General features: G+C 34.9%; 18 protein-coding genes across 33 annotated transcripts in view; 8 read left to right on the top strand and 10 right to left on the bottom strand.

Moving 5' to 3' along the window:
- Positions 1-236: 236 nt before the first annotated feature.
- LOC127245141 (laccase-22-like) lies at positions 237-3,208 on the top strand. Its single transcript, XM_051265868.1, has 6 exons — positions 237-348; positions 423-574; positions 710-954; positions 1,038-1,166; positions 1,246-2,166; positions 2,747-3,208. The coding sequence occupies exons 1-6, from the start codon at positions 259-261 to the stop codon at positions 2,875-2,877; spliced, it is 1,668 nt and encodes a 555-aa protein (XP_051121825.1). The 5' UTR covers positions 237-258; the 3' UTR covers positions 2,878-3,208.
- Positions 3,209-6,137: 2,929 nt separating this feature from the next.
- On the bottom strand, positions 6,138-8,951 carry LOC127244944 (putative serine/threonine-protein kinase-like protein CCR3). The gene has a single exon (XM_051265554.1). It carries the CDS (start codon positions 8,830-8,832, stop codon positions 6,421-6,423), a length of 2,412 nt encoding a protein of 803 aa, XP_051121511.1. The 5' UTR covers positions 8,833-8,951; the 3' UTR covers positions 6,138-6,420.
- A 12,947-nt stretch (positions 8,952-21,898) lies between these two features.
- Positions 21,899-25,211, bottom strand: LOC127244993 (uncharacterized). Of its 4 annotated transcripts, none has more exons than XM_051265629.1 (6): positions 24,825-25,211; positions 23,416-24,401; positions 23,129-23,236; positions 22,742-23,020; positions 22,479-22,622; positions 21,899-22,382 (listed from the first exon to the last, which is right to left on the bottom strand). In XM_051265629.1, exons 1-6 carry the CDS (start codon positions 25,093-25,095, stop codon positions 22,200-22,202), a joined length of 1,971 nt encoding a protein of 656 aa, XP_051121586.1. In that variant the 5' UTR covers positions 25,096-25,211; the 3' UTR covers positions 21,899-22,199. The 4 variants fall into 4 exon arrangements, with proteins under 4 accessions (XP_051121586.1, XP_051121583.1, XP_051121585.1 ...); XM_051265626.1 differs by having other exon boundaries at positions 21,902-22,382; positions 22,479-22,625; positions 23,398-24,401; positions 24,825-25,206; XM_051265628.1 differs by having other exon boundaries at positions 21,902-22,382; positions 22,479-22,625; positions 24,825-25,206.
- A 15,054-nt stretch (positions 25,212-40,265) lies between these two features.
- On the top strand, positions 40,266-43,296 carry LOC127244786 (zinc finger CCCH domain-containing protein 29). Its single transcript, XM_051265283.1, has 2 exons — positions 40,266-40,433; positions 40,896-43,296. The coding sequence occupies exon 2, from the start codon at positions 40,902-40,904 to the stop codon at positions 42,942-42,944; it is 2,043 nt and encodes a 680-aa protein (XP_051121240.1). The 5' UTR covers positions 40,266-40,433; positions 40,896-40,901; the 3' UTR covers positions 42,945-43,296.
- A 3,651-nt stretch (positions 43,297-46,947) lies between these two features.
- Positions 46,948-49,967, bottom strand: LOC127244856 (omega-3 fatty acid desaturase, chloroplastic-like). Its single transcript, XM_051265398.1, has 9 exons — positions 49,805-49,967; positions 48,918-49,570; positions 48,722-48,811; positions 48,555-48,621; positions 48,359-48,451; positions 48,087-48,272; positions 47,844-47,924; positions 47,499-47,636; positions 46,948-47,396 (listed from the first exon to the last, which is right to left on the bottom strand). Exons 2-9 carry the CDS (start codon positions 49,457-49,459, stop codon positions 47,187-47,189), a joined length of 1,407 nt encoding a protein of 468 aa, XP_051121355.1. The 5' UTR covers positions 49,460-49,570; positions 49,805-49,967; the 3' UTR covers positions 46,948-47,186.
- A 6,139-nt stretch (positions 49,968-56,106) lies between these two features.
- LOC127244960 (uncharacterized) lies at positions 56,107-63,473 on the bottom strand. Of its 2 annotated transcripts, none has more exons than XM_051265575.1 (24): positions 63,347-63,473; positions 62,693-62,820; positions 62,285-62,369; positions 62,065-62,118; positions 61,802-61,893; positions 61,602-61,705; positions 61,273-61,348; positions 60,540-60,996; positions 59,929-60,267; positions 59,647-59,838; positions 59,443-59,541; positions 59,283-59,355; positions 58,971-59,098; positions 58,596-58,884; positions 58,336-58,487; positions 58,077-58,201; positions 57,739-57,856; positions 57,581-57,636; positions 57,414-57,507; positions 57,158-57,338; positions 56,992-57,087; positions 56,743-56,843; positions 56,593-56,655; positions 56,107-56,488 (listed from the first exon to the last, which is right to left on the bottom strand). In XM_051265575.1, exons 1-24 carry the CDS (start codon positions 63,395-63,397, stop codon positions 56,381-56,383), a joined length of 3,261 nt encoding a protein of 1,086 aa, XP_051121532.1. In that variant the 5' UTR covers positions 63,398-63,473; the 3' UTR covers positions 56,107-56,380. The 2 variants fall into 2 exon arrangements, with proteins under 2 accessions (XP_051121532.1, XP_051121531.1); XM_051265574.1 differs by having other exon boundaries at positions 62,693-62,823; positions 63,347-63,412.
- A 3,267-nt stretch (positions 63,474-66,740) lies between these two features.
- Positions 66,741-69,553, top strand: LOC127244861 (xylan O-acetyltransferase 1). 3 transcript variants are annotated; one of them, XM_051265418.1, is made up of 5 exons: positions 66,741-67,018; positions 67,130-67,731; positions 67,818-67,989; positions 68,484-68,683; positions 68,754-69,553. In XM_051265418.1, the coding sequence occupies exons 2-5, from the start codon at positions 67,166-67,168 to the stop codon at positions 69,274-69,276; spliced, it is 1,461 nt and encodes a 486-aa protein (XP_051121375.1). In that variant the 5' UTR covers positions 66,741-67,018; positions 67,130-67,165; the 3' UTR covers positions 69,277-69,553. The 3 variants fall into 3 exon arrangements, with proteins under 3 accessions (XP_051121375.1, XP_051121376.1, XP_051121374.1); XM_051265419.1 differs by having other exon boundaries at positions 66,741-67,022; XM_051265417.1 differs by having other exon boundaries at positions 66,741-67,731.
- An 849-nt stretch (positions 69,554-70,402) lies between these two features.
- On the top strand, positions 70,403-72,783 carry LOC127244862 (probable protein phosphatase 2C 30). The gene is made up of 4 exons (XM_051265421.1): positions 70,403-71,066; positions 71,172-71,528; positions 71,778-71,960; positions 72,052-72,783. The coding sequence occupies exons 1-4, from the start codon at positions 70,623-70,625 to the stop codon at positions 72,196-72,198; spliced, it is 1,131 nt and encodes a 376-aa protein (XP_051121378.1). The 5' UTR covers positions 70,403-70,622; the 3' UTR covers positions 72,199-72,783.
- Positions 72,784-74,413: 1,630 nt separating this feature from the next.
- Positions 74,414-85,697, top strand: LOC127244981 (clathrin heavy chain 2-like). The gene is made up of 30 exons (XM_051265610.1): positions 74,414-74,835; positions 75,104-75,308; positions 76,485-76,573; positions 76,672-76,750; positions 76,860-76,987; positions 77,223-77,321; positions 77,432-77,540; positions 77,650-77,729; positions 77,822-78,049; positions 78,152-78,217; positions 78,542-78,658; positions 78,845-79,042; positions 79,169-79,285; positions 79,428-79,487; positions 79,610-79,696; positions 79,867-79,950; positions 80,073-80,207; positions 80,297-80,359; positions 80,435-80,539; positions 80,637-80,749; positions 80,847-81,099; positions 81,199-81,335; positions 81,412-81,690; positions 81,788-82,790; positions 82,889-83,374; positions 83,480-83,650; positions 83,737-83,922; positions 84,213-84,335; positions 84,675-84,785; positions 84,905-85,697. The coding sequence occupies exons 1-30, from the start codon at positions 74,791-74,793 to the stop codon at positions 85,070-85,072; spliced, it is 5,124 nt and encodes a 1,707-aa protein (XP_051121567.1). The 5' UTR covers positions 74,414-74,790; the 3' UTR covers positions 85,073-85,697.
- A 530-nt stretch (positions 85,698-86,227) lies between these two features.
- LOC127244982 (uncharacterized) lies at positions 86,228-88,872 on the top strand. Of its 4 annotated transcripts, none has more exons than XM_051265613.1 (3): positions 86,233-86,480; positions 86,741-87,453; positions 88,197-88,872. In XM_051265613.1, exons 1-2 carry the CDS (start codon positions 86,436-86,438, stop codon positions 87,434-87,436), a joined length of 741 nt encoding a protein of 246 aa, XP_051121570.1. In that variant the 5' UTR covers positions 86,233-86,435; the 3' UTR covers positions 87,437-87,453; positions 88,197-88,872. The 4 variants fall into 4 exon arrangements, with proteins under 4 accessions (XP_051121571.1, XP_051121570.1, XP_051121568.1 ...); XM_051265611.1 differs by having other exon boundaries at positions 88,155-88,872; XM_051265612.1 differs by lacking the exon at positions 88,197-88,872 and adding an exon at positions 87,540-87,696.
- Positions 88,873-89,892: 1,020 nt separating this feature from the next.
- Positions 89,893-91,617, bottom strand: LOC127244743 (alcohol acyltransferase 9). Its single transcript, XM_051265225.1, has one exon. The coding sequence runs from the start codon at positions 91,432-91,434 to the stop codon at positions 90,088-90,090; it is 1,347 nt and encodes a 448-aa protein (XP_051121182.1). The 5' UTR covers positions 91,435-91,617; the 3' UTR covers positions 89,893-90,087.
- A 9,289-nt stretch (positions 91,618-100,906) lies between these two features.
- Positions 100,907-109,185, bottom strand: LOC127244797 (UTP--glucose-1-phosphate uridylyltransferase 3, chloroplastic). The gene is made up of 17 exons (XM_051265300.1): positions 108,303-109,185; positions 107,129-107,309; positions 106,899-107,048; positions 106,470-106,631; positions 106,185-106,357; positions 106,044-106,110; positions 105,352-105,518; positions 104,171-104,329; positions 103,279-103,370; positions 103,089-103,183; positions 102,721-102,798; positions 102,504-102,599; positions 102,255-102,329; positions 102,091-102,182; positions 101,848-102,010; positions 101,404-101,464; positions 100,907-101,254 (listed from the first exon to the last, which is right to left on the bottom strand). Exons 1-17 carry the CDS (start codon positions 109,025-109,027, stop codon positions 101,130-101,132), a joined length of 2,661 nt encoding a protein of 886 aa, XP_051121257.1. The 5' UTR covers positions 109,028-109,185; the 3' UTR covers positions 100,907-101,129.
- Positions 109,186-109,393: 208 nt separating this feature from the next.
- On the bottom strand, positions 109,394-112,726 carry LOC127244799 (probable methyltransferase PMT23). The gene is made up of 8 exons (XM_051265301.1): positions 112,051-112,726; positions 111,735-111,884; positions 111,343-111,613; positions 110,905-111,015; positions 110,634-110,808; positions 110,319-110,561; positions 110,016-110,222; positions 109,394-109,822 (listed from the first exon to the last, which is right to left on the bottom strand). Exons 1-8 carry the CDS (start codon positions 112,636-112,638, stop codon positions 109,633-109,635), a joined length of 1,935 nt encoding a protein of 644 aa, XP_051121258.1. The 5' UTR covers positions 112,639-112,726; the 3' UTR covers positions 109,394-109,632.
- A 694-nt stretch (positions 112,727-113,420) lies between these two features.
- Positions 113,421-117,685, top strand: LOC127244876 (probable apyrase 7). 6 transcript variants are annotated; one of them, XM_051265452.1, is made up of 4 exons: positions 113,421-113,646; positions 114,743-115,657; positions 115,757-116,797; positions 116,933-117,685. In XM_051265452.1, exons 2-4 carry the CDS (start codon positions 114,799-114,801, stop codon positions 117,229-117,231), a joined length of 2,199 nt encoding a protein of 732 aa, XP_051121409.1. In that variant the 5' UTR covers positions 113,421-113,646; positions 114,743-114,798; the 3' UTR covers positions 117,232-117,685. The 6 variants fall into 6 exon arrangements, with proteins under 6 accessions (XP_051121409.1, XP_051121405.1, XP_051121406.1 ...); XM_051265448.1 differs by having other exon boundaries at positions 114,743-116,797; positions 116,933-117,236; positions 117,350-117,685; XM_051265449.1 differs by having other exon boundaries at positions 114,743-116,797; positions 116,933-117,236; positions 117,332-117,685.
- Positions 117,686-118,841: 1,156 nt separating this feature from the next.
- Positions 118,842-120,059, bottom strand: LOC127244735 (abscisic acid receptor PYL4-like). Its single transcript, XM_051265215.1, has one exon. It carries the CDS (start codon positions 119,928-119,930, stop codon positions 119,184-119,186), a length of 747 nt encoding a protein of 248 aa, XP_051121172.1. The 5' UTR covers positions 119,931-120,059; the 3' UTR covers positions 118,842-119,183.
- A 6,853-nt stretch (positions 120,060-126,912) lies between these two features.
- On the bottom strand, positions 126,913-128,861 carry LOC127245201 (dehydration-responsive element-binding protein 2A-like). Its single transcript, XM_051265960.1, has 2 exons — positions 128,650-128,861; positions 126,913-128,016 (listed from the first exon to the last, which is right to left on the bottom strand). The coding sequence occupies exon 2, from the start codon at positions 128,001-128,003 to the stop codon at positions 127,167-127,169; it is 837 nt and encodes a 278-aa protein (XP_051121917.1). The 5' UTR covers positions 128,004-128,016; positions 128,650-128,861; the 3' UTR covers positions 126,913-127,166.
- Positions 128,862-132,811: 3,950 nt separating this feature from the next.
- Positions 132,812-135,790, bottom strand: LOC127244758 (probable leucine-rich repeat receptor-like protein kinase IMK3). The gene is made up of 2 exons (XM_051265240.1): positions 133,740-135,790; positions 132,812-133,644 (listed from the first exon to the last, which is right to left on the bottom strand). Exons 1-2 carry the CDS (start codon positions 135,457-135,459, stop codon positions 132,998-133,000), a joined length of 2,367 nt encoding a protein of 788 aa, XP_051121197.1. The 5' UTR covers positions 135,460-135,790; the 3' UTR covers positions 132,812-132,997.
- Positions 135,791-139,726: 3,936 nt separating this feature from the next.
- Positions 139,727-140,668, top strand: part of LOC127245179 (uncharacterized) — a 4,303-nt gene continuing 3,361 nt past the window's right edge. For both annotated transcript variants that reach the window (XM_051265928.1, XM_051265927.1), the window contains exons 1-2: positions 139,727-139,887; positions 140,525-140,668. The exon at positions 140,525-140,668 is cut by the window's right edge and continues 45 nt beyond it. In XM_051265928.1, coding sequence (XP_051121885.1) covers positions 139,854-139,887; positions 140,525-140,668 — 178 coding nt within the window. In that variant the 5' untranslated portion in view covers positions 139,727-139,853. The remainder of the gene's footprint in view (positions 139,888-140,524) is intronic.

The following is a 140,668-nucleotide window of genomic DNA, read 5'->3' as shown; positions in this document are numbered from 1 at the left end:
CACTTGTTATTTTCGGGTGCCCTTTCTCCCATCAGTTACATTATCAAACTGTAGTTTGAACAAATAACCACTTTGTGTAATATGCAAGAAATGTTAAGTTTGTAAAAAAGAAATGCATGGCTGGATAGTGTATTCACCTAACCAAGTAAAAATGACACAGCATCATAGAAACTCACGCCCCTTAGGAATGTATAAATAAGCAGACACTGACAATGTTGTAAACAGAGGTAGGGAGAAGAAAACATACCCTGTGAGACGATGGGATTTCGAGCTCTGACTTTGATGCTGGTGGCATTTGTTTTCCATACAGCTTGTGTTGAGCCGAGAGTTCGCCACTACAATTTCAAGGTAAGCATGTGATATGAAGCTTCTTGCTCAAAGAACTTGCACTAGTTTGTTTGTTTATTTATTTCGATGCACAGGTTGGGAAGAAGAATATAACCAGGCTATGCGCATCAAAGCTTATACTAACTGTGAATGGGAAGTTTCCGGGGCCTACTCTATATGCACGGGAAGATGATACTGTAATAGTGAGGGTTGTCAATCATGTCAACGAAAATGTCACTATTCATTGGTAAGATTTAACAATGAGAAAGCTTAACCTACTTCCTACATTGTAGGCGCTTTTGTGGAGTTGAACTGAACTGAACTGAACTGTTTGTTTACCTATGTATGACATGGATTCCGCTGCTGCACTCTGGCTGATTAGGCATGGAGTCAGACAACTCCGGACGGGTTGGTCAGATGGGCCAGCATACATCACGCAGTGCCCCATCCAGACAGGGCAGAGCTTTGTTTACAACTTCACCTTGACAGGGCAAAGAGGCACGCTTCTGTGGCATGCACATATAAACTGGCAGAGAGCCACCGTCCACGGTGCCATTGTCATCTTCCCCAAGCATGGCACGCTTTATCCGTTTCCCAAACCAGATAAGGAGGAAATACTAGTATTAGGTTGGTCGGTTGGTGGGTGCAGATTCTGCTATAAATGAATGAATGCTTATTTCGTACTGGGAATCGAACTTCTTTCCTTACAGGAGAATGGTGGAAGTCGGACATCCAAGCAGTGCTCAACCAGGGCTTGCAATCCGGAAGGGCCCCGAATGTATCCGATGCACATACTATAAATGGACGTCCGGGACCAGCTCCAAATTGCTCTTCCAACGGTTAGTCAAATCTTTTGTCCCGTTATGGCGGCGGCTGCTGCTGCAAAAACAAAAAACACTCACCATCTTGCCCCGACAGGCTACACGCTGCACGTCGAGCATGGAAAGACATACTTGCTGCGCATAGTCAATGCTGCAGTCAACGAGGAGCTCTTCTTCAAAATAGCAGGGCACCAGCTGACCATAGTTGAGGTTGATGCTTCCTACACCAAGCCTTTCAAAACGGACACCATATTCATCGGTCCAGGCCAGACAACAAATGCCCTTTTAGCAGCAGACCAGGAAACGGGCAAGTATCTGATTGCCATCTCCCCCTTTATGGACACTACAGTCGCCACAGACAATCAGACAGCTACTGGACTCCTCCGCTACCTTGGAATTCAAGCCTTCTCACCCACCGAAGTTACTGCAGTTCCCCCACGGAACGCAACACCAGCGACAACCAGATTCATGGACTCCCTGAGAAGCCTTAACTCCCGGCAATACCCTGCCAACGTCCCGAAAAGCATCGATCACTCGCTGATGTTTGCCATGGGCATCGGTGTGAACCCCTGCCCGACATGCCTGAATGGGAGCCAGGTCGTGGCTGATTTCAACAATGTCACCTTTGTCCTGCCCACAACAGCTGCCATCCTCCAAGCATATTACTACAACATAAGCGGAGTTTACACCGAGGATTTCCCTGCGAATCCTCCCAACCCTTACAACTACACAGGCACACCACCAGCAAACATGCAAACAATCAACGGCACAAAAGTGTACAGGTTAGGATTCAACTCAACGGTTCAAGTTGTCCTGCAGGGCACAACCATGATAGCACCGGAAAGCCATCCTATCCACTTGCACGGCTTCAACTTTTACGCCGTTGGAAGAGGAGTAGGCAATTTTGATCCCCAGAAGGATCCAGAGAGTTTCAACCTTGTTGATCCTGTTGAGAGGAACACAGTCAGTGTGCCAACCGCCGGCTGGACTGCAATAAGATTCAGAGCTGATAATCCAGGCATGTTCAATCTACTCATCACCCACCTTTCCTATATACTACTAGTATTTTTTAATTTGGGGATTAGGTAGGTTTTCACTCAATATCAAACCTGAGCTATTAAGAAAAACAATTCATGGACATGAAATGAATGATCGATTGATAAAATGCTCAAAGGAATCATTATATAACACTATCGTTTGATTTGATGCTACAATGTCACAGACAGACAGACACAAAATCAAGGGAAGACGATACTATTGAATATTAATTGTCTCATATTAGTAAACATGTGGTAACTCTCTTCCTTCCTTAAAAGGGTTACAGTTAACTTTTTTTTTAAGATTGAAAGCCCGAATCTCTTCTTCAACTGGGTCATAGAGGCCATATTGGCTTGGATTTCTTCTTAGCGTGGTATGATGGTGACCCAATCTCTTCTAATCATGGTGCGGATGCATCAGAGCCATGGATACAGACATTAATAAACTCATCGCATACATAGCAGTAACACGCACAAAGTCGAGAGAGAAACCTAGAAAAATTACAAGGGAATAGAATCATACTGCAGTGTATATAATGACTTGCGAATGCATGGATGCAGGAATTTGGTTTCTACACTGCCATTTGGAGGTGCATACGACTTGGGGGCTGAAGATGGCTTTCTTGGTGGAGAACGGAGATGGCCCCAGTGAATCAATTCTACCTCCTCCCGACGATCTTCCAAGCTGCTGAACCTGAAGTAAGCTAAGGATAGGAATGATTTGCAGAAGCCAAGTTCCATTTCCTGGCAGGTTTTGTACGCTACCCTACACCGCACCTCCGTACTGTGTTCACGTAACCGCCAACCCATCGCCATTGTTATTCAATTTTATGTATATTTCGTAGAGAGTGAATGATGACAAATAAACAAAACAAAACATTTTACAGTCGCAGTAACCAATCTTTATAGTTTAGTTTGTACTCACAACTACAAATTGAAGTCTGCACGTTCATTCAATTATAATTATAATTGTTGAAATAAGAAAACTCCAATCTATTTTAGTATATGGTTTTTCATGTTTTCCTGGTGCTGCCTTTCACAGTTACATTTGGAATAAAATGTCTTATCAGATTACTACTACAGGTTAACAAAAACATTGTTTGTCTTACATTCTATTCTCTCCGTTGGTGAGCACAAGACAAATGAATGGAATGTTTTGGGTAGTTAACATGTTGCAGATTTAATGCAAAAACACATTATTCCATTTATGTGCATGGGCTTTAATTAGTTTTGTCTTACATGCAAAATAAGATGGCTTTATAGATCATTGTGAGGAGAGAGATGGTCGTTGGAAGGTTTTGATAGTATGTGTAATGAGAGAAAAAGTATGTTAAATCATCTCAACCCAATTACACTTTTATCTTGCTGGAGACCTCGTCGGAGAAAAGAGAAATAGAAATTCCGATTAGGGGAGATGTCCAAATTCTGAACAGCTCGACTCCGGCTTTATATTTCCGCATGTATTCAGTTGGCAGTAAGGTGTTACAACTGTAATATAACCACTTTGGGGAGTTGATCCTTGAATAGGTGTTCAAAGGTGATTTAGTGCAACACCTATTCTCCTCAACAATAATCATTACATCTCAATCTATTTATTTATTTATTTATTTATTTTTATTATTATTATGATTGTATTTCTAGATAAATTTTCTATTATTTATTATATATATTTTTAATAAAAATAAATTATTTTATAAAATATCATATTCAATAAAAAAAATTAAATTCAAATACAAACGTATCAAATTTCTCTTTTGCTATAATAATAAATTTCTGCAACCAACATACGAGTCATATATGTATAACTAGCGTAAGTACCCGTGCTACTCATAGTGCAATTAATAAAAATTACTCCCTCCGTCCCGGATAATTTGACCACGTTACCGTAGACACGAGAATTAAGAAGGGAATAATTAGTAAATAATTAAAAATGTATTAGTAAAAATAATTATAGGTATAATAAAAATAATTATAGATTAAGATTAAGATAAATGATTAGTATAATTAAAATTAAAAAAAATTAAAAATTAAATTTTTAAAAATAAGATTAAAGTGTATAATTATTTTAAAAAAAAAGTGAGAAAATAACGGGACGGCCGGAAATTGAAAGGTGGACATGAGAAGTGGGACGGAAGAAGTATAACATAATAATATATATAATTTAAAATTAAAAAAAAAATTAACCAACAATCAACAAAAAAAAATTACAATATTTTATCTATAGAATAAATGACAAATAAAATATTTGCAAAATTTAATAAAAAAATAAAATAAATTAATCACTTTTTAATTAACTTGTAGAACACGTGTAACCTATTATAATGATATACAAATTATTTAAATAAATTAAGAGCGTGTTTGAAACACAATTTTTTCATTTTTTTCTTTTTTATTTGTGGCCGGTTGATTGACTATTATTTTTTATTTGTACCATTATTTATATCATTTAACAATTATAAATATATTTTCTAATATGTAATATATCTATATATATATATATATAAATATAACCGCGGTATGGTATTAGTATGTGTGTATGCATTCAGGTATCTCCAATCCTTCCATTCACCGGTCCAGAGCCGCACTTTCTGGAAACGGACGGACAGACAGACAGACAGACAAGAAACGATTGAGATTGAGATTGCCTGGAAATGATAACGACGCATGAGTCGTTAAAATTGGGGATTTGCACTCACTTTGGATTTTGTGTTTTTGCTGTGGACTGTACTGGTACTGGAGTGGACTGGAGGAGAATCGGGCGGGCGGAAGTACTTGTCCACTCCACTCTCCGCCGCCAGTTGAGGAGTTGCTTCCGCATCATCATCATCATCATTATTGTTTGGTTGTGAACTTCAGATGCTCGCTCTGTGCCGTGGGCTTCTTATGTCTAACTGCATTCATTATAGCTCTAAATGGAAATACATGCATACTTGCATACACACAGCGTGTACGTACGTACGTTTCTTCTCTGGACAAAGTACACAAAGCTCAATCAGACAGACAGACAGACAGAGCGCAATGATGAGTGCTAGCGAGAAGCAGCAGCTGGGGAACTTCGCATCCAAACATGCAGCTGCCTGGTACACACACTGCTACCTACGTGCGTACATCCACTCCACTCCACTCCACTCCAATCCAATGAGACCTAAATTTCTATTTCGTCAACATAATGTTGTGTGGTTAGATTTGAATCCAACCAAATCTAAACAAAATAGGATGGGCCTGTCACACGCGATCATCTATTACTACTACTGTCTACTACATACATACTCCATTTTGAAAGATGATTATACTACATCTCTGACCCGCTAGGCTAGCTTCAATTGGGGATCATCAACCATGACACCAAATCTCAGATTGATGTTGTACTGTCCCAACTACAATAGTTAGTTCATAGTGTGTGTGTGTGTGTGTATGTATGATCATTCTCATCTCTTTCATGGCAGCAGCTGCAGCACCAAGTGGTTGCTAGGTCCGTCCGTGTGAACCAACTGCAGTTTGACTAATATCCCTCCATTGCCATTCAGTTTCACACTATGTATGTATTATGGCTAACACTAATTGGGAAGCCGCCTCACCTGCCCCCAACAACACTGCCCCACTTCACCCATGCTTCCTCCATTCATGTTGTGTCTTTTTTCAATCAGACAGTTCAGATCTCCCTTTATATATATATATATATATATATATGTATGGTATAATACTCCTCCTACTACCACTCTCTATAAAGTTAGGAGGATAAAGCTAATCCGGACCCTACACGTGCCACTACATCAAGCACCTCCCAACTGGCTTTAATTGACCGCTCGCTAGCTTTCAGTTTCAGAGACATTTTCAAAGTCGCAAAAGCCTCACTCAACCAGGACTACGCTGGCAGGGAGAAGGACCACCCTCATCAATACTACTAATTCAAATTGTCAGAAATACTTAATAAATAAATAATGTGGGCGCCTTATTTGATCATCAAAGGCCTAAATACTATTCTATTCAAGTGAGAAATGAATTCCAAAACTTGTTCTTCTTCTTCTTCTTCTTGTTTCCAGAAACAAGTCAAACCTAACAAAACCTACCTAACAATTATGTACCAACGTCCCAACCCAAAAGCTTCAGCTTCAGCTTGTTAGGACAAACAATTCATACTCTACCAATTTACTCACCTAAACCAAGCAAACTTAGAAATGGCCGAATGAACTTGACAGCAAAAAATATATATAACTATGAATCTTATTTCATCTTTACCTCACTTCAGCCTCTGAAACAATGGAGTTTCTACCACTGGAGATGCTGCCATGGCTATCTCCACATGCAGACAATGCTCTCTCCAGGTTACCTACAATGTCCGTCATCGTAGGCCTATCTTTCCCTTCCAAATGCACGCAATGCATCGCCGTGTACGCTACCAATTCTACTGCTTCGGATTCACTCCCCTCAGGCAAACCAACCCGCGGGTCTAGAATCTTGTTCAATTCTCCAGCCATAATTGCTGGCACTGCATAGTCCACTAGGCTGATCGGTTCACCTTCACTATCTGTTTTGAATATAGCCCTCTTCCCAGTTAGAAGCTCCAGCAGCACTACTCCAAGACCGTAGACATCACTCTTTGCTGTCAGGACATTCAGTCCATAGTATTCTGGATCAATGTAGCCAATTGTGCCGGCTGCCTTCATTGGGCGGAAATCACTCTCATTCTCAGGTCCCATTAGTGATAATCCAAAGTCGGACACTCTTGCAGTCCAATTCGCGTCGAGCAGTATGTTCGAAGACTTGATGTCGCGATGGATTATAGAGGGGACTGCATAGTTGTGTAGATACTCAATGCCACGAGCTGCATCTAGCGAGATCTTTATCCGAATTCTCCATGAGTTTATCACACTGCAACTCTTTTCCACATTGTTCTTGTCATGTAAATGATCATAAAGTGCACGATTCTTCATGTACTCATAAACCAACAGCCTCTCATCTTGCTCAACACAGTAACCAACCAGCCTAACCAAATGCTTGTGATGCAGTCTTGATAGGAATGTCAGTTCCGACTCGAATGCACTCTCTTTCTCCTGAAATTTCTTCATCTTAAGAAGTGACTCACTCCTCTTAATAGCTACTTCACGGCCATCGGGTAGTTTCCCACGGTAAATAACTCCAAAACTCCCAGAACCTATCTTGTTCTCCAATGAGAAATTATTGGTTGCCGCTGCAAGATCCGAGAATAAAAATTCCTCAGCCTTGTCAGGGTGTTTGGTAGATGTCCCACTTCGCTGGCGCCTCATGAGAATGGATGCTTGGCGTCTAAGGGTGGATGATCGTGAGGATCGTGAAGATGAGTTACTTCTGGATTGCTGAGTAGCCACATTATTAGGAGTGATTGTTGGCTGCACTGAGTTATGGATCTTCTTCTTCCCAAAACAAACACCTGCCCATAAACAATAAATTGCCGCACAAATCCCTGCAAATCCTCCAACTGATCCAACTATTGCATAGGCCAGCAAACCCCTTCTGAGTCCTCTGGAGTGTGACGGGGAAGGACTAACGCTAGGCGGCGGCAATGGAGGCGATGGTGGTGAAACTGGGGGAATTGAGATCGGCATATCACAAGGCCTGCAAATATGGCCATTCCCAGAACAAAGTGAATCAGAATCGGGATATATATTACAGGGACAAGAAGCACTGGAATCGACACAGGCGCCTGGAAGAGTCCTCTGCAGAGGCAGCAAAGAAGGATACTGATCAGGCCAACCAGGGCCCCAACACATCACTGAAAAATTGCTTGTGGTCAATCCACAAGTGAAATTCAACCCTGCCACAATGTACTCAAATGGAACACCATCGGTAATGTTACTCGAAAAGTCACCGTCTCCACCCCAACAAACCACTGTGTGATTCAATCTTCGAATCGCACAGCTGTGGTTTGCTCCGAGTGCTAGGGCTCTGTACTCGTATGCGGAATTTGAAGGCACATTCAATTGATTACTGCTGTTGTCGCCTTTGCAGATTACCAATCCTGAATTATCGATTCCACAAGCATGCCTTCCCCCGACATGAATATTCCCCATAGATATATTCGCAAACTGAAATTGAAGCCAAGGAGAGAGCACATCGTCTCCCCAACATAATACCTGACTGTTCTTTTCCACCACTCCGCAGGAAATCTCCAATCCAGATGAAATCACGCGAAAATCAGAGCTCCTGATTTGAAATTCGGCGGATGAAACATTGTCTCCTCGCCAGCAATAGGCATTCTCCCCACCACTGGCTCTCCTCAGCGCACAAATTTGAGCGTCGCCGATTGTTAGAGACGTTAACGGCACCGAAGCGTTTTGGTAAATCCTCTTAGAAATAAAGTTATCGTCCCAGCAGAGGAGGGTGAATCCACCGGACCTAACGCCGCAGAGTGTGTCGCGGCCACCGGCGACGACGTCAACGGAAATTGCAGGGGATATTGGCGACAGCAATTGACCGTTCCTCCAGCATTGAATTTGTTGAAGGGATCCCCCCGCAGCTATCGAACAAACGGTGGTAGCTGCGCCGTAGACAACAGCGAGAGTATCGACAAAGCCGCCCAGGCCGTAAACAGACGGCGGAGGAGAAAACACGGCGGAGAGCAATAACCATAGTGCGGCGGCGATGACGGCGGAAAACGGCGACGTCATCTAAAAGGCGTTATATTCCCTCGCGAACCACGGAAGAGCTCCTTCATTTCATTCGTAGAGAGAGAAATACTGATACAGAGAGATAAAAATGTGAGTATATGGATTTTGTATGTATAAGCTCTTCCTCTGTGGACTGGTTTTACGGCTTTCAATGTTGTATAAAATACTAGTATTTTCTTTCAATAGAAACAATTTTAATCATTTTAACTTACCAAGTAAAAAAGATATTTACCGAGTATTATGAGGATTAAGGCTACGGCGTGCATCCTAAGTTTTATTATTACAAAAATCACAAGCTATTGAAAAACGGAGTTAGAAAATTCCTGTTACATTTTTTTATGCATCTTTTTTAAATGCTTGGGTATAGCAGCATTGCGTACCATTCATATTATTGGTTATAGTTGATCATATTTGACTATAATCTATTATAATTCCTAAGTACGTGGCTTTGTTTCAGGTCAATACAGCTTAAAATTTAATCAATCGAACCCAATTTACCAACTAAGTGGTGACCCCATGGACTTTTAATCATATTAAATAATGATTATTATTAACAATTTTGTTAATCAGCATCTAAAGAATAACTATAATATAGAATTTAAATAATAAATACTATTTCACATTTGTAAAACGTTATGTTGGCATATAAATTGATTGGAACATTTAAGTGTAGTATTTCTTTTTAATATGCAAATAACTTAAGATAATAGTACAGAAATAATTAAAAAATTCACACAAAAGAAATACTATTAAAATATATATTTATTTATTTATTTTAATAAATAAATATATTTTAATGATAGTTGATGATAATTTTGATACGTTATCTTTATAATATGTAAAGTTAATGTAAGAATATTAAAATAAATAACTATAAATATAAAAGCATTTGTAATATAAAAAAACGATCTTGAGTATTTTATGTTTGGATAAAAAAAATGACAAATGTGTTCCGTTTCACTCTAATGTTCTCGTTTACTTGATCTTTTAATATTAATTATTATATCAAAACATTATAAATTAAAAAAAAATTACAAAAATACTTCAATTAGGTTTTATAATAATTTGTAAAAAAAATTAAACAAATATAAAAATATTTGTACAAAAGATAAATGTGACCTTAAAGAGGACGGAGATAGTATAATTTTAAAACTAATCAAAATCTAAAGGTATTCTATTGGCCTCCATTTTTTATTGGTTCAAAATTAGTATCGCATTTGATTTTTTTCTCCGGTGTTTAGACTGTAATTTAATTTTTTTTGGGCACTTTCTGGTCAAACTTCTTGCTCCAGCTTTGTTGTCCGACATTGGTGTTATCTTCGTCATTTTTTAGTCCATAAAATTGGCTTTTGTATGCCCCAATGTTCAATTTGAGTATAGTCCTATAATCCTCAAGTATTTTCTCAAACCGTATATTGTAGGGTACGGCCAACCTAGTTCGTTAGCTTCTCACACTATATTTTCCCTTTTTTTTTTTTTTAAATTGACATCTATTGTTATTATATGGTGATAATCAATCTAAAAAAAGGGTATGCTTTGGGAATTTTATTGTTGCTTTAAACTTTTGACTATGGCTTTTCAATGTGGCTTTTAACTCTTTTGTCTTACCGTCGAAGTTAATGTTTAAGTTTTGTCCAATTGTATTATAGTGGTACCAAAAATAGATTAATAATATCAGACTTTTCGATCAAATATATGCAACCTCTTGTCTATTTTCTAAAATTTGAATCATCTTCTTCATCTACATAAAATAAAAGACTATACGGTACATTTTCTCTAACTTTTTAGACTTTTCGAAAGAGTTTTTAATTCTAATTGTCTTAAAAGTCAATTTTTAGAAGGGATAATAAGGTGGATGACTCCGAAACTACTCTTCTAATTTATCCTATGAAAAATATTCTCTAGAAAGTCTTAGTGAAGAACTTTTGATATTAGCAAATTATCAGTGGCTAATGAAAATCGATTTTTAAATTGTTATCATGCACCGTTGGATGGTGGTGGATTTTTTATTTGCATATATGGTTCTTAAACTTGTGATTTAAAAAATGAAATGGCCATCATCGGTGGTCTGCCCGACATTAATGAGAATCAATGTATTATCTAATAAAAGTTTAGAAAGCAATGTCTTATCTTAAAAATGCATAATTGAACGCCTTTAAGTATTTATTGGACGGAAGTATTTGTTGGTAGGCAGCCAACATTCAATTATTGGATGCATGTCATTTTTGGGGTCATATAGAGGCTTTCTGACAATCTTCTATGGATAAGTTATCACTTGAGTTGATCCATCGACAATTACAGTATGTTCATCTATCGTAAAAATTGCTAAAGGTGTCGAGGGATATAACCTCTAAGATATCCGAAGGTAGCCTAGTGGAATTAATGGATATCACTTTCATATAACCTAAATATCCTTTTAATACACATAGTCATTCCTTCATCCAATTTAGTTATAAGCTAAATAAGATATTTATGGACAAATTGTGGTTGTCCTTTTATTGAAAAAGTTTGGCCTTCATAATGTCACTTACATATAACAAAATAGGGATAACATAGAAACAATAAAGACTATTGCTAGAGGTGACAATTTCGTGCCAGGGTAAGTACAAAAATTGAACCTATGACCCATCATGCACAAGGTAAGACCTAAATCATTAGATTATACTTTTATTATTGACATGTATTCGTTCGTTTATATATATGTATATATAATTATTTATTTAAAAATATTGAATCTTTAAAATCGGGTTGGGTTGCGCACAGTAGGCATAGGCCCGGCCCACTTTGCTGTCATTCTGGGCTTGCATGGCCCGAATTTTATTTAGGCCTGTTTTTTAGGTCTAAGTACATTTTTTTATGTGTCGAGTTCGAATCAAATTTTTGAACCGTAGCTAATTTTTTCAACTCTAGCTATCATGTCTATAAGTGGTTGAACAGTAACATATATCATTCTGGTGAGGTTCAATTACTGATGGTTTCTTAGACTTATGGTCTTGAAGCTTTATATTTATATTCATGATTTGTGATTTTATGATCTCCTACATGTTGAGAGACTTCCAAAGAAAATACTAAGAAAAAAAAAAAACTTCAACTCTTGCCCAAATTTGATCCTGAAAAATGACAATAGAAAAATTCGTCATGAGATTTCTATTTTTCTATATTGTGGATAAGAAATTGATGTGCGGACAGCTTTCTAAATTGAAAAGCTCTACGGATTCCTCATTCTGATTATTTTTCTTGTTGATAATGATATTTATTGATGTCATCTGATTCTCCAAGATTTCGCTAAAATAATACATGAAAGAAAGAGATACTCCCAATATCTTACTGAATATACCAATTTCTTTGTTGTTGAAAGTTGATTTTTAGAGGATTAGGACCTTGTTAGGGCCAATTAGAAGGAGTTTTAAAATTTTGAATTCTCTAATTGGCTAAAAAAAAATATAAAAAATTGAATCAATCTTATGTTGATTAGATTGAATAACAAAAAGAAAGAAAGAATAACGAAAATGACATAACAAATTCAAATACAAATAGAAGAAAGAAAAAATTAAATAAAATGCATGAACCTAAAAAAGAAAAAATTACTACAAAAAATAAAGAACAAAGTGAAATAAAATAAATAAAACAAGAGAGTTTTGGAGTGTGTCAGCGGTGTTCTTTCTTTTCTAAAATCTTTCTCTTGCAACTTGAAATTGTGGCTAAATGACTGTGAATGTTTGTACAGTGACTTCTGCAAAATTAAATATGTTTCTTGAGTAATTTTGTGTTCTTTTTCTTATTTTGGAATGAAAATTTCCGTGTGTTTGTTTGGGGTTTTGGATTTTGAGTTGGGATTTGAATAGTAAAAATTTTGAATTTGAATAGTTGTATGATGTGATATAAATAGGTGTTGATGTGATGTTTTGAATGTAAAATTAATTTTTAGTATAATATAAAAAATGAAAAATAGGTGTTTGATTTGATGTTTTGGGGGAAAAAAAATTGAATGAATAGTAGAATTTTGTTGAAATTCTAGAAACGAACACACCCATAGAGTAATCTTTCATCAAGTTGGCTTCTACATTGATTCATCGGCAAAATTTTCTATTAAACTTCAAAATTGATTTGTTTTCTTCGATCAAATGGCCAAACAATAACAATATCTCAAGATATGTTCTTTTATTAAATTTTACTAAATTTTTATTATTCATTAAGATTTTTTTTTTTTTTTAAAAAGTAATTAAATCATCCCCTATTTATATTGTTACGATTAATTGAATAAACTATATTTTCCTTGTTTACAATTAGGGTACAATATTATTATATTTATACAAGAGATATATTAGGCAGGGATATATATATCTAAATATATACAATATATATCAACATCCCCCCTCAAACTGAAGGTGGAACGGTAGAACCCAACTTGAGTTTGCTCAAGAATGACTGAAAACGGCCGGGAAGATGAGGCTTGGTGAATCCGTCGGCAGTCTGATCAACAGAGGGTATGGGAGACAAGGAGATGTTTCTATGAGCAACGTGATAACGTACAAGGTGACAATCGATCTCAATGTGCTTCGTACGTTTGTGGAAGACATCATTCGTCGAAATCTTCATGGCGCTCTGATTGTCGCAATGGATAATAGTGGTAGAGGACTGAGGCACTCCGAGATCAGCCAGCAGCCAGCGAAGCCATAGAAGCTCGGCAGTGGTGTAGGCAAGAGCTCTATATTCGGATTCTGCACTGGACCGGGAGACAACCGTCTGTTTCTTGCTGCGCCACGAAATAAGCGAGTCGCCAAGGAAGAAGCAAAACCCGGTGGTCGAGCAGCGATCAGAGGGATCTCCCGCCCAATCAGCTTAAAAATACCATGTCAAAACTAAGGAAGAACGAGCTAAATAATGAAGCCCATGAAGGAGAGTACCTTTGATGTACCGGAGAATCCGTAGAACAACAGAATGATGAGTCGTCCGAGGAACATACATAAACTGACTGACGATATGGACGGCATAGGCAATATCCGGTCGAGTGACAGTCAGGTAGAGCAGACTTCCCACCAGCTGACGATACAGAGTATGATCATCAAGGGGGACGTCGTCCATCGGAGTAAGACGACAATCAGAATCAAGAGGCATAGGGACAGTCTTGGAGTCAGTGAGACCGGCACTAGACAGGAGGTCGGAGGCATACTTGGCTTGAGAGAGATAATATCCGTCGGAGGTGTCGGAGATCTCAAGTCCTAGGAAGTACCGAAGAGGCCCTAGACTCTTCATCTCAAAGTGGCGGTGTAGATGAGCCTGTAGCTCAGAGATATCTGATGCATCATCTCTCGTAATGATCATGTCATGCACATAAAGTAGTAAAACAGTAATTCCAGCTGACCCATGTTGAAGGAAGAGAGCCGAATCATGATCGCTAGAAGTAACGCCAAGCTGGAGTAGAGCAGAGCTAAATTTCGAAAACCAAGCTCGAGGTGTCTGTTTCAAACCATATAGGGCACGACGAAGTTTACATACCTTGGATGAGGTAGGAAAACCAGGAGGAGGAGACATATAGATGTCCTCGGATAAATCACCATGCAAGAACGCATTTTTGACATCGAGCTGGTGCAGGGGCCACCGACGAGCGGCAGCGATGGCGATAAGACAACGGACAGAGGTGAGGCGAGCAACCGGGGCAAATGTCTCCTCATAGTCTATACCATACTGCTGGGTGTAGCCTTTGGCTACCAAACGCGCCTTGTAGCGCTCGATGGATCCATCAGAGTGAGTTTTGATTCTGAATACCTACTTGCAGCCAATAGATTTCTTGCCCGAGGAAGATCAACCATATCCCATGTATGGGTTTTCTCCAAAGCTTGCAACTCCTCAGACATAGCCTGATGCCACAACAGATCCGCATACGCCTCACAAAAGGACCTAGGCTCATTGTGGGACAAGGTGGCAAAAAAGCAGTGATAATCAAGTAAGTGAGTAGGAAGGTAACTAACCCTAGTGGAACGGCGAGGGCCAGGATTAGGGTCTGAGATCAAAGTAGTGTCAGGCTCTGATGATGGTGATGTTCGGAGTCGGGGTAGGAGTAGGCTCGGGGATCAGCGTTGGTTCAGGAGGCGCAACCGGGACAGCGTCAGAAGCGGGGGACGGGGCCGTGTCATCGGAGGGGAATAGAGGTGGAGAGGACAAGGCAAAGAACGGAGACGAACGATTAAAGGGGACTCGAAAGTGAGACAAGGTAGAGAATTTAGTATTCTCCCAGAATGTGACATGACGAGAAATACGTAGCCTATTGGAAATGGAATCCCAACAACGATAACCCTTATGCTCTAACCCGTATCCCAGGAAGCAACAAAGATGCGTGCGAGGTTCTAACTTAGTGCGCTCATGATGAGGGAGGAGGACAAAACTGACACAACCGAAAGGGCGGAGAAGACTATAATCAGGGGCACGATTAAATAATCTTTCAAATGGACTGACATTACCCATGACAGAAGAAGGGACACGATTTATAGTGTGGACAGCAGTGAGTGCGGCTTCCCTCCAAAAGCGATCCGGACAAGAGGCAGATAAGAGAATGGTGCGGACTGTATCGAGGATATGTCAGTGTTTACGTTCGGCGCGACCATTTTGTGGAGAGATGTATGGGCAGGAGCGTTGGACAACAGTACCTTGATCAGATAGGAAACGAATGAATGATGAATCGGTATACTCAAGAGCATTATTTGTGCGGAGAGTTTTTATGGTGGAGGAAAATTGGGTACGTATCATTTTAGCAAAGTCCATTTAAATAGATGGAAGTTTAGAACGCTGCCACAGAAAGTAAATCCATGTAAAACGAGAATAGCCATCAATAAATCACAAAATAACGAGAACCATTCATAGACACAGCAGGCGAAGGTCCCCAAATATCCGAGTGAACTAATGAAAACGTTGTATCCACAACGGAAGTACTATGAGGAAATGACAAGGCAGGTTATTTTCCCAACGAACAATCCACACAATTAAAAGACTCAAACTTGACAGAACCCAAACGACCTTGACTAATCAAAGACCTGAGTTTATTGGAGGACGCATGACTGAGACGATGATGCCACTGAAGGCAGGATGGTGTAGAGGTGGTGGCAGCCGAAATAGAGGGACGAGGGAGCTGGAGTGACTCAAGTTCAAATAAGCGGCCCGTCTTCCGGCCCTTCCCGAGGGTCCCCCCGGTTTGCGCATCCTGAACCTGAACACCATTAGATGAAAAAATCACTGTGAGACCTTAATCAACCAATTGAAAATGGAAATCAGATTTAAGGTTAATTGGGGAGTACAAAATGTGTCGGGGAGGGATAAGGACGAGGTAGATGTATGTCCAGTATGGGTGATGCGCATATGGGTACCATTTGCGGTAAGGATATGAGGTAAGGATGGTGCGGTGGATATAGAGGTCAGAAGGCGTATATCAGAGGTCATATGATTACTGCAGATATAATCAAAATACCAAGGAGAGTTACCTAATGTGGTAGACATGGCGGTATTGGAAGATAGAACCTGTTTAAGAAGAGCCTCCAGGTCCTAAATCGTAAGAGGCGCAGGCGCAGGCGTAGCAGAGGCTGTGACAAATGAGGTACTAGACTGAGGAGGTCCACGAATATGCCGAGGCTTGTAGTTACTACTGCCAGAGCGAGACGGCCTACCATGGCAATATAGTATGGTATGGCCTAAAACATGACAGTAGTGACACTCCACCTTGGGGCAATGACCGAAGTCATGATCAGAAGACTGACATCGTTTGCAGCGATGAGAACGACTCTGAGTAGGAGTTCAGGCGGTGACCGCAAGAGCAGAATCAAGCAGAGGAGCCTTGGCTAGGTGGAGACGAGTTTCCTCAAAAAGAATCTCCTGAATAGCTAAATCCAAGGTAGGAAGTGGATGCCGATGTAACAAAGAGACACGAACTGCCTCATACTCTGGACGCAAAGCCATCAAGACCTGAATGAGGCGAAGATGATCAAGACTGATCTCAACTTGATCCAATCGATGCCAAAGGGGTTTCACTTGCGCAAGGAAGTCGTTGATAGATTGTCCTGATTTCTGTTTTAGATAATGAAGAGTACTCCATAACTGATAATAGTGTGCCAAACCAGTAGCACGGAAGCGGACTGCCAAGAAATCCCACGCTGCCTTGACAGTTTCAAATTGGGCAAGCTGCACATGTATCGCCGGAGTGGAAATATTGCGCAACCAAGTGAGAATTTGATGGTTCTTATTGTTCCAATCCTCCAATTTTTCAATATAAGATCCAACAACTTTGGCGGTAGGTGCAACTTCTCCTATAGAAACTGGAGCAACGGGAGCAACTATATCCTACCTATCATAAAGCTTTTTATCGATTGTGCCCACAAACGGTAATTATCTCCAGACAGAACAACATTTATCAGAATATGGACATCCATCTTTTCCATAAAAATTCAAAGGTAGACAATATCTCAAACCTCAAGCCGAAAGCCGAAACGACAGAAACACAAGCAAAACCGAATCAAACCCGAAACACGAAAAATCAGACGGATACAAAAAACTACTCAAACGGAAGAAGTGAGTATACCATCGCGGAGGAAATTAAATTCCGAACACGACGGTGCAAAGATCGCCACCAACGGCCGCCGCACGCGCCTCCACGCGCCGGCGAGGCGTTCGACCGGAAATCTCGTCAGGCGCGTGTGAGGCTCACGTGCCGCCGTTCGCCGATCTGTTCCGGAGTCCGGCCGGTCTCGTGGCAGCGAAGACGATGGTGGTGGCGGTGACGGTCGGCGGTAGTTGGAAAGATGCGATCTGGAATGCATGGGTTGTTTCGATTTGATCGGGAAAAATCATGGCTCTGATACCATGTTAGGATTAATGGAATAAATTATATTTTCATTGTTTACAATTATGGTACAAAATTATATTTATACAAGAGATATATTAGGCCGGATATATATATCTAAATATATACAATATATATCAACATATATTATATTATACAATCATTTTCATTCAAAATTTTTAATATTAAAATTCCAAATAAAAAAATAATACTCCCTCCGTCCCAGATACCGTGTCTGCTATACTGTAGACATGGTATTTTAGGATGGGTGTAATTAGTAGATAATTAAGAATGTATTAGTGAAAATAATTATCCTATAATATAAATAATTATAAATTAAGATTAAGATAACTAATTAGTTTAATTAAAATTTTAAAATAAGATTAAAGTGTGTAATCATTTTTCAAAAAAGGAAAGTGACATGGTATATGGGACGGACAGAAACGGCAACGTGAACATGGTATTTGGTGCGGATGAAGTAATAAATAAAGCACATGTAAAACACAACTAAAATACTTAAACCGTACAAAACCTAACTATGAATGTGGGACCCAAAAACTAAAAAAATATATATATAATGAAAATAAAAAATATATATATACGTGGGATACGCTTTGAACAATATAATTTGCTAGTAGTAATAATAATAATAATAATAATAATAATAAAGAATAAGAATAATAATAGTCCAACCCCCAAAACTGACTGATGACATTATCAATATACAGACCGCCCGGTCTTGAATTTTGGAGAGCCAAACGAAATAAAATAAAATGTAGGATCATATTCTCCTCGCACTTCATAAATCTCAAATAATTTTTTTTTTTATAAATATTTTATATATAACATAAATATATTAAGAATCTCTATTTATATTGAATCTTGGTGAACATATTAATTTAGTTTTTCATATACTTTTTTTATTCTTCAATTTTTATATATCCTATAATATTAAAAATTATATTTTTATTCAAAACAATATATTATACATATACAATATTACATTTAAGGCGTTACTTTATCTGACCATAACAAAATCTTCAGGAAAAAAAAAACACGCACACATACCCACATAAAAGAATGCTATTATATGGTGAATAAATAAAATAGTGCCTTAATAAAATAACATAATGTTTTATATTAATTAAAATGATATAATAAATATTTTGTTGATTTATCGCATAATAATTTTTATTGGCTTTATAAATATGTAATTTTTTGGAGTTTGGTTTTATTGTTATTTTTTAAAAAATTTTAGCTTGAACGATTATTTAAATAATATTTTGTAGATATATATATATATTATTATATAAAATCTTAATAATTGTTAAAAAAAAAAAAAAAGTTTTGATTGATTTTGATTTAAAATTAAAATTTTTTTTATTAGAATTTTGATTTTAAATAATATTTTTACACGATGATTTATAGGGAAAAATATATATGTTTTTTTATTTCTATAAAAGAAATAGTATAGAAAATTCATTCATATTTGAAACAGCATGCGAACCCAACCTAACTTGAGAAGAACAACCCAAATCCATTCATGATTGTTGTTATACTTTGAAACTTCAATGATGTAATTTCATTAGCATTGACCGGACTGGTCTTGTTCTTCTATTTTTACAAGTCTTATTCTTGGAAATTGTAAATTAGAATTTCAATAATAAAGAAGAATCCAATCCCATCCCATCCCATCCCATCCTATAATTGTAATTGTAGTAATTACTATTTGTTATTTGATTTAATTAAATTTCATATAGAGACGTCCCGTCCCAGTGAGTGACCTATATCAAATGTCCATCAAAATAAATGTGTTGTTAAATTAAAGGAGTCGGACCCGGTCAACTCTCGCAGCCTTTATCACAACCTTTCAAGAAATTTTGATATTTTTTAGGTTTGTAATAAATTTTCGTAAGGCTACTATGCCCTTGATCACGATTCGAGTCCCAACAGTAATCCATAAATTATGTCTATGGTCGGATCTGGACGACTTGGGCAGTAGACGGTTTTGCTGAATTTGAAAAAATTAAACCAAAATCTACTAAAATTCAAATTAAACACACTGAAATTTAAAAATTAACAGAGAAATAAATTACTGAAAAGATACATGCATAGCGTTAGAAATTAAACCGAAACTAAAATATATTAATGATAAGTAATTACTAAAAAGATAAAAGGATAAGATAATTATTTGGATAATATGTTTTGTTTGTGTAACGTGTAGTTTTAGCATCCTTACAAATAAAGAGTTATATCCACTTTCTAAATTTTAGGAAAATAGTTAATGTTCTTTGTTCCACCGTAATCATGGCTTCTAATTCTTTTTCTCATGTTTTGTTTTAATCGATTCAATTGGATCATATCAATTCTTTCTTTTTTTCTTAACTTGAAGGCAATATGAGGCCATTTTTTCCCTAGCATTAAGGCCAAATCTATATGGCATTATTCATTATTCTCCGATTAGGCAGCTTAAGGAAGGTTGCTCCTCCGGATTCAAAGAAAGGTTCTGATTGCACTGCACTATCAAGTCTCCGCCTCGACCATTCATCTCCAAAGAGGTTTCACTAACACCACGATCCTCTTTAGTGCTAGCGGACGTGCTGGTTAAAGTTTCCATTGAAACAGTCTTTCAAGATCGACCTGTATTTGGATCAGAAGCCATACTGGTTGGCTTTGAGTCTCCAATCAACCGCACGTGAAGTCTTCGCAAGTTGATGTCCTCAGTAGGTTTTGATTTTGGAAATTTTTCTCAATCCAGGTCTTTGAAGTATCTAGGATTGTCTTCCAAGATAGCCTAGCCTGCCTCACTTGGAGGCCTCAAGTCTTTTGCGGGATGACCTGCCAGCTGCCTCACCTATCAATCTGAAGCCTTCAACGGAATAACCTGCTTCACTTGGCAGTTTGAAGTCTTCAACGGGACGGTCTGCCTCATATAGCAACCTGAAGCCTTTTGCCGGACGACTTGAATACTTCAGCGGGACGGCCTGGCGGCCTGAAACCTGCTTGCCTCATCTGGAGGCCTGAAGCATCAACAAATGTCAAATCCTCATGTGGTGTCAGTACATTTCACATAAGTTGTCCGCCGAATTGCTCTGTCGGGATTGTGCCAAAAGTTGAAAATTCACCTCCCTTAGTAGAGGCTCGACATTATTCTCCAAGCCTCATGCGGCCGGGGGGCCTAATCCTATCTACCCTCCTGGCATTCTTGGTAGAATCGAGACCCAACTATACCACAATAGCCCCGGCCTGAATCTAAAGGAGATTCTGCTACAATTCCATAGATTGTTCCAGCGATATAATCTTCGTCTGATGGCGAATTGCTACAAGCATGAAAGAATCCTCTTGACACACACGACGTGACCTTCACTACAAATAAACCCTATGTAAGCCCTAACATCATCACTCATAAAATCGGATTAGATGTGCCAATTGTTGGAATCGAAAATACATTTTTGTGAGACTCCAAGCCTTTTTCATTGATGCACCACCCTTGATCAAACAATGTGAATTCCAACAGTACTCTGCAATACCTGTCTGCGGTCAGATACGGACAGCTTTGGCGGTAGAGCCTTTACACAGCTTTGAACTGTAACGGCTGAATTTGAAGAAGATTGACTAAAGACTATTAGAATTAGGATAAAACATGATGAAAATTAAAGATAAATGGATAAATTATTGAAATTAAAGATAAATTAATGGAAATATAAAGATACAAATATAAATTAAACCTAGAAACTAAGGATAAATTATTAAAAAAATACTCTATATCCTGTCTATGTTTTTTTCTATTTGGATTCCTCTCATATAATTTAATTTTTTTGTTTTCGGAAATATGATTATACACTTTAATTAAATTTTAAATTTTATAATTTATATTTTTATTAATACAATATTGAATTACTTGCTAATTATATTTTATTTAATTTCTTGTATTTACGATAATGTGGACAAAAAAAACTTGAACGAAGGAATAAATGATAAGTGTTTGGATAATATGTCTAACGTGTGTATGTTTAGCCCCAACTTCCTAAATTTTAGGGAGATAATTATTCCAACAATACTCTGATCAAGTTGTTTGTTCCACCATAATTGTGGCCTTTGGTATGTCCCATCATATTTTGTGCTAGTTGATTCCTTTTATCATGTCAACACTCTTCTTAGGCCCAAAGGCCCGTTGGTGGAGATAAGAGGCTCTGGTCCATCTGTGAAGTCTCGCATGAACCAATGAATTTCATTTTCTTTTTATACACCCACCAATTAAAGAAAGAATCCTTTAATTTGGTAATGCTGATAATAAAGAGATATTATGAACAAATTATGTACGCAGTATTATGTATACATACATGTGTAAGAAAATCAAGCAAGCAAGCTAGCTGGGGAATGAACGAAGGGAAGGGAAGGGAATGGAATGTACACAAAACCTTAAGAAGGCCGGCCATGATTTGGCAAACACCACACGCTTCAAAACTCAGCCTTCACTTTACACTCTATAGAACAGGACAGGACAGGGAGCCATTCATTGCCCTCCTCCTCCTCCTCCTTACTTGGTTACTTGAGCCAGCCAAGGATGCTGCAGCGCCTCCTTGGCAGTCGGGCGTCGCTCCGGATTCGTCTCAAGCAAGTACTTCAAGAAATCGATGAGACCGGGGTCAGATACCCCTACCCCTAGCTGATGCTCCAACGAGGACTGCTCCGGGACAATGTACTCAACCTCCTCCATCCCCTGCCACAACAAACACGCCCGATGATCTCTCAAGCCTGAACAAGGACAGGTGTGGGTGTGGGTGGGGGTGGGGGTGCCGGCCAAACTGAATCTTACCTCGGTTATGTGATAAAGATCATACTCCTCTGTGAAATACTTGTCCGTCTCTTGGCCATGGAGCAGCATGTCCCGGTCGATGGGTCCGAGGATCCCTATGATGCGCGCAAGAATCATCACCACTGCTTCGTTCGGGAAAAGCACCTGCTATCATTTCATCGATCCACAACACAGCACAAGTTCGAATCATCATGTCATGTGCGTGAGAATGAATTGAATTCCACTCATTAATACTACAATTCAAGGAAAGTCTTATATACTACCTCTCCGGAGCACAATTCTGCCAGGATGCACCCCAAGGACCAAATGTCAATTTTCGGGTCATACGGAAGGCCTAACATAACCTCAGGAGCCCGGTAGGAACGCGACTGCACGTACAGTGTTAAGCTGTCTGTCTGAAAACAACTGCTGCCAAGATCAATCACCTTTATCTCGCACTTCCGGTAACTCTTGATGAGGATGTTTTCCGGCTTCAGATCGCAGTGGATGATTCCCAGGTCATGCAGATACATCAGCGCCTCCAAACACTGCCGCGCTATGACCTGAAATTGGCACAGACAGCCTTAAATACTTCATCCCTGCACTTTAAATTTCCTATGCTTCCCTAGCGGACGTGTGCTGCAAGAAAAAATCTTTTTGTCCCCACAGACCTGCAGCCGGCTAATCGTGAAGTACGGCTCCCCTCCAGATTCCCGGTTGTATTTCTCAAATTCATACAAGTTTGCCCGCAGCAGCTCGGTCACAATAAACAGGTGCTCCTGCAGTGGTTTATGTCTCTCAACAAGATACCTCAATCAAAATGTAACCAATGCTCGATGATGTTTCAACATACAGCCTAGCCTACACACGATTTATTTGAACACGACAAATATCAAGGATCAACGAGACTTAACATGAATGCATCCCCAACGACACCAACCTTTTTGTTTAGGCATACCTGGTAGTAGAAGTAATCATAAAGTCGCAGAATGTGGTACTTGTCGACAGGATCGTGCTTGTTTACGAATTTAAGAAGCTTAATCTCATCCAGGCTCTGGTCGAAGAAGTCCTTGTCGTTCTTTATGATCTTCAGGCATACGTCCTGTCCCGCGCAGAGATCGTGTGCCTGAACGACCTTGCTGAAAGCAGCAGACCCGAGGAATTCCGTGACATAATATCTCCCAGCCACAATGCTATTCATCACGATCGGGAACTCTTTGTTCTCCTCAAAACCCGTTCGATTCTTCCTATGTATGATTCTCAGGTGGAAGATCTCGTAGCCTTCGTCCTTGGCGTCGTATATCGAAAGCTCATCAATGACACTGCTACCTTCCTTGTTTCCCGGCTCATTGGGTTCTTGGGGAATCACTTCATCGTTCTTGCTGGAAGGATCATCTTTGTCGACACTTTGGGAGCCAAGGGTATCTTCGAAACCTCCCTGCCAATCATATGTACAATTGGTTCCGGCGAAGAGGTTGTCACCCAATTTCTGAGTCTCGAAATCAAAGACCACAGGATCGTCCGCATAGACCCTTCCGGTGCTGCCACAGCACGCACACAGCGGATCCAAACAGCTATAACCGATACGGTGGTCCCGGCACTCGTCGTCGCCGCCGCCGCCTTTTGTGAGCTGAGACTGATGGTCCCACTTGGGGTAATCTTCCAAGGTCTTGCCTGTCGAGTTTCCCCTTGAAGCCCCCGCCCCCTTTTGCACGCCGGTGATGTGCTTATCTTCGCTCGGGAAACCATCGGTATCACCGACGGCGGCGCTGAACGGGGGCAGCATTGAGTAATAGTCGGCGTCGTTCTCCTTGTACCAGAAAAGATCATTCTGCATATCGAAATCAGGGTAGTCCCGAGCTGTCCCGAACTGAGACATCCGATCCGATGATGAAGCCTGAGACATTGGACGAGATGTCCGAACGCCATACGGGTTTGTAAAATCTGCAATGATAAATAAATTCAATTCAACCACACTACACACACACTCTTTGTTCAAACCACATAGGATAGGAGCAACTCATTAAACTGAGCACATTCGAAATTGATGCGGAACAGGAGAATCAGACGGGCTTCTTTCAAAGCTTGATGATTCCTATTTCCTATGTGGTCTTCCACTGGTCATATATAAATTATCGATGGATTCATATTGAAGGAAGGATTCATCAGTTTTCTACAGACCCAGAAGAAACATGGCAGCACCTTGTAGAATCTAATAAGCACTAAATTGACCAAATCAAGAACGAATCCTAGAACGCCAAAGGCAAAATCCAAAAAAATAAATTAATACACCATTAAATGGAACAAACCAAACAACCTCCTTGCAACATACATCAAAAGAGGAAGAAGTTAAATCAAATTAATTACCAGAAGAGCACAAATCAGTAGTGGATGAGCCCAGGCTAACAAACTCATCTTCCGACGAGTTCTTGGAGCTCTCGCCGCCGGCATCCGGAACCTCCCGCGGCGGAATTCTGAGCGGCGGCGGTGGCGGCGCCATGGGGGAGAGGAACTTGTCGGAATCGGAAGAACCGAGGGGAGAGTTATCCCTGACATCCTCCATGAGCGCTGACTCGCACTCGGAGAGGCCGTTGATCCTGAGGAAGTGCAAGACAGAGGCGAGCTCGACGGCGGCCATCTTAGTCGGAGGCGGCGAATTCAGGTGAGAGGCGGAGGGGGGAGAGCGGAGGAGGGACTCGGTCTCATGGATGATGGGTTGGGTGGGTTGGGCTGGGGTCAAACTCAAATGTGGGAAGAAATTCAAACTGGTCCAGTCACAAACGTTGGTTGTCCTTTTTAATCATATAAAATATACGTACATACGATACCGTATGTGAATACATGTATGTTACGAATGTGCTTTGGTTTGTGTGAATATCAAAAACATATGTAAAACAAAGAAAAAAGAATTAATCCTAAGTGTAACAGGTGACTGTTCGGATCTGAACTCAGGTGACAGTTCACCCCACACACACCAGATCATTTTTTCTTTTGATCATACAAATACAGAGAGAATTTTCAAAATTAGTTTTTCATGTATTTTTATGCTATAATATATTACTCATTCTACTCCACATAAAATGCTATCTTTTTATATTTACGATCATTCCACCCACGTAATTGTACATTCTTTTGTAAATATAATTATATATTTTAACACATTATAAATTTTAAAATATATAATTTTTTAATCTTAATAAAACTATTTAATTATCTTCATTTTAATTTGTAATTATTTGTATTAATATACTTCTTAATTATTAATTACTCCCTCAGTCCCAAAATTACGTTCTTATTTGAGTTTGACACGAGATTTAAGGAATATTGATATTATATTCATAATTAGTAAAAAGTATGAATAAAAGATTTTTTTGTCTTGTGAATGTATTAGTATAAAAAATAGTGGTATTTATATAATAATAATGAAAAAATAAGGATAATTTTACGGTGATATGAGTATTTATAGAAATTGGACTATTGTTTTGAGACAGACAAAAATAATAAACAAGACTATTGAACAACGAAGGGAATATATTTTACCTAAAATTTCATGTCTCGTGGACACTTTTAAACTTGTGTACGACAGAGAAAGTATATTTTATTAATAATATATAATCATTTAATTTATAAAAATATTATTTATATTAAAAAAAAAAAAAACAACCCTAAACTCTAAACGAAATCCTTTTTTTTTTCCTCTTTGGTGGATCTCCTTCTCCTTCCCTGTCTCTTGTCCTTCATCATTTATTCTTCAAATAACTTTGGGGGTTTGTTTCTTTTTCAAATTTTTTTTTAACATATACTGTAAATACTTATTATTTTTATATTATCTATTCAATTTTATATATTTTTTATAAATTGAAAAATTATTCAAATTAAAAAACAAAAGAGGCGTCGGCTACAGTGTTGAATTTAAAATTTAAAATTCAGCACTGTGTTGAACAACATGTGATATTACTACATACAACACATTGTATATGTTAATATAATACAAATACATCATATGAACAAATAATACATATTATAGTCTCAATAACACATCGTGTACTATCAGACAACAAACAGTATTAGTATTATTACAGATAGTACATTGTATATGTTAATATAATACAAATACAACACATGAACTAACAACACATATTATAGTCTAATACAACCACACAACAGTTCATTTCAACGCATGGCATATTCTCATACAACAAATTTTTTATTATAAAAAAACAACACATACATTTATTATGTACAATATGTATTGTATGTAATAATAATGTGTATTATTTGTACATATAACATGTGCTGAGTTGAACAATTAACCCCACAAAACAAATACAACATGGGTTATTCTAACTTATTCTTCAAACTCATTTACGGATTCCAATTTTTGAATTTGAATGTGTATTTTGGCTAAATTTTAATTCTAATTTTCTATTGATTTATGTGTATTGTGTGATAAATTTGTTGTTAGTCAATATTAGCTTTATTTTATAAATTAATGTTGGATAATTTGTATTGATTAATTTATTTAATTTTTTGTTATGTTTGTATATATAGATAAATTTGATATTAAATCAAATAAGACGATTTCGTTTGCAATGAAGTATATTATTGTCCAACATCAAATAATGTGATTGGTAATCAAAATTTTACTTATGACAAAAAATGTGCTAAAAGAAGTCATGTATAAATAAAAATATCAAAAAGGATAATGTTGTTGGTGATTCAAAATTATGTAAACCAATTGATAAAATATTATATTGATATTAGAGATGAATTAATAAGACAACATTTGGCCAAAATGCGTGTCAACTATATGATCATAATTTTTCAAAAAAATTCATTTGGTAAAACTAAAAGCTTCAATCAATATAGTTTGATCAATATAGGTAACTTCATTATAATTAGTGTACAATCTTGATAAAAATAATATTTTTACTTAAGTTGATTTTTAAATTTATTTGTCAATTTTAATAAAGTTTATGCTCGACTTTCAATCGTCTATCTTGGATCCTTTTAGAACTCTACTTCCGACTGTAATCGCATTGAGATATCTGTTCAACTATGAATGACTGTTCAATTTTAGTTGCATTACCTTCAATTTATTTTGTAAATTAAAGTTGTTTCTACTCATTAAATTTGAAAAATATAGATATTTTAAAATATATTTTAGATTTTTATTTATGATTTAAATTATGTTTCTATTATTTGAATATATACCAACTTCTAGTTTTATTATTAATAAATGTGTAATTTTGAAATTGTAAAGAGTATGATATTTTTTCAAAAAAATTCAAATTATATATATTTATAACGTGGGATCCTGCTATCGTTCTTTTTCAGTTGCGCTTTGAGTAAACTTTCAGTTGCGAATCATGTGTGGCATGCAAGATTTGAAGGCGTGGGTTTAAACTTATAACTTCATGCTTACGAATCCAACCCCCGCTACGAGACCAATGTTTTGCTCCATTTTATTTATTTCTAAAAATATCTCATTCAATGTCATTAAAATAAATAAATAAATAAAATTGTCATATATAATTCTTATTTTACTTAAGGTACGATAAGATTAAAAAATAAAAACATGAATAAATAAATAAAGTCGAAAAGAGAAAATAAATGAAGTAGACTAATTTGCAAGACAATGCAAGTTAAAGAATGCGGAATATATGATATATATATATGTGTTTGTGCAGTGGTCCATTATATGTAAAACGAACTTTTTTAATAATTAGATTTGGTGAAAGGTTAGGTCAGATCAATCAAAACATTATTCAATCTTCAAACCCTTTTTCAGTATTACCATTAATAATCATTATCATTATCATCAAACCCCACACCAAATTAAATCATAATTTTGCTTCAATTTCAATCTATTTAACCAACCTTGTTTGTTTTTATTTTGTTCTTTTTAAATGAACATATAATACACATAACAATTAACATTATTTATAATGATCGATGTCGAACCAAGTAAAACATTTTTATATTTAAACTCAATTTGCATTCGCTTCAATATATATATAGAAAATAGACTGAAAATAATGCAACCATTTTAGATAATTAGCAACCACAAACGGATTAGAGTAATAGTTAATCAAAATTAACATTAAAAATAATACAAATAAATAAATAAGTAGTAGATTCAACAAAAAAAAAAAAAAAAAAACAAAAAAAAAAACAAAAAAAAAAACTATTAATAGCAACTCCTCATTTCTTTCACTCTCCATAGCATTGTTCTTTCGTATTGATGGTGATGAGAACAATTAACCAAAAAGATCAATCAACAGTAACTTGGGCTTCCTCATCATCATTTGCTTATTCTCTTCTATCCGATCAAATCTTTGAGTCGTTTGTCAAAATCAAGTTTTAACAATTAATTTGTTCTCTTTTATTTATTTATTTATTTTTAACATATTACTTTCAATCGATTCATAGATCTGTATGCTACCAAGTAAAACATTTTTATATTTAAACTCAATTTGCATTCGCTTCAATATATATATAGGAAATAGACTGAAAATAATGCAACCATTTTAGATAATTAGCAACCACAAACGGATTAGAGTAATAGTTAATCAAAATTAACATTAAAAATAATACAAATAAATAAATAAGTAGTAGATTCAACAAAAAAAAAAAAAAAACAAAAAAAAAAACTATTAATAGCAACTCCTCATTTCTTTCACTCTCCATAGCATTGTTCTTTCGTATTGATGGTGATGAGAACAATTAACCAAAAAGATCAATCAACAGTAACTTGGGCTTCCTCATCATCATTTGCTTATTCTCTTCTATCCGATCAAATCTTTGAGTCGTTTGTCAAAATCAAGTTTTAACAATTAATTTGTTCTCTTTTATTTATTTATTTATTTTTAACATATTACTTTCAATCGATTCATAGATCTGTATGCTACCAAGTTTATGAATCATAGATCTTGAACTTAGAATTTATTTCATGATAAAATTTCAACAAATATCATATCCAATGACTATTTTACCTTAAAAATATTAAAATTCAAAATATATGTAAATGTATGTAACAACACCAAATATTTTGGACAAAATATGTTATATAATATAAAGCTATATATATACTAGTTTCGTAGGCCACGTCCTGTAGATTTGGGAATCATATCGAGATTGTATATTATTCCAAAATGTATTAGTATTATTTGCATGAACAATTAAATTTACATATTTTTCTCTTTTACTATTTTAATCATACATTAATATAAAATATAAAAAAAAAGCAACTGGAGTGAAAACTCAAATGGATTAATTATGTTTATTTTATAAATTACTTCAATAATACGTTATTGATAAACATAGTCTTCCGCATAGAAAAAAAAAATTTTAAAAAATCTTCAGAACTGTAAATAATTAATCAAGAGATGTTTTAAATCATAAAAATCGAATAATTTAATTTTTGAATTATTAACCATCAATGATTAATTTCAATTTTTTGTTTGAATAACAGTACACACTCTATCATCATCATCATCATTATTATTATTATTATTATTATTATTATTATTATTATTATCATTATTGCGAAAAATAAACGAAATGGACTTCCTCATATCTATTATCTCTTATTTCCATTTTGTAGAATAGTGAAGAAAATAACTGCAGGCAAGGTTGTGTAGTAGCTTTAGGGTAGATACAAATAATACCTAGGGGTAACACAATACGGTATATTGAAGATTTTAAATTGTACTATATATAGTATTGTAAACAATAATATGAGAAGATATTATGTTGATATCTTATCGAATTATTCGGTATACTAAAGTTTACTGTGTAAAAACTTTAATACAAGAATATGTAAAAAATTTTAATATATTACATACCATATTGAAAATTAATAGTATACCGCCAAATATACTAGCATATAAAAGATGTAAAAATATATTAAACAATTAAAAATATTAACAATTATCGTAACTAAAAATAATAATATACATACATTAATACTTTTATTTTATTGTTATTTTGATGTATACCAAATGTTGGAATATACCAATATCATGTTATATATGACTTTTTTTTTTATTTTTTATGTATACTTAGTTTTGATATGACAATGTATATTATTATCGTATCGAAAATCTATGGCACAATGTCATATCAAATTCATAGATATTGGTATGCTAAATACATTATTTAGTATTTTTTATCACCCCTAATAATATATTTCTAATTAAATTTTTGTTCAAGTAAAAAAATAAAATGATATACTTATATAGTATATATGCATAATATAATTATATTATTCTTTAATTTCAATACGGCATTAATAACTTGATAGTTTGGAAATTCCAGAGACTTGAATTCATTGACAAAATTGTTTGTGAATGAAAGGAACAGGTTGGATGCACGATAGAGCTACTTGATCCACAATTCAACGGCTAAGATTCATTTAGATTTATGCATAACTACTCTGAGTCCGAACAAGAAATTTGATTCCCTAATTAATATCATGGCTTCCTTTGTTTTGCATCTTAAATTCTTATAATACTAACTACTCTCAAAATTATTATTTTACATAATTTTCAATATATATTACTTCCTTCGTCCCTTCCCGTCCCATGTAATATGAACCTATTAATATAAATACGATAATTTAGATAAATTATAATTAATAAATAATTAAAAATATATTAATAAAAATAATTATAAATTAAGATTAAAATTAAAATAGCTAAATAATTTAATTAAAATTTTAAAAAATATAAAATATGATTAAATGTATAACCATATTTTCAAAAGAGAAAAGACAAATTATATGAGATAGACAAAAATTTTTTAAAAAAATGACAAATTACATGAAACGGAAAGAATATATGGTAGATACTACTTTCAAAATTATGTGTATATTTTCGTCTTAATTATATAAATAAACGTATTTAAACTTTTATATTTATTTATAAATTAATTTATATTAATAATGTATATATATATTTAATTATATTTCCTCCATTTCACTGTGTCAAAAAAATTTTATAATAAAATAAGAAAAAAATAATATTATATTAATAAATGAATTTGTGTAATATGAAAACAAAATTAAAATATTTTAAAATTAGTGAGTTTAAATTAAATATATAGTGTAAGGTTATATTTTGATAAATAAGAATATGAGTAAAGATACATTAGTAATTGAATAACAACGAAATACACTGTGTGTGTGTTTGTTTGAAGGATTTTGGTGGATTTCCACTGTTCATCCAATTTTTTTCCCCCAAAAATATCAAATCAAACATCTATTTTTCATTTTTTATATTATACTAAAAATCAATTTTACATTCAAAACATCACATCAAACCCTATTTATATCACATCATACAACTATTCAAATTCAAAATTTTTACTATTCAAATCCCAACTCAAAATCCAAACTCCCAAACAAACACACCCAATTGAAGATAAGTTATATCGGTGAGACAACTCTAAACATTAAGTGAAATAATGCACGTGTGACCGAAAATAGGAGTGAAATAATACACGTGTTACTTAGTACGCCGGAATGGCGAAATGAGATGAGCGGAACCATCGTATGTGGAGACTAGGTTGGATTATAACTCAAGACAATTTAATATTATAATTATTCTTTTTTGTTTTATTAATTTTGATCTTACTCAAATAAAAAATTATCATTCTTAGTCCAATGATGGTTGGCCGGTTTGAACACGGTCGTGTTGAATAACTTAGAAGGATGACTGAGTTGAGTTATTTCTGACTATGGATTATTCTGCACTGACATGACCGTGTTCATGCCTCTGTTCACGGTCATATTCTGAATACAGCCGTATTCTTGTCCGTGTTCAAAACACATAATATTTTCATAACTGCGTTCTCAACGCAACAATGTTCTAGGCCATGTTCCTATATGTCGTCTCAACAGTCAACACAATTATGTTTTATGCAATGTTTACACCATGTTTTTAAGATAGTCATATTATATGTCATATTTATTATTATTTTTATTTTTTTCTAAAATTATTTGATATGTATTTATAATTCTAACAAAATTATTTTTTACAATTATTTCATAATATAAAAAATAATCAATTTTAATTTTTTTTAAAAAAAAAATCATTGCAAAAAAAAAATTATAAAAATAATACTCCCTCCGTCCAATTTCTATTATCCTAAAGTATATTTGCACGGTTTTTTAGGTGATTGTCTTTTTGTTATGAATTGACAAATTTGCTCTTAATTGTATGGTAGAAATTAAAAGTAATAAATAAATTAAGGGTAAAAATGTAAAATTTGTGTTTAAAAAATGAAATAGAACAATAGTTATTGAACGTCTCAATTAGAAAAGTAGGATATTAGTTTGTGGACGGAGGAAGTAATATTAATATGTATTTTTAATAATTATTATTATCTATATTTTCAAAATTTATGATTGAATTTATTTTTATTATAGTTTATTTCCTTTTCACTATTTAATCATTTATTTAATGAAAATAGTATATTCAATAATTTCAACTAAAAACGTATAAATAAATTTAAAAACAGTAGGAAACACACAAATATTACAAAAAGAACATATTATATATATATATATAGTGACCCAATAAATTTAGGGTTATCGACTAAGTAATTAAATGGGCTCAATAATGAAAGCCCAATTCTGCTGATCAAGAGTAACAATGCTTTATAAAATATGTAAACAATATTGATTACTTCAAATATATATGAAATAATCCGAAGCCCAATTTCTAAGAGTGTATTTTAATTTATTCTATATTACATAACTTTCTTTTTTTTTATCCAAATATAATATCTAAAAGTATTCTGAAAAAATAAAAATAAAATATGTTGTAAAATTATTAAAGAAATATCTAATACAAATATTAATTATAACTATACTTACCTATATCTTTGTTCATCTAAATAATCTTTTATCAGTACGTTTCAATGTATAATTAATATATATTTCATTCTTTAAAAAAAAGTCAATATTCAAAACAAAATAATTTTTTTATAAAAAAATTACTTATAATCTACTTGTGGTTTAAATATTCGGCACAATAATCTCCCATAATTTAAAAATTGTATAAGATTTTTTTATATTTTAAAAAATATTATACATAATCCTCTAAATATTGTATGAGATAGCATCTTGTATTTTTTAAATAAAATCCCATAAAAATAATTTTTTGTGTAATATTTCAAAAAATACAATAGAATCTCATGTAAAATTTTCTTACTTAGTAACAAATAAACACAATAGATAATGTACAAATTAATTTTAATTTTATTAATTTATAAATTTTTGAAATGCTCCAATACTCACACGAACATATGTATAAATGTTTGAAAGCTTTATATGATTTTGACAATATGAGACTTTGATTCACTGAATGTGCATTAAAAAACTTTTGATTATTTATATCACACATCACCATTCTCTTGGCATAGTTTGTTCTTTGGCTAGTTTGTTTTTGCAGCATTCATGGAATCTCTTTAGCCCCCTCTCTAAGCTGTACACTTGCGACCACATCAACATACATTGACACTACAAGCAAAAGCATGCTATTTCTACACACCTAAAGTCACCAGGGAAGTCCCTTTCTTCTTTTACTTTTCTTTAATTTTTATGCAAATTTTTGTGCAAAATTTTCATTTTTTTGCTACTTTTTATATCTGATTTGCTGTCTTTTCGCATGTTTTTGAAATTTATTTGAAGTGACTCAAAAGGTGATTTGTGTGATAGGTTAGTTTGGCATAACTAATGACATTTGATTGGTAATATGTTGAGTCAAATCGACGTTTGAACCCGTGAGATTTGAACCAATGTTCCAAAAGTTACATTAAAAAATAAATTGCATCTATTCAAGCTTTTGGACATTTTTTTCATGTGTGATTAGTAATGCTTAATTAGATGACCTAGAATTTGAGTGATTATGCATGTTAAACTTGCAACTATCGAGTTTTGCGTTTTGAAAATGATAAGGGCATTAGGTAACCTCATTAAGCCTTTCTCAATTATCCAGTACAATATATTATCCTAGTTAGTCCATTTGAGCCTTCTTAGCTTATTTTTTCTTTTATAGTAAACCATCATTTAGCCTCATACCCTTTGTGATCAAGTCTTCTCCGATTTGAACCATATATTAGAAAGAATTACTTTGAGTTCATGTTGTAATGCACTTTATTTTTTCGGTACTGGTTAGAGACAAAATTTGGGTACGAATAAGTTATAGTATAAAGGAATAATTATAGATAGTAAAGATATATATATATATATATATAAAGGCAAAAGCCAAATATATATATATAATTCAAAACAAAAAATAAAAATTAAAAATTAAAAAAAAGGAAAAAAAAACAAAAAAGATAAACAAATAAATAAAACAAAAAGAGAAATAGAAAAAAAAAATAATCATCTTAATGAAGTATTTTTCTTTATTTTCGTTATTGAAGTTTGTGTAGTGAATAGAGTAAGGATTTCAATGTTTATGTCGATTTGTTTTTCATATGCTAGTATCGTGTTCTTATTGTATTCATTTATGACATTCTTAGCCGTTGTTTATCATTGTTTTCCTACTCCTGACCATAAATCCCGCTACCACCCTTATTAAAAGTCTTTTTGATTCTTTACATTAGATTGGAATATTTAAGTAAGGGATATTTGATTTTTATTCAAGCCTATAGGATAATATTTTGTTGCATTACTTGAGCCACGCTTGATTCCTTCTGAGAGCATGTGCGAATACACTTTATCCGGTGAGGTTGACTTGGCTTGATGTGTTGGATTTTGGATTAAATTGGTTGTGTTGGATTCTCTTGTCATATTGAGTTGCCTGTGATTTTTTTGGCTTATTTCGAATCTATGCTTGATGGCTAGCATGATCTAGATTTGGGGAAATTTGATAGTTAGATATTGCATGCGTTAAATGTTCATATTATATGCAATTTTTGATTGATTTTGATTGGGTTCTACATAATTTATATGCATATTGTTTATTTGCTGTATGCATATGACAAATATCAAATTTGGCGTAATTGACAGAGAAAGTAAAGAAAAATTCAGATTTGCACCATATAGTTAGTAATGGTCATGACTAACTATACCCTCGACATGAGAATTTAATTAAAGATCCAAAAGCCTAGCTGCAAAACAATTAGGGCAAAAATTAAATAAAAAGGTGGAGTCACACGCAAAAGAGAAGAGAACGGCCAAAAGCAAATACGCGCAAGAGCAGGAGACTAACATACTCATAGATCGCGCATGAGCAAATCGACAGAGAAGATTTCCCTTCTCACTATGACTTAATTTTTCTCTTTTGTTCTTTGATATTTGATTATGGAGTAGATACTTTTCTGATTTGAAAATGATAATGTTTTGGTCCTTATGTTTTGGAGATTCTTGATTTTCTTTATAAAAGTTTTTTTATTATCAATATTTTTTTAATCATGAAAATAATGTTTGTGATTGTTAGATTGATTGGATATTTTGGTACCGATATTTAAATTAGTTTCATAATCTAAATCAATTCAGGTAAGATATCTGTAATTGTATTCGCGCTTGAATATGTGACAACCGGGTTGAATAGTCCCTTCTCGGGGTTAGACAATCAAATCTAATTGTTCATCTTAGGTGGTAATTGTTTTTAATTGGGTTTTTCTAGATTAGAATGCAATTATGTAATATTTCATATGGGCGTACCTAGATTTTTTTTAGTTTAATTAGGGGTAGTTAACGGTCGTATCTTAATTACCTACACGGTAAGAAATAATTGATTGTCAGAGCTTATTGATAACTATAACCAATATATTAATACTTTAATAATAACCAACTTTATTGAATCAATGATAAAAACACAAGTGTAATAACTACATCATCCCTTGAGCCAGACATCCTCTTAATAGCTAGTTCTCCCTTAATTTAATTGTTTTCATATTTTATTTTCATTAGATAATAAAAGAAAATATCTCATTTATTCACTGCATTAGAACACGAAGTGTGAATCACACAATCCCTGTGGAGACGATCCCTTCCTCTGTATTACATTAAATTGTGATAACGGAATAAGTGAAATATTTGATTGATCGTACGACATGTCAATTTTAAATTGAGACGGAAGAAATATCATATATCATATATAATAATAATAATAATAATAATAATAATAATAATAATAATAATAATAATAATAATAATAATTGAAGGGAGGAGACTCAGGAGGGGTTCATGGCTATTGATATAGGCTTCAATCAACTCATATGCATTCAATTCTCTTGACTCTTCAACATTTTCTGAAATTGAGACATCATTTTCTTTAATGTATTCTTAAACACCAGTCATGAAAGCCACAACGTCATCTTTTTCAGCTTGCTCCTCAACACAGACAATTTTCTCTTCATCATTATCACTCCATGGTACTTGATATGCTTTTTTATCCCTTTTCTTCACTGCCGGACATTCAGACTTGATATGAACAATTTCTCCACATCCATAGCATGTTGGCTCTTGGAAAGATTTAGGCTCAGGGGACACAGTAAACTTCTTCTTGAATCCACCATCGAACTTCTCTTTTGGCTTGTTGTAATATGATGGTTTTTGTTCAGAGTATTTCCGTTGTGAACTGGATGTACTCATACTTTGATAACCACTTATGTTCTGGAACTTCTCATACTGGACATAAAAGAACAAAAAGCTACTGGACACCATCTACCGACTGGAAGCTCAGAGGGAGAAACTAGAAGGATGTTGTCGAAACTCTGAAGAAGGATGTTGCTGATAAATCAACTGAATCTGATGCTTTGAGGAATAAAAATCTGAAGCTGAAAGATGAGAATGATCGTATTCGAAGGGGAAAAGAGAAATTGGACGAAGTTCTTTCTATTGGAAAACCTTTTGAAGATTACAAAGAAATAGGTTTTTGTGAATCTTCTCAAAGCAAACCAACTACATTTGTGCATGGTGGTTTGTTAACTGATGTCAAACTTTCAGAGAATAAATCAACACATGCTAAGAAACAAAACTCAAAGAAAAACATAAACAGAAAGTGAAAGAAAAAAATTGCAGAAGAACAAAGAGTGTTAAATCATCGTCATCACGACGTAAGGACTATGGATATTGCAAATGTCTTGGTCATGCAGCTGAAAAATGTTTTCGATTAGCAAAGGATATAATGAATGGAATTAACATTCGATGGCCTAGAGAAGGACAGAAGTAGATTGTTAAAGTCAGATTGGTGTGGATGCCTAAAGAAAATCAAAAGGCGTCGGATTCGAATTGGTTTGAAAAGTTTCGACGTCATTTGTATGCATTCCTACCCCACTTGATTTTGCATGCATAAACGTAATAAATTTCTCCAATATATTTATGGTAGGTGAAATATCGTGGTGAACATTGGAGAATGGAAATAATTTGGAAAGATTTTTCTTGAAAATCCAAAAAGAACTAATATTGAAAGAAAATTGAATGAGCAATGGCGAAAACCAGATTTGGTGCTCATCTTAGTGAGGGGTAAGTGTTCATTGCACAATCCATTGTTGATGTTGTTGCTTGAAGAATTGCTGGTTTGCAACCATTTCTCAGCAAATTGAGAATGTTTTGAAAGACATTGATCATTTTGGCATCTGCTCTTCGAGGGGGAGAGATGTGCATAGTAAGGGAGAGCCCTGGTGATTTGTTGCTGCTATCACAACCATTTCATTCGAAAGGCTGCTTGTAACCTATGCTTTATTTCGGCCTATAACAAATTGATGAACTTATTGTCTGAATTATCGGATTGATTGGTTTGGTATGAGAGTGATTCTCCTGCACATTGGGCGAAGTCTCATATGCCAAAAATGGGGAGAATGTTAGAACCCCAATTTATTTTGGCATATGGTCTTCTTGCTTTCCTACTGGTGCCTTTTATAGTTTCCATTTGACTAACTTGTCTTATCAGGTTGTTGCAACAGACTATCAACAACATTGTTTGTTTTACACTCTCTTGATTGGTGAGCATACAAGACAAATGAATGGATGTTTTGGGTGGTCAAATTGCATCATAATTATTCAGGAATACATCATTTCATTTATGTGCAAAGGGTTTTAATTGTTTTTGTCTTACATGCACAACAATGTGACTTTATAGATAAAGTGTGGAGTGAGAGAGTTGGTTGTTGGAAGGTTTTGAGAGTGTGTGTGGGGAGAGAAAAAATGAGTTAAATCCTTTCAACCCCAACCCTTCTCTTCTCCATGTATTGAGTGAGTGCTAGACATTTTACCTGCCGAAGACCTCGTCGGAGAAAGGAGAAATCGGAGTTCCAATCAAGGGAGACGTCCAAATTCTGAGCAGCTCTACTCTGTGGTCGTTGTCAGCATGAGTTTGTGACAACATAAACCTGTAGAGGAAATTTCCAAGGTAAACTATGTTAGAAGGTTGAGTTGATGGAGTTGTGATTGTCTTTGTTTTTAATCAGCACTGATTAGTGAACTTTTCCTGAATTGGTCTCCTCGGATGTATGATTGTTTATATCCGAACCGGGTAAACAAATCCTTATCTAATTTATTGCTTTATATTTCCGCATGCATTCAATTGGCAGTAGCATGTTACAATTATGATATAACTACGCTTCGGGTGTTGACCCTTGAATAGGTATTCGAAGTATATTGGTGCATCACCTTATTCTTTTCCAACACTATATTTTAACTACAGTGAATAGTTAAAAAAGTAGTGAAAAAATAATTTTATCTTTATCTTTTTGTGTGAAAATAATAATGTGATAATAAAATATGAATATTTGTAGGAAAAAAAAAAGAGAGATTTTTATTGTTATTAAAAAAAAAATTATTTTAAAATTAGATAATTTAAAATAAAAATATGTATATATTATGAATAGATAGAAGTGGTATATTGAATATAATATTTTTTAAAAAAAATTATGCATATGGTCTAAAACTATATAAACAATATTTAGGTTGTGTTTGTTTTAAAAAGTTTTAAAAGATTTTTAACTATTCTTTTTTTTTTTTTTCTTATAAAGATATCAAATCAAATTACAGTAAAATTAACTTTATATAAAAAAAAATTATATTTATTCAAGATTTTATTATTTAATTCTCAATATCAAAATTCAAACATGATGACACTCTAAATGTGTAGAGCTTATATGATTTTCTTTCATATAGTAATAAATCTTGTTAAGTTTATATCCACATTTAAAATACCATCTGAATTTACGACTATGGTTTTATATGCGATAACATATTTTAGAAAAATAAAATAAAATTAAAATACACACGAATCAAAAAGAATAAAATAATAGTAATAAACAAGGAACAAATAACCATTATTAAAGAAAAAAAAAAGATATGTTTTATAATAAAGTATAAAATAATAATAAAAATAAGGATTGGAACATAATAGGGTGTCCAAAATCCAAATTGGAGTAAAATAATGGGGTAAGAAGCGCGGGGGGCGGCTGGGCTGGATATTTCAATAATTGCGGGGCCCACGCGTGACGGACCAACCCGTTATGGCGGTTCCATATTGGATTCTCAGTCCTCGCCCGGGTCCCATCCCATTTGCATGTGTATGTGCATTTGCATTTGCATCTGCATTTGCATTTCACCTGCATCTGCATCTGCATTTGCATCTCCATTTAAAGTGGAACCAGTAAGGCACAGAACGGGTGTGAAGTGTGGGGCCCATGCCTTCCAGCTTTGACTTTGACCCATTTGGGAGGAAAGAAAGAGGACTGATCCAAAATAAAATTAAAGAAAAAATGGGAAAAACTATTATTAATTCGAGCAAAAAGGAAGCAGGAAGAAAAGTCACACTTTCCTACTCGTTTCGCGTCTTTGGACTCGTCCTTTCTGTGAAATCCCAGCAATATATATATCGCCCTCCGCTAGCACCGCCTTTCACAACTTGTGTGCGTGCTTCATCGGACCACCAAATTGTTCCTAGTTTTTTTCAATTGGAGGTCTCTGGGGGTTTCAAAGGGAAGCCGCTTGCTTGATTTGAGGTACGTTGCTTCTGATTCGCCGACGTTTGTTTGTAGGCTTTGTCTGTTTTCTCTCTGTTCTTTTCTTTTCTTCTTGAGCTGGAATTTATCATGTGTTGGGTTTGGGGGTTCTTTGTTGATTCCGCGTTTACGAATTCGGATTTGAATTATTAGTAGGGGTTCGGGGTTTGTGATTCAGCATCCTGATTCGTTGTTAATGATTTTGCGACCTGTCTGGGTGGGGGCGTTGGAGGCCTCGTTGAGGTTTATATCTTTTTGCAGAGAATGTTTTTTATTGCAGAGCTTTTAATTGATTGGGGGTCGTATCATGCTTACCTATCCAATCCTTTTTCCCCAGTTCAAATCCGGGCGGAGCTAGTGATGCTCTATCTTTGTATTTTCTATGGGATGAATTTGAGATTTGCGTGTGGATAGTTGAGATTTGGGGGGTTCTAATCGATGTATTTTGTGGATATGCTTCAGGTTTTGATGTGCGGTGATTTAAAGCGCAGACTCAGCCCATTCGATTTGGAGATGGAGGCTGCTGGATTTCAAGACAAGGGCGGAGTTGTGCATAAATCTTGCTCAAAATTGCTCGAACTGGCGGCGACGGACGATGTGGAAGGATTCAAGTTCGAGGTAGAGGAGAGGTGTTCTGATATTGATGGGGTGAGCTTCTGGTACGGCAGAAGCTTTGGATCGAAGAAGAGGATGGGGTTTGAGGAGAGGACCCCTATCATGATTGCTTCCCTGTACGGAAGCCTAGAGGTTCTCAAGTATATTCTCGAAACCGGGAAGGTTGATGTCAACCGGGCGTGCGGCTCTGACGGCGCCACCGCTCTGCACTGCGCTGCGGCCGGCGGCTCGTGGTCGTCCGTCGAGGCTGTGGGGCTGCTGATCGATGCCTCCGCGGATGTCAACGCCATTGATGTGAATGGGAAGAAGCCCGGCGACCTGATCGCGCCGTGCGTAAAATCGTGCGGCAGCTCGAAGAGAAGAGGGGTGCTGGAGATGCTGTTGAATGGAATCAAAGTGGAGACCGGCGATCTGGAGGGGGAGGGGGAGGAGGGGGGAGGGAGCAGAACGCCTCGGGCGGAGAAGAAGGAGTACCCCGTGGACGTGTCGTTGCCGGACATAAACAATGGGGTGTACGGCAGCGACGAGTTCCGGATGTACAGCTTCAAGGTGAAGCCGTGCTCAAGGGCCTACTCCCACGACTGGACCGAGTGCCCCTTCGTGCACCCCGGCGAGAACGCTCGGCGCCGTGACCCGCGCAAGTACCACTACACCTGCGTCCCCTGCCCCGAGTTCAAGAAGGGCAGCTGCGCCAAGGGTGACGCCTGTGAGTACGCCCACGGCGTCTTCGAGTCGTGGCTGCACCCCGCGCAGTACAGAACCCGCCTCTGCAAGGACGAGACCGGCTGCTCCCGGAAGGTGTGCTTCTTCGCGCACAGGACCGAGGAGCTCCGCCCGCTCTACGCTTCCACTGGTTCCGCCATGCCGTCGCCCAAGTCCGTGGTGGCCAACTCGATGGACATGACAGCGTTGAGCCCGCTGTCGCTCGGCTCGCCTTCTCTGATGCTGCCCAACACCTCGACCCCGCCGATGTCTCCTTCGGTGGTTGCTTCCTCGTCGTCCCCGATGGGTGGGTGGCAGAACAAGGTGAACCTGACCCCGCCGGCTCTGCAGCTCCCGGGGAGTCGTCTCAAGGCTGCTTTGAGTGCAAGAGACATGGACTTGGACATGGAGCTGCGCGGATTGGACAAAATCCACACGCAGCAGCAGCGGCAGCAGCAGCTCGAGGAACTGGCGAGCTTATCTTCGCCGTATGGCCGAATGGGGGATTTGAAGCCAACTAATCTCGACGATGTCTTTGGGTCCCTCGACCCTGCTCTGCTGTCTCAATTGCAGGGGCTGTCGCCGAAGATCAGTGGCTCCGGCAGCTCCGCCCAGCTGCAATCCCCGACCGGCCTTCAAATGCGGCAGAACATGAACCAGCTCCGAGCGAGCTACCCTTCGACGGTCTCGTCCTCCCCATCGAGGAAGTCCCCTGCAGCATACGGATTCGACACCTCTGCTGCAGTTGCTGCGGCAGTAATGAACTCAAGGTCAGCTGCCTTCTCGAAACGCAGCCAGAGTTTCATCGATCGCAGCGGTGGTGGTGGTGCTGCTGCTAGCTATCGCTCGAACCTCTCGGGCTCGGCTAGCTCAGCAAGCCTGATGCCGCCGAAGCTTTCGGAGTGGGGCTCCCCCAATGGGAAGCTAGAGTGGGGATTCAACGGGGAAGAGGCGAACAAGCTGAGGAAGTCTGCGTCGTTTGGGTTCCGAAGTGGTGGCAACAATGTTATTACCCCGACCTCTCCGTCGGTGGCCGTGGCTGCAAGCATTGGCGATGAACCCGATGTCTCGTGGGTCAACTCACTGGTGAAAGACGTGCCGTTGCAGCAACAGAGGCAGGGAGGCGGCGTCCACGACACAATGCCGCACTGGTTCGACCAAATGTACATAGAGCAGGAGCAGATTTTGGCGTAAGCAGCAGCAGCAGCAGCAGCGAATGTCGACATCGAAGATGATCTTAAATTGTTATTCTTTCTGATTCTTAATTCATACATTATTGTTACATGTTTTAGTTAGTTAGTATATTGGAAGCAAACTGATGAAGACGAAGGAGGAGGAGGAGGAGGATGAGGATGAGGATGGATGACATTAGGAGGGATATATTTTTTAACTTATTTAATTCTTTGTTCAGAGAAGAGAAGAGAAGAGCGACCTAGTCTAGTCTATTCTATTCTATTCTTGAAGCTATATGTCTATGGAAATGTAACCCTCGTAGTGTGTTTTCTTGGTTGCCATTTCACAATAAATGTGCATTTTGATCATCAAATGTATCACTACTTATTTTTCCTTGAAAAAACTCTTCACTCCAAATTCAATGGGAAAGTAGGAATGTTTTGGCCACACAAACTCCTCCCTCTTGCCTTTTTTGTTTTTTTTGGGACAAAAGATATAAACAATAATGATGATGCTGCAAGAAATTTATTATTGCCACTCCCCAACTGAACTGATCCCTCCTCCTTCATTCAAATAAATATATACTTAATCATTATATTATTTTCTACTTTATCAAAATTGTTTCAAAGTTTATTAAGCAGCAATAATAATAATCATCATAAAAGTTTGCAAAGTGGGAGTCACTATCCACCCCAAAATAATAGACCTGTCAAGAATGGAAAAAACAGTGATGATCCCACTAAATAATTCATACACACACACAATATAAGTAAATAATAGATACAACGTGTGTGTGTGTGTATGTGTATGTATGTATTAAAGAAGGTATGAATGATTAAATATTTAAGTTGAGAGGAAGATGATATCAAAAGCACGAAGAATAAGATCAGTGATCACTGCAAATCCATCTTTTCCATTTTTTTAAAAAAACATTTTTTCCTTCTAAACTATTAAGTATAAAGTGAATTATAAAATGAGTACTGTTTTGTCCCTTATGATTTGTGTTGTGACTTAAGCATGGAGTTGTGGAATTAATTTGAAAAGATATGACTCAATCTATCCCAATATGCTTGTTAGCTTTTATTTTTCCTTTTTTATTTAAAATAATCTTACAAAATAAAATTAAAATGGTAATAAATGAATAATTAGTAGATACACAAGAAGAAAAAATTGCAATTAATTTTTAACATTCTAAATTAAAATAATAAAAAGGTTCCGTTTATACATGAAGTTTTTTAAATTCTTGATTCTATTAATTTATGATAATTTTTTTTTATCATACAAATGTGACATTAAATATTTATTTTTTACTATTTATTAAAACTTTCTTGCAAAACTCTCAAAAAATTTATTTAAACAGAGGTTTAGTAACGTTGAATTAATATTTATAATTCAAGATTTCAACCGAGTCCAATTTGCACTGATTTTTTTGTTGGAATTTGGTCTACACACGCAATTTGAATGTGTTTCTCAAGTGGGTTTGGGTTTCTTTTTTCTCTTTCAATAGTTTAATTAATTAATTTCGGATAATAAAAATAATAATAGATAATACTAAAACTCAATCATGTCAAATTTGAACAAAGAATAGGCAGATTTTTGTGATCCAGGATGTCGGAATTTTGAAACATCCAAGGAGTTCAACACCGGGTATATCCACACCGTCCACATCTGGTCAAGTCGTCAAGATTCATCTGGTTTTTACACTCCCGGATCTCCTCAAAACAAATGGAGTTGGTCTCTGACTCGGATCTTGACGTCACACTCAACGATGAAAACGAAATGTAATCCGCACCGTCCAGGGTCCACACCACCACCAACGGCGTGGATTCAATCAGGAGCGCAGCTCCTGATGGCTCCCAGAGATAAATTTCCGCGTGTGGACCCCATTGAAATTAAATAAGTAGTAGGAGTATATATTTTTTCTATATTATAATTGCGTAGCATAGTATAGCCGCCCTAGCAACTTTATTCTCATCTCTCCACCACAAATTTTTTAGTTAGAAATTCTAATAGTTAAAAGAAAAAGAGAATTATGAGTGTATTCGTTTCGAATTTATTTTTTATTTTTGGTTATGAAAAAAAAATTATAAGTCTTTTATAAAAAAATGTGATGATCATATAATAAAAAATTAAAATTATAAACATAACTTATAGATGTATTGATCTAAATTTTAATTTGATAATATTATAGTATAATATTTTATAAAAAAAAAAATATAGCATATTTTTATTAAAATTTCTAGTCCAAACTAAATCAGAATATTTTTAATTTAAAATAAAATACAAACAACTTTTTATCTTTTTCCCCTCCGACTTTTCTTTCAAACAATAAATAATTAATTTATTAGTTCCCATCATCTTTTATCCTATTATTTTTAAGCATAATGAATTTATTTGTTTTTTTTTTAATATTATTTATTTTATATAATTTTTAACAAAAAAAATATTTTGTAAGAAATATTATAATAAAATATTATTCAAATTAAAATTTCAATTAAAAAAACGCATAATTTCAAATTAAATTCAAACACATCTATTCATCCAACACCAAGATTGTGATTTTGTATGCTTATGTTTCTTTTTAGCTCGAATTGAATTTTGAAGTTTAAATTTATTATTTAAATGATATTTAATTTGATGGTTTATAAATAAAACAATATCTTTGAAATATAAAATGTAAATAAAAAAAAATGCACACAAACGCTAAAGTTTTTAGAAATATTTAAGTTTAGTTACAATTATAAAGATTTCGTATAAAAATACAATATTTTGACAATTTAATTTTATTACATTCAAAAAAAAAAAAAAAAATTGTTTTTATAAATTTTTGGAAATATAAAATCAAACTTTTTTTTTTTTTTTGACTTTTGCAATTTTGTTTCTAGTTATTTTTTAAATTAATTCCAACGGGCTTATTCAATTAAGTTTGACAACGACTATCGAAATAGTGGGAGAAGATTTCAAGAATTCTACTATTCAAACCCATTTATCTATTTGGGCCTTGTAAAGTCGATAAACAAAACAAATGGGCCCAATTTCCTAACCTCCTAAGTGGACGGGTTTTTTTATATTGAGGTGGCATCGTAGAGATTTATCTCGAATTCGAAATTTCCATCTTGGGGAGGTCCAAGTAATTCATCAAAAAATATTTTCCAATCTTAAAGGACTATCTTAGAACACATTTCACCATCGGAATTGTACGTGTAGGATTGGAACATGGCATGGCAGAATCTTGCAACTCTGATGATGTTTATAAGGAAGGCCTACTGCAATGCAAATATGGAAAGATTACTCAATCAAAAGAAAGCACTGGTAATTAAATTAAGAGAACAATTTCTTCATTTCTTTGTATATGATACAATAATTGAATGGTTGCTGTCTCCATTTGTAAAAAGTGGTATCATGTTGATGTTTTCAATCGCTACTTAAAAAATAATTATAGAGCATAAATAAAACATGCTGATATATATATATATTTGTAGATTTGTTGTATGTAAATATATTAATCAATAACAATAGGAATTGTTATTTTATTGAGATATTTGTATTATATGAATATAAATAATACTATTATATAATACCGATTAGTGCATGCATGATGTGTTTTAAAATTTTGAAAAAGAGATACAATTAATTAATTAAATAGGAGGGTGTGATTATTTGGATAGATTCCTTAAGCCCATAAAAGAAGTATGATAGCCAGGTAAGCAGTATTAAATTGGAAAGTAGGCTTTTTAATGTGTGTGTGTGTCTGTCATGTCATGTAGTATTAAAATGAATCAACAACTAACGTTAATTAATAACTCTAATAATATTATAGTATAAACATCAATTTAATATTCCAGTAGAGCAGAGCAGAGCAGAGCAAATACACAAACAAGCAAGTTTCCTGTAATTTTTAAGAAATTCCATGCTAGAGCTAGAAAGAGCTTCCTTTTTCAAAGAAATTTGTACAATATTTATTTACCATGTTTTCTAAGCCTCATTTTTAAACCAAAGAATAAAACTTGTCAAACCACACGTATACAACAATAATGTATATTAGTATTTCTTTTAATTGGGATAACAAAAATCTTGCTTACATTTAATCTGCACATCATTTTTGTAATCCAAAAATACCTCTCTATTATACTCTCCTAAAAAAAAATTGATAAAAGTAATTCAAAGTTAAGATCGAGCTCACACTCACACTCACACGGCATGATCAAGGCTCGATGCATCAATAATAATAATAATAAATCAAGTTCGATTCGATTCCTGCTGTTAGGAAGAGGATTCCTTGGCAGCAGCAGCAGCAGCAGCAGCAGCAGCTACTTGGGGATCGGTTTGATAATAGACAATGTCGCCGGTGTCGCTCACATAGTGATCCTTCTTCATGCTTTTTTGAAGGATCTCCAGCAAGTGAAGTGGAAGGGGCCCTGACTTCTCCGGCTCTCGGTAGTACTTTCCCAGCACCGGTTTTGCTGCCTCCGTCTGCAGCATCATCATCATCATCATTATCATTATTACCATTACTATTATGCGATAAATTAAATTAAAATGGAACAGTTCATTGAATAGTAAACTGAGACTTACTGCTTCGATCAAATGATAGTGTGGGATTTGCGGGAAGAGGTGATGTACCACGTGCGTCCCTATGTCGTGGTGGATGTTGTTTATCCACCCATAGTCCCGGTCTAGTGTCGTCAAACCCCCTCTTAGATAACTCCATTCCTGTTTTGAGGTAAAATAGTCATTAGATGTAATGTATTAATAAAAGGTCGAAACATTCAATGACAAAACATTAAATATATATATGTTTGTATCCTTTCGCATTAATTCCTTCCAAGCATACCAAAATTTAAATATAACCCGAAAAATAGAGCTACATAAACCACGACGCTAAGATTCATATTCGATTCATTAGGTTTAGATTAGTACCTTCCCACGGTACCATGGAAGCTTTTCGTCGTGGCCATGGTGATGCAAGTAGGTGACTAAATCAAGCCATGCAACAAATCCCTACGAACCAAAATCACAATTTATTCCAACAAGTAGTCACGAAAACAAAAAGGCAATCCTAACAACCAAAAATCTCTCCACGTGGTTGACATACGAAGTAGGCCTCAAACAACACCATGCATTTCTAAAGTATAGAATCGAGATGGGATTTCAGAGGCTTACTAAATAAGGTATCCCATAAAGTTTGAGCAATTGCATCGGTCCCATTAGGAAACACAGTCCGGCGAGCACTCCAACCATCGCAGTCCAACATATTGTTGAGGTCATTACATCCTTTCTCTCATTGGCGACGAAGAGATCGCTGTCCGGATGGAAATGGGAGCCAGTCTTCCCAGGACTTCTCCCCCACTGTGATCAAGTACAGACATGAAAGAACATATCAGACAGGTCGATTAGTTGAAAAAACAAACTGATTTTGGCGCGGATGGACTTACAAGGTAGATGGGATATGCCAGCAGTGGGAAAGGCAATGTGAACCTCAGCTTCTTCGTTATGTTGTCCAGACTATTATAAACTTTCTCTGGAAGCTGTAATAAGATGCAAAAGCAAAAGACAAGATTGGATTCTGTCGAATTTATCGAATCATCAAAAGGTTTTAATGAGATTTGCAAAATAAAAAAGTGAGCTTACAGGGTGCCAAGATTCATCATTCTCAACATGTCCATGGTGCTGATGGTGTGTCCTGTGGCTGATTCTCCTGCAAGATTCGATGAATGAGTTTTTCGAAACTCCATAGCCATAGGCAAAGATTGAGTGACAAACTAAGGATTGGATGGATGTAAGAAGAAAGAACAAACCAGCCGTGGTAAGGGACGAGGATTGACGAATGGAGGAGATGGCCGACAACACTGTTCAATTTATGGCTATTTGAGAAGCTGCCATGTCCGCTGCACAAACAACAATAGGTATCCCAAAAGGGAATGAGAATGGGAATGGGAATGGGAATGGGAATTCAAGAAACCTAATTTGAAAACAAGCATGTGCAAAACCTACCAATCATGGCCAAGGACAAAGAGAGCCCAAAACATGGTGCTCTGAGCGAACCAATAGAGAGGCCACACAACCCAATGGTTGAAGTAGGCGGCGGCGGCGGCCAATCCGAAGACCACAGCCACGTCCCTCACCACATAGCTCATCGACCTCCAAGGGTCCTTCACCCAGCAGTGCTTCGGGATGGCTTCCTTGATGTCCGCCAGTTTGAAGGGAGGGGGCGCCCCAGGGTCGAAGAATTCCTGGCCCTGGCCCTCGCCATTAATGAACCCTCCTCTCCTTCCATGGAGGCTGCTGTTACTGCTCTCATTCTCATTATCTTCTTCTTCTTCGATTGGGTGAACTCTGATTGGAGTACTCACCCCCACAGCCCATCTTCTCACTCGGCTGCTATTTGGGAATGGGAACCACAATGGGGGGTGCTGCTTTACGGCCCTCAGATTCAGCCCCAAATCGGAGGAGGAGGAGGAGGGTCGGGGCTTCGGGTAGAGGAGTTTGGGGAGGGGTCTGAGGCCACATTCAGAGAAAACCAGACTCGCCGCCATTGCGGACGGAGGAGATGGAGATGGAGATCTGTATCTGTATCTGTATCAGTATCAGAACCCACCACCAACAACAACAACAATGGTTCAGCAAGCTTTCATTAAAGGTGCTGCCTGCAGAATAAAAACGTAAGGAAGTAAGTAAATAAATGTGTGGACTTTAGGGCTTCGCAGATTGAACGAACCAGGGCTCTCTCTCTCTCTCTCTCTCTCTCTCGCTGTACGTATATATAGATATGTATATATGTATATTGAATAATGATTCGCTGGAATGAATGGATGGATTATAGATAGGAGGCGAAGTGATAGTGATGATAGGGAGGGAGGGTAGCGTTAGCGTTAGCGTACCAACAGAAGAAGCACCACTACTAGTAGTAAGGATGAATTCTCTCCTCAATTTGAAGATGGAGAAAACTTGCAAGTTGTGGGATTCTCGTGGCCCTCCCCGCATCCACGACTGCCTCCCTGCCTGCTTCGCTCCTTCTCTCTCTCTATATATATACAGCGAGGGGATGGGTCGGCAGGAGAGGGGGTTTCGTCTGAGTTTCCAGTTACTGACTGCGGCTGCGTTGGGTATGGAACGTGATTTTTATGCTCCCATCCCATTTATCTTATTAGTACTATAATATTACTATTGGGTTTGGTCAATTTCCAACACCCCTAATCGTTTTCGTGATGGGACTTTGTTTGGTTTGGTGTGTGAGTGTGAATCTCTTCTTGGGTTGGGTCGGTGGCTCGGCTCGGCTCGGCTCGGTCCACTGCTAGTTTCTTGTGTTTCAGATTCCTTTCAATCTCCACCGTGGGTGCTTTCAGATTGAACGGCACGGATGACTCCTGGGATTAACGCACTTGTGTTTATTTATTTGACTTCTTTGCTTAATAATATTACTTATGCGCTCCACAGTTTTTTAACTTTTACCATTATTTATCCATGATTGTTTTCTTTTTAAATACATATTATACTACATATTTCTTTATCTTATTAAATATTTAATTTATAACTTTCTTAGAAACTCTAAAATTGTAAATTCCTATATCTAACCTAAAGCTCTTATCAAATAAATGCTTTGAAGATGTTTTAATAGAGTACTATTTATTAATAATAATTTAAAAAATAAATATTAAATCATATATAGTATTTTATTTGCGAGATAGAAATTTAGTGGTTAGATTAAGTGAAATAAAATAGAAATTAATTGTTGTGATAATATATACTATACTTTTTTTTATTTGATTGATGTGATAAAATAAGGTATAATTAATTGTTTATTATTTTAGAAGAATTACATGTGAAAAATGCCAAAACAAAAATATTAGCAGGAGATGTGGGATGAAGATAGTTAAGACTTGAGACTCACAAAACCTACATAAAAATACGTTATTCAACGGTTGTTCCATCAAGGTCACTCTTTAATACTTCAACATTTGAATCTTTATCTTGAATCAACATACTTCTTCATTCCCATTGGAAGGGTGATATTTGTTTAATTGCAAAATAATTATATACACTATTTTGATTTGTCTAATTACAAAATAATTATCTTATTTTTTTGCTAGTATGAACATGAACCCTTTTTCTTTTTAACCGATACTAAGTTTGACCATCACATCAGTTGGAGTCGTAAATAGGTCTGATGGCCGGTGGGAAAGACTAACTCTAACGGCAACATATCAATAAGCCGAGGTTAAAATGACAGCAACAACCTTTGCCGGAAGGCCCCACACTTTCTGTAATTGCCAAAAGACACCTCAATAAGTTGGAAAACTGTCAGCCTCCTCCCACAATTATTTTTAAAGTCATCCCACGCTATGTGTATATTAAGTGTCGTCCTCTTCTTGATTAGCAAACCTTTTATTTTATGTAAATTATAATATTGAAAACATGTTTTACATATGACACATTACTTTTCATATATATTTTAATTTCTAATACAAAATACTTTCCATCAAATAAACTTTACAATTTAAAACATCACAACATATCATATATATATATATATATACACACACACCAAATAATTAAATAAGAATTAATTTAAGTTTGGAATTTAAATAGTATTTTGATATAATATTATGAGAAAATCAATATATTTTTATAAAAATCCTGTAAATTGAATAATAAATTTTTTAATATAAAACTAAAATCAAACACTAGATTTAACATTTGTTTTTTATTCAAAATATTACTTAATAATTATTTATTTGAAAATAAAATAAAATAATTAAAAATTGAGCTATCTAAAGTTCTATTTATATATATATTAAAATTCTTAGTACTATTTATTGCTGGTGTTTTTGTTTTTTTAAAAAAAAACCAAATATATCATACTATTATATATTTATTTATTTATTTTCATAAATCATCACATCAAATTCAACCTTTTATTAATTTTTAAACTTTTTCAAAATTTTAAAACTCCAAATGCATATACGTAAATGGAAGGTAAAATTAAAATGACGCAGTTTTTGAAAATGTTTTGCAGTCACCAATTATTGGAATTTGAGAAAACGATTTATCCGAATTTGGGAAAATTGAATTCCGATTGGTGGGCAAGATTGTGCATTGGCTGGATGTGGTCTGTGGTCCCTATCCTATCATGGATAATAAAATTCAATTTAATTATATAATGCTTGTGATCTGTCAGAGTGTGATAAATGATAATACATTTTATTTTATTTACTATTATATGTCAAGCTTTATTATTATTATTATTATTATTATTATTATTATTATTGTTGTTGTTGTTGTTTATAATGTGAAATTCAACGGAATCTAATAGTCTATAAAAAATAAAAATAAAATAAATTCAATTCAATTCAATTGAGTATGACTTTATTTAATTGGATTAGGGTCATAATTAGAGCATATTTAATCTTCATTTTATTTAATTAATAGCGAACCGATCAAATTAGTATTTTAATTACATTAAGCTAATTTATATATGTGTGTGTGTGTAGGAGATGCACCTAAGTTACAAAATGTCGATGGGTTCGATAGAATTAATATCTAGAGAATATATATATAAATAAACATATATATTGAGTATTATGAAAATAAGATATATGTCTACAACGTTAATCTGTCGACGGGTATGAAGGGTTTAGTTGAGATTGAAAAATTATAATTAATTCGACTTTAAGAATTATATTTACTTTTTGCGTGTTAATTATTATATAAAAACGTAATACAAATTATAAAAAAATGACAAAAAATATTTAGGGGGTGTTTGGCAAATAGCTTTTTGAAGATCTTGAATAGCTTTTAGCTGTTTGACTAATCAAAAAGCTAATTTAGGTATTTGGTAAATTAGCTTTTTGGACCCAAAAAGCTAATTTCTGAAAAGCTAACTTATCCAGCGTTTTGAAATAACTTTTTCTGTAAAAAATTTTTCATTCCTTATATGCCCTTAAAAATATATTATAAATTTTACACAAATAAATATATTTTGATTATTTATTAATTACATTAGAATATTTTATTATAATATAGTTTTACTTTTATAAATTTAAAATAATTAATTTTTATATAAAAATTATTTTAATTGTAAAATATATAAATTTATTAAAATTAACATAAAATAAAAATATATAAATATTAATACTTTATTTTTTTATTAAAATTACATTATATAAATTTTATACTAAAAATAAATTAAATTTATTGAAAATTATAAATATAATGAACTAATCGATAACTAACATAATAAATATATACATGAAAAATTTATTATTTTATATTTTAAATTATTTTCAATAAAAAAACTATTTATATATTTTAATAAAAATATATTATTTTTTAAATCTAACTGTAATAAAAATAAATATTTTTGTAACATTTTTACAATTTTCAATAACTAATAACAAAAAATTTTAAATATTCTAAACTAAAAAAAAACATAATTAAATATATTAGAAACATAAATAAAATAGAAATGTCCTCAATTGTCATTTAAAGTATAAACAGCTAATATCAAACGGTTGTTTTACCAAACATTTTAATACAAACAGCTAATCGAATCGGCTAGTCAAACCAGCTAATTGAATAAGCTAACAACTATCAGCTATCAGCTAATTGCCAAACACGCCCTTATACTATATTTTATAATACTGATAGAAGAATATTTGTACAAAAAATTATACAAATATAAAAATATTTTAATGTTAAGTATAATGATACAAAATGTAAATATAACCTTAAAGTCGAATATAAAAAGTATATTTTTATCATTTTAATCTGAATTGATGCATGATAAAAATATATATTTTGATATATTCTAAAATATGAACATCCAACGTCTTCAGGTTTTGTCTGCCACGTATTGTTTGCCTAGTATGATTTGCCTTATCAAACTTTATTTGCAAGCTATTAAGTTTGATCGAAAATTTATCCAAAACATACCTAAAGAATAGTGACTGGGCTTCTCACCTTATAAGAAATAATGATATTAAGAATAGTGAGTGCGTTTCTCACATTATAAGAAGTAATAATAATAATAATAATAATAATAATAGAACAAAAGTTTGAAGTGAGGTCAAACGCTAGCTGTAGTTAATAAATTAAGTGAAGTCAAACCCCTATAATTATAACTACGGACTACTTCCATAATTCAGACACATATGTATTTTTATTATTTCTATTACTACACGTTGTAAAGGACTATTATGTGTTCCATTAACTTTAATATAACCGACCATGCAACATATGTTTGAATTCTTCTTATTATCATTAGGTGATATAAATTAATTTTATAGTCTTTTTTATACCTATAAATTTTTTATGATTTTGTAAATTGAATTGAATTGAATTATAAGGATAAAAAAAAAATCAAGTGTAAAGTAATAAATTATAAGGATAAAAAAAATCAAGTGTAAAGTAACAGTAAAAGAAAAATCACAAACATTCTGAGATAGAGATAGTTTCAAAATAAAAATATTTACAAAGGCGGATGGATGACTCTTATTTTTAACCGCCTTTTTGTCCATCTGTTCACACTGAACCATAAGTATATACCTGTGTTAGGGTAGGGTAGGTAGGATTGCTTGGTCAACAGTCAACACCTCGAAAATTATCGATGGTTAATTATTTATTACTATTTGTTGTTCACATTGTATTTGTTGATTGACTAAAAATAACCAAATAACTTTATAAATTTTCTTATTAATGATATAATTTGTTAATAACTCTCAATTTATATTCTGTCCTGACATGCTTTTGTTAGATTCTTTTTTTTGTTTGTTTGTTAATTAGTAAAAAGCCAATAGAAAAAATTGCCTAACTTAAAAATTCAAAGACATTATAAATAACAAAAGATATATTATGAGATAGAACAACATAAATTATATAAGAAGATTTGAATGAGAAAAAGGAAATAAATGTTAGATAAAATAATTTGAATCAAAAAAATATTTTTTAAAGTAATAGAAAAATAATTTTTTTATTATATTATAAATTATATTTCCTTCATTTTAAATTTTTTGCTTTAGAGTCGGTGTTTAAATGATCAGTTTAGATATATATATATATATAAATATTCTCTTTATTTTTAGTATAAATGGATGTTTTATAAATTATATTTAAAAATTTACAAGAAAAGTAGATAAAAAACAATATGAAGACTACAAATAAACATCCAAAACTATCCATGATCTAAAACTAATTATTATAAAGAATATGTTCTTCCTAGACCTAAAAATAAAATAAAATAAAATAAAGAATGATCCAAAAATTTGATTTTGGCATCACAAGAAAAAAATCGAACTAGGACCTTTAAGAAAAGCCTAAAAAAATCCAAATTGGGTCAACTTGATCCAATTAAATATTGAGTCGTGTTTGGACTTTTAGCGCCGGACTTGGCTTTGGATTTTTAAAATAACATATTTAAATTTAACTATAATTTTAATAATCGTATAGCATAGTTAATAATATCTAATTGCAAAGTTTAAATATCAAAATTTTCTATTATTGTTTTCTCCTAAATTCCAAACCCACACTATTTGTTCTTTTTTTTAATTTTGACTTTTGTTGTTCATTCTTCGTTCCTGGTTCACTTTGTGTCTATTTTGTAAGAGTGCTTTGAATAAAAACTTGAGTTCCTTTAGACAGAGGTTTTTGAAGAGTTTTGAAATTTTAAAAAAAAAAAATAAAAAATTAGTATTTAATTTAATGTTTTGTGAGAGCAAAAATTTGATATTTTTTTTCCAAAAATTAATAGTATCAAATGAGGAAAAATTGATTTTGTAAATTGAGCCTTAATTTTCAGATATGGTATGCACATTATTTGACATAAAAATAGCGAGCAAAATATAAATGGTGAGATAATTTATAAATCAGTTCGAATTTAAAATCCTAAACTATGTATATGAATCTATGTTGAATTTACTATCCTACTTGAGACTACAAACATGACACGATACTTGTAGATCAAACGGTGAGACATTCGTGGATGGGTGCGTCAATTCGACCACACAATATCACATTGACGTTGTAACCTCTCTACAATTTAAAACCAAACACAATGTATATGGAATGCATCAACACAAAAGTAAACTAAATTTTCTAACACACGTAAATTTAAAATTTCTTAAAAAAAAAAAAAGAAATAGCAACATATATATTGGTTTATGCTGGGGCCAGGATTTTGGAGCCCTGTTTCAAACCATTCTGGGCAACCAGCCATATTTTAGAATTGATTTTACCAACTCCAAAGTTTTTATGACATTGTATACGAAAATAAATAAATGTACAAGACAATTTTTAAAAATAAAAAAATAAAAAATTACAAAATATGACAAAAAATTTATTTATAAACTATCCTAATCTCCTATTCCTAATCTTGAAAGAGCTTGCTACGAATGCCTAAAACAGCATGTATAAATAAATGAATAACTAAATACACACACAAATTGAATGCAAACCGCTGTATATTAAAGATGCCACCATTTCCGTTTCTCCATGTTCTTGGCGATCTGCTGCGCCAGGGACGCAAAGTTCTCGGCGCCACTCTGGAGCTCTTCCGTGTCTCTGCTCAGTTTCTGCACCACCCCACCCCACCCCACCCCATACATAAATTAGCTACTTTCGCCGACTACACTGGAAAATGTAACCTCAGAGGAGATTGAGATTGAATCATTGTTACCTCGAGCTTCTCCTGGCGCTCGAGGAGCTTGTCCCTTGCTTGAGCTGCTGCGCTCGCTGCATCCTGCAATCAACGACGCATGCGATTGGTGAATTAGTTAAGAGTGATATTATATCAATGAATAGTTATGGAGTAAGGTTAGGAGTCAACCCCGCCCCGGTATTTTGCGATGATTTCTTCGCGTGTGCGGAGTTTCGGCTTGGCATCAGTGGAGCTGCCTTCAAATAGTCTCGCCCTCTCGTCTTCCTTTTCTGTATTAGCATGCGCAGCTCACAATTAGTATAGCTAATTCCGGAAAAGAACTACATTTCAGTTTTAGATCCAAGCATTTTTTTAACAAAAAAAACTTGATCCCTCTCTTTGCAAAATTCCAATCCCACTATAAAACATAAGTTTTACCTTTCGTGTCGCTGTGACTCTTTTGTGAGGAGGATGATGATGGAGGAACGGGGTCATTGACTTCAACAAATACAGCATCATCGGTTATGACATCATCTGCCGAAGAATGAACATCTGGATGTTAAGGAGAGGCTGCCTGTATTGCACAATGCAAATTTGCGCTCACCTATTTCGAGTTCCATGTCATCAAGATCATATGAACTTGAGAATGGAAACCTCGAGAATATCTTCTCCAGATGTGTGGCTACAGCTTCACGGGCTTCGCTGTAATTCAAATCCTGCTCGCCATTGCGCCCTTTCAACCCTTTGATCACATTGCTAAAAAATCCAGGCAAATGACTCTGTCCCTGTTTTGAATGCATCCTTCAGGACTTCAGGAAATAAAATAAACTGAATAAAATCACCCAGGAACTTCATATGACCTGTGGCTTCTTTTGGCTTACACCAAAGTGTAAATCGGGATCTGCAGCTGCAGCTACAGCTTTATCGTGCAGGCAAGGTAATGTCTCGGGAATCCTAATAAGACACAACAACTTGTCAGGACTTCTAGAAAGAAGAGACCACATGAGCGAGAGTGAGGGAATGCTACCTGAATTCATTTTCATATGCTAAAATGGAGACAAAAGCAAACTCGCAACCATTTACCTATAAAATGTCAGACACAGTTGGATGTAATTCAAATGGTCAAACACTCGTACATACAGAATGTGAGACGTGGGAGTGTTTTTTATAAGCAACAGGACATACCACGGTGATCTGCCCTCTCTTGGAGGCGCTCATAGTTTTGTCCATGTTGTTTTTGAAGTTCCACCTTAGGATCGATGTCATTGAGGTCCTTCCCAGTGGTTTAAGCTCTGGAAAATACCTAAATAAGATGGCACATATATGTAGTTTTTACAAGTTCTTTGAGCAAAAACTTAAGAAATACACGAACAATGTATTGATTTATGATCAATTTGATGAGTTCATGCTCATCCCCACGTGGGTATAAATGAGAAACATACAAACCTAAGCTGCAACTATTATAAATGGTGAAGTAAGATTCTTATTCTTTGAAGCGGATATCTAGAAGATAAAAGTATCACCTTATTTCAATATATCCATTTTGATATACTAATATGAGGCCGTGTTTCTCTTCATCTCTCTTGAAAGTGGATGCCCACGAACATGGTTGCTCGAGTCTCAATTCATGAATGAGTGAATTTTCCCCCTAGAATTAAGAATTCATCATAAGCAGTCAAATGATCAAAATATTTCGAAGCAAGGATGGTTTAACATGAGCACAAGAATTCATCATTAAGTAGTCAAATGATCAAAATTCGGGATGGATTTACACAAGCAAACCTGAATCAAAGACTTTAAAGGGTACAAGAACACATCTTCCTCACAGCATAGTAAAATCTGAGATCCTTCTTTGACTCCTGATAAAATGCTTCGATTCAGGCTGCTGTTTTCATCACCAACTTCACATGCTTCAGCGAGAGAGTGCTTGTTTTCTGGATGCCAGGGAAAATGCACACATCCGTGTATGAAACACTACGCGAGGTTGCAAAAAAAGAAAAAAAAGAAACACTGGAGGTTGCAAGAAGATGGGAGTATAATACCTATTAAATGCATGCTTATTGCGGTTGAATTTTCTTTCAGACAAATTGGCTGTGAGTTGATTGTATTGCAATTGGAGCTATCTATCAAGATCAAGCGTGCATCTCTGGTCAGGGCAAATACAATCTCTGTTCCAGGTACTTTTTCAGCTTCAGCATCCATATCATTTGATTCTTTGTCATGAGTATAACACAAGTTATCAACAGCCAAAGATATGACAGGTGACTTTGTGCTGGGGTCACAGTCCATGACGAATAAAACTGATGGTGAAGTAATATCAAACAGTGCCACCTGTGATGAGGAAAACCAAAATTTTAGACTGAACTTGTGAACAGGCACTACTGATTTAGCAAAAAAAAGGGGAAAACAATTGATACCTGTCCAGACTCAAATCCTGCAATGAGTTTGTCTCCAGAAGTTGCAAAGTGCAGGGCACGAACACAGGTGTTAAGTATTGAATATATGATGTCACAATGGCTTTTCTCTTCAGGTTTATATTGGTGAACTGTAGATGAACTACATAAGGTTATCATATTTAAAATAGCTACATCAATTGAAAACATGCCAAGCCTGAGGATTAGAGAAAGCTAGCACTACTTTTCACCACCTTTGTGATGAAGTGTTTCCCAAAACACAATCCAAAAAATAAAATATAGAACAGTACAACACATCGAGTATGAAAAGTATACCTTCTTGTTTGGTATCAGTTACAACGGTAACAGATGGTTGATTTGTGTTTCCTTGTAGCCTACAAAGGAAAATCTGCAGAGAGAATGTATATTAATTATCTGCTACTCCAGTCACCAATAAAGTTAGTGAACAAAGTCCAAAAGTAACACTATTACTGACCGTGCCAGATTCGTTGCCAATAGCTAAAGTTAAATTATCATGACATAAATCCAGTGCAGAGATCGCCACACTACCTCCCAACTCTTGAAAATCCGTTGCCTTTCACCACATTATATACAAGTGTGATAAAGAGGTTTCAAAACTCATACATGCAAGAACTGAATAACAGACAATAATAAGAACTGCAGTAAGAATCTCACAAACCTCAAATCCCAAAGTAGAAACAAGTGACACAACTGGAAATGTGGTATCCCAAATTCGAACAGATCCATCTTGATAACCTCCTATGTATATTCTCTCGATATTACAACATGATGTTGCAGCCTTTTGATAAGGAACACCACCTGTGATGGGCCACTTTGTCCCCTCGCCAGCTAGGATGCTCTCTGAATAATGCTGTTTTGCAGATGAAACTGTCTAATGAAATTACTTGATCATATAAATTAAAGAGTTTTCAGTAAATAATGGTTTGATGATATCCAATACCTGTGAAAGTGCATTAAGATTATTTCTCTCTGAATCAATCACAAAGAGCTTTCCCACAGTCATATACGGTTCCAAAGTGGGTATGACTGACTGATATTGTAACGTATGTGCGGAATGATCTTTTCCTCGCTCGGGCTTTAAGGCAGATACAGATACATAAGCATAGTAGTGCAACTGTCCAGGGTTGGTCAGCACAAATAATGATTTTTCCTTATTGTTCTTTGCATTGTAAGCATTTGGCATCACGAGAACATCTGCAAAAGATCCATCGAGTCTGAGGTCCACTCGCTCACTGCACTTTAATTTTGACAACCCAGAAGACCAATCAAGATCGAGGATCTGCAATAATAACAGTATTTTAATAAAATAACGATAAATAATAATAATAATAATAATAATAATAATAATAATAATAATAATATGTTTAGATTAGGATCAGACATTGATGCTGTGTTATTTGAGGATCAGACATCAATGTGAATACTAAATAATTCTAGATATAGAAATCAGAGTTGTCCACTGCTTGATCGATCAAGACTGATTGATACAGACATATACTACAGCATTTCAATCAATCTATAAAGCATAACAACCAGGAGTATGATATATACCGTTAATACTTCTTCAGATCCAATGTCTTCACCACCATAAGCAAAAAGTTGACCTCCACAGCTATGTTCATTGTTGGAAGACCAACGGAGGAAAATGACAGGAAGTCTCCTGTCTCCCGATGATTTCTGTACCTTAACAACATCTACATGTGCCTTTTCAGTCCTCTGACCTTTATCATTCTCAGGAACTGACAGATCCCATAGTAGAATATCTCCATCTACATAGCCAACAGCTAACACAGATCCCTCAGAGGATACCCAACAGAGAGAGCTTATTTCCTTCTCTACTTCTTCATCTTCTAATATATCAGTTTGGCAAGTCTGGCTCTCGTTATTTGCAAAATTCACAACTGTCCCCTTCTGCAGTTGAAGATCCTTATTGCTTCTTATATGAATAGCCTTATCTTCAGTAGCATCCCATAGAATAATCAATCCATCCTGAAATGCAATCAACATCCTACAAAGGAAATAGATATTCAAGGTTGGATCCCTTTGATAAGAACAGCATCTCTAAATTCATGCCTAGGTGATTATATGGGGCTGAAGGAAAAGAAAGATTTCATGTTAATCTGAGTTTGGAAATTTTGAAGAGAACGGTTTGATTGGGCTGACTGTAGTATGGCAGCTACTTATTAAACTAAGAAGGATTGCAAACCTTTAATAAGATATCATAAAGTCACATAGGCACAAAGTCAAGGATGAATTCGGAAAAATACCCAATAAAAGATTATACCTATTCCCAGAAGAACATGGTTGGGAGAGCACACCGACAATGGATGGATGATCAGGCAATGAAATCCCTGCTCCTTCTAGAAAATTGTTGGCATGGAAAAAAGTTTTCATGTAAGATGCAACACAGCCTCATACAAAAAATTCAAACTAGAGATGCTACATAAAATTGAATAAAAAAGAAAAAAAAAAGGAGGTACAGATTCACTAAAAAAGTGGAGCATTTTTTTGGGTGTTTAAACAGTGGGACTTAGACCTGCATTTCTCAGAACATTCCTGTTACTAAGAACTCGAAGCATGTAACTCTTAATGGTTTTCTAGAGATCTAGTTACCAGCAATAAGGTTTGGAGGAACATGATATGGTAATTGGAGGATATTCCTTTCTTCAAAATCATACTTGAGCACGGACACAAAGCCATACTCATCTCCAGCATACCTGAAAGTTTGCAATAACAATGGATGGTTAAGTTGACTCTCAGGCACTTCAGGGTCTTAGAAGCAAAAGATATGAAAAAACTCCTCACTTTCTTACATGTAATTGGTACCAGAAATTACAGAAAATGCAGTTATATTAGACTCCCACTTTACACTTGAGGATATACATCTCTTCTCCAGATCCCAGACCTGTTGTAGCATAAGTCTTGTGAAAAGTACTTGCATTGTCCATATAAGTAAATAACTCAAAGAAGGTTTAGCTGTATCAGGATAGCCTTGAAAAAGACAAATCAATGCAATATAGCAAAACATTAAGGTTTCACAGATTATAAGTGGGGTGTATATATATCTAATCCATACCTGAATTTCATTTTCATTTGAAACACTCACTAGAAAACCTTGGTTTTGAAGGAACTGCAGACAGAAAAAAATAAGGTCTTACTGAATTGATGCTGTGTTTGAATATTGTTCTTAAAATAGCTTTCAAAAGCAAACTAAGAGAGATCAAGAAACACAAGTAGATATAGAAGTGACAAGGCTACATAATATGAAAATGCCTCAGCAAACTAAATGAGCAAACCTCTAGGTTCTTAAAGGGTAAGGCCTTTGGGGATATAAGAAGAGCTTCAATGTTGTCACCACCGACCACTTTAATCCGGCCATCCCTGCAAACCTCATTCTATCAACACGAAAAAATATAAATCACATGGCATACTAAATCAAATTTGAAAAACCATGCCCACGCCATGCATTATCTACAAGTTCTAACTACCACACCAAACTTTTAGGCAGCTCATAACGCAAATAGAAGTCAATCTTAAACGCACATATCTGGCTAAGATTTTAACATCAAAATTGAAGTGAAGAAAAGTATTAGGGACAAAGGGTCCACAAAAAATTGCACAGCACATTATAATGACCTATTGCTGAAGGATAATCACATAACCAAGACCGACATCCCTAAATGTACAGAAACCTTCGAACTCACAGTGTCCCTACAGCCAAGAGCCGCTGGATGGAATCATAACCAAGAATTGATGCAGTCGACGGAATACCATAGTGAGCAACAACACGTGGTGCAAAGTCGGGTGAGGCCATGATTTGTCTCGGATCCCCCTGCTACCACCGAAAATGCAGAGGCCAATATTCATAAGTAAGCTCATGATCAGGCGGATGATAAACGATAAACTCACATACATAATCAAAAGTTTGATCTAACGCCAGCAAGGTACTGAGAAAAGCCAGTAATTTTTTAGACAAGATCTAAGATGCTAAATGCCACTTCCGACAAACTTCACCTTCCATCAAATGAACATTATCAAATCCCTAATTAGGAAAAAAACACAGGTTTCTACATCTTCGTACCATCCCAGTTAGGGAAATCATATAGTCATGATCATAAATTAAAATCCTTCATGACAATCTAAAATGGAAAGAATCCAACCCAATTTGAATTATATATACCACCAAACTACGCATTGAAATCAAAACCACACCAACATCACGAAAAAGCTAAACAAAAATCCCAAATAAAAGACAATATATCAAAACCAAACACATGATATCATACGTTGAATACGCAGACACGAATCAAGAAGTAAAAATCACGAAAATATGGAAGAAAACAAATCCCTGAGCTTACCTGGGAAGAGAGCTGGGATTGAGTGGGTTTTTGGAATAACTTGGCAAACATTACAGATTAAATTAATTTCCAAGTACGACTTGCAAAGCAGTTCTTTCAACCACCGTAAAACCGAACACGGTGAAAATAAATGATCGCGGATGAAAGTGACGTAGCGTAATAGGAAGAACCGGTTTGTCTACGCTGCGCTGCGGTGATTACAGTTAAGTGGCTTCCATTGTCGCCCTTGGATCAACCCGTACAAGCCTTAATAGCCGTCGATCAACCGCTCCATTTTATAGAGCTCAATTTTCTGAGTAATTGTAATTATGGGAAGGTAAATTTGTTTAGTTTTGACTCACTAAAGTTATAAATACAAGAGTATAATTTTTTATTTTTTTTATAATATAGTATTACAAAACATTTTTATAATATTTTTTAAAAAAAATTTACAGTATATTTTGATATAATAATTAATATTTAAAATCTAACCTAAAAAAAACTTTAGAATTTCACCGGTACTGTGTTAGAATTGTAATATAACAAGCGTAGAGAAAGAATATAAATATTGTTTGATTTGTGTTTTTTGTTTGAATATTTTCTTTATGCAGCAAATTTTGAAATAACAAATATACTGATAAAAAAACTAGAAACATCACTCTATTATTTGTTTATTTATTTTGTGTAGATTTACTTGATGGCCGAGTGTGTGTGTTTTTTTTCTTTCAGCATGAAAATATAAATAAAATACTGTATTACATTATAAATTTCATTAAAACTTAAGTTTTAAAAATGTTTTTCAATCTTGGGTATATGCATATTTATAATATTTTGAATGAAGAATAAAAAAATAGTGTAATTAAACTTTAAATTTAATATACAATGATGAAATAGTAATGGTTGCGAGCAAAAATGAATGGAAATGAGGCAATCCAATCTTTTACTAGTACTAGCAATAATGATAAGGGCACGTGTATAAACAAACAGCAGCCACTTATGACCTCTTCCTCGTGCTGCCGCTTTCTTAACTTATAATGGAAGAAAATATATTTCACTGTTTTATATTCCAAACTTATATTTATTTATGCATAACTGTTCAAATACATACTAGTATATTGTTACAAGCTTGAGTTTTAAATTTTAATATTGGAAACTCTGATTTTAAGTTTAGTATTTTAGCTTTTGATTAAAATATTTAATTTAAATATATGTCATTTGTTTTCATTAAAATAAATGGAAATAGCTCTCAAGTGGTTGGTGGCAAGTTCATTTGACGACAGCGACGTTCTTGCTAATTTCCAATTAATGACTCTGCTTAATTACAAAGAAATGCTCTATTAATTATTATAAATTTGTGTGTGAATAATGATAATTTTAAAAAAACAAAGATGTCACTGTTCTGTTCTATTCTATTCAATACATTCACTATCACAAACTATACATTTTATTATTATGGACTACTTTAATAAACATTTCTATCATATACTCATTTTTTTATACTACTACAAACTATGTTGTTTTTATTATTGATAAATGTTATTTAATTTCTTTTTAAATATTACTATTACTATTACTATTACTATTATTATTAAATTGGAGATATCTCAAAAAATTTATATATAGCATAAAGGATTTTAAATAAAAATCAAAATAAATTAATCAAAACCTATTTAAACTATCTTATTTTTCATCCTAAAGCTTTTTGTTTGTTTGTTTTACTACTAATTCTTATGCTATTACAAAAATACATCATTATTTTTCTATTAAATATTAAACCAAATCATTATTTTAAAAAATACAAATCAAAAACACCATATTGTTTGTTTGGGTATTGATTTTTATCCTTCATTATTCAATACTCCATTTTTTACAAAATTATAGGTTTGTTTGTTTAGTATTTTTTTGATTTTTTTTTTTTTATATAAGTTATAGATAATCGTGTGATAATATAAAAAATAATATTTTATATTGAATATTGATTTTTGTGATAGAATAATATATATATATATATATATTGAAATTGTGTCCGAAATTTTTTTTGTGCAAACAAACAAATATAAGTGAGTTAACGATGCGAGAGGAAGATGTATTTGTTTTTTTTATTTCGGACCGAAATCAACAGTATTCACTTCGAACGATTTTTAATAAAACTTACTAATTTTTCACAAAACATTATACTTGCTAAATTTATTTCATTATTAATTTTGGCCAAGTCAACAAATCAACGTTTAATTAATATATTCAATTCAACACTTATTTAAAACAAATATTACTACCCTTATTACATTTTTTTTTAAATTTTAACTTCTAACTAAATTTCCAAAAATAAATCAAACTATTTTTTTACTTTTATTACTTTTCAATAAAATATTTATTTTCTTAATTTTCGTGAGTCGGCCCTAATTGTGCTAATTTTAATGAAGAGAGAGTATTAAAATATTATTTAAATAAAAATGTAAATCAATAATTTATTTCAAATTAATTTTAAACTACAATTCAATATTTTTTTAATACATTAAGTATATAAAATAGTTATAACATACTTATAAATAAATGCAATATTGAAAAATATAAATTAAAAAATAAATAGAATTTATTTACTATACATATAAAATATATATGTTTAATAAATAAAAAAACATACATGTATATATATATATATTTTTCTATACAGTGGGAACTCGCGGCCGTTACCCGATAGGTGCTTTCGACATAAATCCCCGACCGAAATAATTTAAAAAAATTAAGTATGATAAAACAAATTATGCTAAACGAAAATACACATATATTATATTTTGTGTATAAAGAGAATATAACACTACCCATCGTTCCAATTATCAAATAAAAAACAATTAATTTAATTAAAATACATGTTTAGTTCCAATTATCAAATAAAAAACAATTAATTTAATTAAAATACAAGTTTAATACTGTCATACCCTAAACCCTACTCCACAACCTGAAGCAAACAAACCCAAATTATACTAGTTTTTTTCACATAGTTTTTGTAGTATAACATAATTAACTAACGTTCATGATTTCAGTTAGTAACCTAGCAATTACTTTATTAAACATTTTCAATGCCAATCTCCACCGTCGAACACCTAGAGCTGACGATCCAGATCAATCGAAGAATTCCATTCCTCAGTGAAAACATATAAAGTACCCTCGAGTATATTCCAATGATCTCCACCGTCGAATACCCGGAACAGACAAACGGTCCAGATCAATCGAAGAATTCCATTCCTCAGTGAAAACACCTAAAGTACCCTCGAGTATATTCCAATGATCTCCACCGTCGAATACCCGGAACAGACAAACGGTCCAGATCAATCGAAGAATTCCACCCATAACCGGTTCAGAATGAAATACCTAAAACACCCTCGCGTATATTCCAATACACAGAGACAGAGAGAGAAAAAAGAGTGGCCGAAGAAGAAGAAGAAGAAGAAGAAGAAGATCGCAGGCAGGCAGAGTAGTTAGAAGCAGTTGGCGATGAAGCAAAGACGACAACGACAACCCTCCCTCCGCCATTAACCTAATCGATTCCTTTCACCTTCACCAATTCCCGACGACGACAGTGTCCGCTCACCAAATCTCACCTCACTTCTCTCTCTCTCTCTCTCCCTCCCTCAACTAATTCTTTACATAATTTAATTGATCGATTCTCTCTACTCTCGATTACAAATTAATGTAGGTGCTGCTGTTGTTCTTGATCGATCTCATTCATTCTCTGATAAAATTCTGTGTATTTTCTCTTCTGTTTTGTTCTGATCCTCCAAAATTTCAATTCACGTGATGCAGCCGCCGTTGCTCCGCCGCAAGTTCTCGCCGGCGCTGATGAAGCCGCCGCGGAAGGGCGGCAACCTCTCCGTGTTCGTGGTGGTGTTCTCGGTCTTCGTCTTCGGCTGCTTTATGTACAACGAAGACGTCAAATCCCTCGCCGAATTCCCATTCTCCCGCCCCAGCAAAGACCACGCCATTCACCAGAACGACCCCGCCGCCAAAACGACGACGTTTTCAGTTGTAATGAATGCAAGAACCGTCGTCGAAACCGAAGTCGCCACCGCCGCCGACGACTGGAAACAGGAAAGCGCCGCCGCCGTCAGCCTGAAACCGAACCCGCAGGAGAATGACAAGGAGAAGGAGCAGAATAATAATAATAATGTTAATAATAAGGTCGTGGAAGAAGAGGAGGAGGAGGAGGACGATGAGGACGTGGAAATCCCGCCGGAGGAGTGCGATCTGTTCGCCGGCGAGTGGGTGTTGGACAATTTAACGCATCCGATATACAGGGAGGATGAGTGCGAATTCCTGACGGCGCAGGTGACGTGTCTGCGCAACGGCCGGAAAGATTCTTTGTATCAGAACTGGCGATGGCAGCCTCGACAGTGTTCATTACCCAAGTAAGCGAGGAGGAGGAAATCAATTGGATTAATGGAGTTGATTGATGATTCCAATATAATGTTATTATTACATTACGTGCGCACAGATTCAAGGCCCGACTGCTGCTGGAGAAGCTTCGGAACAAGAGGCTGATGTTCGTGGGGGACTCGCTGAACCGGAACCAGTGGGAGTCGATGGTGTGCCTGGTGCAGTCGGCAGTCCCGCCGGGGAAGAAGTCGCTGAACAAGACCGGTTCTTTGTCTGTCTTCAGGCTCCAGGTTGGTTTGGTTCATTCAATTCAGTTTAATCTAATCTAATTGCTTCTGTCCCTTGTACTTCTCCGTCCGCAATCATTAATATCTATCGTCCAAAGTCTTCCCTGTCGCCTTTTTAATCATTGGAATCAGGTTTGCTTTAGACATGTACTACTACTATTATTATTTAAATTAAATACAAATTGCCAATATCCTTTTTCGTATATAACTCCATATAGGATATTTTTAGATAAAAATATCTGGAGGATATGATCTTTATTGATTTATTATTAAAATAATATGATATTTTATGTAGAGAATCAGTGAAGCTTGATTTGAGCAGTAGTTAAAATATATTTTTATAAAAAAGAATGAAAGTATGTACTATATATTTTAGTTGATGTGAAATTGCGATAATAAAAAAGGTAATCCATAAAATAGATGCACGGGGATTGATTGTCTTTGTTACTGGATGTTTTGTGATTTTATTATGTGTTGAGTTGATGCTTCGTGCGCAGGACTATAATGCCACGGTGGAGTTCTACTGGGCTCCATTCCTGGTGGAGTCCAACTCGGACGACCCGAACATGCACAGCATCCTGAACCGGATCATCATGCCCGGCTCCATCAAGAAGCACGGCCGCAACTGGAAGGGCGTCGACTACCTCGTCTTCAACACCTACATCTGGTGGATGAACACCTTCTCCATCAAAGTCCTGTAAGAACCCATTCCAATTCCAATATCAAATCAATAATATTCATCTCTCTTACAAATCAATGGACTACAGCCGCGGATCCTTCGACAAAGGCTCCACCGAGTTCGAGGAGGTCGACCGCCCCGTGGCCTACGCCCGCGTCCTCCGGACCTGGGCCAAATGGATCGACAAGAACATCGACCCCAAGCGGACACAGGTGTTCTTCATGAGCATGTCCCCCCTCCACATCAAGAGCCTCGACTGGAACAACCCCGACGGCATCAAGTGCGCCAGGGAGACGGAGCCCATCCTCAACACCTCCATGCCGCTCAACGTCGGGACGGACCGCCGCCTCTTCGCCAGCGCCGCCAACACGACCCAGCGGGGCATGAGAGTCCCCGTCTACTTCCTCAACATCACCAGCCTGTCCGAGTACCGCAAGGATGCGCACACCTCCGTGCACACCATCCGCCAGGGCAAGATGCTCACGCCCGACCAGCAGGCCGATCCGGCCACGTACGCCGACTGCATCCACTGGTGCCTCCCCGGCCTGCCCGACACCTGGAACGAGTTCCTCTACACACGCATCATATCTCCATCTCCATCTTCATCTTGATAGAGTTGAAGAAGAAGATGAAATTTTTGCATCATATATAGATATCTGGTCGGTCGGTCATGGGAGGATTTTTTTCTTTTCTTTTCTGACATTGCTGCACGAAAAGAACAGTTTGATTAATTCAGAATGGCAAGAGGAAGAATGCCATTGATGGATTGGGTGAGGTGTCAATTGTAAAATGGATTTTACTCTCATAAGAAAATAATGTCAAAAGTCAAATTTGTAGAGCCCGATTGATTCAATGCAAGTTGAAAATAGTATTTCAATTTTCTCAATATCTATAGTTTTGTACTCTAGATAGTGAGAAAAATACACCATCGATTCTGTATAGCTTTTTTCTTTCGACCATACAAGGGCTTGGACACCCAAACTTGTACAATGAACCAACCATAAAAGGGATCGACTGACACGTGTATTGTCGTGTTGGATGTTCTGGAAGTGTCTTTAGGAGGAAGGATTCGTCGTAAATTCGTCAAAGTAACAGGAAAGCAGTTGGACACGTTACTTAAAGCTAAAGTCATAAGTATTTTCTTCCTTTTTGTTTTTTTTAAAAAAAGTCACATTTTATAATATCACACCGCTGCTGCCTATTTTTACACTTCATCTCCTTCTAAATTGTCTCTGGTACTGCAATATATAAGAGAATATAGTTAATAAATATATTTATAAGAATTCTTATTATTATATAATAAAAAATATAAATGTAAACCAAACGAAAATTGCTGCAAAAATATACAGGGAGAACCACAGCCACACCTTTGAAATTTTTATAAGTAGCAGGAGTAATTTGAAACAACCATGGGAAGGGAAGGGAAGGTAGGCCATGGCTATACAACTATTTCCAGTTTGAATTTCAGAAACGGCCGTGTTCAACAAGTGGGCTCCGCCAGCTGAACCTGAAAGCAAGCATACGCATAACATATATATAATGTATTCTTAGTCAAAGGGGGAGTAGGAAGGAATAGCTGAATACTGAATAGGCAGGCAGGCAGGTGTTAATAATCAGATTTCAAAACTGCGGGATTTGCGTGTTTGACCATTGACCCACCTCCACTAGTCAAAAACCCCATTCCCCAATCCCAAACGACGCCGTTTCCTTATATAGTTAACAAACGGGGCACCGTTGAACTCAAAAGAAGAATTCATCGAGCGCTGTGCTTGAACAAGAAGAGGAAATCTGCTGGAAGAAAAAAGAGGACAATTGAATTGAATTGAGTCGAATCGAAGAACCGCAAGCAAGGTTCAATATTTGTTTATTATTGGCAAGGAAAGGAAAGGAAAGGAAAGGAAAAGAAGAAGAATCATCATCAATCATCAACCATCAATCTGTCATAGCATATCATATCATGCATTGCGCTGTTGCAGCACTGTCAAGCCCCGCCGGAGCCATGACCAAATTGCCGCCGATATTCTGCATGCCAGTTGCTTCTCCGCCGCGATTGGCTCTCGCGCATATCGGAGGAGGACGAGAGAACAAGAAGAAGAAGGAGGAGGAGGAGCTCCGACCTGCCAAACTGGCGATGAAGAGGAAGCGGCCCACGAGGATCGATATTCCGGCGACCACCACCTTAGGCTGCAACCGAGCGGGGGTTTGGGATTTCGAGAGATCGTCGAGCGACTTGGTGGCTGAGGTCGAGGTCGAAGGCGAAGGGCATTCGGTGTATGCCAAGCGAGGGAAAAGGAGAAACGCCATTGAAGATCGATACGCCGTCGGTTTGGCCCCTTCCCAATCCCAAGGCCAAGAGGAGGATTCTGCTTCTGCTTCCAAATCCAATCCTACTGATAAACAGGTAGGCTAGGCTTAATTTTTTTGGCATCCTTCCTCCTTCCACATAATTCTGCCTGCCATTTCCAGTCCATTTAATTCAACAACCACTTGTTGTTTCTAATTGCAGAGTTTCTTCGGTGTATTCGACGGCCATGGCGGCGCCGGAGCTGCCGAATTTGCCGCAAACAACTTGGAGAAGAACATCCGGATCGAACTATCATCCAAGGGATTAGGAGGAGTCGGTGTCGGTGTCGGTGTCGAAGAGGCAGTCAAGAAGGGGTACCTCACCACCGATTCTGAGATCCTCAAAAACGACATTACAGGGGGAGCTTGTTGCGTCACAGCATTAATTCACAAAGGAGATCTCCTCGTCTCCAACGCCGGAGACTGCCGCGCCGTCATGTCTCGCGGAGGCGCCGCCGAGGCCCTCACCGTCGACCACCGCCCTTCGCGCGTCGACGAAAGGCAGAGGATCGAAGCTCTGGTAAGCAACTCCGGTACCATCTTGCATAAACTTTTTATCACTTTCTCAAAAAGATACCTTCAGACCAAATCAAACCTATTTTTTATCACAGGATATCATATTGAATATCTCTACCATTATCACAAATTTTCTTTTAAACTGCCAAACTTTCAAAACTTGTGTATAAACAGAGCTGACTCATTCATTCATTACTCAGTGGGGGAAAAAAAATGATCATTGCTAACATTGCAATATTTCACGACATTGCAGGGAGGATACGTCGATTCTTGTAGTGGCGGCGTGTGGCGCGTCCACGGATCCCTTGCCGTGTCGAGAGCCCTCGGCGACAGCCATCTCAAAAAATGGGTGATTGCGGAGCCGGAGACGAGACTGATCAAGATCACTCCCGATTGCGAGTTCCTTATCCTCGCCTCCGACGGGCTGTGGGATAAGGTGATTTGTTACAATTTACAATTAGACACGATGTTTGAACCACTCGATGTGCATGTTCGATGCTTAAAATTGTCTGGTCTTATAATCGCAGGTCCGTAATCAAGAAGCTGTCGACATTGTCCGATCATCGACCAAAACATTGGCAGCCTGCAAGAAACTCGTGGATTTGTCCCTAACAAGAGGCTCAAGAGATGACATTAGTGTCATGATCATTCACTTAACTCAGTTCTTGGAGTGATGGATGGAAAGATGGATTCTGATTAACACAAACATTCTTGCATGAATGCAAACATGTGCAAGAAGACTGTGTTCTTGCATATGAACACGATGATGACAAATGATGCAGGGATGGAGACATGAGATTCTGGCAGCAAAACGGTGTCGTTTACACTAGCAACAGCCAACAGGTGCAGAAAAGAAAATCCGTGGAGGAGGAGAAAATTGAGGCAAAAGCCAGCCGAGTTTGAAAACGTGTTTACAGACAGATTATGGTGGGGAGATGAGATATTTTCTTGTGGGGTGGGGTAGGGTAGGGTAGGGTCCACAGCGTGGACTGAGGCTGTTCAATTTTAAAGGTGAAAGCGTGTTTTAGGGGTAATTGATTTCGTGATACTTACAAGCGCGCTATCCTTTTACCATGTAAATATGAACTTTTTGGTAGGGAAGCTGACTGAGGTATTCGAATTTGTGGTTTAGATTTTACCAAATTCGGAATAATTTACAAATTCAAATTTTTGTTTGTATAAATTTAAATCAAATTGTATTGCTCGAAATTCAAAATCCAAATTAATATTATATTATAAAGTTGATACATTCTAAACTAGATAGATGTATTCATAACCAAAAACATTCAATCAAACAAGATAAATTTTGATTTAATCTACAAATTCAAACAGAATTTTTAATTTTGACATCAGGTCCTAAACCCTGTCTGTCCCTCTTTGACATAAAATTGGTCTGTATTATATTTGGTATCATATCTATAGTTAGCAATTCGATCTCCATCTCCGTGTCTTGTTCAGAAATATTCAAATGTTAAATGAAGTTAAATTGAAGTCCGAGAATCTATACTTAAAAGTATCCGATTAGTCTGTATGATTTGGTGGGTCTTATCAAAAAGTTCTATTATTTAGATTATATGTATTTAATTTTTTTAATTTTTTACTTTTAAAAAATTCAAATTCTAAATTCTAAACCCACAAACACACAATTCCAATTAAAAATTGTTTTAAGTCACTCCCTCCTTCCTGAAATCTATTTTCATTTTTTTTGGATTGTCATTTAAAAATATTATTCTTACCTTTTTTAAGTTAAAAATTATCATATTTTTGTACATTTTTTGATTATAAAAGAAAAAATAACTATTATTATTCACTTTTATTAAAATTCGTTCTGGTCAAATGAGCATGAGGGAGTATTTCCATCATTCAAGAATAATTGTCCTGTAATGAATGATCTGACAATAATGTGAATGAACTTGTGCCTCCATATCCATCTACTAGAAAAATTCTTAGGCAAACAAACACATTACATCGTACTCCATCTGTCCAGTCAGAAAAGTATACATATTTTATAATGTCGAATTACAAATTAAATATTTTATAAAATACATTTTTTTTTCCACAAATACCTTTGTTTTATATCACATAGTTGCTTTACATCAAAAGACAAAAAAAAAAAAAATCATTACACTACTTTTAACTACCGATTATAATTAAAATATTATTATATCTTTACTTTGTAAGTGGATGGATGAAATATCATTTAAATACACATTTTATTTTAAATCAATTTCAAAGTACAACCAAACAAATATGTGTATTTATTTAGTATTTAAGATTTTTTAAAATTAATTCTTAAAAATAATTAAAGTATTATTAAAATATTTATTTTATTTTTATTTTTAAAATTTATTAGATAAAATAATAGGAGTATATTTTTACTCCAAGTTAATGCCTATTCTGAATTGTAAAAAATTTAAAAGTAAACATACCCAAATTAGAGTACTTGTTTTTACATGTATATATAATAATTTTTTATTGTCATATATTTATTAAAGTAAAAAAGAAAATACATATAATATATTATATAAAACAAAATACTGTATTTAAGATGATACTTTTTAAATAAAAATAATATTTGAATATTAAAAAATAAAAATGTTTTCTTAAATTATTATAATAATATATTAGTATAATCTTTTCTTAAATTAAGGACGGAATAATGGTTGTAAATCTTTTATTTTAATTTTGGGCTGTAGTATTTTGGAAACTTTTGTGGGCATGTTTTACATTTGATAAAGAAGAAGGACTATAGAATAAATAAAAAGGGCTTAGAAGCTTGATTAGTGTCTGGAAATGAAAGGGCAAAGCCGACATTTCATGTGCAATTTTAGCGTCACCATGGGAAGGGTTTATTCAATTTAGTAATTTAGCATTTGTAACGTGTCACTGTTCCGAATTGCAGGAAGGCTCACTGCAGACGATTAGTCATCTCTCACGAGAGGCGACACTCTGTTTCAGTGTTTCAGATCTCTCGCCTCGTTGATAATTTTCGATTCAGAAAAATTTCCATTCTCGCTGTTGGATATATAATAATATAATACACATATACTTCTCTTTGGTTTGAAGAACTCTCTCTCAGCTCATTCTCTCTCTAGATCTTTCTTTCTCTGGTTTATTGGAATCTAGGAGAGGGGTTCGAGTTAGCCTATTGCTACTGCAGATCTCTGAATATCTGTGGGTGATTCGCTGTTGTTTTCTTGGTCGATTTCCAGATCGTTTGCTCCAGATCCACTGCACTGATCTCGGTGTTCTGATCGTGTACAACCATGGCGGCCGCCAACGCACCAATCACTATGAAAGAAGCGCTCACGGTAAAGCAATTTTGGCTTATAGTTAATTTTGCGATTACATATAATCGTGTTCGACTGGATTTCACTTTCTTGCAACTGTTTGACTGCTCGATTGATCTATTGTTTTGTCTTAAAGTGAAATTTTGCTGTTATGACTGATTGATTTGATGTGTGGATTGGAGGTTGGGTGTTATTTAGTTGCAGATCTGTTAGTTTATGGTTCGAGGATTTTGTAATTTGCCTTAGTTGTGGCTGTGCTGAACTGAGTGTGCTTGATGTGGTGTTGCAGCTGACTAGCTTAGGGATCAATCAGCAGTTCATTACCTTTACGAATGTGACCATGGAATCCGATAAGTACATCTGTGTTCGTGAGACTGCTCCTCAAAATAGTGTGGTGATCATCGATATGAGCATGCCAAATCAACCATTGAGGCGGCCTATTACTGCAGATTCCGCACTTATGAATCCAAATTCTAGAATTTTGGCACTAAAAGGTGAGTAACTGCTGTTTCAGTTAAGTTATCCAATCAGCAGTTTGGTTGGTTAGGGTTCAATTGAGCACTTTATAATAAAGTATTTTCAGTAAGTTTGTAGTATAGGTGCCATAACTCTGTTCGGCTAAAGCAAGTTTAAGTTAATAGTTGGCTGTGCTTGAGAGTATTGGCTGTTTGATACTAAAAACATAGGCTGTGTTTACTTATGTTTTGTTGTTTTGGATTTTGAAATCTTTGATCTGAAAATGGACACTAAATGTGATGTTTTTAATGGATAATAGGTATTGTAAGTGATATTTTTTGGGAGGGAAAATGGAACACTGTGGAGTGTAGATCTAATAGTGCAGAAATGAAAATGAAAGCATCAGTGAATACAGTATTTTCGGACAAATTTCAGGTTTATGTGAAATCTACTTGGTATTGTGTGGAATAGGAAAAAATGCATTGAGTTATGATTCTAGTGAAAAACTATGATAACTCATAGAACTAGAAAATTTACAAGGGATTTGAATGCTGTGACCTTCCTAGTTATGCCCGATTGAGTAGGCTTGCTGGCTTTCACCAAAGAAAACTTGTGCCATGATTCTGACAGATTAGCTGAACACTAAAATGATGACTATTAGAAATGTAACATGAGACTTAGATATTCTAAATTTCTGAATGATATGAAATGGGTGGCTGGACGGATCTATGCCAATGAAAGCTTCATTGTTCCAAATTATGGTTACTTAGCGACACACTTAACTGTTAGTAGCCTCTATCTGAAAACTTATTTTGGGCATTTATCGGACTTGTAGTTACTATTTACTAATATGGCAAACAATGGAATATGACTACTTATACCAGTTTGGCAATAATAATAAGATATGAAATCTGTGGGTTCGTTTGGATATGTTTTGGAAGTGTTTTTATGCCTTGGGTATTATGAAAATAGTAAAAGTATGAATGAAAATAGGTGTTGAACATGATGTTTTGAATATAAATAGGTTTCTGATGTAATATTTAACTGAAACATAGGTGTAAGATGTGATGTTTTTTTAAGAATTTCTTTTATGAATATTGTGAAAACAATGTTGGAAACATAAGAAAGCATATCCGATGTGATTATGTATTATCTTTTATGCTGCTAGCTTTAATCTTGATTGGAATACTGAAAGTAGTATTTCTGTGATGAAGCTTCACTTTCTGGAACCACTCAAGATCATTTGCAAATATTTAACATTGAGGCAAAAGCAAAGATAAAGTCATATCAGATGCCTGAGCAGGCAAGTTCACACTATCTTTACACAAGTAGATGCTTCAAATAGTATAATATAATTTTGGATGTTTCTTATGTGGTTATGTGGTTTATTTTGTTTGGCAGGTTGTGTTTTGGAAGTGGATCACCCCAAAGATGTTGGGTTTAGTGACACAATCATCTGTATATCACTGGTCCATTGAAGGTAACAAGTTGCTTGATTCTCTTGATTTAGCAAGTTTAAAATTTTCCAGTTATTTTCTGCTCTTTCATTTTCTTAATGTTTTTTCTTTTGTTCATCTTTATCCACGTAGGTGATTCTGAGCCAGTAAAGATGTTTGAAAGAACTGCAAATTTGTCCAACAACCAAATAATCAATTATAAATGTGATCCTTCTGAAAAGTGGTTGGTTTTGATCGGCATTGCTCCAGGTTCACCTGAGGTGTGTGATAACCATATTTTCTTTTCTCAACCAAAATTGTTTGCTGTGGATGTGATAGATTTACATTGTCATATTTAATTGTCCAAATTGAACTTTTTCATGCCTTGGATGTGAAGCATGATATATTGTTCTAATTATATAAGATAATGGTTATAAAGATGTCAGTTTTTTTCATAGTTCTATTGATTTTTTATTACCCTACAATGGTGTTAACATATTAATTTTCCCTTTTTAGAGACCTCAACTGGTTAAAGGAAATATGCAGCTGTTTTCTGTGGATCAGCAACGGAGCCAGGCTCTTGAAGCTCATGCTGCATCATTTGCTTCTTTTAGAGTATGAATTCCTTTTTTTTATACTTCTTTTATCCTTATGCAGTTTTAACTGTCAGTGTATTTGATGCTTATCTGTACCCTTGAGCAGTGTTTATCTGTATCCTTGAACAGGTTGCTGGGAATGATAAAGACTCCATACTTATTTCGTTTGCTACAAAATCGTCTAATGCTGGTCAAATTACGTCTAAGTTGCATATTATTGAGCTTGGTGCTCAGCCAGGTGAATTTTTACATAAAAAATTATATATCCTATTTTGTGATGCAATAGACAATGCTCGTCTTGACTTGTTCTTTATGCGCTTATTGGTTTATTCTTTCAACTTGTGCAGGGAAGCCATCTTTTACGAAAAAGCAAGCAGATTTATTCTTTCCTCCAGATTTTGCTGATGACTTTCCAGTTGCCATGCAGGTTCATTCATTCTGGATTAATTTATTCCCTTGAGTTTATGTGTTGAATTCCTTTTTGTGTAATCTCATACTAAACCTTTTTTGGCTTCATAGATATCGCACAAGTATGGTCTCATCTATGTGATTACGAAGCTTGGGCTGCTTTTCGTATATGATCTGGAAAGTGCTGCAGCTGTATATAGAAATAGGATCAGTCCAGATCCTATTTTTCTGACGTCAGAAGCTTCATCTCTTGGTGGTTTTTATGCAATTAATAGGCGAGGCCAGGTTTTGCTTGCTACAATAAATGAAGCAACTATCGTGCCTTTTGTCAGTGGTCAAGTATGTTTATTTGCTTTGTGTGTACAGTTTATTTATTTATTTATTTTTATATTACTATTAAAATTTTCACACATATTATAAATGGCTGTTGATTCTTGTCAGTTGAACAATCTAGAGCTTGCTGTCAATCTTGCTAAAAGGGGAAACCTTCCTGGGGCAGAGAACTTGGTATGTTGATTTTAGTTTTTCTTAATATTTCTTGCAATGTAAATTCTTATAGATCTTTCAAAGGCTCCTTAAATGCAAATTGTAGAGGGATAATTCGCTGTGGGGATTTTGTGTTGAACAGGTTGATTCAACAACTGCGAAGTACATCTTTGTCTATTTTATTCTATTTTATTTGTAACATGATAGTTATGCCGTCCAAATATTAATTATTTCTGAATGCCCTAGAATATATTCTGGCCTGCTTGTAGTTTGTTAATTAATTAGCTTTTGTTGGGGAGATGGTCTGAGAAAGACAAGTTACTTAGGCTCCTTTATTTGCAATAGGTTGTTCAAAGGTTCCAAGAGCTATTTGCTCAAACAAAGTACAAGGAGGCTGCTGAGCTTGCTGCAGAGTCACCACAAGGCATTCTCAGAACACCAGATACTGTTTCAAAATTTCAGGTATTTCTTGTGAGTTGTTCTTTCAATTAAGGTATTCCTACAAGCCCCGGACGTGGAGGTGGGATCATAAATTCCTCAGGATACATCTTGTTTTTCATAGAAAACATGAGTTGCAATTTGATTTAGAACTTGGAAATTGTTGTTGTGTGTGGTAACTAAAGGCGACAATCGGCTTTTTATTTTCAGAGTGTTCCTGTTCAAGCTGGGCAGACACCTCCATTGCTCCAGTATTTTGGAACCTTGTTAACCAAGGGAAAGCTTAATGCGTTTGAATCTTTGGAGCTATCTCGACTTGTTGTTAACCAGAACAAGAAGAATCTACTTGAGAACTGGTTGGCTGAAGATAAACTGGAATGTAGTGAGGAGCTTGGAGACCTTGTGAAGGTTAGAATTAACTGTAAACTTTGAAATGTCTGTTGTCTACTACTTTTCACTAGTTTTATTGATAACTTCTGGTAGATTCCACCTTTAATTGCTTGCTAAGAATTTTGTTTCTTCTACTCTTTGTAGACTGTTGACACTGATCTTGCCTTGAAAATATATATCAAAGCCAGAGCTACACCGAAAGTTGTGGCAGCTTTTGCAGAACGCCGTGAGTTTGACAAAATATTGATATACTCGAAGCAGGTTATATTCAAGATTCCTGTCTTGATACTTTTCTTATAGTTGATACATGATATTCTTGGTTAGATGAGGATCAGATGCTGTGTTTTTTTGTTAGTCATCGTAGTTCTGGATTTTAATAAAGGATATATTTATCTTTGAACAGGTAGGGTATACACCTGATTATCTGTTCCTTCTGCAAACCATCCTCCGATCAGATCCCCAGGTATGCTTGGATCTGCAGAAAGCAAATTTAATTACCCAGCGATTTCAACTGTAACAATTGTCCTATCACACTAAAGGAAAGAGATCAAGTATTTGCTTTGTTGATTTATTTGGTGTGTTCAGGGAGCTGTGAATTTTGCCCTGATGATGTCTCAAATGGAGGGAGGTTGTCCTGTCGATTACAATACTATAACCGACCTTTTTCTTCAGGCACACACATTTCCTCTCCTTGGTTGTTTGATTTAATTTGTCATATTATTCATGAGTTTTTTTAACTTATGTTTTCCATGCTATTTGGAAAACCCCATATTTTATACATGTATGTAATGTCCTTGGGACAGATGATTTGCTAATGTTCATTACCTACCATTTTCCACCAGAGGAACTTGATCCGTGAGGCCACAGCATTTTTATTGGATGTTCTGAAACCAAACCTGCCTGAGCATGCATTCCTGCAAACTAAGGTTACACATTAGATTATTGTTCACTTAAATTGAATGGATATTCATCCAACCTTGTTGCTGGTGAATCAACATCTAGTATCACCTTATGAGCTTTTAGAATCATCGTTTCCTTTCCAATTCAGGTCCTGGAGATCAATCTTGTTACTTTCCCTAATGTGGCCGATGCTATTTTGGCAAATGGCATGTTTAGCCACTATGACAGACCGCGCATCGCACAACTTTGTGAGAAAGGTGGCCTTTACGTCCGAGCACTTCAGGTAATGCCTTCATATCTATGTGCTTTCTTTGACTAATTTGTCTTATTATATGCTAATTTAGTTGAACAAATATCTTTCCCTACCTGCAGCATTACTCTGAGCTGCAAGATATCAAGCGTGTCATAGTGAATACTCATGCAATTGAGCCACAGGTTATTAAATTATAGTTGCCTTCACTGTTTGTTATCCAAACATTATAGCAGAGCTTAAAGATGTACTTGTTGCAGGCACTTGTGGAATTCTTTGGGACCCTTTCCAAGGAATGGGCTCTGGAATGCATGAAGGATCTGTTACTGGTCAATTTAAGAGGAAATCTTCAGATAATAGTTCAGGTAGGATGGGAAGTTCTGTGTATGATTTTTTAGGAGTTTTTGAATATATGTTTGGTGGAAACATGATTGGCCTTGCTGACTCTATCGATTAATGTAGGTTGCGAAAGAATATTGTGATCAGTTAGGCGTGGAAGCCTGTATTAAGCTCTTTGAACAGTTCAAGTCGTATGAAGGATTATATTTTTTCTTGGGATCATATCTGAGCTCCAGGTTATCTATTTTATCCCCAACTTTTATTTTCTGTTGGATGGCCTGTATTTGGGTAAATGTATCTGCTAGTTTTTGTTCTAATTATTGACTCTGGCAGTGAGGATCCTGATATTCACTTCAAGTACATTGAAGCTGCAGCAAAGACTGGACAGATTAAAGAAGTTGAGCGGGTAACAAGAGAGTCAAATTTCTATGATCCTGAAAAGACAAAGAACTTTTTGATGGAAGCAAAGCTTCCCGATGCACGACCATTGATCAATGTCTGTGACCGGTTTGGTTTTGTTCCCGATCTGACGCATTACTTGTATTCTAACAATATGCTTCGGTATATTGAAGGTTACGTGCAAAAGGTGTGTTTTTTTTTTCAAAGTTGTCTTCTCCTATTGTTGAATCTAATTTTTTGTTTTTATTTCTATTTATGGAAGTTAACCTATCTCTATTTTTAATAGGTCAATCCAAGCAATGCTCCATTGGTTGTTGGGCAGCTTCTTGATGACGAGTGTCCCGAAGATTTCATTAAAGGGCTCATCCTGTCTGTTCGTTCTCTTCTTCCAGTCGAACCTTTGGTTGAGGAATGTGAAAAGAGGTATTACTGGCTCTACCTGTAAGGTATATTCATGGGATCTATTCTTTTGTTATCTAATGTATGATATGTTATGCAGGAATCGGCTTCGCCTACTTACTCAGTTTTTGGAGCATCTTGTCAGTGAAGGAAGCCAAGACGTGCATGTGCACAATGCTTTGGGTAAAATAATCATTGATAGCAATAATAATCCGGAGCACTTCCTCACCACCAATCCATATTATGATTCTCGTGTTGTGGGTAAATACTGTGAGAAGCGTGATCCTACCCTTGCTGTTGTCGCATACCGCAGAGGGCAGTGCGATGATGAACTTGTTAATGTCACGAATAAGAATTCTTTGTTCAAGCTGCAAGCCAGGTTTGCAATTCATGTTGTTATATGGCCCTTTTTGTTAGTTCCTTTTTTTATATATATATATAACCAAATATAATAAATTTACTTTTGTTGCAAACAGGTATGTTGTTGAAAGAATGGATGGTGATCTTTGGGCCAAGGTGCTTGATCCTGAAAATGAATTCAGAAGATTGCTCATTGATCAAGTTGTATCCACTGCTTTGCCCGAGAGCAAAAGCCCAGAGCAAGTTTCTGCTGCTGTTAAAGCTTTTATGACAGCTGATCTACCCCATGAACTAATTGAGTTACTTGAGAAGATAGTTCTTCAAAACTCAGCTTTCAGTGGGAACTTCAACCTTCAAAACTTATTAATCCTAACTGCAATCAAGGCAGATCCTTCTAGAGTTATGGATTATGTGAACAGACTCGATAACTTTGATGGTCCTGCAGTTGGAGAAGTGGCTGTTGAAGCCCAACTGTTTGAAGAGGCTTTTGCTATCTTTAAGAAGTTTAATTTGAATGTTCAGGCTGTTAATGTATTGTTGGACAATATCCGAGACATTAACCGAGCAGTAGAATTTGCATTCCGAGTTGAAGAAGATGCTGTCTGGAGTCAAGTTGCTAGAGCCCAACTCAGGGAAGGACTAGTTAGTGATGCCATTGAGTCATTCATCCGTGCTGATGATGCAACTCAGTTCCTGGAAGTCATAAAAGCTGCAGAGGATGCAGATGTTTATCATGATCTGGTGAAGTATCTTCTCATGGTTAGGGAGAAGGCTAAGGAGCCCAAAGTGGACAGTGAGCTCATTTATGCATATGCTAAGATAGATAGGCTGGGTGAGATAGAGGAGTTCATTCTCATGCCTAATGTTGCTAATCTGCCGAATGTTGGTGATCGCTTGTATGATGAGGCTCTATACGAGGCTGCTAAGATTATATTTGCTTTCATCTCCAACTGGGGCAAATTGGCAAGCACGCTTGTGAAGCTGAATCAATTCCAAGGTGCTGTTGATGCTGCTCGAAAAGCTAATAGTGCGAAGACATGGAAAGAAGTTTGCTTTGCCTGTGTTGACGCAGAGGAGTTCCGCTTGGCTCAGATTTGCGGTCTGAACATCATTGTGCAGGTGTGTTATATATACTAGTAGATTTATATTAGATGCTTCTAAAAAAACTTCCGCTGTTCAAGTTTTTACTCTGTTGCTTCCATTTGTGATTCTTATAGGTCGATGACCTAGAAGAGGTTAGTGAGTACTATCAGAACAGAGGATGCTTTAATGAACTCATATCGCTTATGGAGAGTGGTTTAGGGTTAGAACGTGCACATATGGGCATCTTCACAGAGCTTGGAGTCCTTTATGCTCGATACCGCCATGAGAAGCTTATGGAACATGTCAAATTGTTCTCTACTCGTCTCAATATTCCCAAGCTGATCCGAGCCTGTGATGAACAGCAGCACTGGAAAGAACTGACTTACTTGTACATCCAGTATGATGAGTTTGATAATGCTGCAACAACTGTGATGAATCATTCCCCAGAAGCTTGGGATCACATGCAATTCAAAGATATTATTGTCAAAGTTGCCAATGTAGAGTTGTATTATAAAGCTGTGCACTTCTATTTACAAGAGCACCCTGATCTCATCAATGATGTTTTGAATGTCCTTGCTCTGCGCTTGGATCATACCCGGGTTGTAGACATAATGCGAAAGGTAAGTACTTATTCCTGGTATAGTAATGCATTTCTATCACAGAAGTGATTTGATTTAACTTCTTAGATATAAAAATGATTCTCACTACATTTCATTGTGTTTTAGGCCGGTCACCTACGACTTGTCAAGCCATATATGGTTGCTGTTCAGAGTAATAATGTGTCTGCTGTGAATGAAGCTCTCAATGAGATCTATGTGGAAGAGGAAGATTATGATAGATTACGTGAATCAATTGACTTGCATGACAGCTTTGATCAAATTGGCCTTGCTCAAAAGGTGATTTCCTAATTTCGTTATGCATCCTCCGAATTCTTGTTTTCGGATGAGGTCTTACATATAAGCATGATTATATGCCTGAACAGATTGAGAAGCACGAGCTTCTTGAGATGCGGCGTGTTGCGGCTTACATATACAAGAAAGCAGGCAGGTGGAAGCAATCTATTGCCTTGTCAAAGAAGGACAACCTTTATAAAGATGCAATGGAGACAGCTTCGCAATCTGGTGATCGCGAACTTGCTGAGGAGTTACTTGTGTATTTCATAGAACAGGTATGTATTAGCTACATCTGGTTTGGTTTGTGGTTGTCCTGTAAAATGTGCATGCTCCACCTGACAAATAGTCGGTCTAAATCATCTGATGGTACTTGTCTTGTTTGCAATTTCTTGATTTCAAAGGACGTTCATGTGATACAGTTCTGTTGTTCATGCTACTTATTCGATGATCTTTTTCTTGCTTCTTGTTGACATGGATACTATAGAACTTTGAGTTTAAGATTATTTCCTAAAGATATCAAGTGGTTGAAAGCAAGATATCTAATACTAATATCATGGTTTTGCAGGGCAAGAAGGAGTGCTTTGCATCGTGCCTCTTTGTTTGTTACGATTTGATTCGACCAGATGTTGCACTTGAACTTGCCTGGATGAACAAAATGATCGACTTTGCTTTTCCATATCTGTTACAGGTAATTGCATGCATCCATCCCCATTCCATACATTCTTGTTCCTGTTATATAAAGGGTTAATTATCTTTGCATTCCCCATTTTTCCTCCAAAAATATCACATTTAATACCCATGTTTTATATAAAATATCACATCGAACCACTATTTCACTATAGAAACATCAAAACCCCAAACACACACACACACTAAAACACCAAGTGAACAAACCCAAAGAGTTCCCCAAGTTCCTTAGAACTACTTATTCATTTACTACTTGGTAGTTAGCTTTGTGTGTGAGGGCGATAATTTTGAGCAAATCTTTTAACATGCAACCCTTGCGTTTCTTAATACTTTTGATCAGTTCATCCGTGAATACACGGGCAAAGTTGATGAGCTAATTAAGGACAAGATTGAGAATATGAAGGAAGCAAAGGCTAAAGAAAATGAGGAGAAAGATGTTGTCATGCAACAGGTATGCCTCTTACCAATCTATAAGAGAATTCATCTCCGAAGTCCAATCACCACCCTGCTCTTTGAATTTCATCAAGCATTTAACATATGAGATAAAAATACTTTGCCAATGTATTGCAGAACATGTATGCCCAATTACTGCCTCTTGCTTTGCCGGCACCCCCAATGCCGGGTGTCGGGGGTCCTCCAGGAATGGGCGGGGCCTTTGCTGGTCCTCCGCCGCCAATGGGAGGAATGGGCATGCCTCAGATGCAGCAATTTGGCATGCCCCCCATGGGGTCGTATTGATAAGGAGGAGAGGTGGATATTGACTAGGAAGTGGTACGTGTACTTTGGACTTTATGGTTTGACTCAATATGTTATCTATCTATCTATCCATCATCTTTGTTTTTAGACTTTACTATCTTCTGGGAATTGGGGGCTAGAACGGCCGAGGCATTATTGGTTGAAAGGGTTAGGGTTATATGACAAAACGAGAAAAATGATGAATAATGTGATGGGATGGATGGTTGGTTGGTGTTGTTTTTTTCTTCTATCATATACTCATAGGGTGTGTGGGTGGATATATAGTTTCTTTTCTTCCTTTGTAATACTGTATTCTTTGGTAGGCTGAGGCATTTTTTGCAGCTTTAGGAGACAAGGCTGAAGCTTAAGGAAGGATGTTATGATAAGTTGTGTAATTTTTGTATAAGCAAGTTGCCCTGCCCTGCCCCCCCGTACCTGTAGGGAGGGAGGAGAGGATAACCGCCCATTTTTATTACTGTTTGTTTTCCAAGTATTATATATTGTTTTTGTGGTGGTTTGTTCTTTTTTTTTTTTGGGTAAAAAAGAGATGGTATGTATTGTCTATATTTGTGTATGTGACTTTTTTGTTCATGTTTCTGAATCCATTTGGGGTTGATTCATTCGACTATGGAGTGTGATTTTGTGGATGTACTATAATAATAACACATCGTTTTGGCATGGAATTCGAACGAACCAAATTTTGGTATTTGGAATTAAAATTGCCCGTTTAATGGTGTGAAGGATTGTATGTTGTCTTTTGGATTTTATTTAAATTTTTATGAGAAAAAGGAGTTTTAAATGAAAGAAACATATTTTGAGTTTTAAATAAAATGTTAGAATTATAAAAATGATAGTATTTCAGTATAGGTTGTATGATGGTGGGAAAATGACTACAAAAGCAAAAAGGATCATAGTGGCAATAAAGGATAGGATAGGGTAGGACGTGAAAAGCAAAGGGAAATTGGATGAGGGTTTTCATCAATTTCATCTGCCCCACCCCACCCTACCCTACCAAAAGGTGATTTCGAGGTAATTAATCAATAGAAGAAAGCCTAGAAGAAAATAACAGCGAGAATATTGTGTAATATTAATATATATATATATATATATCATGCTAAGTAATGCAGTTGGCATAGCAAATACTAGTACAAACCAATACATACCAACCATTCAAATTTCACTCCAGGCCCTGGGGGGTTACCTTATCTATTCACTACCCCACCCCCAAATTATATCATCTCTCTCGGTGGTCTCTGTCTCTGTGTGGAAGAAGAAGAAGAAAAAGGAGGAGGAGGAGGAGGAGGAGGAGTTGAATGGGTTGGGGTTGAAAGAAAGAAAGAAAGAAGGGAACCAAAAAGAAGATTGAATGGGTGTTTCGTTGAATTCCGTCGTCGGCCTCAGAACTCCTTTCGTACGTATCGTATCTTGTCTATATTTATTCGTGTTTATTATTATTGTTATTGTTGTGTTTAGTGCATTTCCTTCCCTTCCCTTCCAGTCCAGTCCATATGTGTGTTGCGTTGTATATGTTAATACTGTATTCTTATGGATATGGATGGATAGATAGATAGATAGATTTATCACCAACCATTCTGACTCACTCGCTTACTCACTGACTTCTTCTTCTTCTTCTTCCTTTTTAATTGAATTGAATTATTAATATGTAAGCAGCAGCAGCAGCAGGTGTTAAGGGGTTTGGGCGAGCTTAATCATCATCATCATCATCCTTCAAGGCAAAGGCAATGGCAATGGCAATGCTCTTCCTTCCGCCATGGAGTTGGAGTTGGACTTAGAATCAGAGTAAATAAACCTCGTCAATATTATTACTGTTCCAGAACCACCATCATCGTTTCAGAAGACACGGCGGCGGCCTCTACCCCTACCCCAACCCCAACGGATTCCCAAAGTGCTTCTCCTCCTCCTCCTCCACCATCCAATCCCAATCCCAAAAAATCTCCTACTCCTTCTCCTTCATTGACGGCCAGAGAGCGCCTCAGGGCAGCCCGGGTCCTCAGCCGCTACAATGATGATCCATCTTCACCCTCAGCAGCAGCATCCAAGTCCAAGCCCAAGCCCACGCCACCAGAGCTCGGCAGCCGCCTGCTGGATGCTCTGCAAGAGACTACGGCCAACAAGGAGGGAAAGAAAAGGCAGAGGCGGTCGGGGCTTGGGCTTCCGGAAGCTCCGACAAACCTGTTCGACGACAGCAAGAGGGGGATGCCCAAGGCAGGATGGACCTTCGACTTCTTCCCCGGGGGAATGGACGTCTTCTTCGTCCTCCTCTCCTTCCTCCTCATCACCACCATCATGCTCGCCACCACCTACCTCGTCTGGAGAGTCGGCGCCATCCATTTCAATGAATACTAGCTAGACAAGAGTAAGAAGTAAGACACACCCACCTTAGCAGCCTGATTGATTGTGGAATATGAATATGATGATAGACGAGCTTTAATTTAATTTGGTGGTGCAGGGTGGTTTACCGCTTTCTTTCCAATTTGTTTATGCCAAAGATGAGTCAGTCAGTCAGCTTCAGAGGGGAACCCAAAATTGTTCAGTCTTTCACACCACCTCAACTCAACTATCCCTATGTCAATTTCTAGCTACAACAATATAGAAACATTTCTTAATTCTTTTTTTTTTTTTTTTCTTAATTCTTGATTACATGATTATTAGCCATTTTTCTTGAAGGACAGATTAATTAAATTTATACCGTAATACTAGTGCTATACTTTCAAAAGGCTGCTAATAATCAATCAATATATTTTGTTAGTTTAGGGTGTATTTTGAAGAGCCTTCGGATATAGTATGTAACAATATTAAAATCTTTATAAATTTAATTAAAAACAGTAAGTACATTTATAAAATAACAATTGAGATGTATATGAATTATGGTTGAAAACATTCATTCACACGGCAATTAAATGATTTGATATATTGTGTAGCAATTCCATGTTTACATTGTTGTGTGTAGGTGTAGGTGTAGGTGTAGGTGTGTGCGCCCCTCTTCTCTTCAAAAATCTCAAGTCCCGTTAAGATCAAAAGTTTTTAGCTAGAATTTTGAAAAGTTGAGCAATCTTGATGTCAGGTCATCATCTTGAGTTGAGTTGCAAACCATTTCTGGATGCAGTGGGAGTGGAAGCAATGGCGGCACTCCACTCTGCCAGCACCTTCACCTCCTCTTCATCTCTAAACTGCCCCAAGCATATGCAGCTGCACCCTGGGGTGTTTCCATAGAGGATGACCGGCACATTAATTATTATGTCGCTGCAGCTGGCACCTTCATCTTTTTGCGGAGGTGGAGGGCAGAGTCACCGTGTGCAGGCGAAGATGATAGTGATGACAAGTGCACCGGAGAATAGCACGACCACCATTAAGAAGAGCCCATGCCCAAGCCGGAGGACCTCCAACTTCTCATCCTCATACTCACATGGCAAAGGCGGAGATGCCACTGAAGACAACATGCTATGCTATACTATACTATATTATTGTAACGTGTCCGGAAGCTGATACGCCCGGCGCCTAGGTCATGTCCGCGCTGAGGTCCAGACCAGTTGTCCCCTGTGTGCAACACGCTCGGGATATACCATACAGTATGGGAGAATCGTGCAGAACACGTACCTACACCAAAATATGAGTTATTAGTCGGCCGTATAAGAATGTCAGGCCGCCCGGACACTATAGTGTCATTCCATGCAAATTTACTTATTTATAGAGGCTACAGCCTACATGCAGTCAAATATTTATTTATTTATTTTTAAATTGGAATATTATACTATTAAATATTATATATGAATATTGATAGATTTATGCATTTAATCAATCAACAATTTTATATTGATGCTTTATACAGTTAAGCATATCTTTACTTAATTATATAATTAGTTATATATGTGATTCAACAAATAATGTCGTAACCACACATGGTGGTGTGGGGAGTAAATTCGGTCAGGTCATGAATCGACCTCAATGCCTCCTGGTGTGATACATAGTTCGTTTAGTGTGACTTATCTTGTTGGGTCTAGTTTGTAAGGAATTAGGTTTGTCAGAAATTTATATGATGCGAACTTTTGGTAACGATTGCGGATTCTCGTGTTAAAAAAAAAAAAATTAATATACTAATGTGTATGTCTATGTATGTGTTACCAAACCCCACTAATATAATTTCTTAAATAGGAACTAAAATAGTGAAATATGGGAGACGTCAGTCATTCCCGGCCACTCATTCCATGTTAATTAGATTCATAATTGGTTTGGTGAAAATACCCTCAACAATTTGCAAACATTAATCTAATTTAATTTAATTTTATAAAGAACATACAACATGAGCCACGCAATTAACAGCAGCTTTCCCGTTCCCAAAAGGTCACTTCCCCCTACCTCCTCCCTAAACCCAATATTTACAAAATTAAAAAATAAAAATAAAAATATTAGTATATTTGGCTATGCTTGTTTTTATTATTATGTGGAGAAATATATATATATATATATATTTATGAAAATACATCATTATTATCTTTATATAAATAAAATATAAAATCATATAGATGTTCTTTTGATTTTGTAATTTGTATTTTTGAGTGAAATAATTATTGTACGTAATATAGCATTTTAGAAATTAGGAAAAACTTTCATTATTAATCTCATTGACATGATATAATAACGTTTTTGGTGGATACATAATTTATATAATTAAATACTATATTTGATCATATATATATATACACACATGTATATTATAACTGGATCGATCACTATTTAGCTTCCTCAACGCATATATATATGGCCAATTTTAAAAATACTATTAATGATATAAATAATAAAAATAATTATTATTATAAACTTTTATTATAATTTATACCCAAACATTTAAACAAATGGCAAATGGAATATTATTTTAACTTATAACTTCATAAATTCCATGGATAGCCCATAACCAAAATCGGCCCATAATGAGAAGTATTAAATCAACAAATAGCCTAATATAATATGTGGGCCTACATAGGCTACGGCCCGATTACTCACCTCCTCTGGCACTGCCTCTGCGGGTTCCTCAAAAAGTACAGGTAATCGTCGACGGCCGTGGCCGGCACCGCCAGGCTGACCTTCACCGCCCTCCTCCGCCCCGTCGCCGGCGCCGGCGACAACATGCAGTAGCGGTCGTAGCAGAGTGGGCCCACATGAAGCGGCCTCCCCATCCCAAAATCCAGAGTGTCCAGCCCCAACGTGGTCCACTGAGTCAGTACCAACGCGCCCACCAAGTCCACAATACCCGCTCCGCCGCCGGAACTCACGCATTCCACCACCTCTCTCACGTACGCATCCCCGACCCGCTCCTTCGCCCGCCGCACCAGCTCCGCCGCGTGCTCCAGCCCTTTCTCTGCCAGGTCCGCCGCACGCGCCTCCGCGCAGCCCAAGACGATGGCGTTCCCGTAGTAACCGCTGGGAAGATTCGGGCTGACTCGCTGCCGGACGTTGATGGTGAAGAGGAGTTTCACGATCTGATTCGCCGGCAGACGCAGCGATCGCGACCAGCTCCGCCATACATGGCCGGCGACCGCCTCGAACGACGTCGTTTGGGCTGGGGGCGATCGGCTCAGCTTCTTCAGATCTTTGATTCCATTTTCGTCGTACGTAATGCACGTCGGAATCATTCTCTCTTCTGCGTAGCGAGCCGCGAACTCCGACACATCGGGAACCGGCCGGAACTCGGGATGGCTCCCCGGTTTGAAATTGACTCGGCCGGACCGGATCGGACTCGGGGGGTCCAAGAGGTGCCGGTTCCAGGTCGGTTGCGGGTTCAACTCGCTGATTCCTGACTCGCCGGCTGCCAGCTCAGCAAACACTTTGAGGAACTCGCCGCTGCCGACGCCGTCGCAGAGGCAGTGGTTGAAGCCGGCGGCCAGCGCGGCGCCTCCGTCCGACAGCCACGTCATCTGGACGACGAGGGGCGGGGCTCCCTGTAGGACGTCCTCCACGTGTACCGACAACAGTTTCCTCCACTGCGCGCCGCCGCGGCGTGGCGCTCCGGCGAATTCCGCCACCGTCGATCCCGAAACCGCTTCAATGAAAACAGCGCCCTGCGCACGACAGACCACCTCCAGTCCCCCACCCTCCGGCCGCTTCCTGACCCGGCCGGCGAGCGGGTAGTACGGTACGAGGGCCCGTCCCAATCCCGCCTTGCAATTCTGGGCGAGTGCCGCCCTGTCGACGGAGGCGCGTGGCTCGTAGACGAGCAAATATTCGAACGTGAATCTGAGGAAAAGCTGAGAATCCAAGGCGGAGAGGCGGAGAGTGTGATTCGGCGTAGGTTCCGACGGCGGAATCAGAACAGCTTCCTTGACACAAACACTACCACTGCTCGACATCTCTCGATGATCGATTGATCAGATTAAGATTAGATCAGCTGCAAATTTATCATTTAGGGTTAGGGTTAGGGTTAGGGTGTGATCAATATGGAGAATTCATAAGAAGACACTCTATGTAATGTGTATGCATTTATAGACATGATCGATCGATCGATCGATGCCACCCATCATAATTATTAGTATTTGAAAATATTGGATTATATGTTGGATTTGTTTAATTGATTTTTTTTTTTTTTAATAGAAATTAAATACTATAATTTGCGACTTGTAAATAGATTTTTGTTTTTTGAAAAGATGATTGAATTAGATAATCATAACAGTACGGAATCGGAATTGATATATAGATGCCTATATATATATATATATTAAATAAATGAAAGGGATGAGACGAGATAAACTAAATATTTTGTTTAGAGAGAGAGAGAGAGAGAGAGAGAGAGAGAGAGAGAGAGAGTGTGTAGTGCAAACAAGATTTGTCTCAGATTCTCCACCCAACACAACACTTTTTACCATAACATAACCAGCCTACCTTCTTTATTTCGTATTTTTTTTAGAGTATGTTTTTTGTTACCATGCAGCTGTCTTTAGAAGGTGATTTTTTTATTGTTTATTTTTAAATAATAATTTGTATATTATAAAAAATCATAAACTAAAAATTGAATGAGAGAATTTTTTAAAAAAAATCACAAAAAGAATCCCAAAATTTGTTTGCTATTATTTTCTATTTTGAAATATCTCAAAATGTTTTTTATTTACTTTATATATATATTTTTTCTCTTTTATCTCTATCAATAATTAATAAAATTATCACAAAATTATGATAAAAATATTATCAAAATTATTACCTAAAAAGTCGTGTTGGAACAAAAACAAGCAAAAAGATATAGGAATAATAGAGGTAGAATTGTTTTATTTTTTTATATATGATACATATGAAATAAGTGTATACAAGTAGTAAGTGCAATTATAATATACTTATATTTGATTTGAAATGTTTAAATTAAAAATACCCAAAATCATCTAAAAATATAAATAAAGGCACGTGGGGGAGTGTTGTAGATTATAGTGAACATTGAATAGTTGGTCAAATGCCTCTCCTTTTATTTATTTATTTATTTTCAGCTTATAACTTTAGGCACATGCATAAATAATAAGAAAAAGAAAAAGAAAAAATAAAGTTCTTTGTTTATTTATTTATTAGTGAAATATTTATTGACGGCATATTACATGTAAAACTTGAATTTTAAATTATAATATTTAAAATATTACAACTTTTTATGTAATAAGCTAATAATTGTTCACTTTGTGGTTTTAAATTTATAAATATATATTTATATTACGTCTGAAAAATTATATCAATATTATAAAAATTAATATTTATATTGAAATGTTGATTATTTGCAAATTGATTAAATATACTTCCATCATCCGAGTCATATATATCCATTTATTTTTTATAGGTGAATTTTAGTATATTAGGATTTTATAGATAATAGTACAATAGAAAAATAATAAAAAAAATCATTCTTAAGTCAAATTACTTTTTAATAATATTGTTTAAAATTTTGTGTAAAATATAGGGGTATTATTTATTAAAGAAAAAAAAAACTTTTATTGAAAAATAAAACAAATACTTAGTTGAGCAAACAAAAATGATAAAATGATTACATATAACTCAAACATATATGTATATATATTGTATTATTCTTAATACTAGTATTTATAGAAAATCAACCAAAAAACCACACTTGCCTTAAATGAATAAATACAAAGTCTCTTGTTTTAGACTTGTTCAAACTATTCATCAAAATGTTAAACTAAAATCGAATATTTTAAGATGCGATTTTGCTTTTAGTGTACTCGATAATGAGGCAGATTTCTAATCTGGAATTTAGTGGCATATATAATATAAAAATGTTCATTTTATCGCACAAATGACGAGTTTTTTCATTTGCATGAAACATGATTTGAAACTCTTAAAATTATAATGGAAAGGAAAGGAAGGAAAAATAAATTGAAATTGATCTTTTATTTTATGTTAAAGCATTTTCAAACATAAAATAGCAAAAACCATTTAAAAATATATATACACTACAATTTGTTCTTTTTTATTTATTTTAATATTTGTATATGTATTTTTTAAGTTTATATTTAATTTTTTACTATGCAATTATTATAATTTTCTATATATATAAAAAAAATATATTATTATTTCTCTCATAAAACATTACAATATTAAAATTACTACTAAAAAAAAATCCAAAAGAACACACCTAAGGTTCTATCTTTACTTTCATATATTTTTTTTTAATTATGTAATTTTATATAATTTCTTTATAAAATATATTATTTTTTCATATACAATATTATATCAAATAACCTAGTCTTTACATGGAAACTAAATTACAAATACTTCAAAAAAAAATCAAATGTTGAATCAAAATTTTACTATTTACTTATTTATAATAATAGATTAAAGCCTTTGTTTATGTTGGTTTTTATTTGTATTTTGTACTTAAATAATTATTGAATATAATATTTTTTTAAAAAATATATTGTATTTTTTTTAAAAAAATTAATTTAAGTTGATCCTAAATGATGTGAAAATAGTTGAAAGAGGCAAGGTTAAACAAAAATATGCTTATATCAAACTTTAATTTGTGGGTCCAGATTAAATAATGATATTAATAAAAACAAATTAATTATGAATTATAGGATTATATTATTAAATTAAGGTGGGCATTATCATGAAATCTCGTTTTAATAAAGGTGGATATGATTTATTTTTTTAGTCAATCAAGATTTGATTATGATTTCATCATAAGATATACTATAATTTAATTTAATCTAATTTCATAATTCATATTGATACAATACAAAAGAATATACCATAACACATATTAATTAGGAAGAGTTAAGATAAGAAAGTGAGATGATTATATTATTTATATTACCCTAAGACAAAATTAATGATAAAAAAGGGAATTAATTCCAAATGATTATGTGCTTAATATTTTATTTTTTATTTTCTTTTTTTGATGCATCTATTTATTTAATTATATATCACCAAATATTTCAGTCATGATTTTGTTCTAACAGGTTCAACCTTAATTGTGGATTTGTTTATCTATTTATTTTATTTTATTCTTATAATTATAATCTAGATATTTATTAATTTCTTTATAAAAGTATATATTCAAATTTTAATTTATAATCATATTTTTGTAAAATGAAATTGTACTTTTTCTTTATGGTCTGGGAATCCGCTGATCTTCAAGTAAACTCGGAGTAAATCCCGAACAAAATTGTATTTTTAATGTATAGTATATGGTTAAAAAATGTTCAAATATAGTTATATTAGATGTTTGAATCATATTTTGAATTTGACGGGGTTTATTCTGTACTACATAATGTAACAACACATCGACAAATAATAATAATAAAAAAGCATACGATATAATAATAGATAATATATAATTTATGTTAATGTAATATGAATATAATACATAACAATTATCCACACAAACACTATAATTGATCTCATCATTAAATATATTAATATAACACATTTTATGAATATGAACGGCAATACATAATTTCAATTAACACAATATCTCATGGAAAAATACAATTCATCTTGCAAGAATATGCGTAACAATAACAAATAGTATGCACTAGTAAAATATGAAAGGAGACACAATAATTTTTAATGTAAAAATTCTTTTAAGACAAAAAAAAAAAGATAAAAAAAAAAACATAGATCATTCATGCTAAGAAGAAAATTCACTATAATTATCATTTAATAATTGATATAAAGTGCTCCAATTATCAATAAATCAACCAACCAACGAATACTACAAACTTTAACAAGAATCAAGATTAAAAAAATAAAAATCAACCCTCCAAAATTCTTCCACGTCCGTAATTTTTTGGTCGAGCTATAAAGGTCAGTTCAAAAATCACTGTTGTATTGGAAGAAGAACGACTCACAAACACTCCCTGAAAAATATTAGATGCATCTAGTGCTTAACAAAATGGGAATCACTATTTTTTTAAGGTTGTTCGGTCTTAAATGGAAATATTTGTTTTTTTTTCTTTTTTTTTTTTTCTTGTGAATAATTTTTGTTTGATATTTCTTCAATTGTGATAACCCTAAATCTAATATTGATTTAATTGAGATTTTTTTTTAAGTTTGACTTTATTCTCCACATAGAAAAAAAGTTTAACCTAATATTTCTCTCATATAGTAACTATTGTATAGTGTCCATCGTCAAACTAATAATCTAACAACAAATATCAAACTTTTTCATTGACAAAGCTTTTGTTATCATATCAACATCGTTGTCATCTATATAAAAATTTTACATTTGCATTAGCTTAGCATTCAAAACATCACGTATCCAATGATATCTCACATTAAAGAGAATAAAATTTAGATTTCTTACCAAGATAAATGATGATTTGAATATTGCAAAATATCGCATACTTGTCATAAACAAAACAAAGTTACTTTAAAATTTATTTACTCAAAGCAATTCATTGATTGCTTCTATGATGATATAATAAATTTTGCAGTCGTAGATAATTGAACACACTTGTACAATTTAGATTATCAAATTACAATTCTTCATTCAAATTTAATTAAGTGCCTTTAAATAGACTTTTTAGAATAAATATCTCTAGGCATATATGAGCCTACACAATTCTACAATTTAAATTATCAAATTACAATTCTCTGTTCAAATTTAATTAAGTACCTTTAATAGACTTTTTAGATTCAATATTTTAGACATAAATGAACCTACACACTTCTACAATTTAGATTATCAAGCTACAATTTTTCTGCAAATTTAATTATGTGTATTTAAATAGATTTTTTAGATTCAACATCTCTATACATTTGACTACCCAATAAGAGTAGATTATGCTTTCCAAAAACAAAGTTACAAGCCTCCAATACAAATACTTGATTTTTTTTTACAAAATTCTAATATTTTCTTTTTGAATTGGATAAAAATTTATTTACAATCCAAATTACATGTGATAAATTAGATTGTGTACACATTATTTCATATATTGAACTTCTAATGTGACACATAAGAAATCTGCATCATATCGGACCTCTCAACTTCATTTAAAATACTATGTTCAAGGTGAATACATACAATCTTAAAATTTTTCATTCAGAATCTTTGCACCAGGTTTTTAATGGAGTGTCTTGCGATAATCAAATTAACTTTTTCATTATATCGCGTATAATTTGGATATTAAACATTTGTTTTGCATTGCCCAAGTCTTTAATCACAAATGTCTCATCCAACTATTTTAATGTTATTAATATTCTTCCCAAACAATAAGGATATCATCAATATATAATAATAGAATAATATCATTAAAAAAAAACTTATGCACAAAGATACAATTACCGTATAAACTCTTTTTCAACTTACACAGATGGTCTTTCTTACTCTTAATGTAAAATTTATCAGGTTATTTATATAGATCTTTTTCTTTAAATTACCGTGAAGAAAATTAGTTTTTCTGTCTATCCGTTCAACTTCCAGATCAAGTATAGTAGCAAGACACAATAAAATTCTAATTGATGACATTTTAATAATTTGTGAGAAAATTTCATTGAAGTCAACCCACTTCATTTGGTTGTATCTTTTACTAACAATTTAACTTTATATTTTGAAAATAAAAAATTACTTTCAAATCCTATAAATTCATCTATTTTTTTTTTAAGATTTTTTTACCCTTTTGGTAGCTTCACTAAATTAAAAATATGATTATCATGTAAATACTTTATTTCATCATCAATTGCATCCAATCACTTTTGTTTTTATTCACTTTCTATGGCCTTTGGATAACTCTCACGTGTGAATAAGGTGTTTTCTATTTTAGAACTACAAAGTAAGCGCAATTTAAAATGTTTGTAACATTGAGAAAGACATCACCCTAAAATTAATAGATGTAAAAACATGAAAAAACGACGTTTAGGTGACTTACAATAGATGCTTGTGCTATGTATGCACTCTTTTAGTTTGTTGGATGTGTGAAAACATAAATATTCACATACATGGCTATGCATTTTGAATTTAAGAATTTAGAGTTCTTGTCAAATCGAATAATTTTTATATGACTATTGACATTATTTTGGACATATAGGATAAATATTTCAATTATTTGATGAACATGTTTTTTGTTGGGCAAAAAATAAGTTCATATAAATTTAGAAAAATAATCAACAATAGTAAAAAAATGGTGAAAAACAATTAGTGTAGGAGTTTGACAAGGATATGTATTTATATAAATAAACTCAAAAATAAAAATAATACAAGATTCACTTTTGAATGAGTGTTTGGATTGTTTGGTCTTGTGGCAAGTGCCACATAATTTGATATCAAAAAATTTAATTTATCTTCTAAAGTGTCAAAGAGCTCAATCATTAATAACAATAAAGAGAAAGATATCAAGAAAGAATATAAATATTTTGAATGTATTATCAAATAGTCAAAGTAATCTTAGATATCGTATAATGTACAAGACATATATTTTTTTTGTAAAGATAAGAATGCACTTAGACAATTGTAGAAGTCATGGTGATGGTTTCTTTATACTCAACTATTAAATAAGAGTTATCACGCAGATATATTTTAATTTTGTGTTTAGATGTTTCAAGGTGGTGAACATTAAGGGTGGTTGGGTAGTTCGGGTTTGAGTCAATCCAATTGGGTTCAAATTAATCAGGTCGGTGTTTTTTCTACAAAAAATGTGAAAAATACTGACCTCATTGGCATCTGGATCACATTTAAAAACCAAAAAAAAAAACAAAAAACAAAACATATTTTATCAAATCTGACTCGATTTGATTGAGTTCGATCGGGTTAATCACGACTGTATTTTTCATCATACTGTTAAACTCGGCCGTATTCAAATCCAATCGTATGTCATGTTAGTCTTCGTTATGTATACGTCAATATTTTTCGTTAGTTTTTTAAACTGTGGGACCAAAATTGATTATAATTCAATTATACTAATTTTGATTTTTCCGTATAGAAATACAATTATTATTTTTTTTAAAAAAATACTATATATAATATAAAATTTATTGTCATTAAAATATCAAAATAGTTATAATATATATTAAATATAGATTCATGGCCAACACAAAACCCATGATTTAATCCCTAAAATTGGGAAAGTCTCCCGACAACCATATATATTTATATAGATGAAATATATTCGCGTAATATTCATAGATTTCATAATCATATTAATTAATAATTAGACGTGGAAACCTACCTAGCTATAGATTAATTGAGTTACAAATTGCAATTAATTTTCTGCCATAGGTCCACCAAAGTTGCGAATAAATGCAATTTACTACACTATGCAAACCCTAATATATCGGATAAACTTAATTTTTTGAATATTTAATACTAGTTAACGTCTATTTATTTGAATAAAATATGCTTTTTAAATAAAACTAAATATATGATCAGACATGTGGAGAAAGTATATCTTACAGTATTATTTTATCAATTTTTTAAAAATAAGTTAAATAAATAAACCCTAAAAATTAGTGATGGAAGGGTACACATAATTAAGGGAGAAAAAGGTGAGGAGAGAGAGAATCTTGACATTGTTTCTATCTCACCTTTTCATTTCTTTATTCATTTTCTTTAAAAGAAAATTTAACGTCTTTTTACAAAGGAAGCTAAGGATATCTATGACAGCTGGAATATATATATATATAATTTGAATTTTGCATATCAAAGATAGTGAAATTTGGGGACTGTTTTCGTGATTTTTTAATATGTCCTTAAAATAATTAATGTTGGATGCAATAATTTAAGTGAAAAATAATATCAAACGTAACATATCTGAAGAAAATTTGTTAATTTAAAAGTCAACAAAGTACAATAAAGTATGCAAGTAGATAAACATTTGGATGTTTTATTACATCAAAGTCAACTCGGGAGCTTGAACCAATAATTTTATGGTCATGAATTCAATCCATATCATCAGGTCATTTTTAGGGGACAATTGTATTGTTGATTGACTTGGATAAAATATAAATAAATAAAACATATAAATAAATAATTTTGTATCCGAGTCCCACCTTCCTCCTTTGTTATTTTAAAATTTAAAATAAAAACCCCACTTCAATTGAACATTTAAATATGGAATGATGAATAACAGTCAACACGACGTGGTGTAAATCTACAAAGAAAAAAAATATGATAAATCCTCTTTAACAAATAAATTGAATTGCATTAAAAAAATATGTAAGGATATTCAATATCAAATCCATATACTTTTTGGATAATAACACTATGTTTGCTTTCAAAAAATAAAAAACACTATTTTCATTATGTTAAAGTATGAAAATTATGTCACAAATATAAAAAATAGTATTTTGTGTTGAATCGATAGCTTTTTGTAAGTGAATAAAATATATATTATATTAGTATATTGTATTAATATATCTATATGATATATTTTTTGATAATATTTATGGGGAAGCATACAATTAAAAATAGAAAGTGAACAAACCAAAAATCAACACCGTCGGCTCTTTAACACAACATATACCGTGTTAAATTAGAATAAGTATTTTTGTCGTCTTTGACTATTGATAGTGTTGATATTAACTATTATAAATTATATTGTCTTTGATTATAGTATGTTTAAATTAATTATATATTATGTTGAATAAAGCACAGATTGTGTTCTTAATTTGTGTTATATTTGTATTATTTTAACATAAAACAAATAATACAAGTTATGATCAAATACAAAATAATTTATAATTAATTTCAGCAAAAACTATAGGAAAAAATAACATGATTATGTGATTTGATTTAACATATGTTATTTATATTTATTTTTATTTTTTTGTCACATGTTGTCATTATTAAGCTGAATTTTTTTTTTTTTTTTTTTCTCAATTAGCACAATCACCGCAGGAAAAAAAACAATAAAGATAAAAAAAAAAAAATACACCCTATATAATTAATTAATAAACGAATTCTTTATAAAATGAATTTTGTCGGCAGCATGCATGCATGACACATCATTGTTATACCAAAAAAAAGCTACATTGAATATAGTTATATACTCCATTATTTTATTTTTAGTTTTTATAAAAATAAAATAATTATTTTGTGTAACATTTAATAAACATAATATAAAAATAAAAATATAGGAGTATATAATTAAGAAACGTTTTATTTATTTATTTATTATGAAGGGATTAGTTTAGTGGTTGGGATCGATCATATCGTTCACGTGACAAATAGAATGAAATGATGTAACACTTGCACCTTTATCCTTTCAACTTATTATGATTGTTACACGGCTGGAATCCTGGCCTCAATTACAAATACTGATCTAATCTGTAAATATTATTTATTTCATTTTTACTATTTCTGCATAACTTTTTCTTCCTTGTATTGTATCTCAGAGCTCTGTTGAAATTGCTGCTGCAATGTATGTATAAATAAAGATCGATCCATTGTTCTATTACAAACTTCACACCCGGCTGTAGCTGTAAATAAAATTACATTCATTGTATTGTGTGGGGGTACTGAAGGAGGATAGACAGACAGCCCGGCTGGCTATTCGAGACCGACCACTTATTTATCCGTGAACAATAATTCACAGATTGACGGAGGGACAGGCAAGGGGTGTTAGTGTTTATGGCTGTCTACCAACACTAGTTCAATGTGCGCCCCCCCGTGTATTTTGTAGTTCCAAAACCATGTTCCGCAGTCCATTAATTCGTCGTCTATAGGTGTCAACTCCATATCTAAACCTGGGGTGCAAATGTAGAATAAGAATATGTAACATTAAAAAGGATGCATAACACCAAGGCTAAATTGTGTGAACAAGTAAAGCAAAGATAAAATAATGAGATGAACAAGTATGCAAAAATGGTGAGGTAATGAGGCAATTGATTGTAACCTGAAATTCCTGGTGTAATACGCAATCTGTGACCATCTGGGACTTCAAAAACTTGATCTCCCTGCATAACAAAAGGCAAGAATGCATATTACGGAACTTCTTCTGGGACTCAAAGGACAGTAATCATCAAGAGTCTACGACACCGTGAGAAAGACAGCAGAAATAACAAATGGAAATTGTTTAACGATCCTAAGAGAATTGTATTTCTCATCTTTCCAAGGTAATAATCATAGGTTAGCTAGCAGTCTGGTGGCCATTAAACACACTTTTCATAATTGCCAAATTTTATAATTCATGTAAATTGCAACAGCCTCACTGTTTTCCTTCTCCACCAGTCAAATGTTAAAATATGTTATTTAGATTTGATCTATTTCCAACAACAATAAACTTCTACTTGTTAAAATGCGTAAGGATATGATTGCAGCATTGGATCAACCGATTTACCTGTATCACCACATCTGTTGCTTCAAATTCAGCATTACCATGCAGTATCACCTTTACGGCCTCTAACCGCTTGACATTATGCTGCCAATACCGGTTATCTCCTGACTTCCAATCTATTCCATTATTCAGCACCTTAACATTCTCTAGTTTGCACCTTGCACACCTATATATATAATTGAAATTTGTTAAGAGTACATGATTCGTGTAAATTAATCCTCAGCGATGAAAATTACGTCACAATACCTCCTTCCATATTGAAGTATAGATTCACCAATTGCAATAGTTTCAGTTGATCCCACAGCATTTTCAGCCAAAACGTTCAAACTTCCATCAAGCTGCAATATCTAGCATTGATCAGTAAAAAATACGTGAAAGAAACCGTGCTTTATACTCTACAAGCACATTACCTGAACATTTCTCCAAAGAAACTCAGCAACTTCAATCTGCAACTCAGAACCCTTGGCAATGGAGCCACCTAGAAACTAACAGAAAGATGGAAAGTCTTAGACAATACAAGGGGAGGGCATGTATGCATATCAAGGACAAAATCAAGAGCAAAATCTAGTTGGTTCAGTACCCAATACATAGGGGCTACTCCTAAGTCATGGCTTCCCTTAAATGGTTAATGATTCTAAAGTGGTTAAGCTTAATGTTACCTTTTGTCTGGTGACTTCCCAAATAGGGCCAAGAGCAGGATGAAGGAGGATGAGATATGGAGGTCCAGAATTAACATACTCTTCATTGGCTTCCACCTGCAAAGACCAATTAATATACTAAAGAATTAGAAGAAAAAATTCCCCCGTGCCAACAATTCTTAATAATAGAGAATTGAATATAATTAAGACAAACACAAAAAGGATATCTCAAATCTACCTTTGGCATTGTTATTCCACAATGAGACAAAAGATCGTAAGCATTACGTGTGATGTCCAACAAAGAACCATCTGGAGTCTGCAAGAAAAACATAATATAAAGATTTGGACTATGTTGTCACAAATCATTGTGTAGTTATATTGCCAAGAGAAATGCATATTGCATGCATTGTCAGTGCAATGAATTTTTTTATCTTTATGCATAAAAAGAAGAAAATGCCAGACATGCACTTTTCTCTCCTAGATGTTAACAAGTATTAACACAACTATGCAAGATCAGGATTGTCATAAAAAGGAAAGTTGAAATCATGTCTCTTTACACGCACCCACACATATAAAGCAAGAATAAAATCATTTGCACTTTACAACCTGTTGCAGCAACTTATCACCATGTTTCCTTCTCTTCTTAGCGGAAGAAGTAACCTTTTTTCTTTCATTATAAACAATAAAGGTGTCAATCTCATCTGCAAATATTGTTATGGAATAATCTCAATGTTAAGAGTAATGTTCCAACAAGAAACTCGGATGCATTTACAAAGCACAGGGAATATTTTCAAACCTTTTACACTTTTATAACATCGAGAAGAATATGTGTTTCCAAAATTATCTGCAATGTTTTGCATGGTACATTCCAAGCGACCTCCAGATACACTGTCGCAAAGAAATAAAACAGAAATCAAGAAGAAATTGGATAACAATGACAGAACTTCCACAGTAAATGCAAAATCATTGTAAACACATGATATAAGTAGTTACTAGCTTAACTGCTTAAAAAGTACTGAATAATCTAGAATTCAGCCATTTATCATTTCACATAATTATCTTACACAAAAGTAAAATTATAAATCAACAAATAGGTAACACCCAATTTTACATAATTTCACATAATAAATGTAAAGATTGCCGACAAGCCTTCAACAAATTTAACAGCATCTTCTCACTTTGAGACCCAAATTTAAGAGTGAAGTGGCCAAGTCCCAATATTCAGACTGGCTTAAACTGACATAAAGTGATACATTCTTCTTTAGTTTATTAACATTTCCAGATAAATATCTCTCTAGTTTTTGTACCAAAATCACACTGAAAATAATAGAGCGTTTGAGTATTGCCTACAGAACTTGCAACACAACAATATACACAGATTATCAATTCAAATGTTAAAGTATATTAAGCATAAGTCCATCATTTCCCCAATCTACTTCATTTGGTAATAGTTTCAACTTCCCATGTTTCCACTAATAATTTCCATAGTTAAGAGGTTACGTAACTAAACTCATAAATACAGAAATTAAACCAAACGGTTGTATAATATATAAGCATGAGTTCATCATAATGTTTCCAGAGATTCATAAAAGCCATTCAATGCTTCATTAATATGGAATGCAATTGCAACTAATTAAAATGCAGCAAACTCTAATTTAGAATGGCCACTGTACGTCATCATCTCATACCAGTGCTTCATTCCAAATTGATCAACATATGAGATAGCCTTTTTCACATTAAGCACCATCCCTGGTAAACTGTTCTCATTTTCACTAGATCCAACAAGCTCTGCAGAAGGCAAATCCACGTAAAGGATATTCGTATTTGCTGGAAACTCTTCCTGCGGACTTAAAGAAGCAAAAAATTGTAAGTTAGAATGGCATAGCCATATCATGATTAATTGATCAGAAATTCACTTAGTTTCTTACAGCAGGATGTGTGAGATTTAGACATGCCACAGAGAATTTCTAAGAAACAAAATGATAGAAAAGGAGCTGACAAACAGAATTGCAAGGACTTTATATATATATATATATATTTCTTCATGGGAAGAAGGGTTAAGCAATGAATACAATTCACTAACTAGACTATAGGTGTAAATTAGACCCACCTAACACAATACATTACAGGATACAGTACAGTACAGACATGCCACAGAGAATTTCTAAGAAACAAAATGATAGAAAAGGAGCTGACAAACAGAATTGCAAGGACTTTATATATATATATATATTTCTTCATGGGAAGAAGGGTTAAGCAATGAATACAATTCACTAACTAGACTATAGGTGTAAATTAGACCCACCTAACACAATACATTACAGGATACAGTACAGACTGATGGATGAGTAAAGGACTGGTCATATCATGGCAAGATAGCACACAGATATGTAGTAACAACCTCACTTTTTGATTCTGAATGGCTTCTTATTTGTACTGATAAATTCACACCCAATTAAATATTTCACATGCCATAGCAACTATAACACTGACAATGCAGTTGATGAAAAAAAAAACACTATCAAGAAGATATTAACCAAACAATCACTAAATTACCATAGCAAAAATTTCATATTCTAGTGAAAGTGATATGTCTTAGGAGCTAACTCTAGATGCAAATTTTCAGTGAGAATAAAAAGTTAAAATATGTAAATGTAGGGTTTTATTCCTTTTGCAACTTTTTCCTGTTTCTTTATTATGCAATCCCTGTGCACTCCAAGAAAAACATAATATTTCCTCCCACAAACATCACATCAAATTACTGTGCAAATACAAAACAGAAACAGAAGGAGGCCAACAACCAGGATTCAATGTAGGCAGAAAAGAGAATAACACAATCATAGAAAATGTAAACGGGAAAAAAAAGTACCTGTTGGAAGATGAGGGCACAACACTAATTCCAAACTTTTCAAACTCAGTATATTCAATGCAAGACAAACCATATGTCCATTTTCCATCTAATGTCATCTTCTCGAGTAGAACATTGATGCCTTCTGTCGCACCAGAATTGCGTTTACATGATGCGAATCCTAATTTCTGAAAAGACAACAAACAGAAGACTTGTAATATTGGTTAACAAACCCCAACTTCTGGCCACAACATTTATGCGTCTCTATATAGACATGTTACATCACTAACAAGTTCCTTGGAACTCAGGGACTAGCACAACCATAGAAAAACACCAGTCAACTAATAATGGAAGACTATAATATTCATATCGTAAGAAAAACACAAAAGAGTAAGGTGTATCAAACAAAAAATAAATATATGTTAAACCAAATCATCAGCATTTTAATTAACGCTAGTTGCTTCTGTCTAAAACATGAAAGGAAATCCATAAGATGGTTAGCTGGAGAGAGATGAATGGTAAACTACTGCATAATTTCAGTTGAATTCTGGATAATTATTTTCAAGTACTGGTAATGGTTCAAAAAATTTCAGATAACTTCTCCAGAGAAGTCCATATGTCCAGAAATTTAATTACATCGAGCACCATCATGATTTATAGAGATGTATATATTCACTGTACGAATCAATGATAGTGAGAAATAAGTTTCTTGCCTTTCCATCATGTAAACCAATTCCAGCCAATGACAGTAAAGTCAAATCTGTGGCAGCTACAACATTACTGCAAAGTTGCGGTGTTAGTATATTCCTTTGTTTCGATAGTTACAAGCAAAAACTTGTAAGAATAAAGCTAACCTGATTTGTCTAACAGTTGCTCCTTTTCTTGCATGACGCCGAAACCATTTAAAAACACCTTTATCATGGGCCAATTTCCATATTACACCATGACCTCCAGGCTTACAAACAGGTTCAAATGGCCTTGCTACAATCCACTGACCATTTTCTGCAGTAACAGCTGGAACAAGAGGCTAGCAATTGACAAATAAGTATGAAATACTGTATACTGTAAACTGTCTAAAAAAAAAAAATGGCTATTGGTAAAGAATTAATGCTAGAAACATGCTAGCACTAAATTAACACCTGTTCAAAAAGATAAAAGTTTGATTCTCCTCTTCCAAACCATCCAAGCCTTTTGCAGAGAGATGTAATATGCAAATGGTTGTTTTTTGCTGAGCTTGTCATTATTGCAACAGGAGTGATGCATTGCTTCCCATACAGCTTGAAGTACAAGAACTCCCTAGCCTTTGCAATGTATGAAACTACCACCATTTAGATCATAAATATATTTAATCCCTTGTGTTTTAAGGATTTTTTTCAATTACCATAAATAGGTATTAATGTGATGATTTAAATGTAAAATTGATTTTTGATATAATATAAAAATAAAAATTAAGTATTCGATTTGATGTTTTTTACAGACAAAATTTTGATGAATAGTAAAAGTTTTAAAGAATCCTCCAACCAAACACAGCCCAAATGTACTTAGTTTGATACAGAAAGATTACATACCTGAAGATCCCTTATGAGACATTCCAACAAGGTTCGTCCACAGTACGGAAGCATTGCAGCAGGAAGGCATTCACCTGTTTCTGGGTCAACAAGGCCAAGCCTGTCTGCTGACCCTCCTAGAGGATAAATTTCTCCCAAGTTAGGCAAACCCTGAAAATTGGTTAATCTTTGTAATATCAAATACAAATCCAAACGTACGAAAATAGGAAGGAACATAGTCTCACACTGACCTCAATCCCCCAAAGAGCCGCTTGATGTGCATATTCAGTGTCTTTAGAAAGGTCAAGAACAGAGGGAGGATGAATTTCAACAAACTTGCTTTTTAATAGCCTATTTGTTTGCGAGGACCAATTAATGTTCTGCCCCTCTTGATTTGATTGTGCAATCAGCTCTAATACCATCATCTGATATCTGCAATGGAAACATGGTTAATTTGCTTATCTTAGAAAATTATTTCATATGAGATAAAATTACTGCACCAACTAAAGGTTCAGCATTACAGTTACAATTTGGCATCCTTCAGTCTACAAGAATCCACTTGTGCAAAATTCTCCTTTGCGATAGAGCTTGAGCATCATTAAAATGCAATGGTCATGTGAGGAATAATGCTGAATTTAAAGAAGAAAATAAAACCATCTGCAATGTTTGGTTTTGCATTGCTAATTCTACAACCAAGTACTTCCTCTAACAGAATGCTGAAGCTGAACTGCAGAGAAAGTTCCAAGAACCAATTGTAGCTCGTAAACATTGACGGTGTATTCAACTATCCATGTTTAAGAAACCCCAAGGCAAAGAGTTGTAAAGGGACAACAAAAGTGCACGCCTATAAATGTTATAGATTCATCTAATCAAATGATGTTTAAAACCTGAGTTAAGTGAGTAAGTGCGAGAAGCTGATATTTCCATGCAAAATTTGACTGCATCATGATTACTCATAACATCCTTAAGTAGTGTATAATTCTATAGTTCAATGCACAGATACAACTGCATAGAGCTAATATATTTAATTATCCATCTCTACACACCGGACAGAAGTAATTATCATATAATTTGGCTAATCAAAAGGGTTCCCATAGAGTAAATGGTTACGATCCATGAAAGTAAATATGCAATTAGGTTACATCACACGATGCAAAGTTTGCTTTTGAAGTACAAGAACACAAATAACCTTGACTTCTCAAGAACCGAAATCATCTTCGCGGCGAGAACACAGCATCAATTGTATCAAAGTTATTCTAATTTACCATAACTATAATCTTTTTTAATAGTATACGTTCCCGAAAGCTAGGACCAAAAGCATTTAATAGACAAGCAGTTCTTGAAAAATCAGCATTCACTCCAAACCAAATAAATAGGGACATCGTTGAATAGCAATGTAGCAGAACCACGTTCAATAACACTAACCCGATGATTCCGCCAATGCAATCATAGAATCGCTCAACCTCTCCAAGCATCTTCGCTAGCGACCTCAATGCATCTCTGTCTCTGTCCTTCAAGCCCTGACTAGTACTACTTTCGCCATTTTCAATCATCTCCGCCAACGCATAAAATGCAGCTCGAATGGAACTCCTCCCGAGTTCAGAATCTCCATTCTCCAATTCTTCCCCAAATTCACCCAACACATGAGCTTGACCCGCCGCCACCACGCATTTCAGCAAATACATATCGTGATCGCTCAAACCCACCCCTACAAAATCATTCCCCCGGGACTTGAAAAACGACTTAACCCTAAAATCCGAGTCCACCGCCCTCAACTTCTCCGCCAACGTGCCGCAACCAGCTAGGGTTTCCTTAAGCCCTCTAAGCCTCGCGATTTCTTTCTCAAAATCAAAATCCGGCGGAGGAGCCGCGTATTCCACCAGCGCGGTGGAAACGCGCGTTACACGAGACCATAAATTCCGCGACTGCGAAAACAAATGCAGCTGCAACGGCGACGAAAACACCGAAGAAGATGAAGAAGACAAAGATTTCAAATAATTAAACTGGTGGGACGAATTCCTAAACAACATGAGCGATGGAACCGGCTTCGAATTCCCAGACACAGCCGCCATATTCTGATGCAAAACCGGCCAACCAACGCTCCCCGCCATCGCCGAGTCGGAAGTGACCCTGCAGCACGGAGCCTGCATCCCCGCTTTCGTAGCTGCAGAAAGAAACTACCGACCGAATATGCAGGAAGCATATACTCTACTATACTGGACTTTAGGGGAACAGCGCATTTTAAACTACAGTGCTTCCGGTACAGTACCATACATGACTTGTACGTTCCGGACATCTCGGGGTAATTCGCTCCACCAGCCGTCCGAGAGTACAACACCAGCGAAGCAGGAATTGCAAGAACTGTAAAGAACGTACTGGCGACGATTAACGGTCGAATCATAAAGATAGTCTCGAAACCTCATCTCTTACGCTAGATTTTGATTGGTCAATTGTATTTTCTTTATTTCGGCGTTGTGGTATTCTCCGAACTGGCCGCGCCGGTCCGGTCTGGGCCGGCCCGGTCCACTTCCTTCGTTGACTTAGTAAATCGCGTTTATTACATACATACATACATACATACATATGACCGACCAACACAAATCTTGCCCTTCACTAAAAATAAAAAATAAAAAATAAAAAATAGATTAATGTTAGTATAGAAGTAATCGAGATGATATAGTTAAGATACACAAAATTAAGCACTAGTATAAGAATATGTGTGTAATTAATTAATAATGAATCAGTGGAGTTATAACTAATGGGGTGGTCGCCAAAAGCCTTTCTTCCCAACAAGAAATTGATTTTGGTGAATGTTGGTAGACCAGTGAAGAGATTCCAAGATAGAATTGAGCTTGGTTAGAAGTTCCATGTTGTCCTGAACCACCAGATACCCTTCCGGTCTCAACACACGGTCGATCTCCACCGCCACGTCCACTGCGTCGCATCTGATGATCAACGTAAAACCAACCAGTTCAGTGACAAGCAGTAAACTTTCAGCTGATTGAGTGAGTTCAACGATGATTTACTCGATTGGAACCCTATATATATATATATATATGTTACATTTCAGATGGGTAAGATGATCATTTATTTTCAGCACAACAAAAAAAAAAAGATTCGCCACCTACAAATATCTACCTTTTAGTCAAGTTTTCGAAGAGAAAGCTTGCGTGAAGAAGGTCGTACGTCCGAGGGTACGTGTTGAAAGATTCGCACCAATCATGGTAGATTCCAATTAGCCCTCGGTCGTAAATAATTGGCAAAGTATCGGGTTCGTGGATAGGGATGACATTCATCACCCACACTATCATTTTCATTTTCACTTTCACGAGTGCGGCTGCAAATCTAGACTCCAATGCTTACGTTGTCAATAAGACTATTTTCAACATCAATCAAATAAGCATACTATGTGTCAAAATTTATAGATAAAAACAAACTTACCCTCCATAGCCAGCGTTCATGTCCATGACATTCCTTAACCTTGTCCAATTAAGACCGAGTGCTCCAAGGTACACTTCCGAGACGAGTGCAAACCAATGTCGACTATCTTGTTTGAATGTTTCTTCACTATCCGGCTCATTAGGGAAATGCATAGGCTTATCGGTTAGTCGCTTTGGCCAGACTGACACTCGTTGGCTCGAATCATCTTCAAATGGCACAATGCAATTGTCGAGAGGAGCGTACCTATTTATAAAGGAGAAGTACAAATAGTTAGGACAAGAACAATTACATCGATAGTGAAAAACAAGACAATACCATGAAGTGTTGAGTTTACTACGACGATTGCAAATAGTAGGTTTGTTCACATTTCGATCCTTGTAGCAAGAAGACGAGTTGGGCTTTTGGTATATGGCGAGGCCAATGTGGGACAATGGAAAGTAAGTTTTTGCCACGGTTGTCCAACAAAGTGATTGCGTTAGATCTACCATAGCTGCACAATGTCAAAAATATAAATTAAACACTATACATGATTTTGAGAAGCCGCAGTCAATACTATTTAAGCAATGAGGAGATATTTGTAGCTAACATTGCCAAGTATTGACATGTCTTTCATCCTTTTGGTACACTGGTGTGGCCGACCATATAAAGTATCCTCCGGGCCGAAGAAGTCTATTCAGTTCTAGCAAAGGCTTTCCACCTGTAGTTTTCGTGTTTTTTTTTTCAGTCGAATGAAATTTAATGAAAAATTATATGCACGGTTGTAGATCTTGTACTGATCCGGCCAAATCAATATAGTATTGATTTGACCAAATCAGTATATGCTACAGAGGTGACTAGCATGCATATAATGGCGTTATAAGATAGCATATGCTAAATTATAATATAATATATATTGTATTATAAATATGATGAAATATATATATAATATACGATGATCACCCAATATCATGGTGTTAACTTGACCGGATCAGCAGCTGATTCATACCTATATACACATATGTAACATGATTTAAGTAAATTGTACCATCGGCATCCCAATGAACGCGGCACCTTGCGCAGTGAATCAAGTCAAAAGAATTGTCCGGGAACGGAAGCCTTTGGGTACCGATGACGGCAAGTATTGCGGGAATCCCACGCTCAAGGGCGAATTGGATTTGAGCTTCGTGTTCGTCCTTTGGAGCCATGGACATCGTGATGACATTCTCATCGAGCAATTCACCGCCAAAGCTAGCAACACCACAACCAACATCTAGAACCACCCGGATCCTCTTACCCCATTCGATCCGAGGTAATGTCTAGAATGACAAGACATGGAAAGATCGATGATTATTTGGTGGTCTAGAAAAAACACAAAAATGAAGAAGGTGAAATCACGAACAAATAGTTAATTTGTTTTACTATCCTAAATCTAATTACCTTCTCGATGGATTCAATGTAATGCTTGACTCCATCGCGAAACTGCGTGCCGCCCCCGGGAAAGTAAAAGTATTCGCCTCTTCTTGCAACCCAACGTTGGTCCTTCTTGTATTCGATGAGCTTAGGATGAGGAACATTGTTGTACCATATCTTAACAAACAAAAAGAAATAGAGAAACACTAAATCAAACAACATATGTAATAATGATCATAGGCAAAAACATGTTTAAGACAAGACAATCAATCCTAGAGGCAAGTAAGAATCAACATTAAACTCGTGAACATAAAGCTTACCACCAAAGAACGAAGGATCTCACCATGTCCTTGCTCTGCGGCCACGTCACCGGAATTTTGTAGCCGTTGGGCAGCGGAACGAGGCAACGGAGGCTCGGCAGGGGGCAATGCCGTTCCCGGTGCTCCATGCGCTTTCGGGACTTCAATCTTTTTATGGCTGACCAATTATCAAGGCAGGGGATGTAGTCCACCGCCACCGGGCCTGTGCACAGCTTCCATTTCACATCCGCCGCCGTCTGATTGGCGGTCGGATTGCTGCTTGTGTTGGCGATTGCAGAGTTATTATTGGCGTGGATTGATGTGTTGGAAAGTAGTGATGGAATTTGTGATTCGTTAGCGCGGAGGTCGTCGGAGACGGCGGTGTTTATCGGCGGAATTGCGGAAGGGGAAGGGGAGTGGGTGCTGGTTTCGGTGGAGGCGTTGGCGGAAGGCACGGCGGCGATGCTTTGATCGGAAATGTGGGATTGGTGGTGATCGGCGGCGCGGGGGAGATTGGCGGCGATCGGAAAAGGAATTGGGGAATCGGAGACGAGGAGGAATGCGAGGAGGAGGAAGAGGAGAAGGAAAGAGGCCAAGAGGAGGGGGATTTTCTGATGGTTTGGGAGCATCATCGGCGGCGGCGGCGGCGGTGATCCAACGGTGGTGGTTGTGGGATGAATTGGGCGTGTACGTACTTGACCTTTGCCTAAAAAATAACGCAAAATGATAATAGAAAGAAAATTGAGAACCGGTTTTATGGAAGAACTGCAAAACAATCGTTCTATCTTTTAGTTTGTTTATTTGTTTTATTTAATTTAAGATCTTATAATATTTATTTTTTTTAAAAAAAAATAGTGAACTATCTCATGATTATTATTGTATTCGTTCAACTTAAAATGTCTATAAAAATAATTATTATATAATAAAAATAATTAAATATTTAATTAAAATTAATAAAATTATAAATTATAAAATATAAAATTAAAATATATAATCATATTTAATAATTAATAATAAATGATATAAAACTAACAAAAATAAAAATAAAAAATAAACATAAAAAAAATATTTTATTTTCAAGAAACATAAATATGAAGTAATCAAATTCAAAATTAAATTTACTTGAGAGAATAAAAAGATTAAAATGTTTATTTAGTAGTTATTTAAAATTAATTTAAAATATTTGTTTAAATAATATTTTAAACGATATTTTGTATTTTAAATTTAAAGTATTTTATATTACAAAAAATACAATGATATTATTATTAACGAATATTAAATAATAATAGTAATTAACGATGTATGCATATATAAATATTTATATATTTATCCAAATAATCAAAATTATCCAAACCCTCCATTTAATGTCTTATTTTGTTTTATTAGAGGAGAAACTGAGCAAATAAAGTAAAAAATCTACTCTTAAATTATAAAGAAAACAAAATAAAGAATAAAAACAGGGAAGGTTCAAAACCTCTTTGCAGGCATGGTGGAGCTGTTGTTGTAGGTACTGGTTTGGCTTCTCGATCAGGTTGAAAATCAGTTCGGTGCTTTGATCAGCCGCGTGGTAACCAGGAAACAGGCAGCCTTATTGGGGTGTTCTGATGTTATGTGAAGCTTTCCTCACTCCGATATATGCGGTGATTTATTTTCTTCTTATCCGTACTGAGATCTGATTATTGAGTCTCGTTCTGCTGTTCTATTCGAATTTCTGTGCCATTTTTGTATGGTATGTGCAGTGTCGGTTGAAGTTCGGTGGAAATGGAATTTAAGGTGCAATTGACTTGATTAAGTGTGCGAATTTGGGTGTAATCCTTAAGAAGGTGAGGATGGAGGGGAAACATCTCGGTAGACATAGCGTCTGCGAACTATTTGGGTTTAAGAAACCATGGGAACAAGAGTTAGAATTCCAGCTAGGGGTTTAAGATTAAATTTGTATTTGTATAATCATGGTCAGTTTGATTGCTCAAAATCCATGTTCAAAATAACCTCTTAGGCAATTTCTTTTTCTGGCGTTAGTATTTTCACTTAGGTAAATTTATCAATTGTTTTCTGTTAGCGTTTTGTGTGCTGTATTATGTTGAAGTTCAGTTCTATAGGGAAAATCTCTGTTAATTTGGTTTGTAGGACTTAAAATATTGTGATGGAATGGTAATTTGAACATCTTATAAAATGTAGAGCATCTATCTGCAAATTCAGGGTGAATGAGAGGTTGATGAATTATCTTCTTGATTCGGCGATGCTTTGAATGAAGCTGTTGTTTCTAGTGTTCAACCGAAGTTATCAATTTTAAATTTCATTTGTTGTAACCTCCCTTATTCTTCTTCAGGATATTGTGAGGATGCTGAAGCTTGTTGGTTCTTTTTGTTCTCAAGAGTTTTATATTTTGCCTAGAAATTTTGTAGAAAGAAAATAGGAACCACTATTATATTGACCGGTGGTAAAGTAGTTTAATTATGTCTCATATTTGGAAATCTCTGAATTTATGTATTGTGATGATAACATGTGTTCTTCCTCCTGTTATTATTGTTTTTTGTTGTCGATATTCGTTTTCTCTGTCACTATTTTGTTAAATCATTAATTTGCAATTTCACTTATATGAAGAATGTGCCTTTAAATGTCACGTCGTGTGTGAATTCTTCAGGACTGATTTCACTGATACTAGTTTTAGTTTTGCCTGCAATTGAGTGTAGAGCTAACATGGCCTATTGCTTTGGTTATAACTTGTGATGAAAGGGGTAGCAGCATTGAAGCCAGGATCATTTCAAGTGCCACTTTCGATTTCGGATAACATGGTCGTCAATAAACTTGCAGAACTTGTATCTTCTGTGGCAACTTGTTTGTCACCTGCGAAGGCATCTGTTATTTCATATAAATCACCCGGATTACCTCCCATTCATCAGTCTAAGAGCGACACCTTTTCCGTCACAGAGAATAATAATAATTTCAGACTTGCGGCATCCCTTCAAAATTTTTCAGCTTTCCAGCAAATTGATCGTGAAGGCGATCCTAACCCTGATTTAGAAAGAAGTTTAGGTCATAAATTACCACCAATTTTGTTGAAGCAAGAGAATGTTGTCTCGAGTTTTTCCAAGGAGAAGGGATCGCCCATTTATTCGGGGAGGAGTAAGTGGGTACGAGTGAGCTGTCTTCTCCTTGGCTTATCGTTGTTTGCTTGCCTATGTTTTACCCTAGTAATTTTTTGCTTGAATTGGTTCAGAGGACCATCCAAGTATTTTGTTGTACTCGACTGTGGTAGCACAGGGACTCGTGTATATGTATATCAGGCCTCTGTTAACCACAAGAAGGACAACAATCTTCCTATTCTATTAAAATCATTGCCTGAAGGTTTCCAGTGGAAATCTGGAAGGCAAAGTGGGCGAGCTTACAATCGAATGGAAACTGAACCAGGATTTGATAACTTGGTCCGTAATACCTCTGGGTTGAAGAAAGCTATAAAACCACTTATTAAGTGGGCCGCGACCCAAGTTCCTAAAGGATCGCATAAGTCTACTGCTCTCTTTCTATATGCCACAGCTGGAGTGCGTCGGCTACCAAGTTCAGACTCTCGTTGGCTTCTTGATAGTGCATGGTCAATTTTAAAAGAGTCGCCCTTTCTATGCAAAAAGGAGTGGGTAAAAACTATCACAGGTATGGAAGAAGCTTATTATGGATGGATAGCTTTAAACTATCATACTGAGGTTTTAGGGTCCATTCCTAAAAAGGAAACATATGGTTCACTCGACTTAGGTGGTTCGTCCCTACAAGTTACTTTTGAAGGCAAACTACATGGCCGGGATGAAACAAGCTTGAAGCTGAGCATTGGACCGGTTAATCATCATCTCAGTGCTTATTCTTTAGCTGGGTATGGTCTCAATGATGCCTTCGATAGATCTGTTGCTCATCTTCTGAAAATGCTTCCTAAGGTTGCTAATGCAGATTTGGTCCATGGAAAAGTTGAAATCGAGCATCCTTGTTTGCAGTCTGGTTACAAAGAACAATATTTATGCTCCGAGTGTGCTTCCATTCGGCTAAAAGATGGAAAACGTCCTATAATTAGGAAAAGAGTAGGTAAGGGGCGTAAATCTGGTGTGCCAATTCGGCTTATTGGAAGCCCGAAATGGGAAGAATGCAGTGCGCTGGCCAAAGTTGCAGTTAATTTGTCTGAATGGTCTGATCATAGCACCGGAATTGACTGTGAGCTCCAGCCATGTGCACTTGCAGATAATCTACCTCGACCGGTTGGCCAGTTTTATGCTATGTCTGGTTTCTATGTGGTATACCGATTTTTTAACCTGACTTCCGATGCTGCTCTGGATGATCTACTGGACCACGGCCGAGAATTTTGTGGAAAACCTTGGGATGTTGCAAAGAAAAGTGTTGCTCCTCAGCCATTCATCGAACAATACTGCTTCAGGGCCCCATATGTTGTTCGCCTCTTGAGAGAAGGATTGCACATTAACGATCACCATGTAAATATTGGTTCTGGAAGCATCAGTTGGACCCTTGGGGTCGCTTTATTTGAAGCCGGAAAGGTGTTTCCATATGGAGGAAAAAATCACAGCTATCAGATTTTGAGGGTTAAGACGCATTCGTTCATTCTTTTTGCGGTGTTGTTTACTTCATTATTTGTTCTTTACATTGCATTTTCTTGGGTCAACACTTCATGGTTGCCAAAGTTCTTCAGAAGGCCTTATCTGCCCATTTTGAGACATAACAGTGCGACATCAACATCCATGCTCAATATTCCAGCCCCTTTCCGGTTTCAGGGATGGAGTCCCGTCAGTGCAGGTAATTAGTTCTTCCTTTCTTGATCTTTTGTCCTTATTTAGCAATGATCCCGGGCGATGCAGTCGTGATATTTCATTCCCTTTGTCGATGTATATGCATGATTTCCTTAGTAAGTCTTTAATTATTTTGATTTAGGTGATGGAAGGATTAAGATGCCACTTAGTCCTACAGTTTCGAGTACTCAGCAAAGACCATTTGGCCCGGGATTCGGTTTTGGAAATGGGGCATTTCAGTTTGCTGAATCGCGATTTTTCTCATCGTCTAGTAGTGCATCGCATAGCTATTCGTCAGGCAGCTTAGGACATATGCAATTGGACCATTCCTTCTGGACACCCCACAGAAGTCAGCAGCGGCTTCAAAGTAGGCGGTCCCAATCGCGGGAGGACCTGAATTCTTCAATTGGTGACGCCATGTGCCCGCGCATGCACACTTAGCTAAGGTACGCGTTGCCCTTTTTTTTATTTACCTTGGTCGGAAGATTCATTAGGAATGTGCATACATACAAACATAGGAAGTTAACTGACTTGTGTTAAGGTGTTGAATTGTCGAAAGGTTACCACGGTCCTTTTGTCGTTCCTCGGAAACGATAGGATTCGCTTCATAGAAGTAAGGAAGAAAGCTGAATAGGGGAAATTTTTACGGAGAAAATCAATCTAGTATCTATTAGTACTATGCGGTGGTGTTGTTCATAACTTTGTATATAGTCTCAATGCTGATTGTTCTTCTTCTTCGAATTCTGACAGTGGATGTATATGTATATGTATAAGACTTACATACTGACAGTCTAGGCAGTTTAGAGTGAGAGTTAGAATAAGAGTAGTTCCGATGCTAGTGTTACAGTATTTATTACATACGATCCCAAAATAATTCATAGCTGCTTTTTCGATTTTACGTGGTATACTTTTAATACATCGGTGTGCACTATTTTGATTCAAAGAAGCTGTAAATATTTTAGGACATTTCAAAATGAAATTTACAGTAAATAAATTGGGATGGATGGAGTGTTATTATAGAGGTGTGTTTTATTTCTACATGTGCTTTTTCAAAAATATTAGGATTTAAGAAATATGATATACAATAATAATAATAATAATAAATGAAAATACACAGACAGTCGATCAAATATATATATAGTATATCGTTTTTATAATATTTTTACAAATTCTTTCGTTTTTCATAATGAAAACATGACACAATGTTTAGAGCATGATATACCTACCACAAGGATGTACCTTAGGACATTTACAACACAAGCAGATAGCAATTGGATTAACATAAAACAAACTTGAGAAACTCTAAAGACTGAAGAGAGTGCAATGAACAAGCAATTCTACAAGAGCCAAGGCCAGAGACTACTAATCATTAAAAACTCGAACTCATCCTTGGAGTTCGGCACCCTATAAACCAAACAATTTCGGCACCGGTGGAGTGAGAGATGAGTCTTGAGTGTGGGTATTTTATTTATTTATTTTGTTTAATGTTGTAGCTTTAGTTATTGTGTTTTAGATGATTTAATTTAGCAAAATTTAGTTAAGTAGGTATGGTTTAATGATATTAAAGTATAATTAGGTTTAATATTTTATTTTTAATTTTATATGTAAAATAATACGATGATATTCGTGTACTAAATGTGACTAAATAAATATTAAATAGTATAAATTTATGTTTGAAATTATAAACAAGCAAATCCCAACTGAATGCACGTTTCTGCCGGCGAGATTTGCTTTGATTCGAATGAATTGAGTTTATTTAACAGTGGTTTGATACCAATATTATTTTTATTGGTAACTCAAAAAATAATCTAGATAAAACATAAACCATAGAAGAATAATATGTTTGTTTGATTGTAGTTTTAAAAAATAAAAAATAAAATTGTTGATTTTAATTTTTGGTTTAGTTGTATTTTAATTTAATATTTTATAAAAAAATAATAATAATATATTTTCATTAACAATAAATTAATCATATCAATTTCAATTTAAAATAGTAAAAAAAAAAATGTTTTTATTTACAATTAATGTCATACAAAACAAACAAGTAGAAAAATATAAACAAGCATCACCAAATTAGGGGTAAATTGCACAATACAATCAAATTTGAATGATTAGAAATGTGTTTACAATAACTTTGGGTCATCATCAGCTTAAGTATCTTATGCTTAATCCCATCCAAGGTTAAATTAGAAAAAGCTTTAATTGAAAGTCACTCACAAAATATACACAGATACATACAAATCTCACACGTTTGAGATCAAACCAAATCCTGATGGGGAGGATGAATAGAATAACCAAAGCGATTCTGTGCATCGTCAATATTGATTAATTGATTCTCAAGTAAGAACTGAATGCAGCAGCAACCATATTAATTAGATGTTAGAGATAGATTTTTAATTTACTCGGAATTTTTCGGCGATCTGAGCCAACGATTGCAGATTGCATCTCACGATGGTATCCACGAACGCACACGTTTCCTCCGGCGTGTTCCCCGCCGGCGTGTCCACCACGTACGATTCCACCACCACCGTACCGCCGCTCCTCCCCTCCGCCGCGTGGAGCGTCGTCACCGACCGGTAGTTGTGCAGCCGATGATCGCCGCCGACCACGCTGAAACTCATCACGTGCTCCGCATCGTCCAAAATCTCCAACCTCTCAGTGCTCTTCCCTGCCGGCAGTCCAGACACCACGCGCACCTCGCGCAGAGTTCCGACGTCGCCGTCCCCAACGATAACGTCGCAGCTCTTCACAAAATGCTTGTACGCCTGCGGCTTGTCGAACCGCCGCACCACCGACCACACCGCGTCCACCGAGGCGTCGATCGTGCGCACCACCGCCGAGCAGCACTGATTCTCCGCCACCGCGTGCGTATGGCGGCGCACCACATTCTCAGGCACCGATCGATCCTCATCCGACACAGGACAATACCAGATCGGCTTGGATTGCTGCTTCTGGCGCACTCCGCCACCGCCACCGGTTATGACATCGATCCGGCGAATCTGAACCGAAGAAGGCATGGTTTTCCGGCGCAAATTTCTCCAAAATCCGATGGCAATAACAGTAACTACTCTACCAACGCAGCCACGCCGGTACATATATAAATAAATTGGAGAATTGAAATTTTCTGGAGCTAGTTGCATTATAATTTATCATTTTGGAAAGTAGAAACAATCAATCAATGAATGAGATGAGATTGCGAGGGGAGGGGGATGCGCAAGTTGCAGTTACAGTTGCAGCTGCAGCTTTTCTTCGAAGTCGGCCACCATTCAAAAGTGCCCCCCGTGGAACCCTATAATTACGTGATCTGCCTCCCTAAAACTGTCTCCCTTTCTTCTGTAATGACGATTATGCCCTTCAACCTACTATATACGCAATTACCTATTTCTTCCCTAAAGTAGCATACGACGCCGTTTGACTTGGAGTTTAAGCCACTGCTTACCCTTAAGCCTCTTTCTCTATTTTTAATCCAATTAAATATTTGAATTAATTTATATTCATTTTTGTAAAATATAAAAATTATATCTAATTCAAATCGTTATATTAAATGTGTATTTATACCCCATTAAATAAATATTTGTCTAATTTAATTTTCAATATCCAACATCCAAACAAACACGCCTTCAGATTATATTTGTCTTTTTGTTTTTGAAATTTTTATTATTAAGTATTGAAAATAGTAAGGATGTTATTAATATATTGTTTATTTTTGTAAATATATTATAAAAAAAAAAAAAAAAAACATTATATTTGTATTGACAACATAAATATGAAAAAAGAAAAAATGAAAGCAAAGTCGGGCTTACATTCTTCACTCTTTTCAAAAAATAAAAATAAAAACACCTCAAAATTTTAATATTCTCTAGTGGATAATTAACCCACCTTAGTATATAAAATCATCAACCATCTTAGTTATTAAATTAATTGTTGAATATTAAAGTGCAATTGAATTGCATCTAAATCTGTGGGCTAACCCTAACCCTAACCCTAACCCCAACCCCTGTTTTACATCTTAACAATTATTTAATTCAATTTGCTTTTGGTACACAATTGAATCAATTCATGCAATATAGTATATATATATAATTCGTCCTTTTGTCAACTTTTAACAAATCAGTAATAGTACTACTATTTTTGTTTAATTTCTCCCTTTGGAAAATCGATTTTTGGCCTTGAATTTTTTATTGGAAAAGAATAGTGGGTTTTTGGATAACCTATGATATGTAATCTGTTTAAGAAAAAATTAACAAAAGAAAACGGCATAAACGAGTGGCAATCAATTAAAAATTAAATTACATCATTTCTTCTTTAATTATTTTTTAAAATAACATGTATTCATAGATTTTTGAGACTATATATTCACATATTTGTTTGTCATTCATTTCGAAATAATTCATATTCTCATTATCTTTTTCTGACTTATTTTGAGATAATTTAAAATTTTAAAGTGTTTTTGCGACTTTTTTCGACGACAATGCTCTCAATATACTTTTTGGTGATGGATTTTGAGATAATATATATTGAACTTTTTTTTCATAATTGGTTTCGAGATAATTCAAACTCTCAAAGTAATTTTTATAACTTTTTTCATGACAATTTCTACACTTCTATTCTCGCTGCGTTTCGAGACAAATATGCGATAATATATTGTCATGAAATAACTTTCAAGATTATAGTCGAGATAAATTGTCGTCGCAGTGATGTTTCAAACTAGGGTTAAGATACTAATTATTATCAAAAAAGATTTGTTACAATCTTTGAGACAATTTTTCAAAATAAATTAGCATTTTTGTGATAGTGCAAAAATAAACCCACCCCCCCCCCCCCCCAAAAAAAAAAACTAAGGAAAAAAAATTTGCGATAACTTTGTGGATGAAACTCTCCTCGGACGATTCATTGGACTTCATTGAACTTGCATTTAAATGCTTCAACATTATTTTGATAATATTTATCTATGTTTTCATGTCTCTATTATGTTTCAATAACCTTTAAACGATCTTTTTTAAAACATGATAATAAATCTTGTTATATGATCAATAAATTTTGTTAAATGACCAACTAATCTATCACCAATAAAATCGGTTGATCTTTCTCTAAATCTCTGAGCTGGTCATATTATTGGATCAATTTGCATTGTTTTTTTTTTTTATCTATTTTTATCGAAATAATTTTATGTGACAACATTTATATATGCTATTGTTTTTATTTATATTTCTCTATTTCTAATTCTACAAATTAATTTCTCTCTTATTGTTAGGAGTTTTCTTTTCATCTCTTTTTTTCATGCAATATCATTATGTATTTTAAATTATTTACAATTAATAAAATTAGACTTTGAAATGAATAAACATCAACTTCTCAGTCTAATAGTCTAATAGCTGTAATATTCCTTCAACCTTAATAAAAAAAAATTCATGATATTTACTATTGAGATTTTACTCTGTTCTAAGTTAAGTTTTAACGTAATACTTCCTCCGTCTCATTGAAATAATATGATTTTCTATTTTCGTTTGTCCCAAAATAAGGTTATCATTTAGTAATTGTACTACCTACCTAATATAATAAATATCTTTCCAATTTAAATTATATTTTTGTCTTTTTCACTACAATTCTCTATAATACTATTATTCAAAAATTTACGTGTAAAAAATAAGCGGCAATCTTTCTCCGGGGGAGTATATATTTTATTAAAAATAAATTTAAAAATTATATTTGAATATTTTACAAACAATAAAGTAATTGCTCTTAGGGTGCTAACATCATCCTGGTAATTTAATATAAATTGTCAATAGTGAAGTTACATGATTATTTAACAATATGTCCTAATAAAATCAATATACTTTTCAACATATTGCATTATAATTATTCAAAAGTTTGGATGTGTATTCAATCGGGATTTCAATAGATTTTTTTGGATTTTAAAAAGTCTATAGATTTTTGTAAATTTAGAAAATCCACGGAGTCTAAGCTGAGTTTGATGGATTTTAGTAATTGATTTACATGAATTTGTATATAGATTGAATTCTTTATAGATTTATTTGAATTTTGTGGGATTATAAAAAAATCTTTTTATGAATATATAATTATATAAATTTATATCAAACACAAATTTTATAAATATAATATATTTATAATTAAAAAATTTACTTATATATTATTAAAACACAAGTTTTATAAATGTAATTAAAATTATTATATATTATTATATTTTTATAAAAGAAAATTTAATACTATTAATATTTTATAACGTAGAAGCATTGTAACATATGTAATAATATTATATTATTTATTAATATTTTAAATTTTATAATTTTAGTATTATATTATCATTCAATATATCAAATTAGTTTTATATTTTTTTATTAGTTATTATTATTATTTATATAATTTTTTATGTAAAAAATAAATACGTATATAAATAAAATAAAAAACATAATTTACGATTTTTTGAAAAAATATTAAAGTAGAAAATTAAATAAATATAAATTAACGGTTCAACGAAAAATATATATTGAAATATTTATTCAACTGTCATCAGAATGACAATATAATATATTCGAAAATTGAAAAACGAGACTGACACCGGAATGACAATATATTATATTCGATAATTGAAAAAAAAAAACACCGGAATAATAATATATTTTATTTGATAATTGAAAAGAAAAGACGACCGTAATACATATTTATTATGATAATAATATTTTTTAAAATTATATTTATAATATAAAACTATATATTAAAAAAAAATTGATAATAATTCGCTAATATATTTTAGTTTTTAATTATTATTTTTATTAAAAAATATAATAATATTAATAAATATTATCATATTATTTATCACTTATACAACAATAAAAACAACAACAACAACAATAACAACAACAACAACAACAACAACAACAACAACAACAACAACAACAACAACAATAATAATAATAATCCATCAAAATCTCTACTTATGATTAGAGATTTTATACTATACAAAATTTTCACAATTTTTCAGTAAAATTCATTAAAATCCACGGACTTTGAAAGTGGATGTATTGTTGAATACCTTGAAATTTTAAAAGATTTTTAAAAGTATGTATTGAATACCTCCAGATTTTAAAAGATTTTTAAAATTTTAGATTGAATACCTCCGAATTTTAAAAGACTTTTAAAAATATTGATTGAATACACCTAAATTTTAAAAGTCCAACAAAATCCTACATAATCCAGATTGAATACACTCCCCTTATGTAATGTAGGTTAATATTACTCCCCATTGTATAAAAATAGACTTATTTGATTTGGATATAAATTTTAATTGGTACGTACTTTATGTCTTTTACAGTAAGGTTGTGTTTGTTTGGAGGATTTGTTAGGATTTTAACTATTCATTCCTTTTTTTTTTTTCTAAAAATATCAAATCAAATATCTATTCTTTATTTTTTATATTATATTAAAAATTATTTTTACATTCGAACCATCACATCAATATCTATTTATATCACATCATACAACTATTTCAATTCAAATTTCTTACTATTCAAATCCCCAAACAAACACACCCGTAAAAAAAAGATTCAAAAAGAAAAATGTATTGATTTTTTTATTAAAACAAAAAATAGACAATTTTTTATAATAGACAAATAAAAAAAAAATGAACTTTTTTTTTTATAACCGTGGGAATACATTATATTTTGATTGTAAATTTAATTTTTGATATAATATAAAAAATAAAAATTAAATTTAAATTAAATATTAATCGAATAATAGAAAATACCTAAGAATCTCTACATAATGTAACGTTCCATTATTGAATCTTACACTGAATTTAAAGTGAAAACTGAGATACTCATCACATGGACTAGAACCCTACCTCCATTCATAAGTGGAAAATTAGGTTAGGCTGTGATTGTTTTGCCTGTCGAGCTTTGTTTGCTTTGATGGGGGTTTATCTAGTGCGTACTTTCTAATAGCGTTTGTGGATTCTCACGTCATAAAAAAAATAATAAATTAAGTTAGGTTGTGATTGTTTTGGCCAGAGTTTTATTATTTATGATTTTTTATTCTTTAAAAAACTAAAATAAATTTATATTTGTATATTATATTAAAAATATTATATCAATACATATTTATATCATAATATCAAACAACTATTCTAATTCGAAATTCAAACTTAACTCCAAAATATCCACAAACAAACACACCCTAAGAGTTTGCATCGTGTGTTTGTTTTTTGTTTAGGTTTTAAAGGGAAAAAAAAATTATGTAAAACATAAAGAATTGTGTAGATAATATATAAATAATGAGTATGTATAATATATTACTCTCTTCGTCCCATGTATCATGGGCGTATTACTGTAGATACGGAAACTTAGATAAAGTATAATTAATAAGTAATTAATAAGTGTATTAGTAAAAATAATTATTGTATAATAAATATAATTGTGGATTAAGATTACGATATAACTAAATAGTTTGATTAAAATTTAAAAAATTATAAAATTTAAAATGAGATTAAAGTGTATAATTATATATTGCCAAAAGAAGAATTAACAAATTATGTGAGACGGACAAAAATAGAAAATAAGGACAAATTATGTGAGAAGATAAAGTAATTTTTAGGGGGAATTGTGTTAGAAAAATCTTACAAAAGAAATAAACCCGTTTTTGTAGTTATGTTTTACTCTAAATATATTATATTTAAAGATTATAATATTTCCATTTAAAAATATAGACATGTTTTTTTGAATTATTATTTAAAGTAATTATTTAAAACCTCTTTTTATCTTAAAAAATAAAACCAAAACGACCAAAAATATCCAAGGAAAAAAAACAAAAAGACACAATTAAAACTAATAATCTAGTTCACATACAATGTATGTAGTACAATTGAACATTGGTACATGCATGAACTTGATTCAAAAATAAAAATAAAATAAATGGTGGATTAAAGAAATCGTAGATCATGTAATTTTATTCCAATTTCAACCTGCCCACTAATTTCTTATACTTAGGTTGTTTTGGCCATTTCCGTACACACACACATATACATATACATATATATAAATATATATATTTATTTACCTATACTCCCACAAATTGCTTTTAATCTATTCTCCTTAATTTAATTTAACTAAAATATGTCGAAGTTTTGGTTGTCACTTTCGAAGATTTATATGAACATCTCATTTCAAATATTGTAGATGACTATAGTGATTGTAGGACTCATTTATTATTTTATTGGATTGAATAATTCCACTATTCTTATTTAAAATATTTGGGTAGTATGTCACTTAATTTGCAAGTGTTTATATAAATTAGTTGATATAATTGTAATATGAATTTCTTTTATAGAATAATTGTGTATATGTATGGTGGCAGTTACAGTGAAATATGTTGTAATTTATCTCAATATTAATATAATGTAAATGTTAATTTAACGCACCATATATATATATATATATATTTTGACATCATCTCAAAATATATATATATATATATGTGTGTTTATATTGTTAATGATATAAATGATTGCAATTACTTAAAAATTTATTATTCTATAAAATATTTTTGTGTACCGCACATACGATATAATGAATATAGTAAATGTCAATCTTGTATTGTTATCTGCAATAAGGAACCCTTCTCAAAGTCTTAGTCAAAAAAGTGAAAGGAATTTAATAGAAAAGTGTTCATATCCAAAATCCAAAAAGTTACCTTAAAAATCCCGAATTCAGATTTGGATTCATTTAATTTTTAAAATCGGCATTATTTATAAATTATTTATCAGAATCTTTTCAATTCATATCCTATTTTTATTTCCCAAATATATCCATCCATACCAAAATTAATTTTCAGTTAAAAAAGATTTATGGAGTATTAGAATTATTGGGTCTAAAATAGCCCATTATTTAATATGGGCTATTAGGTAAGTAACTACAAACGGAATGATAGCACTATACTAATTAGCCCATCGAGTACATATATGATCATCTTTTACAAATTGAATGCATAGAAAACTAAAAATAAAATAAAATTGAATATATTAATAAGTATATAAATAAGATATTATAAAATTAAAACAAATCAAGTCATAGTGTTTTCATTTATGATCAATTAGTTTAGTTTAAAAAATGGATTTAAATCTCATGTACTAAGAGATAATATTATATGCGTCGAATACCCCAAACATCACGATGAAAATAGATACACAACCTAGGAGAATGAATTTCAGCAATTAAAACTCACACTATTTGATATAGTTGCATCTATCCAAACAGACTTTCCCAAGAAAAAACTACTACTATTGTGTTTGTGTCTGTGTCTGTGTAGAGAGCTGCAAGAAAGAACCTGTCAGTCAGTAGCCATCAGTCTTTGCACGTTTTCATTCATCCATTAACTTGAACTGAGTCCGAGTCCAGTTCCAGTTCAAGCAGCATATCATCCAACGAGAACTTGTAGCAGTCTTCCAGTCGTCCCGGTTTCAGGAAATCGAATCCGCCATCGAATCCATTACCAGCTTCATCCATTCCGTCAGCCAGCAGCTTCGATTCTGTGTTCGGATATGGCAAATTCGGAGGTTGTATGTCACTGCATTCTTTATCCAATTCCTCGTGCTTCACATGTTGCAGCAATCGCCAGGCGGGAGCTCTTTCATTGACAACATTAACAGGTTCCTTGGCTGTGCCGTGCTGTTCTTGCTTCAGGGGATTGTGATCTTCTTGCTCCTCATTGTTACTCTTTACGCTGGATGCAGATGTAGTTGGCAATGAAGATGACGAATCTTTAGCATCGGATGGAACGGAGTTCGGGAAGTTAAGGCGTGCCCGAGGGCCATACATGGCTCTAGCAGCTTCGTCATAAGCCCGAGCAGCTTCATTTGAAGTGGCGAATGTGCCCAACCAGAGGCGGCTTCCCCTGTCCGGCTCCCTGATCTCCGCCACCCATTTACCCCAAGTTCGCTGCCTCACGCCCCTGAAGTTGCAGCACGCATTCTCAGGACCGCCCTTGCCCTTCATACAACCTTTCTTGGATCCTTTGGCAGGTGTTTTCCGCACCAGCTTTTCTCCATTGTCGAGAGAAGTGAGTCTTACATTGTATTCCTGCCACTTTGCAAGCGTTTCCTTCACATATTTGGTTCCGAGCACGCGACTTCTGGATTTCCTCTTTCGAGTACAATCCACAGGTTGAGAAACTGCATTAGAATCTTCATCAAACTGAGCCATCTTTGAGAACCGTCTGCAATAAGAACAATAATGGCTTCCGATCAAAAAAAGAATAATGGATTCCGATCATAAAAGTTCAATCCGATCAAGAAAACAATGGCTCGAGCATTTACTTAATCTAGGTAAGGTTTTTTAGAAATATCCAAGCAGTAGTTATAGTGCACTTGCAGCAACAATAAGACGAGTGACTGTAGCGAATGTCTTTCAGATTAAAGTGAAAATTTATCCCTTGGAGCTCAACATTTTGCATCCCAAAGCTTAAACAAGAATCACTGATGTAGAGCTCTCTTCGCGATATGTATATATGTTCTTCACTCATTTTAGCAAATTATGAAGCGAAAATGGAGGCAACTCAGTTCACACACGAGGAAACCATGCTCTCCAAGGAGATTCTTTCCGGCGTTGCGAAAGAAAAGCAAAAAAGGACTAACCAAGCGTTATCCGAAACATATAAACCAATCCAAATCTCAGAAAATCAAAAACCTAAATAAACACACCATTCAACTGCCGAAAACCATCATCTGCTCAATCAAACTCCAAATACGAAAAATTAAAAAAATAATAATAATAAAAAAATGGCGAAAAAAAAGAAAAGTAGAACAACCGCCAGATATAACTCTCAGTTACGAATTTCAAACCAGCATACCTCGCACGAATCCTTTCCGAAATGCCTCCTTCCTTCACCAAACCCCAGCAATTCCCTTCATCCCTCACTCCAGCACCGCACGCGTTCCGCCTTTTCCAATTCTCCAACACACCAGAGCAATGCTTCGGGGACCGTGATTTTTCCTCCGGCAGTAGGTTTCAATTACGTGTATCGGCGATCGAAAATTCTGGTTTCGATGGAGGTGTTGGGATATTTATAGCCTTCTAGATATTTTCTCGTAGCGCCCACCCCCCAAGGATCGTGCTGCCTTCGGATTTCATACTGACTGATGACGTGGGCTACAAGACTACCACAAGATTTGCCACGTGGCATAAAGCCACGCGTACCGCACATCTGTGATTCGGCTTTTGGGTTTCTCTCTCACAAAGCGTCTGCTGTTTTTGCTTCGGGGCGAAGCTTGATTTCGATTATTTCCTTTTGACCCCTGTCTTTTAGCCAAATTAATGAAATGCCCTAGCTTCGAAACCATCAATGTGTGCGCCGCTCTTTCTTAGCCACCAATCCAGACTTATATTCATATACTTATAAGTTTATTCATTAAAAAACAAAAAAAAGAATTAGATTAAATGTTGGGTTATGTATAATAATATAATATACATTTTCTTAAAATTAAATTTAAAATTTATTTTATGTCGATCATGAAGTACTAGTGTACATACAATGTATTTGTGAATGCAATATCGTTTATTCAAAGCTATACACTTGTGTTGTATTCCTTCCTCTAAATATAGACATGCAAAATATCAATCAAACATTCGATTCTAACACCTAAATCTCAACAATCCATCTCTCATTACTTTGTCTCTGTGTCTCATTTCTATTAAAAAATTTGACCCAACTTAATTTGACGAATCTCTTTTAATAAATATTAATAATTGGTCCACTTTTTAACCTGATTCTCGGACCCGATCCAATCTCAAACTCAAACTCTTTAATCCAAATTCAAACCCCAAGCCCAAAATTTTTTACCCTAACCCATTTTGTTAGTGAAAAGTTACAACCAAATTAGTTAATTGGTTTTTGATGGTTTTTAGATTAAGTGTGTGAGTCCATTAAGGAGGAATAGAGATACGGAGAGGTGAAAGGAGCAATGGAGCAAAGGAGATGAGAGTAGAGAGGTGAGTTCCAGTTTGTTTGGGGTATTGGATTTTAGATTTAGATTTAGATTTTTAAGTTGTGTTTGTTTGAAGGTTTGAATTTTGTAATAATTATGTTGAAAAAAATTATTATTTTATTGAAAAATGATAAATTGATGCGATAGTTTGAAATGAATTATATTTAATATTGTTAAAGAAATTATAAATAAATAATAAAAAGTGATGTTTGATTCGATATTTATTAATTAAATTTAAATTTAATTTCTAGAAAAAAAAAATTCTTTTATATTTTTGGATGATGTGAGTTCTCGCAAATTTGTATTATTTATTCAATTTTTTTTTTCAAAATTATCAAATTAAATATTTTTTTCTATATTATGCTAAAAATTAATTTTACATTCAAAGCATCGTATCAACTCTGATTTATATAGCATTATAATACTCTCTCCATCCCAATACAATAGTCTTGTTTATCATGTTTGTCCGTCCCAAAACAATAGTCTCATTTCCATAGATAACCATATCACCATAAAATTATCCTATTTTTTCATTATTATTATACAATTAACACTACAAAGGACAAAAAAGTCATTTATCTTTACTTTTTACCAACTACGTGCCCAACACAACAATACTATATTTTTTGGACGAAGGAAGTACTATTTTTCAATTCTTTTTTTTTTTTATATTTCAACGCCAAACACACAACACTATTTTTTTATTCTGCAATGGGATGCGCTGACAATTTCTGGGATGCAGTGACAATTTCTGAAAAGGCAAACTGCTATAGAAGGGAAGTGGACTGCAGAAAGGAAGTAGACTCTAGGGTAGGGATTAATAGGATTTTGAGGGGAATTAAGTGTACAGTGTCTATACAGTAAAATTAGACCAAAATTGCCTAAACGAACATACCTTAAGTGTAGAAGTTTTTTTGTTGACAAGTTCGGTGGGTGTCGAAATTTAAAGTGAAGAGTCCACGTCTACCTTAAAGTGTGATTACTTCGGTCATTTCATGCCTTGGATTGAGCCAAAAATTGAAATCCTTAGCCTCCGGTGAAGAATTGATGGAAGAAATGAAAGAAAACACCACGAGATGTTTTCGTCGGAGTTGCCTAACGTATGGAGGGATTGTGCGAAAATTGGGGGGAGGGGCTCCAACCCACCCCCAAATTCCCCAAAAAAATGGAGTTTGTGTATTTTTGTTATTTTTTTTAGGTATATTGTGTAATTTTATCTTTTAGAAAATGATACGTAATTTTATTTTTTTGAAAAATTATGTATAATTTTATTTTTTGGAAAGTGATATAATTTTATTTTTTTAAAAATAATGTATAATTTTATTTTTTTAAAAGTGATATATAATTTTACCTTTCAAAAAGTGATATATAATTATATAATTTTTAAAAATAATGTGTAATTATATATATTTGGGTTATATTGTAAAAATAAATTAAAATTGAGGTGTAATTTATAAATATAAAATGCTATATAAAATAATACAAAAGAATAATATATATGGAATATACCAGTGAAAAATTAAAGTTTATAGTTAAACTGTAGATCAACTGCGTAGCTACTGCAAAAAATAAAGAAAGTGATTGAAGATATTGATTTGTGATATAAATTCACAATAATTACATCTATATATAATAAAATAAAACTAAATTAGGAATTCAATACTCTGCAAATTAAGCCAATAAGACAAATCACACTGGATGAACAGTGTGGCAAATGGATTTGGAGACTTGAATATGTGACTTTACAATCACAAGTACACTTCACACTACCAAATCATCTATTTCAGGATCCCATTAATTTATTTGTGTAGTAGTTAAAAGACAGTCGAATAAAAAATTCTTTCCCTTCGTTGCCTACCACTGCTTTTTGTCATCATCATCATGGTTGTCCAGAGCTGTCCGTTGCACCATTGGACATTCCAAAATTTGTTGTTTACCGACTGTAGCTGCTCGTATTATTGTTTATTTGATTTATTTTTGTTAGATGCAAATTTTCAACAATATAAAGTAAAATTTGAAAGTAGAGATTATTTTCGAATTTGATAAAATAAATGTCTGAGATTAGAAATCCCTAGGCAATATAGAATACATAACTAAAATAAGAAAAATAAAAACTACAAACTGAAAAAGTAAAGTGGTAATCCCAAAAACAATTCTCTTGAATTTGATGTCTATTGAAGATAATTTTTTATAACAGACCCGAATCCTTAAATATTCCTTAAATAAACGTTTTGAACCGTCGTCGCCTGGTCGATTACAGCAACCGCTATCAACTGTCCATCAATTTATCCTCCATTGACACGTATCTTTAACCGTCTCGCCAACCGCATAACCCTACAATTGACCAACCGATCAATCCAGAGACTAACTGGTCGCTAGACCAAACGACTCACCGGCCGCTCCATCAAGCGACCACCATATGGTCTCTTCAATCGGCGAGACAATGAATCGTCCAGACGATTCAATGGTCGCCCCAATCAAACGACTAAACTACTGTTCACTTAATTGGGCGACCAATTAACAGATCTTTCTTCGCCCGACTTTCTACTTCGACCGACCTCCGTATCACCCGTCTCATCCTTATTCCCCTGACTTCCTCTTTTGACCGACCTCCGTATCGATCATCTCTTCGTCGACTTCATCTTGCCCGACCTATATGCCGTCCGATCTGGATGCATATCATTTCCTTCATCCGTCCTCTCATTGCCCGACGTCATTTCGCCCGACCTTATGCCGTCCGACCTGGATGCATATCATTTCCTCCGCGTCTGATCTTATCATGTCCGACCTCCTTGTCTGCTGAATTATTCTTCTTTGCCCAACCTTATCATGTCCGACCTCCACGTCTGCTGATACTTCTTCTTAGCTTGACTTTTGGGCAGTTTAATCTTGTTATTATTATTATTATTATTATTATTTATTTTATTTTTTTTATTTGTACGTAACAATTTTTTTTAACATGATATTAAAAATCCTAATTAGAAATATACGTATATTATATTGATCTAAAATTTCATTTCCCACAAAGGCATGGAATTAAAAGAAGGGATACGCATCCAATCATGCCCTTTCCTTCCAACAAAATTTACATCACAACCACTCACTAAAAAACAAAAAATAGTAGAATCAGCAGACCACACACACGTGACACGTATTATAAAAGCTTTAAGAATAAAAGAATATAATAAAAATAAAATTAATAAAACCTTAAAATCAATCGCCGCCACCGGCGGCCGGCGACGACGTCACGGCCGCTCCGCCGTCATCCCCGGAGCTGGTCCCGCCGGCGCTCTCCGGTCGGATCTCCTCGAGCTGCTGCAGTATCTGGTGCGCCTCGGGCCGGGCCGACGGGCTCGGGTCGACGCAATGCAGCGCGAGCTTCAGAGTGTTGAGCAGCTCGTCGCCGATGACGGCGGCGTCCCTCATCAGCTCCAAATCGAAAACCTCATTCGTCCACTCCTCCTTCACGATCGACGCCACCCACTGCGGCAGATCCTGGCCGTCCCCGCCGGCGGCGCCGCCGCCCGGCGACTTCCCCGTCAAAATCTCCAGAACAATGACGCCCAGACTGTACACGTCGCTCTTCGTCGTCGCCTTCTTCAGCTTCGACAGCTCTGGCGCCCGATACCCCAGCGCCGCCGCCGTGGCCATCACGTTCGCGTTCGCCGCCGCCGTCATCAGCCGCGACAGCCCGTAGTCGCCGATCCGGGCGTTCCCTTGCTCGTCGAGCAGCACGTTGCTCGACGTCAAGTTCCCATGGACGATCCCGACGTTCGTGTGCAGATACATCACCCCCCTCGTCATCCCTTTGCAGATCTTCATCCTCGTCGGCCAGTCAACTGGCGCGTCCGGCGCACGCGCTGTATAGAAAGTCAACACCCCACAACAGTCAACATCAACCAACCTTAACCAATCCGAACTAGGAAAAAACAAGACTCAAAGCATTTTAACGAACCGTGTAAGAAGGTAGCGAGAGATCCCTTGGGCATGTAGTCGAAAACCAGCAACTTCTCGCCCTTAGGCCCTAAATAATAGGCCCTTAGCGCGAGTAGATTAGGGTGCCTTATCTTCCCCAGCTCGTTGACCTCATGTTCGAATTCCCTCTGTCCTTTGGTGATCTTCTCCCTCAATCTCTTAACAGCGACTTGGATCCCATCTTCCATGGTGGCTTTGTACACTGTACCGTAAGTGCTCTTACCCATAATTTCAGCAGTGGCACACAGTAGATCGTCTGCGCTAAACGCCATTGGCCCATCAAAGTGTACAAGTTTCCCGCCACTTTCTCCTCCGCCGCCTTCACCGCCTTCAGTCGCCGCCGCACTTTGTGGGGTCCCCTTTTCCGACCGGGAGGCGGCGGAGGCGGAGGCGGCGCCGCCGCCGGACTTGGTAGAATCTCTGGAAATTCTTCTCTTCCTCAACAGGCAGCAGAGCAGAATGCAGCAAGTCACTAAAAGGATGACGAGAAGGACCCCTGCTGCAATGAGGATAATGTCTTTGGTGCTCAGCTTCCGACGACGTCGTTTTGGGGCTGGACCTGCTGGGGGAGCTTCGGAGGGGGATAAAGGGCAGGGAGTCGAAGGACTGTAGCCGCAGAGGAGGAGATTCCCGGTGAAAGCAGTGGAGTTGAATTTTTCCGACAGGGTTTTGGGGACTTGCCCGGAGAGATTGTTGTACGAAACGTTGAAGGATTCGAGATTCGGCAGGCCGGCGACGGCGGCCGGAATTTCTCCGGCGAGGTTGTTCTGGGCAAGATCGAGCGTCTTGAGTGAAGAGATGCTCCCTATCGAAGGAGGAATCCGCCCCGTGAAGTCGTTGCTTCTCAAGTCGAGAACCGACAGCTGTCCGAGGTTCGACAGGCTGTCAGGAAGGCTACCATTCAACGAATTATGTCCGATCGTCAAAACTTGAATCAAAGACACATTTTTCTTACCACCCCCCCAAGAATCAGGGACAGGGCCGGAAAGATTGTTGTGTTCCAAAGCAAGGAAGATGAGCGAAGGAGACAGGGCGAAGCGAACCGGGATCGAACCGGTCAACGAGTTGTGACTCAGATTGAGCCGGAAAAGCTTGGTGGAGTTGACAAGGCTCCCTGGAATGGCTCCCGACAGGGAATTGTTGGAAAGATCGAGCGTCTGAAGGAGAGGGCAGAGGCCCAAGGAGGCAGGGATGGAACCCGACAGGCGGTTGTTGAACAGCTGGAGACCTCGGAGATTGGGCAGGAACCCTAACGATGTCGGAATGGCGCCGGAGATGAAATTGTCGTGAAGGCTGAGCTTCCTGAGGGCCTGGAATTGGCCAATTTTTTCTGTGATTTTTCCGGCGAGTCCTCGCCAGGGAAGCTGGATGACGATGACTTGGCCCTGGGCGCATTTAATGCCGGCCCAGCCGCCGGAGCAGGCGCCGGCGCCGGAATCATTCCAGGATTTCAAGAACCCTTGTGGGTCGATCAGGTCGTGCTTGAAAGCCTGGAGGGCTTCGAAGTCTGCCTGAGTTACGATCACCCCATCCCATGTCTGGCTCCAGACAGGCTGCAGAACGAACACCACCGCCTGTAAGAAAATCAAGAATTGAAGATGACGACAACGATGGTGCTGAATCTTCCATTTCTCCTTTTTCCTCCCTGGAAACTGATGGTTTGGGCTTCGAACATAGCCGCCGTTGCTATTGACCTCCATAGCTGCTGTAAGAGAGAGGTAGAGAGAATTAGCTAAAAACAGGAGGAAATGAGAGTGGACAAGAAAGCTTTTGTAACGGAGGGGAGGAGGAGCCAGGGGGGTTAGTGGGGTTCCTGTGATAGGCACGTGTGGAGTGAGAAAGTAGAGAATTATTTTAGAGAGAGAGAGAGGAAGGAATCTGAAATTGGGGAAGACATGAGCAAGGGGTTGTGCCACATAGATTCGGCCAAAGGCCCTTCTTACACATTTCCTCTCTGCCCAAGAAATGTAACGGCTAGTTTTTTGTCACTCACTCACGTATCGCTTGCCTGCACTGGACTGCACTGCACACATGCCTAGGGTTTTACGAAATTTGGCTCCAATCTTTTAATTTATTAATACTACTATTTATTTATTTGTTACATTATTTATTGCTGCTGTTGTTTCGCTCTTTTTGTGTATGATTCTTAAAGAATTTGGCTTCTTCCAACGGCTATCTTTTTCATCTGGGCCCCGCAGAAGACTCCGTACAGTTCCCATTTTTGAATTCTCAAGTGGAGTGACAAGAATACCCCTGGCTTGTCTGGGTCGGAGGCTGCTCTTGGAGGGTGTTTTTGGTCCATTTGAAGAAAGAACGGTTGCTGTCCATTTGCCTAGGTTTGACGTATATTGGATTCGACGTATACTAATCACAGGTTATGTATTCAATTTTATAAAATATATATTAACAATTTATTGTATTTAAGGAATACTATTTTTTATAATATTATTAAAACTTATATTATTTATTTCAAACTACGAGTCCAAGGTTTTTGTAGTTTTGAAATTTTAAAAATATATTGGCATAATTTTTAAAGCATGTTTGGGGCTTTAATTAGGTCGTGTTCTTGTGGTTTTGTTCGCTTAAATTTTGTGTACATAATTTGTACTACGAGTCCAAGGTTTTTATTGTATATTAATAGGATTGAATTTTAGGTGTGTTTTTAAGGTGTTTTTTAAATAAAAATAGTAATCATATGTAATGTGTTATTAGTGTATAAATGGGATTGAAATTTAAGGCTTGTTCACTTTAAAAAGACATTACATAAAACAATACCCATTGTTGTCAATATTAAATAATAAATATAAATATTTTTTATAGTTTTTTAATATTAGCAAAAGATTACCAAATACATTTTAATCACTAAAAGAAAACAACTTGTTGTGGTAAAGTTGTCTTTGTGATTGAATTTGTTTAAAATTTATGTAAAAAATTTTATAAAATTATTATATTTGATATTTATATTGCATTCAAAATATTTTAAATAGAACATATTTTTTATTTAAAATATTTAAATGGTTATTCACTTTGATTTTATTTTTTTTCAAAATTAAAGGATTGAATAGTAAAAATACAAGAAGAAGAATTAAAGAAAATACTTCATTCATCATTTATTAAAAAATCTTTCATAGAAAAAAGTTGTAAATTTAAAATTTTATTTTGATAATAAATACTCCATCCGTCTCACATACCATGTCCACGTTGTCGTTTCTGTCCGTCCCACATTCCATGTCACTTTCCTTTTTTAAAAATGATTATACACTTTAATCTCATTTTAAACTTTTTAATTTATTTTTTAAAATTTTAATTAAATTAATTAGTTATTTTAATCTTAATTTATAATTATTTATATTATAAGATAATTATTTTCGCTAATACATTCTTAATTATCTACTAATTATACTCCTTCTAAAATATCGTATATACAGTGTAGCAGACACCGTACGTGGGATGGAGGGAATATATTTTAAACATAACTTTTTTAATATAAATAAATACATATTATCATATTTTTAAATAAAAAATTATTATAAATTGTCTAATTTGTTTTTTTTTTTTAATTCGAGTTTTTTTAACTAATTATTTTAGTACTACATTTTCTAAAATAAGATAAAATAAAATAATATATGTACATTAAAATTGTAGTAATTAGTAAAAACAGATATGTTTAAAAACCTAAACAAACAATTCCTAACATTTTATAAAAGCACTCAAAGCAAAATAATATTAAAATATGGATATATACACGTGCGTGTACGATTTCACATAAAAAGTACATAATAATTATAGAAAATCTCATTTTATCTTTAAGAAATTACATTCACTTTTTTCTTTTTTTTTTTTCCATTCTTAGTCATCATTTCATTCAATTTTATTTTATCCAATTACTAAAACCTTCGTTCAACTCATAATTATATCACTATGCACACCACAATTTATATTACATATTTATTTTTATCGTTTAAAAAATTTATACAATTCATTGTTTTTTACATTACTAATTAATTAAAAACTAAAGTAATTTTAAATTTTTTTATTTCAATTATTTTAAAATATTTCTCTAGGTAGCCATGACAATATAAAAGTTGCCGACCCCCAATCCCAATTATTCGATTCACAAAGACATTCTCTTCTTTCATTTTCGGCATTTTATTTTATTTTTTTGTATTATTCATTTTTGTTTTTATTTTAGTTCGTCAGAGCTTCGATAATTAGAAGTGTCATTTTTCATTTTTTATTTTTACAGACAAAAGTTGTTTTCTCTCTAGAATTAACACGTCAGCTACCAGAAGTATCACCGAAGCGTAATTTAATTTGCAAGAAGAAAATAGTCTTTATAATTCTTATTCAACAACTATGTATCATTTATAGTCCATGAATTAGATCACAACAAATATTTTTGATTTAGTTTTTTCAAAATTGTATTTTCAATAACGTCGGCAACCAACCTGTTCTTGCAGAAGTAGAATAATTGTTTTGCAATTGTTAACACTGTAAATATATAAAAATTAAATTAATTATCCGATATAAGATAATATTGAAAATATATTTGCCGAGTCAAGTAGATTGATCATTTTGTATATATATTTTATTATGACGTGGAATCTGCAGTCGCTGATGATACATTGTTTTCAAAGATATAATGGTACATCACAAAAATAGGTGGCATCTCAAAACTCGAAGTTCAATTAAGGCGGCAAGGCACGTGGCTAAGTTGCATTTATGCACGCGTATCATAGTTTTGATTTGCTATATAAATCAATCATAGCTAAAACATCAATTAATGATATACTTAAGGGGAACAAAATTTTATTAACTAATTAATTTAACTACTTAACTAATTAATTTATAGCCTAAATTAGTTGAGAGTAATATACCATCATTAACTTCGTAACTCTATAACTTACTAACCAAATGCATCGAGACTAAAATAATATTCCCTCTGTCCCATATTAATATTTTATTTTAGTTTATCTCACATACTTGGTAATATTTTTAAAATTAAAAATAATTAATTATATTTTATTTTAAACACCACTCAAATAAAAAAAACAAATAAATACTCCATATGTCTCAATTTAAAATATATTTTTTTTAACCATTTTTATTTTATATTTTAGAAAAAGTAATTATACAATAATATTAAAATACTCTTTTAATAATACTAAAATACTCTTTTAACTGTTACTTAAATTGAGAACATATCATTAGGCATATAATTACGTTACCAAATAAAAAAAAGAAATGTCAAAATCTCTTACACAGCTAACCATTAAAATACTAATATGTTTTAATCTACTACAAAATCCCAAAAGTCCATTTGATAGGGGACATGGAGTATATATATTTCATTCTCATTACATCACTTAATTAATTAATTTTTATATTTTATTTTATCTATTTAAACTTTCGTATCAATTAATTAATTAATTTTTTTTACATTTTTATTTTATCCATCCAAACTTTCGTATCGAAATTAAAATACTCCCTCCGTCCCATTGCAATATTGTCATTTTTCATTTTTGTTCGTCCCAAAACAAGGTTAGTATTTCATAATTTAGTAATTGTTCTACCTACCTAATACAATAAATATCCTTCCAACTTCCACTATATTACACAGATGTCATTACTTTTACATTACACAATACTAATAGGAACATTTTCGTTTTTTCCACTACAACTTATTATAATACTAATATTAAAAAATTTATGTATAAAAAGCAAATGACAACCTTGTACCGGGACTTATAAGATTTGAACTTATATTGGATAGGGGGAATATTAAAAATAGTATAAAGATTTTCTTTTATAAAATATAATGCCCTGCAATATTTGTAAATCAGTTAATAAATAAACACCTAAAGAGTAGGTGCGGCGCAGGATAAGAGACGGGGCGCATGTTAGCAAAGAGACGGGGTGCATGTTAGCAAAGAGACGAAGCAGTTGGTGAAGAAATTGATGAGATGTGGCGGATATCTCGAAGCACTCTTAATAGAAGTTCTGTATAAAGCGGAGACTCCCATTTCGTCATTCCTCGAGAATTTCCTCGCCGTGATCTCTTCTCGCCGCCGGATCTCTGCATTTTCATCGCGCCATGGAGTCAGCCGCTGTTCTTCGCTCATTCCACTGTGAGTCCCTCTCTATATGCGTGCGCGTAAAATTTTTTGTTTGTGATGTAGGTAGTAATTGCGTGAAAAAGTGAATGTTTGTAGCTAGTGCATCGAATCGGATTTTTCGCTTGATTGATTCATTTGAGGAAGCCGTTAATCGATTAGATATTTCTGTTGTTGTCCTCCAATGTCTCTGTAGTTGATTTAGCTACCATTTGTTTGGTTATGAACGCTTATCAGCGTTATGGTTGCTTTTCGACTCGGTGTAGTTGCAATTGTTGTGGAAGTCGCAGTTTCCGTTGCCGTTGCGGTGGCGGGGCAGCCATGGCAATTAACTATTATTTTGTATGTGTGTGTTGTACGAGTTGAATCTGTAACTGTTTTATCTGAACTGAAACATAACGGTTATATGTTCTCCAAGTCTAGCACTCTCCATTTGTGGATAGTAACTGAAATCTGGTGATAAATGTTTGTTTCTGAGTGAGGTAAGTGTAGATTGTATTATTGAATATCTATTGCAGAACTCTGGATCAACTATAAATAACTATATGTCTTTCTCTTATATGAATTGATTAGAATGTAACTGTTAGGTAGGAGTATAATTTATGTACTCACCTCTATTTGAGACTAAATTGTTGTTTCCTCTGTGTTGCAGATTCTTTCAGCACAGGATTACAATTAAGAACTGATGTTAGAAAATCTGGCATGGTTACCATGAACAATTCAGTCTTCCCTGACCTGCGTGTCTGTGGTGGAAAGGTAATTTCATCCACTAAGAGACGTGATACCTTAGTTGTGT

The sequence above is a fragment of the Andrographis paniculata genome, unplaced genomic scaffold (assembly GCF_009805555.1).
Source record: "Andrographis paniculata isolate CXL003 unplaced genomic scaffold, ASM980555v1 Contig21END, whole genome shotgun sequence".
In the NCBI taxonomy this organism is placed as follows: Eukaryota; Viridiplantae; Streptophyta; class Magnoliopsida; order Lamiales; family Acanthaceae; genus Andrographis; species Andrographis paniculata.
The sequence above is the reverse complement of the archived record's forward strand: the minus strand, read 5'-3'. Positions and strand labels throughout refer to the sequence as shown.

Excerpts from the sequence above, each read along its gene's own strand:
- LOC127244960 (XM_051265574.1), bottom strand. The coding sequence starts at position 63,397 with ATGTTTGCCAAGTTATTCCAAAAACCCACTCAATCCCAGCTCTCTTCC. Across the intron at positions 57,508-57,580 it reads GCATATGAAAATGAATTCAG|GATTCCCGAGACATTACCTT; the intron begins GTAGCATTCCCT and ends GTGTCTTATTAG. Across the intron at positions 57,339-57,413 it reads TAAGCCAAAAGAAGCCACAG|GGACAGAGTCATTTGCCTGG; the intron begins GTCATATGAAGT and ends CATTCAAAACAG.
- LOC127244876 (XM_051265451.1), top strand. The coding sequence starts at position 114,799 with ATGGTCGTCAATAAACTTGCAGAACTTGTATCTTCTGTGGCAACTTGT. Across the intron at positions 116,798-116,932 it reads ATGGAGTCCCGTCAGTGCAG|GTGATGGAAGGATTAAGATG; the intron begins GTAATTAGTTCT and ends ATTTTGATTTAG.
- LOC127245201 (XM_051265960.1), bottom strand. The coding sequence starts at position 128,003 with ATGGCTCAGTTTGATGAAGATTCTAATGCAGTTTCTCAACCTGTGGAT.
- LOC127244861 (XM_051265417.1), top strand. The coding sequence starts at position 67,124 with ATGCAGCCGCCGTTGCTCCGCCGCAAGTTCTCGCCGGCGCTGATGAAG. Across the intron at positions 67,732-67,817 it reads CGACAGTGTTCATTACCCAA|ATTCAAGGCCCGACTGCTGC; the intron begins GTAAGCGAGGAG and ends ACGTGCGCACAG. Across the intron at positions 68,684-68,753 it reads ACCTTCTCCATCAAAGTCCT|CCGCGGATCCTTCGACAAAG; the intron begins GTAAGAACCCAT and ends AATGGACTACAG.
- LOC127244799 (XM_051265301.1), bottom strand. The coding sequence starts at position 112,638 with ATGATGCTCCCAAACCATCAGAAAATCCCCCTCCTCTTGGCCTCTTTC. Across the intron at positions 111,614-111,734 it reads ACATTGAATCCATCGAGAAG|ACATTACCTCGGATCGAATG; the intron begins GTAATTAGATTT and ends TTGTCATTCTAG. Across the intron at positions 110,223-110,318 it reads ATGAACGCTGGCTATGGAGG|ATTTGCAGCCGCACTCGTGA; the intron begins GTAAGTTTGTTT and ends ATTGGAGTCTAG.
- LOC127244993 (XM_051265626.1), bottom strand. The coding sequence starts at position 25,095 with ATGGCCGCCGTCGAGCTCGCCTCTGTCTTGCACTTCCTCAGGATCAAC. Across the intron at positions 23,021-23,128 it reads TCACGATTAGCCGGCTGCAG|GTCATAGCGCGGCAGTGTTT; the intron begins GTCTGTGGGGAC and ends TGCCAATTTCAG. Across the intron at positions 22,626-22,741 it reads CAGAATTGTGCTCCGGAGAG|CAGGTGCTTTTCCCGAACGA; the intron begins GTAGTATATAAG and ends ATGAAATGATAG.
- LOC127244735 (XM_051265215.1), bottom strand. The coding sequence starts at position 119,930 with ATGCAACTAGCTCCAGAAAATTTCAATTCTCCAATTTATTTATATATG.
- LOC127244786 (XM_051265283.1), top strand. The coding sequence starts at position 40,902 with ATGTGCGGTGATTTAAAGCGCAGACTCAGCCCATTCGATTTGGAGATG.
- LOC127244862 (XM_051265421.1), top strand. The coding sequence starts at position 70,623 with ATGCATTGCGCTGTTGCAGCACTGTCAAGCCCCGCCGGAGCCATGACC. Across the intron at positions 71,067-71,171 it reads CCAATCCTACTGATAAACAG|AGTTTCTTCGGTGTATTCGA; the intron begins GTAGGCTAGGCT and ends TTCTAATTGCAG. Across the intron at positions 71,529-71,777 it reads GGCAGAGGATCGAAGCTCTG|GGAGGATACGTCGATTCTTG; the intron begins GTAAGCAACTCC and ends ACGACATTGCAG.
- LOC127244758 (XM_051265240.1), bottom strand. The coding sequence starts at position 135,459 with ATGGAGGTCAATAGCAACGGCGGCTATGTTCGAAGCCCAAACCATCAG. Across the intron at positions 133,645-133,739 it reads TCTCGCTACCTTCTTACACG|CGCGTGCGCCGGACGCGCCA; the intron begins GTTCGTTAAAAT and ends CTTTCTATACAG.
- LOC127244981 (XM_051265610.1), top strand. The coding sequence starts at position 74,791 with ATGGCGGCCGCCAACGCACCAATCACTATGAAAGAAGCGCTCACG. Across the intron at positions 76,988-77,222 it reads TTGCTCCAGGTTCACCTGAG|AGACCTCAACTGGTTAAAGG; the intron begins GTGTGTGATAAC and ends TTCCCTTTTTAG. Across the intron at positions 77,322-77,431 it reads CATCATTTGCTTCTTTTAGA|GTTGCTGGGAATGATAAAGA; the intron begins GTATGAATTCCT and ends ATCCTTGAACAG.
- LOC127244797 (XM_051265300.1), bottom strand. The coding sequence starts at position 109,027 with ATGCAGGCTCCGTGCTGCAGGGTCACTTCCGACTCGGCGATGGCGGGG. Across the intron at positions 106,358-106,469 it reads ACTTTTATCTTTTTGAACAG|CCTCTTGTTCCAGCTGTTAC; the intron begins GTGTTAATTTAG and ends GTCAATTGCTAG. Across the intron at positions 102,011-102,090 it reads ATACTTCAATATGGAAGGAG|GTGTGCAAGGTGCAAACTAG; the intron begins GTATTGTGACGT and ends TTATATATATAG.
- LOC127244982 (XM_051265613.1), top strand. The coding sequence starts at position 86,436 with ATGGGTGTTTCGTTGAATTCCGTCGTCGGCCTCAGAACTCCTTTC. Across the intron at positions 86,481-86,740 it reads TCGGCCTCAGAACTCCTTTC|CAGCAGCAGCAGGTGTTAAG; the intron begins GTACGTATCGTA and ends ATATGTAAGCAG.
- LOC127245141 (XM_051265868.1), top strand. The coding sequence starts at position 259 with ATGGGATTTCGAGCTCTGACTTTGATGCTGGTGGCATTTGTTTTCCAT. Across the intron at positions 1,167-1,245 it reads TCCAAATTGCTCTTCCAACG|GCTACACGCTGCACGTCGAG; the intron begins GTTAGTCAAATC and ends TTGCCCCGACAG. Across the intron at positions 2,167-2,746 it reads ATTCAGAGCTGATAATCCAG|GAATTTGGTTTCTACACTGC; the intron begins GCATGTTCAATC and ends GCATGGATGCAG.
- LOC127244856 (XM_051265398.1), bottom strand. The coding sequence starts at position 49,459 with ATGGCGGCGAGTCTGGTTTTCTCTGAATGTGGCCTCAGACCCCTCCCC. Across the intron at positions 48,622-48,721 it reads CTCGTCCCTTACCACGGCTG|GAGAATCAGCCACAGGACAC; the intron begins GTTTGTTCTTTC and ends CGAATCTTGCAG. Across the intron at positions 47,925-48,086 it reads TTTATGGGATACCTTATTTA|GGATTTGTTGCATGGCTTGA; the intron begins GTAAGCCTCTGA and ends TTTGGTTCGTAG.
- LOC127244944 (XM_051265554.1), bottom strand. The coding sequence starts at position 8,832 with ATGACGTCGCCGTTTTCCGCCGTCATCGCCGCCGCACTATGGTTATTG.
- LOC127244743 (XM_051265225.1), bottom strand. The coding sequence starts at position 91,434 with ATGTCGAGCAGTGGTAGTGTTTGTGTCAAGGAAGCTGTTCTGATTCCG.